Source organism: Dipodomys merriami, unplaced genomic scaffold (genome assembly GCF_024711535.1).
Source record: "Dipodomys merriami isolate MVZ:Mamm:240054 unplaced genomic scaffold, mDipMer1.0.p SCAF_130, whole genome shotgun sequence".
NCBI classification, from domain to species: domain Eukaryota; kingdom Metazoa; phylum Chordata; class Mammalia; order Rodentia; family Heteromyidae; genus Dipodomys; species Dipodomys merriami.
Window position 1 is genome coordinate 3054085 of NW_027202605.1, and position 144179 is coordinate 3198263.

At 42.0% G+C, this 144179-nt stretch overlaps 1 long non-coding RNA gene and 1 pseudogene across 1 annotated transcript; one reads left to right on the top strand and one right to left on the bottom strand.

The window, feature by feature from the left end:
• Nucleotides 1-28250: 28250 nt before the first annotated feature.
• LOC138824943 (uncharacterized) lies at nucleotides 28251-109289 on the top strand. Its single transcript, XR_011371237.1, has 5 exons — nucleotides 28251-28643; nucleotides 30320-30432; nucleotides 30671-30826; nucleotides 33321-33414; nucleotides 108373-109289. It is a non-coding gene; the product is annotated as an uncharacterized lncRNA (long non-coding RNA).
• Nucleotides 63796-65687, bottom strand: LOC138824928 (GATA zinc finger domain-containing protein 1 pseudogene; annotated as a pseudogene).
• Nucleotides 109290-144179: the final 34890 nt, after the last annotated feature.

Here is a 144179-nt window from a genome sequence, read left to right on the forward strand (position 1 = left end):
TGGTTTTGAACCTTGATCCTTAGATCTTAGCTCCTGAGTAGCTAGGATTATAGGAGTAAGCCACTGGTACCTGGTTTTAGTATTCTCTTTATACCCAGTTGTAGTCTATCTCTCAAGGTGCAGCTCAAATCTCATCACCCCCTAGAACCTTCTTAGGGAATGAAGTTTGGGACTTCTTTGAGCACCTGTAGTTTGTCTCCTGTGTCCTGTTGGTCTCAAGTCATGGAAATTCTGCTCTCCATGCTTCACATATGCCAGCCAATAGCTTCTTGCTTGTGCTGTGGAATCCTCTATGGTGTATTTTCTTCTCCTTTTCTGGGAAACTGCACACCACCAACGGCAAAGCTGGAGTTTACCCAAGAATGGTAAGCAACTACTTGATGATTTTTGGTTTATCTCCATGGAGTTTTGATCTTCTTATGAATAACATCTTACAATATGACCCAAAACATTATAGAAGTTCAACTCCAGCACTCACCCATCTTGTGTTTGTGTTGTGGCTCTGCTACTTTCTATAAATGTGAATTTTTTTTGGTCAGTCATGGGGTTTGAACTCAGGGCCTGGTTCATGACCCTGAGCTTTTTTGCTCAAGGGTAGCACTCTACCACTTTGAGTCATAGTTCCACTTCCAGTTTTCTGGTGATTCATTAAGAGGTAAGAGTCTCAGGGATTTTCCTGCTCAGGGTGGCTTTGAACTGTGATCCTCAGATCTCAGCCTCCTGAGTAGCTAGGATTACAGGCATGAGCCATCAGTGCCTGGCTTTCAAATGTAATCTTGGGAAAAGTTGTATCACCCCTTTAAGCCTAATTGGTAACATAGGGACCATGACAGTGCCTACCTCTGGGGGCTTTTGTGAAGGTAAAGGAGGGTTGAATTAGGGCTTGGCATGCAACATGAATAGGAAATGGATTCTGGAAGATTCTGTAAGTGCTGCCGATAGTCTCCTTATCACAGCATCTGTCAGATACAATGACCTGAATTTGCTCAAATGATTTGGGGCTCTGACACACAGGATCCCTAGTTGTAAATCAAGAGAGCTATTTTAGGTACATATGTGTACATTCATATGCTTTACTTATTTATTTATATCTTGCCTTGTCCTGAAAAGGAGTTAAGGCAGCTCATTAAAATGCAAAGCTTAGAGAGCACCACAAAATAAATGGGAAAAAAACAAGACAAGAAAAAAATTAGAAAGGAGATCAGGAAAATTTAGAGATGATGGTAGTGTGTAAAATATTTGCAGTGAAATGTTTTACTGTTCATGGACGTGGGCTATAAGTCTTTGTTTCCGAGGAGCAGAGTAAAACAAGGTCAGTTATTCCCCAATTTGTAGCACACAAGGAGATCAAAACAAACTCCTAATAAGCAGGGTGAGGAAGCCGGCCTTGGTGACTCACACCTGTAATCCTAACTAATGAGGAGGCTGAGATATGAGGATCAGAGTTCAAAACTAGCCCCACCAAGAAAGTCCATAAGAGTCTTATCTCCAATGAATCTCCAGAAAACCATAAGTGAAGCTGTGGGTCAACTGGTAGAGCACTAGCCTTGAGCAAAAGGAGCTGAAGGATAGCACCTGGGCCCTGAGTTCAAGCCCCATGTCTGACAAAAAAATGGTGAAGATTCCTTGTAGTGAAATGAGAAGGCATTTTGCTGTGGCTCAGAAGAGAAACTATGCATTGTAATGGACAATTGTCTAGAAACCCTTTCCTTCAAGGTGAGGTGTGGAGATGCTAATCATTCCTCCTTAAACTATAGGATGATTGCCTTTAAACCATAAAAGATCTCATACTATGGCCTAGGTGTCTTGTCCTCCTCTGAGGAAATCCAGGCGCCATGATGTAAGGATGCTCAAGCAGTTCTGCAGAGATGCCATGGAGCTGAGTGATTGAGGCCTCCTGCCAACAGCCACATCAACGTGTGTGTGTGTGTGTGTGTGTGTGTGTGTGTGTGTGTGTGTGTGTGTGTGTGTGTGTGTGTGTGTGTGTGTGTGTGTGTGTGTGTGTTGTGTGCTCCTGTGCACACACACTTGAAGTGGAGTTTGAATTCAGGCCTTTGGGCTCTTGCTTAGTTTTGTCACACAAGGCTGTTGCTTTACTACTTGATCCATACCACCACTTTTGGTGGTTATTTGAAGATAAGAGTCTCATGGACTGCCCAGGCTAGCTTCCATTCAGGATCCTCAGATCTCAGCCTCCTGAGGAGCTAGGATTACAACATGAGTCACCAGTGTTTGGCATACACATCTTCTCTCTTCTCCTCAATTCTCTTCTCTTTTAACTCCTTCCCCTTCTTCTTTTTCTTCTCTTCCCTTCCTTTCTATCTTCTTTTTTTCTTCCTTTTCTTTATTTTCTTTTTAATTTGTGCCAGCACTCCTGGTGGAACTGATGGCCTGCACACTCACGGTCAGCACTCTTTATATTTCTCACGGTCAGCACTCTACCACTTGAACCACACCTCCACTTCTGGTGGTTATTTGAAGGTGGCTCACACCTGTCATCCTAGCAACTCAGGAAGCTGAGATCTGAGGTTTGCAGTTCAAAGTCAGCCTGGGCTGAAGTAGAGCTGTGGCCCAAACTGGTAGAGTGCTAGCCTTGAGTGAAAGAGCTCAGGGAGAGTGCCCAGGCCCTGAGTTCAAGCCCCAGGACTGGTAACAACACCAAAAAAAAGCCCATCAAGATATAAATTTCTTTGTACAACGACTTAAAGACCACTTTTAAAAAATAAATAGTGTCATCAAGAAATCTTAGCTTCTCCGTTCTCTGTTCCCCTCTATTGGCTTCATCAGATCTTACAATGTGGCACAGAGGAAGTCACTGCAGGGAAGGCTTATTCTCTGCCATTATGACCTGTCAGTGAAAGAGAATCACTTCACAATGCTAATCCCTGTGCTTGTTGCTTGGGAAATCTACATATCGTATGGCTATAACTGGGGAATTTCTGACTGGCTGAGATGGATCAGGTAACCATTTTAGAAATCAAAGGTAGGTTGGGTTGCCGGTGGCTCACACCGGTAATCCTAGCTAATCAGGACGCTGAGATCTGAAAACTGACAGGAAAGTCTGTAACAATTTTATCTCTCATTAACCAGCAAAAAGCCATATGTGGAGCTTTGGTTCAAGGGCTAGAGTATCATCCTTAAGTGGAAAAAGCTCAAGAGCAGTGCCCTGGTCCTGAGTCAAGCCCAGGAACAGGACACGCATTTCTACACACACATACTCATTCACAGACACTCACTCCCACACACTCATATACACACAAATAATATAAAAAAGAAACAGGAGATGGTCTAGAAGGAGGAATGAATTCATGCCCACATAAAGCACTCTTATAAAGGAACTAGCTTGAAGAATGACACAGAATCATAAAAGCAATATGTTCCTTCACTGGGTGGCTAGATTTTTATGCACACACACACACACACACACACACATACACACACACACACATCTGGTAGTTTAAAAAAGTCTCTCTGATTCTCCATTAGTTGGGGGAAGATGACTGTATGGGGAGTAATAAGTTATGCAGATAATATTTCTATATGCCCACAGAGCCTCTTCTCCCAAGGGCAAGTGCCTTGTGAAAGCCACGGCAGGGCCAGGAAGGGAGCAGGAAGGGAGAAGAATGAAGTCTGGCAGGTGTTGCTTACATCTGGAAGTAAGGCTGAATGAGCCAAAGATGTTCCCCCCAGGCTGTTCCTACATGACCAAAGTGGCATGGACATTGGCATTGACATTGGTGGGCAGAGCGCTGACCTGATGGGAATGTATGTTGCTCTCAGAAGCTTAGCAGCCACAGCTGCGTGGAGAAAAGAATTGCTCAGTGTAGTCAGAAGGTCACAGTGCCTAGGATAGGGCTCTGAGCCAGGATTAGGAGGTCTGTGCTGTGTGGGGGCGGAGGTGGGGATGAAGGATGGTAATCATCTCAGAAGGACCACTTGGAACACTGTCTGTGTATATCGGGGATGGGAAGGTGTGATTTGATGGTGTTCAGTAGAAGTTGCTTGCTTCTCAGGGGCTAGCCATGAAGAATGGAAAGAGAGAGAGAGAGAGAGAGAGAGAGAGAGAGAGAGAGAGAGAGAGGAGAGAGAGAGAGAGCATGGAACATGACTTCAAAGTCATTCACCTACTAGGCAGTTTCTGACCCTGCTAAGAGAGACTGCAATGACTTTAACCATGCCATTGACCATATAGGAATAGAGCTAGAAAGAGAGATAATTTGATTAGGTCACATAATTTTGTGTGTGTGAGGCCCATTTACATGATAAGGCTTATATAAAAAGATAATATAGCAAGGCCAGGATTTGCATTCAATGTTATGACTTTGCCTGCCTGCCTGTCTTCCTGTCTGCCTTTCTTTTTCTTTTTACTTTTTGCCTGCCTGCCTGTCTTCCTGTCTGCCTTTCTTTTTCTTTTTAGTTTTTGTTTTTCCTTTCTCTTTCTCCCTTTCTTTCTCTTCTTTCTTTTTTCTTTCTCTTTCTCCATTTCTTTCTCCTTATTTTCCTTCCTTTTCCCTCCCTCCCTCCCTCCTTCTTTCCTCTCTGTCTGTCTGTCTGTCTGTCTGTCTTCCTTCCTTCCTTCTTCCTTCCTTGTTCCTACCTTCCTACATTTCTTCCTTCCTTTCCTTTTTTCTGTGCTAATACTGGGGCTTGAACTCAGGGCTTCGTATTCTTACTTGGCTTTTTCTTTCTAAGCTAGTGCTCAACCACTTGAGTCTCACCTCCACTTCTAGCTTTTCTGCTGGTTAATTAGAGATAAATGTCTCAAGGATTTGGCTGTCTGGACTGGCTCCAAACCCTGATTCTCATATTATCAGCATTCTGAATAGCTAGGATTACAGGCATAAACCACTTGCCTATTTTGCTTTAGAAATAATTTGCCAGCTGGGCATAGGAATCTCACAGTTATAACTTTGAAGCCAACCCTGGCAAAAGTCCATGAGATTTTTTTTATCTCCAATTAACCACCAAATAGCCAGAATGGAACTGTTCAAGTGGTAGAACATTAGCTTGAGTGAAAATCTAAGGGACAGCAGCTAGGTGTTGAGTTCAAGCCCCAGGACCAGAACAACAACAAAAGATGAAATGAGATAATATGCGTGATGTCCTCTAGCAAGGAGTCATCAAGCGAGGCTAAAGAGTGGAGGTCACCTGCTGATAGAGAGGTCCTGGAGTCCCCCTTACAAAGCCCTCAGCCTGGGAATCAGAGATGGCTGTCCCCACGGGGAGTGGGACTGAGAGCCATCTTCTTTCTCATTAGATTATAGCCACTTCAATGAACACCTTGATTCCAGTCTATCCTCCCTGGCTCTCTCTTGTGTGTGTGTGTGTGTGTGTGTGTGTGTGTGTGTGTGTGTGTGTGTGTGTGTGTGTGTGTGTGTGTGTGTGTGTGTGTGTGTGTGTGTGTGTATGTGTGTGTGAGAGAGAGAGAGAGAGAGAGAGAGAGAGAGAGAGAGGAGAGAGAGAGAATGAATGATGGACAGATGGATGGATTATAGATAACAGATATAGATATATACAAAATGTTTAATTTAGCTTTTTTGCTCAAGGCTAGTACTGTATCACTTTGAGCCACAGCTCCACTTGCAACTTTTTTGATGGTTCATTGGAGATAAAAGGCTCATGGACTTTCCTGCCCAGGGTTGGCTATGAATTGCAATTCTCAGATCTCAGTCTCCTGAGTAGCTAGAATTACAGGCGTGAGCCACCAGGGCCTGGCCACAAGTAGAACTTTATTAGCTATGGAGCTGGTATTTAGAAGACACTGGGGGTGAAGAAGATGCTAGCTAAACCCTGCTTACTGCAGGGTAGCTAGACTGGTAGGATATCACCTAGACTCAGATCTCATCCTCCTGAGTAACTAGGATTACAGGTGTGAGTCACTAGCACCTGGCTCCTTCAGGAATTTCACTGCTTTCACTACCTTTTAGCTCAGACTTTCCCTTTCTGATTCCTTGACCCTGAAATCTTCCTGGTATATTTATACCATTGCTCTAACGATATTGTTCCATAGTTTCCCATGTTATGGTAACATAATCAGAAATTACGATATTAACTAATACCTGTTGTTATTATGTTAATGATTTATTGGTCTTTTCTTCAAATATACAGTTCTCTAAGTTAAGTTCAAGTGCCTTGTAGATCACCCTCGCTTGACACAGGCTCTGCCACATAATAGGTGATCAATAAATACATGCTGGATGAGTGAGTGAATAAAGAAATGGAGGCATTGGCTTGGGTGTTGGATGACCTACAATTGCTCCTTTCTGACTCAGTTTACCTCACTAAAGATCAGATTCCCTGTCCTTCCTGCCTCACAGTTCTTGCTGTGAGGATCAAAACTGTTTCTATCATGAAGGTTTGGGAACTTTCAAAAAAAAGCTCAGTGTGAGTGCTCAAGGTGAGGAATTCTTTTCTTGTTCCTGTGCTTACTTGGGCTGCCTAAGGGACTGCAATATTGCCTGATTCCTTGTCAGACTTCAGAGAAAGGGTCCCCCCCTCAAGCCCACCACCCCCACCTTGAAGAAACCAATTCAAGTTTGTTCCAGAGAAGTGTTGAGAAGGATCGTTCTGATGCTCTTCCTCCTCCTCCTCTCCCTCCCTGCCTGTCCTACTTTGGCAGGATTCTGTCACAATATCACCAGAGGATTGTGTCACAATATCACCAGCTCTGTCACAACTATCTGCTTTAATATCCACCACACTTTTAAGACTTCTTTAGCTCTCTAATTTTTCTTCATGTCTTCCTGTCTTGGTTTATTGGGATAATATAAAGGTGAATTGCTGATAAAATTGTAGATTTAGTTAGAATTCTTAGGTGACTTCATTTATTAAATACTCTTTAGTGAACACATAGTAATGGTGGGAAGAGAGGAAAGACTAGTTTATATTATTTTAGGGATGGGCATCTGCAAAGTGAACAAGTGCTTCCATGGGCCACAGCCTGAACAGTTTTGCTGTTACTTATTCTCTTGTAAACTATAATCAAATACATATTAGTAATTACATTAATATATAACAATGTAATATATGTTTTGCAATATGGGGAATGTGCTGTTCAGATGGGAGAGAACCTTGCCCAGGCCAGTGAGGAGCTGTTCAAAATTTGACCTCCCCTATCCTGAACAGGGGGAGTTTTTTTGAAGGGGGAGTTTATAGTTTTCTGACACTTTGAAGCACATGGATAGATTTATTTCTACTTCCTCTAAGGGAGAACTTCTCTTAGCTCATTTCTCAGGACATAAGGAGTTAGAAATTACCCTGCTTATGGAACCAGACTTATTCTCACTTTTTATTTATTTCAGAGCCCAGTTTCTGACATTTGTATTTGCTTTTTATTTGAGGGCTTGTGAAATCTTACCTCTTTGGTTTGCTTGACTTAATCCCCCATTTTAGATCATGGATCTGCTTTTTTTCCCCTGATTTCGAGGCTTCCTCTGGAAGTTGACTCCTGCCTCGTGGAACCTCTAGCCAAAGCAAGCCCTGGATTCTCTTTTTAGCTTGATCCCAGGGGACCCTCAAGTGATGAAACTGTGGGATAATCCTTAAGAGTGAATATGGGGACAGACGAACTGTATTCCAAATTTGTGTTTGTCAATGAATACTTGAATGACCTCATATAGGTGACTCAGTGTATATATGTCTGACTGTCCTATTTGAAAATTGGTGATAATAATCATAGTACCAGCCTCATGAGGTTGTTGTTAGGATTAAATTGAGTAAAACTATGTCTAGAAAATCACTTCTTAATAATGTTAACGTGTTACAATTTATTATCTATTGCAGGAGGTTCCTGTGGGCACAGGAAGAGCAACATTAATTTGACCTAGCGGAGCAAAGAAGACCTCCAAAGAGATAATGATCTTTGAACATAATTTTGATCAACAGATCGTTTCCTAAGGGATGCATTGAAGGGAAGGCAAGCCAAGAAGAGAGAAAGCTAATGAAATGGTTCGGATATGAAAAAATTATGTGTGGAGCTCTGGATGAATTGTGGAAATGGGGTGAGGATGGAGAAGTTAGGGCAAATGATGTAGCTGAAGAGGGGTGGGACAAAGGGAAACTGGGAAGGACTTTCAGGTTAAACCAGTGATTTGTAGTTTAGTTCTGGGGAAGCAGGATGCTAGTGACATTATTTAGGGAAATGATTATGATCAGGTTTGTAAGGTTCCTCTGGTTATAGTGTGAATGATCGATTGCATTGAGCTTGAATGTTGGCAGGGAGTCACATTTAAGAAGTTATTTCATTTACTCATGGAGAGAAATTAATGTGAGTTCTATACAGTGGGCCATTAATATCAACTATGCTTCTTTTCCTTTGTTGTGGTGATAATTGCAATTCTCATACATTGCTTTTGTTCCACGTAGTCATTAGTCATTAGTTGACTTGAAAACCTTTATGCCAGCAAAGGATTTTAAAGTGTTAAAATGTATTTGACATGGTACTGAAGCTTTAATTGTGGCTATGATTCAAATCACCCCAGAATTAAGTCCATCCTTTGCTTTACTTGTCCCACCATTAGTAGTAACCCTGGGTGAGTGACCTCTTGGCATTTTTCTGCATGTGTTGGTTGGATTTAGACAGATTTCATTAAACATTTATTTTTACTTGGTTTGCTTCAGGGTAAAGTCCAAAAGAACTCTGGATGTTTTTCCTTCCCTCCCTCTTCAGCTAACCTATGATTATTGTTCTCAAGTGGATCCTTCTTTCACACATAGAGTCATTTAAAGAATTTTATCATCTTGGGGCTGGGAAGGTGGCTCAGTGGTAGAGTGCTTGCCTTGCATGCCTGAGGCCCTAGGTTCAAGTCCTCAGTACCACATAAGCAAAAAGAAATAAGCCAGAAATGGCACTGTAGCTCAAGTGGTAGAGCACTAGCCTTGAGCTGAAGAGTTGAGGGACAGTGCCCAGCTGTCCCTCAAAAAAAAAAAAAAAGAAAGAAAGAATTTTACCGTCTTTTGGTCTAACTCAGTGTTTGATTTTATCAGTCTATCAAAAACTTTGTACAAGCTCTAAACAAGTCTGGAATTTGAAGTCACATTTCTTGTATAACCATTTTCTTTATTTATAAACTCATTCTTCTTTACTGTGTACTTCTGAAAAAATAGCATTAGCTATCTATGGTTTTAGAAATTCCTTTTTTTCAGAACAGCTAGGAAAAAACTGCAAATAATAAAACAAAATAATCTGTAACAGAGACTCTTTTTTTTAATAAAAAGGGGGAAAAACCCTCATTTCAGAGAGGTAAGGTTGGTCAAGCATTTTAGGTAATGAGAAAGGGAATTTTTCTTAGCCAAACAGAAATGAGGGTTTTAGTGCTTTTAAGGGACCTCCAGAAAGTACTGGTGACTCCTCTTTTTTGTGATGTCTTTTCTGAGTCTCTCTGAATATGTTAGAAAGATCCAAGTAATTAAAGATCTTCAGTGTCTCAGATGATAAGGATTATCACTAAACTTTCTTTTTCCCACCTATATTGCTAGCTTCTTTTAGAAAAGAAATAGTATGTGCATCTAGCGTTTAGAGGGTCTTAAAGGAATAGGAGGGATTTCTTCACAAATCTGGACAAATTTAACATATGAAATACAAAGCTCTATGTAATAGTACTGGGATAAATGTATAACTAAAGTAAAGAAGTAAAAATTTCCCCACGTGTTCTGTAGATCAGTGAAATGTTAATGAATATTGAGGCTAGCATGTGGAAAGATTATATTGTTAGGTGAGTTAGGGAATGCTGTACACAACTGAAACAGAAAGCTAATGAGGATTATAGATAAAGAGGATTATAGATACCCAAAAGTAATAGATTTTCTGCTTATTTGACCACACAATGTTTTTCATGGGGTAGGTAAGAGGACCAGATGCTCCTCATTTAGAGTACTAAGAAAATGTTTCGGTACATAAAACTAAAATGTTTTAACATTAGAAGTTAAGAGTTTTCAGGCATAAATTCTAGTTGAAACCAAATGCAGTGGGATACTGCAAAGCCATTGAAATTCAGGTTATTTTTAAGACATAAAATAAATGAATATTCTGGGGCTGAGAAGGTGGCTCAGTGGTAGAGCGCTTGCCTTGCATGCTCAAGGCCCTGGGTTCGATTCCTCAGCACCACATAAGCAAAAAGAAAAAAGTTGGAAGTGGCGCTATGGCTCAAGTGGTAGAGCGCTAGCCTTGAGCTGAAGAGCTGAGGGATAGCGCCCAGGCCCAGAGTTCAGGCCCCATGACCAGACCCCCCCTCCAAAAAAAAAAGAATATTCTTGGGCTGGGAAGGTGGCTCAGTGGTAGAGTGCTTGCCTTGCATGCATGAGGCCCTGGGTTCAATTCCTTAGCACCACATAGGCAAAAAGAAAAAAGCCAGAAATGGCGCTGTGGCTCAAGTGGTAGAGTGCTAGCCTTGAGCAAGAGCTGAGGGACAGTGCCCAGGCCCTGAGTTCAGGCCCCACTACTGGACCCCCCCAAAAATGAGTGTTCTTGGGGGACTTACTGGCTCTGAATTGCTGTGGGTGGCTGCAGGATATATTGTACTCTGACTCTTCCCATCACACTTAAACTAGACCTTACTTGCTTGGCACAGAGCATGAAGACTTCATGCTGGTTGTTGAGTATTTATCAAGGACTTCTAGAACCTTACCAAAAATTATATATGTCTTTTTAAGTTGCACATGACATTGTAATCATTAATATTATTTACATGATGAAGTTAATAATAGAACTAATTTTATTGCTATATATGTTGACTTACTCTGCTCATTCATAGATTAATTCAAAAGAGTGTGTACATTGTTTTGTTAGATTAACAAAATGTGACAAATTTTAATTTAGAATTTCAAAGGCTAATAGTCTTATTATTAAGATCCATAGCAGTTGAAAGGTACTTATTGTATTTTTAAAAATAATATTTTTAGATATATAATGGACTACAAGAAAAGGCAAAAAACACAGAAAACTGATGTTTTCTAAAACACACACACACACACACTCACACACACACATACACACGGACGGACGTTTTACCTATTTTTGCAAATCCAACTCAGTAAGTTTCAACAGTGATTTACTTTTATTTTTAATGCCTGATTATGGAATTTGAATTTTGAGAAATTTGAACAGGCTGAAATGACTAAATTTTGTAGAGTAAATGTTATATTCTCCACTTAGAACTGTTAACTATCTCACTTACTGTGGAGCAGAATAATTTTACTTAGCACCGAGTATCAAAAATATCCTGGGCTTACCCATTGAGTAAATGTGTACTCAAGTTACAAAAATGAATCTAACAGGTGAAAGGGATGGCATCAGGTTCAACCCAACAATAGCTTTTAGTGAAGAAGTATAAGGTTGTCTCAGAATATTCAGAGGAATGAAACCAACATAGGAAGGAATTTCCAATTGTGCTATAGGAAAAGAAGCTAAAATTTTATGTTTTCTGAAACTTTAGGAAAACAAAGTTATAGAACACGATATCTGCTTTTAGGTATATTGCTTCAAATAGTAAGATTCAATCGGTAGGTAGAAGCTCTCAGGGAATAGATTACATAGCTCTTTCAAAATAGTCTGACACAAAATTTAGGAAGTAATTAGGTTGGCAAAAGATTGGAGACTTCCCTGATATTATTGCTTCCATAGTGGTTAGTTTGATTTTAGGAAAAGGTATTGAACATCTATAACATCTCTTCTAAATTTATGATTATAGGCTCTTAAACCTAGAATCAGGTGCATTAACTAAGTTTTAATTACATGACAATCAAAAGACAAGGGAAAATTTTGGAAGGAACTTGGAAATAATACTGAGGAGAAATGAAACAAAAATATAATTAAGACGAGTTTTAAGAGTTTTCTTGAGCATGATCTGACTTTGCTGTGGAATTTTCTTGAGAGCTATTTGCCTACTTTATGGATATCCACCAATGTGCAGCCATGGGTAAGGTTTTGAGGATAGACTTGTTTGAAATGGGATACATGAAGAAAAGTCTTAACTACAGGACTGTTAACACCATCTCTCATTTGTATAGGCAGCCTATGTGCCTTCTATATATAACACCTAGGATATTATAGTAGTGAAATAATTCAATGAGACTGTAAGCATTTGTTGTATGCCAGAAAAGTTCTATACTAAAATTGGCTTTGTCTTCTAGAGTAGTGTAGACAATAGTTTTCACTCATAAGTTCTTTTTTGGGGGGGAGGGGGCCTCTGGTCGTGGGCCTGAACTCTGGTCCTGGGTGCTGTCCCTCAGCTCTTCAGCTCTAGGCTAGCCCTCTACCACTTGAGCCACAGCGCCATTTCTGGCTTTTTTCTTTTTGCTTATGTGGTGCTGAGGAATTGAACCCAGGGCCTCATGCATGCAAGGCAAGCGCTCTACCACGGAGCCATCTTCCCAGCCACTTCACTCATAATATCTTTGAGGTTGATTTTTAATTCAAGGTTCATTAATCAGTCATTCTAAAAGGAAGGATTTTCTTTCTTCGATTGAGATATGTCACAGTGCTCTAATTTACTTGTTTTTTATTAACTTGTGAAGAAAGAGGGCAAACAAATGCTTCAATATTAGTTTCAATAGTTAAACATTATTAAACTGGTTGCATTAATTTACATTCATTAATAGCAAATACTTTTATTGCAAGCTATGCATTTTCTAATTAGGAATCTGAGGTTAATATGATACTTAGTATTTAGGTTGGGTTTTTAAAATTTATTAACCACTTAATTCATCCCTATTCTCTGGCTAATGTACAGTTTCCTTTCAAAGGGTTTAGAAACAGAGGGAAGCTGTGACTGTTTTTCTATAGAGGGACACTAGTCACTCACCTACTTAGAACTTCGAATAGAACTGGTTTCTATTGTGGTTGGAACAGTGTTGGCCTTTGATGCTGACATTACTGTGACCTTTGGAGATCATGTTAAGTGAGGTAAGGCAAGCACAAAAAAAGCAAATGCTGCATAATCTCACTCGTGCTAGGACTTAAATTCTCAGAAATTGAGAGTAGAACAGTGATTTTATAAGAGATAGAAGTTAGGAATGGGAATGGAGAGATGGAAAAAGATTAGTCAGTATGTACAGAGTTATAATTCAGTAGAAGTAACTTGTAGTGTTCATGGCAGAGTGACTATGGAAATATATACTGCATGTTTCCAAAAGAGCAATGAGAGGAGTTTGAATGCTTTAACAGAAAGAAAGTATAACTATTTGAGGAGATAGTGTTACTCTCATTGTTGGCATAAAGAAAAGCCACTGACTTTTGAGGGGTAATTTTATATACCTTGCTACTTTGCCAGAGTTTCAGATCAGCTCAAATAACTTGGGGGTAGAGTCTAGGGGATTCTTTAAATACAAGATCATGTCATATACTAAGAGGGAGAGTTTTACTTCATCCTTCCCCATTTGGATCCCCTTAAAGTTTGCATCTTGTTTTATTGCTGTAGCTAAGCAATCTAATACTATACTGAAGAGGAGTGGAGAGATGGACAGTCTGTCTTGTTCCTGAAATTAGAGGAAATGGCTTTAGCTTTTTGCCATTAAGTAATGCTAGTTATAATATAAGTTGTAATGTAAGTTTGTCATACACAGCTTTTCTTATATCGAGGAATGTTCGATCTATGGATTCCTAGTTTCTGCAGCACTTTCATCATAAAGTGGTGTTAGATCTTGTCAAATCTTTTTTCTGTATCTATTGAGATTACCATGTGATTCTTGTCCTTGCTCCTGTTGATGTGATGTATTACATTTATTGATTTGCGTATATTGAACCAGCTTTGCATCCATGGAATGAATCCTGTTTGATCGTAGTGTATGTATTTTTTATGAATTGTTGAAGTTGATTGGCCAGGATTTTGTAGTTTTGCATTGATGGTCATCTGAGAAATGGGTCTAGAGTTCTGTTTCTTTGATGATTCCCTGTCTGTTTTGAGGATGAGGGTTTTGCAGCCTTCCTAGAATGAGATTGGTAGTGAACTTTCATTTTCATTGAGGAGTTGGGGGAGTACCAATTGAGTTCTACCTCAAAGGCCTTGTAGAATTCAGCTGTGAATGCATCTGGTCCTGGGCTTTTCTCTTACTCTCCAGTTTTGAATTTAGTTATTTTTAACCTCCTGCAGCATGGAGAGCTGCTGCTGCCATGCTGCAGAGCGGTGGGGCCTCATCTGGCTGTTTACTCTGTGAAGAAAGTTGCCCTGCCTTGGGTGATCCTTCCCCCATCTGGAAAGGTCAACTTTCCTCAGGATGGAGCTGAGTTCCACTGGTCGGGTTGCTTTGCCCTGTTGAAGAATGGCTCAGCAGTGTCTAATTCTAAGGCCTGAGGTATCTACTGGCTGCCCTGGCCTGGTCTTTGCCAGTATCAAAGATGACATTCTTCTGGGGTGATAGGGGAAGAGCTACCTTCCAAATGCTCTTCTGTGAGAAGGTGTGGGAATGTCTTTTTGGGTACTCACACCTTCCCTTGGTTTTTCAGGCCGTCTGTGATCTGCATCCATCTGTGGTCAGCAGGATGAAGATTTTTTGCTCCTTGTCAGTTCACACTGGTGGTGAGTAGAAGCTGCTTGCACTCTGTTTCTGGCACCCTTTTCTCAGGCTCTGTCTACTGCTATGTTGGCAGCCACAGACACTGCCACCTCGGTCACTGGTGTATGCTCAAATCTGTCTCTTTAAACAGGCTGCCTGAATTTTTCCTCTCTGGCCAAACTCTCTGTACTACGATGGCTCACTTGGGTGACTCTTCAGTCTTGGATTTTTCACTGGAACACTAAAACTGTTTTCTTTGTGAGATCTCAGTTAGCTCCCAGCTGCTCCTCTGCAATCTTTGAAGTCTAAAAATTTTTGTTTTGAATAAAAAACATCAGGAGAAGAGGATATAGATGTATGTATATATATATATGTATTTATGTATATATGTATGTGTATTTACATATGTGTATATACATACAGATGCATGTGCATGTATACATGTATGTGGTATATTTACACACATGTATATGTATACATGTATATATATAACATGTATATATACACGTGTATATACATTATATATATATTTTTATATATATATATGTATATATTGCAATCCCCTTCTGAGAATATAGTGAAAGAATCAAGATATGGAAATTTAGTTTTCTTCTTCTTTCTGTTATATAATTTAATAGCTTTCAGGTCTCTTACAGTTCAGAAGACTCTGAATAAGTGTGAGAGAACATCTAAAGATAAAAATTACTAGAATGAAAACAACTGGTTGTTCAATGTGTGTGTGTGTGTGTGTGTGTGTGTGTGTGTGTGTATGTGTGTGTACTTGTGCAAATAGTGGTGTGTATCATGCATTAAGCATTTTAGAAAGTACAGGCATAGCTGGTGTTTTGACAGCAAGTCATATGACCTCTGAAATAACAGTCCTTCTGTGTTCATTCACCTGTCAAACTTCCTTCTCTTTTGTTTAAGAATAAGCACCTTGCTAGATTAGTTTAGGTCTTTCTATGTCACCTAGCTGTTTCATTTGCATCACTAAATGTCACCCTGAGCTGTTAAAACCTGCCTGTGTCGCATTATATTCTGTATCCTTTTATTCCACATACCTAGTTTTTAAGTGGTTAGTAAATTTCAGGTACTACTGATTGATTCTGTGCAGCCAGAGATGAAAGGTTTAAACTCTGGAATCCTTGTGAAATAGATGGTCATTCAAAAGGCAGTTTTAAATCTTTTATACAAAGCTAAAAGATTAAGCTATTACTAGAATAACATAAAAGAGATACAGGTACCTCCCTAAACTCTAGTAAATAGCTTTTTCACTGTCTTATGATATAGGCTACTCTGAGTTCCTGTGTGTATTCTGTGCTGACCTGGTAGATAGGTAAATATATAATTGGTCTTCTTATTACTGTGATTTTTTTCAGTTCAAATTAGGATGAAGAGATATTGATCCATGAAGTTTATCTTAACCTGTCAAATCTCCAGCTAAAAAAGATATATCTTGATGGAAATGCTTTCCTCTGTTCTTGTCATGTTTTCACTTTGCATTTTCTATAAACCAATACAGTCAACCCTATGTCACTTAGTTCCTGTTTCTTCTCTTAATCTTCTTTCCCATCGTCATTTAGTTACCTCCTTTTTAATTCCTAGTTTACAGATTAACATTTTGCTGAATATTAATTCTTTCTGGGAATCTTTGGATCCTTGAAAGTGAAGGAATCTCTGTTACACATTTCTCAAGTAATCTTGTATTTTTAGAGCATATAGCACAATGGAAAATTGTCTACTATTTTTCTTTTTATAATTTAAAATGTTTTATTTTTAGTATCTTTATACATTTATGAATAATGTAAATGTAAGGAAATGAAAATTTAATCCAAAGTGGTCTAAAGCTTTCACCTAGTTTGAACAAGTTTCAACAAGTTATGAAATACACACACACACACACACACACACACACACACACACATATACTGTGGTACTGCACACACACACACACACACACACACACACACACACACACACACACACACACACACATACTGTGGTACTGCAGAGTCTTGTGTGTTAGGCAATGATTACCACTGTGCTATGGCTCCACCTTAACATCAACTCATTATTATTATTATTATTATTATCATTTTTATTATTATTTTTATTATTATCTAACTTTATTCTTCAAGATCAACTATCCCAGGTCCACAAGTACATTTGAATCCTAGTTAGCCCAGATTCGTCATAATAATCTCTTTTTTTATTGTGAAAATACTGTACAGAGGGGTTACAATTACATGGGCAAGATAATAAGTACATTTCTTATCAAGCATTGTAGCCTCCTCCTTTGTTTCCCCTTCCTATCCCTTCCCATTCTTCCCCCCAATCCCGCACCCCTCACCCAATCCTACCCCCCCACCAAAGTTGTAAAGTTCATTTTCGACATAACAACTTGTCTATCTCATTGTTGAAATGGATCCACTTGTATCCCTATTTAAATGATTTGTTCTTTCCCTTCCCCTCCACAAATTATGCCAACATCAAGTACAGTGAAAGCAGGGGTTATACCATGGGGGAGGGACATACAAAGCAACAAAGAAATAATCTTATAAATGTGTTAGAAACAATCACCTGAAAGAATTTGAATTGATATTTTAGGGTTCATTTCCCTAACATCAATTTATCTGACCTTTTCTGCTTGACTCAGACATTTACTAGTTATTGCAAATAAGGGAAACCATGGGACCTATGTTTCTTTGGGCCTGGCTTACTTCACTTCATATAATTGTTTCCAAGTCTTTCCATTTCCTAACAAATGGGGCAATGTCATTCTTTCTGATGGAGGCATAGAATTCCATTGTGTATATATACCACATTTTCTTGATCCATTCATCTACTGAGTGGCATCTGTGTTGGTTCCATATCTTAGCTATGGTCAATAATGCTGCAATAAACATAGTTGTGCTGGTAACTTTAGTGTGGTCTTGTTTGTGAACATTTGGGTAAATGCCCAAAAGTGGGATTGCTGGGTCATAGGAGTGCTCTATGTGGAGTCTTTTGAGGAACCTCCATACTGGTTTCCAAAGTGGTTGAACAAGTTTACACTCCACCAACAATGCAGTAGGGTTCCCTTCTGTCCACATCCCCTCCAGCATCTGTTGTTATTAGAGTTCTTGATTATAGCCATTCTAACTAGGGTGAGGTGGTATCTCAATGTTGTTTTGATTTGCATTTCTTTTATGGCTAGGGAGGTTGAGCATTTCTTCATGTGTGTATTGTCCATCCTTCTTTCCTCTTTAGAGAAGTTTCTCTTTAAGTCTTTAGCCTGCTTATTTATCTCATTTCTCATTGTCCACTCCTTAGGAGGCTGCCAAGCCCCAGGGGATCCATCCCCACTATCCCACCTCACAGAAGTTCCCCAGAGCCTAGCCACCAGAACTAGCAGGTGGGCTGCTGCCGCCTGTGCCACTGGCCTACTTCCTCCCCTCCCTAGCCTCTGCCAGGGCCTCCCCTCCCTCCCCACTGCCCCATCCCCATCCCCAGGGTGGCCACCCCAGTGGCCTTCTCTCCCCTCCCCACCACCCCTAGCTCCAACGCCAGCATGGCCACTGCTCTAGTGAAGACAACTCCATGGCCCAGGCATCATCAAAATTGCCACAGTGTGCTGCTGGCTGAGAGATGGAGGCAACATAGGTCTCTCTGATCAGTGGCTTTCACTTCACTTACTCATGTATACATTTCATTGTATTCATTTAGTACTTACTTAATTTTTGGATCTTATAAGTATCATCATGTAGAATAACTGGTAGAAATACAGCCCCTAAATTCAGATTGTCTCTTATTTAATTCTTTTGAGATTCAGAGATATTTTAAGTAGTTATTATAATAATGAACTTTCATTTCCATAGCACAATGCTGTTCAGAAAATAATTGCTTATGTATCTGTTATCAATTATTTACAACACTTGAAAAATTTAAAAGTTCAAATATTACAGGAAGATCCTTGATTCATGTTGAGTGGATGTTTGTGAGTAGGTTGAGCTGTTGCATACATTTGTGTTGTGTGTGTGTGTGTGTGTGTGTGTGTGTGTGTGTGTGTGTGTGTGTGTGTAGGGGAGTGTACATGTATTATTGAAATCATGAATATGGTCAGTTGTTTCTTGAAGATTTGTTGTTGGGTGACAATCCCCCTTTTTTAAATCTTTACTTGTTGAAGAAATCTGTGAAATGTTGGTAGAATTTGCAACATTCTAAAATAGGCTGATTATATTTTTGATTATAATCAAAATAGGGTGATTATAAATTTTTACTATATTGTAATATGCTGTATATAATATGGTTATGTCAGTGGGTTTTACAAAGCCAAAATTGAGGTATTCACAGAAGTAGTGAAGTAGTATAATGTACCTCATCTCTCAGCTAAGATGAGGGCTTAACTTTTTTTTTTTTTTTAGGACTTAACTCTTGGTTAACCTTCCTCTCTACTCAATCACTTCCCTTCACCTGGTTTCTGCTATGTACAAATTACTTAAATCCTAGCAGCTTAAAACAACTATTTGCTCAGAACTTTATGAATCAGAAATTCAAGACAGGTATGATTTGATACTTTAGTGAGTTTCTAGACAATGGCTATCAGATATTTTCTGGGCTACATCATCTGAAAGCTTCCTCAGCATAGATGTATATAATGGTACGTTTGAGGTTCTGGGTCACTAATGCTGGCTGATACACACTGTGATGGATGAAGGCCCTATGTGTAATCATCTAAAGACTTATTTTCTCACAGTGTAGTATCTGAGCTGAACTAGATAGAGATCATGCTTTTATCTAAACTATTGCCATAGGGGCCCTCCAGCCTGAGGTGGGAAACAACTAATGCCTTTTGTCTGCTGTTCCTTTTAGTATAAGGTCTTAATTGATTTCTACTTTCTCAGCTTTTTGTGCACCTGGGAGTATAGGCACACCCCTAGGGGTTGGGGCAGGGGAGTTGAGAGGGCAGGGATGTTAAGGGGAAACAAAGGAGGAGGCAACAATGCTTGATAAGAAATGTACTCATTACCTTTACCTTGCTCATGTAATTGTAACCCCTCTGTACAGTATTTTCACAAAAAATCCTTATTAATAAAAAATTTCTTTTTAATAATTCTATAATGTGATCTTATGTTCAGTGTAGCCAATCCCCATTTGCACATAGGCAAATAGACAGCTGTCTATTGGTTCCTCCATAGTACAGCATTTATACATGGCTTATACTTCATGGCTATAAGCACATTCCACTGATGAGGAACCACAGTCTTCACCTTACTTCTTTTTTTTTGTTTTTTATTTTTTTATTTTTTTTTAAATTTAATTTTATTTGTGAACATATTGTACAGAGGGGTTACAATTACACGGGCAGTATAATGCATACATTTCTTACCAAGCACTGCAGCAACCTCCTTTGTTTACCCTTCACATCCCTTCCCAGCCTCCCCCCTCCCCCCATCCCAATCCTTCCCCTCCCCCCCCCCACCAACCTTGTAAAGCTCCTTTTGTACATGACATTTTGTACTTCTCATTGTTGCAACAGGTCCACCTGTATCGGTACACGACTTGTTTTTCCCCGTCTCCTCCACAAGATATACTGACATCAAATATAGTGAAAGCAGGGGTTATACTGTGGGGGAGGGACATACAAAGCAACAAAGAAATCATCTTATAAATGTGTTAGAAACACATGCATGAAAGAAAAAAACATTAAAATACATATCTAAGGGTTCATTTTCCTAACATCACATTATCTGACCTTTTCTGCTTGACTCATACATATACTAGATATTGCAAATAAGGGAAACCATGGGACCTATGTTTCTTTGGGCCTGGCTTACTTCACTTCATATAATGTTTTTCCAAGTTTTTCCATTTCCTAACAAATGGGGCAATGTCATTCTTTCTGATGGAGGCATAGAATTCCATTGTGTATATATACCACATTTTCTTGATCCATTCATCTACTGAGGGGCATCTGGGTTGGTTCCATATCTTAGCTATGGTAAATAATGCTGCAATAAACATAGTTATGCTGGTAGCTTTCGTGTGGTCTTGTTTGTAAACATTTGGGTAAATGCCCAAAAGTGGGATTGCTGGGTCATAGGGGAGCGCTATGTGAAGTCTTTTGAGGAACCTCCATACTGCTTTCCAAAGTGGTTGAACAAGTTTACATTTCCACCAACAATGAAGTAAGGTTCCCTTCTGTCCACATCCCCTCCAGCATCTGTTATTGTTAGAGTTCTTGATTTTTGCCATTCTAACTGGAGTGAGGTGGTATCTCAATGTTGTTTTGATTTGCATTTCTTTTATGGCTAGGGAGGTTGAGCATTTCTTCATGTGTCTATTGGCCATCCTTCTTTCTTCTTCAGAGAAGTTTCTCTTTAAGTCTTTCGCCCACTTATTTATTGGGCAGTTGTTTCTTTGAGGATTTGTTGTTCGGGGATTTAATTTTTTGAGTTCCAAGTATATTTTAGATATGAGACCCTTGTCCGTTGTATGGCTAGTGAAGATCTCCCAATCCGTGGGCTTTCTATTGATCTTGCTAGCTATGTCCTTTGCCCTGCAGAAGCTCTGCAACTTTATGCAATCCCATTTGTCCAACCTTTCTTTGATTCGTTGTGTTTCCGGGTCTCTATTCAGAAAATTTCGGCCTGAGCCAAGGAGACCTAGGGTTTCTCCTATTCCATCCTGTAATGTTTTCAGAGTGTCTGCTTTGACTTCAAGGTCTTTGATCCATTTGGAGTTGATTCTGGTGCAGGGTGATATATAAGGATCTAGCTTTAGTTTTCTACAAGTAGTTAACCAATTTTGCCAGCACCATTTACTGAAGAGGCTGTCTTTCTTCCATTCTATTGTTTTAGCTCCCTTATCGAAGATTAGATGGCTATAGGTCTGTAGGTTCAATTCTATTCCATTGGTCCTGAGGTCTGTTCTTATGCCAATACCAAGCTGTTTTGATTACTATGGCTTTATAGTAGAGTTTGAAATTTGGTATTGATATTCCTCCAGCAGTGTTCTTTCCGTTGAGGAGCGTTTTTGCTATTCGGGGTCTTTTATTGTTCCATATGAATTTTTGGATTGCCTCTTCTATTTCCTTGAAGAATGAGGTTGGAATTTTGATAGGTATCACGTTGAATTTGTAGATAGCCTTGGGAAGTATTGCCATTTTCACCATGTTAATCTTTTCAATCCAGGAGCATGGGAGGTTTTGCCATTTTTTAAGTTCTGTGTTGATTTCCTTTTTCAAGATTTTAAAGTTTTCATCATAGAGTTCCTTCACTTCTTTGGTTAAGTTAATTCCTAGGTATTTTATTTTTTGTGGGTCTATTACAAATGGAGTTGCTTTCCTAATTTCAGCCACACTTTTCTCATTGTTGGCATACAGAAAAGCCATGGATTTTGGGGGGTTAATTTTATACCCTGCTACTTTGCCAAAGTTTTGAATCTGCTTGAGTAATGTGGGAGTGGAGTCTATGGGATTCTTTAAATACAAGATCATGTCGTCTGCAAAGAGGGAGAGTTTTATTTCTTCTTTCCCTATTTGGATCCCCTTTATGCCTGCATCTTGTCTTATTGCTGTAGCTAGGCATTCTAATACTAGATTGAAGAGAAGTGGAGAGAGTGGGCATCCTTGTCTTGTTCCTGAGTTAAGAGGAAATGGCTTTAGTTTTTCACCATTGAGTATAATGCTGGCTGTAGGTTTGTCATATACAGCCTTTATTGTATTGAGGAATGTTCCATGGATTCCTAGTTTTTCCAAAACCTTCATCATAAAGGGGTGTTGGATCTTGTCGAATGCTTTTTCTGCGTCTATTGAGATAACCATGTGGTTCTTGTTCTTGCACCTGTTGATGTGATGAATAATATTAATTGATTTGCGTATATTGAACCAGCTTTGCATCTCTGAAATGAATCCTGTTTGATCGTGGTGTATGATTTTTTGGATGAATTGTTGAAATCGGTTGGCCAAAATGTTGTTGAGAAGTTTTGCATCAATGTTCATCAAAGAAATGGGTCTATAGTTCTCTTTCTTTGATGAGTCCCTGCCTGGTTTTGGGATGAGGGTTATGATGGCTTCATAGAATGTGTTGGGTAGTAAACTTTCTCTTTCAATTTCATTGAAGAGTTGGAGGAGAATTGGTGTGAGCTCTGTTTTGAAGGCCTTGTAGAATTCTGCTGTAAAACCATCTGGTCCTGGACCAGCTGGAAGGTCTCTTATTGCCTTTTCTATTTCAATGCTTGATATGGGCCTGTTAAGCTGGTTTAACTCATCTTGGTTTAGTTTTGGCATGTTAATATTTGCTAGGAAAAGGTCCATTTCTGTCAAGTTCTCAAACTTATTAGCATAAAGTTTTGAGAAGTATTCCCTTATAATGTTCTGAATCTTGGTTGTTTCCATGGTGATGTTTCCATTCTCATCTCTGAGTTTATTTATTTGGGTGTGTTCTCTTCTTTTTGTTGATAAGATTTGCTAAGGGTCTGTCAATATTGTTAATATTTTTGAAGAACCAACTCTTTGTTTTATTGATTCTTTCTGTAGTTTATTTGGATTCTAATTCATTTAATTCTGATTTAATTTTAATTATTTCTTTCTGTCTACTGGATTGGGGTTCATCTTGCTGCTCTTTTTCAAGGAGGTTTAGATTTCACCTTATTTCTTAACACACTTTTCCCCTGATCTATTTTGTCCTCTCTCCTTAAAGAAACTGGCAGTTCTTTTTCAGGCAAAAGTCGTGCCCATACTCCTGACTCTAGGCACAACTGAGTTCACCTTAAAGAAGCCTGGATAGTGAAGCACACCGAGGAAAGGATTTCTTACTTACTATAACTGAGAAGAAATGTTTTGTGTTCGTCTTTGTGTAGCTGTCCTCCAGCTATGCAAGGATCATGAGAAAAGGTATTTCTTTTTTTGTTACTGAAGTTTTATTGTTTTGAATATGATTGCTGTAAAAGATGCAGGAGGGATGGTCATTCCTCCTTCAAATACTGCCTGCTCACCCTCTACACATTCCCTGGGTGTAGAGTTGTTCAGTGTTGGGGATAACTGAAAAAAAGATATTTCTGATCTTAAGCTATCACATTGGACTACTCAAGTTTCTTTCTTTTTTTGTTGTTGTTGGTTGTGGGGCCTGAACTCTGGGGCCTGGGTGCTGTCCCTCAGCTCTTCAGCTTATGGCTAGCGACTTGAGCCACAGCACCACTTCCAGCTTTTTTCTGCTTATGTGGTGCTGATGAATTGAACCCAGCACTCTACCACTGAGTCAGCTTCCCAGACCTTTTCAACATACTTGATAACACTACTGGGAAACTATAGAAGGTATCTGTGAACATTCCATTCCTTTGTGAGTCGCCTAACCCATTAGGTTTTCTGTAATTGGTCATAGCATTCTTCAGAGCAAGAAGGAAATGTGATACATAACTGTGCCTACCCATAAGAGGTTGCTATTGGGAAGTTTCTTGGGTCCTCTGTGCTCCTGTTTGGTCTTCTGGGAACACTTTTTCACCAACTTGTTCTTAGACTGTGGATCTGAATAGGTGAGTACCTTCTTTTCTTTCCTTGCTGTGTAACACTGTCAGTCATGTGGTTTGTGTGATAATTGTCTTGTACCTCTTGTACCTTCTTTCTTTCTTTATTACCATTATGGGGGCTTGAACTAAGGATTGGAAAGGTGTCCCTGAGGTTGTTTGTGTGTGTGTGTGTGATGGCTAGTTCTCTACCACATGAGTCTCTTGAGTAGCTAGGACCATAGGCATGAGCTACCAGCATAGTGTCTCTTTTCCATACAAAACTTTACAGTTCACAAGACTAGAAATAACCTTTGTCTTGCTCATCATTGTATCTTTAGCCCTTAGCAGAGGCTATGTACATAAAACTGCCTAAAATAATTTGTTAATTGAATTGTGAATGAATAGCCCTCAATTAGTGGTAGCTTATTTGTTTTATTATTTTGACATGAATATTGTTCACTATATCAATACTCAAGTATAGAATAGTTAAAGAGTGTCTCAGGATATGACTATAGCAAAGGAACTTCCAAGTTGAGTAATTCTAAAGAAGCCTGGATTTGAGGTGATTACACAAAGAGTAATACACTATCCCTAATGGTATCAGAAGGGCCAGATAACAGCAAAACAACAATTTAATGCCTTCTAATATATGCACCAGTCATATTTTAAGAACTTCTGATTGGTTAATTTTAAGAACTTCTGATGGTTATTCTGAAGAATAACCATCCAATCTTTGATTTAAAGGCAATTGATTGATTTTTTTTATTAATAAGTTTTTTTACTGTGAAAATACCATACAGAGGGGTTACAATTACATGAACAAGGTGATGAGTACATTTCTCATCAATCATTTACCTCAAGATAAGGACTCAAATTGTTTTTCTTTCTTGCTATTGTTTCTAACATATTTATGATTGATTTCTAAGTTTAGTCTGCTAGTTATAATTTTTTAAAAGCTCCAGAAACCATTTCAGTTATATATTAATTTTCCTTGAAGAATTTTCTACTTTACCTCATTGTTTTTCACATCCAGCTTGGCTTTATAATTAAACTTTATTTTGGGGCCTATTGGCTTTATGCCTAATAAACTTGAAGCACTTTTTATATATCTATGTGAATTTCAACAGAGATTTCATTTTTTTCCCCCTCACAGAACTCTGGTACCTAGACATATCATGCTAAACAACTTGAAATACATTTTTATCATCTAATCTTTTCAACATCATAACAATCCTGGTGATTTTTCCAAGTTCTTAGTAACCTACAATGTGATTTTATTGGCTTCCAATCTATTAGTTTGATTTGTGGATTATAGAGTCATACTAGATATATGTTAAAAATGTCAGTTTGTAGAGCTTTCTGTCCAACTAAAATGACTAGAGATTTAAAAATCATTCTAGAAAACCAAGTACAAGGATTATGTAATGTAAAAACACCGTAAAACATTTTTAACAAAGGAAATATGATTTAACTGCATCAAAAATTATTTAACAGTATAGAAAAAAACAGAAGTAAGCAAAAAAGTTACTCCTAAATCAGTTATTCTTATTTTAAAGGGGATTTAATTGGGGTTGGAAGCTTGGCTCAGTTGGTAGAGCCAATGAGCAAAAGCAGAAGGATACTGACAGTTCCGGTCTCGGACATAAAATTAAAATAAATCAAAGGGATTTGACAACTTAGACAAACTCACCATATAAACAATCACTAGATTTTTTTTAGGGTATCAATTTAAAACCAATATAAAAAGACTGGGTATTGTGTGGCAAAGTTGTTTGATTTGCTTAACATAGAACAACAACAGATTTTTAACTTCCAGTAGATATGTTTTTCTATGCCTTCAATGTGATGTCTGTATTTAGAAGGGCTGTTTGCCAGGTCTTTTTACAAGACTTTCCGGATGAAGTGAGTCTAGTCGGTCAAGAAACAAAAGCAAAAGTGGCGCATTTTCCAATGGTTTTGGGAAAAAAATACAAAACTTGTAACAAAATCATGTACAACTCCTCCATTGGAGGAGAATCAAGATAATTCATAAATATTTATACTCTATTTAACTCACATTGAAAAATTTAATACTACCAAGAAAGATTTGTAGTTTAAATTAAAAGTCTGATTCCCCTTTTTCTTTTTCTTTGCCCTAAGAATGAGCTGAGCAATAAATGTATGGAAGTTTTTTTTAAAAAAATAGAAATAAGTTTGTATTTTTATGAGTCTGACTTTTCCATATGCAGTGCAAGAGACATCAGTAGACTTCTAAGACCCACCAGCTTAGGAAAAATGTGATCTGTAACAATCCCATCCAAGTTCTGTATACGAAATTCTGAAAGAGAGTATATAGCCTGGTCAGATCTTTCATGACTAAATATAAGGCAATGTAGTCAGAAAAAACTTTTTCCTTCTATTTCATTCCTTTATTATTTCTACCACAGATGGCTCCCTCATCTATTTATGAACTTGCTACTGGGATAATAAGAATACAAAAGTGAAACATTTGTTTATTTGAATTTCTTTTCTGTATCTTTAAAAATAGTTTTTGCTCTCTGAAAGCTTATCTGGATTAGATGTATATAATGGTGCAGTTTTAGTACTGGTCATGGATGCTAGGTGCTACATGCTGTGATAACTCAGGCCAAATCTTCACAGATCTAAAAGCTTGACTATTCTCATGTGTGGTCCCTGGGCTGGAACAATTAAAGACAAGGACTGCTACCTGTATTGCCTCCATGAAGCCTCTTTATCCTGCCAGTTGGGGAGCTACTAATGCTTTTTTGTTTGCTGTTTGTCTAGCTTATATTATGTTTGGCTAGGCTTATGTTCCTGGGTTCAAGTAATTCTTTCTGCCTCTAATTTTTAATAGCCTAGACTACAGACACACCCTACCATGCCATGCCCCATGCAATTATGACACATCCATCACTTTTTTAAGTATCTTAGGCTAAATGTGGCGAACCCCATTCTGATATGTGGCCCCAAGAGAGACTACTTACTGGTTCTATATATGCATATAACTTTTTTGTACACATTACAAAAAGGATATGGTGTATGTTAGCATTTGTAACATTTCTTGTCATGTTTTGGAGTTCCTGCAGTGCAGCATGCATTAGTGGCTTGTCCCATGATGCTGCTAAGCTTGTGCCACTGATGAGGTGCTACACTCTTCTAAGTCTGTACTAAAACATATTTTTCACCCTGAAGTGAATGGGCAATTTCTTTTTGGCAAAATTCCTGCTGATTCTCTTGCCTCATGGCTCCTCCACCCACTTGTCCAAAACTGAACCTACTCTAGAGAGGCTAGACCTTTGAAAACACTGGGGAGAAGCTTCTTTGCTAACAGCAAGTGCAGATAAATGTCTTCTAGCCTACTGAATATAGTCTTATGTCATTATGTCTATAGACCTCCAGCTGCTCAAGGACAGTATAAAAAAGACATCCCTCATACTATCTGACCTTTTCTGCTTGACTCATACATATACTAGATATTGCAAATAAGGGAAACCATGGGACCTATGTTTCTTTGGGCTTGGCTTACTTCACTTAATATAATTTTTTCCAAGCCTTTCCATGTCCTAACAAATGGGGCAATGTCATTCTTTCTGATGGCGGCATAGAATTCCATTGTGTATATATACCACATTTTCTTGATCCATTCATCTACTACTGAGGGGCATCTGGGTTGGTTCCATATCCTAGCTATGGTCAATAATGCTGCAATAAACATAGTTGTGCTGGTAGCTTTAGTGTGGTCTTGTTTGTAAACATTTGGGTAAATGCCCAAAAGTGGGATTGCTGGGTCATAGGGGAGCTCTATGTGAAGTCTTTTGAGGAACCTCCATACTGCTTTCCAAAGTGGTTGAACAAGTTTACACTCCCACCAACAATGAAGTAAGGTTCCCTTCTGTCCACATCCCCTCCAGCATCTGTTGTTGTTAGAGTTCTTGATTATAATGTGATGTTAGGAAAATGAACCCTTAGATATGTATTTAAATGTTTTTTTTTCTTTCATGCACTTGTTTCTATCTCATTTTAAGATTATTTCTTTGTTGCTTTGTATGTCCCTCCCCCACAGTATAACCACTGCTTTCACTATATTTGATGTTGGTATAATTTGTGGAGGAGATGGCGAAAAACAAGTCGTTTAAGGATACAGGTGGACCCGTTGCAACTATGATAAGTACAAGTTGTCATGTTGAAAACGAACTTTACAACTTTGGTGCTGGGGGGGGGGGGAGATTAGGTAGGGGGGGCCGGGGGAGGCTGGGAAAGGATGTGAATGGTAAACAAAGGAGGAGGCTGCAATGGTTGATAAGAAATATACTCATTATCTTGCCCATGTAATTGTAACCCCTCTGTACAGTATGTTCACAAAAAATTAAAATAAAAAAAAGACATCCCTCACCTGAGGTCATAACATTGGATACTCAGGGTTCTTGATCACTACTAGGAAACAAGGCTCTCTGTGACCAATCCATTCCTTTGTGACTCACCTAACTCCTCAGGGATAAAGGGCTTAGACCAAAAGCATCTTTAGAGGAAACAGGAAAGTGCTGATATTTAACTGTGCCTATCTACAGGAAGTTGCTATTCATAGGCTTCCTGGGTTCCTGTCAGCCTTCCTTGTCTGTTGGGAAAACTTTTTCATCAACTTGCCCTTTGATTGTGGACTTGAATAGGTGAGTACAATTGCTTTGCTCCTTGTGGAATTAATGCTATTCTTCACATGTTTTGTGTGGAATTTTCTAATGACCCTTTTTCATAGAAGACTTACAGTTTATTTAGACTAGATGTAATCTGTGTTTTGCTTATCACTATATCTCTAGCTCTCAGCTGGGCACAATAGTTCACTCCTGCAATCCTAGCCACTCAGGAGTCAGATCTGAGAATTGCAATTTAAAGCCAGACTGGGCAGGAAAGCCTGTGAGACCCTTATATCCAATTAAGTTATGTGAAAAAATCAGAAGTGGCTCAAATAGTAGAGCTTTAGCTTTAAGCAAAATAGCTCAGGGACAGCACCCAGACCTGGAATTCAAGCTCCAGGACTGCAGATATACCCATGTCCCCCAACCCACAAAACTGTTCAAAATATATTTGTTAAATGATTAATGAATGACTAGCATTGTATGAGTGATAATTGTTTTATGTTTTTTTATTTTGAAAGTGGCATATCATAACATATTGATATTCAGTAAAAATAATTGATGAATCATTCAGAATAAGAGTAGCAAAATAACTTCCATGAAGTGATTTCTGAATGTAGCCTTGGGTTGAGGTGACAACACACCTCAAAATGTCCAAAATGGAATTAGGTGAGCCAGATGAAGGGAAAGCAAGACAGCAATTTGTCTGTCCTGTCTACCAGTCAATTAAAAAACTTCATGAAAAATAATAACCATTTATCATATACCTTTGATTTAAAAAATCAACTCCTTTTTGTGTTTGATAATAATTTTATAAAGTTCCAGGGGCAGTTTTAGTTATTAGTATTTTCCCCTCAATATTTTCCTACTACTAATTGTTTTTCAGGGCAAGATTTTTAGCTAAAATTTATTTTTAGTCCTCTTGTCTTTGTCTAATAATCTTGAAACATATTATACATACACATTGAACTCCCAAGAGAGATTACATTTCTCCCTCATGGAGATCTGTTGCCTAGTTGAAGTCAGGTAAAATAACTTCAAATACATTCTTATCAGGTATGTTCAACAGTATAACAACCCTGGAATTTTTGCATAGTTTTAGTCAATAATGTGTAATTTGACCCAAATTTACCCCTGTTTATTAGTTTGATTTGTAAATTAAAGTTTCATTAGATAAATAAGAACGTCAGATTTTAGAGCTTCTGTCAAACTGAAATTAGTACAGAAACATTATAAATTCATTTTAGAAGATTGAACCCTTCATCTTCTTGTGAATAGGCAAAGTTGGGACCAGCCTAGAGAGGTCAACAAGTGAAGCATATCAAGGAAATGTTTTCTTGCTAACAGCAAGTGAGGAGAAATGTTTTGGATTTGGTGTAGACCTGTGTGAATAGTATCTACTGCCTTCCAGCTTCCCAAGATCACTGAAGAACACATTTCTTACCAAATAATGTCAGGTTGGAATACTCAGCATATTTGATGTCACTGCTGGAACACAGTGGAAACTATGGCTATACCTTTCTTCTGTGACATACTGACATCTCAGTGATCAAGTTGAGTGTAGTTAGCTTTTTTGTAATAGGCCAACAGCATCCTTCATAGGAAGCAGGAAAAGGTGCAAGTTCAGTGTAGTTAGCTTTTTTGTAATAGGCCAACAGCATCCTTCATAGGAAGCAGGAAAAGGTGCTAGTGTTAACTGTTACTACCCACAGGACACTACCCACAGGACATTGCTGTTAATAAGCTTCTTGGGATCCCTGTTGGCCTTTTAGTCTCCTGGAGGCACTTTTCCATCAACTTTTCTTTAGATTATGGACCTGAATAGGTGAGTACCTTTTTTTTCCTCTTTATGGTATTAATACTGTTCATCACATGGTTTGTGTGATAATTGTCTATTATCTACTGTATCTTTTCCCTACAATAGAAAAATCCTCTTATTATCATATCTCTAGCCTTTGACACAGAGGATGTATACTAGGAAACTCACCAATGTCTATTTGATCAATGAAGAATAAATGGCTAGCACTCTTAGCATGACAAGCTTGTTTTGTTTATTATTTTAGCAGTAAAATATGACTACTCTGGGGAAATTGAAGAGCACCTATCAGGATAAGTGGGTAGCCAAAGATTTTCTGGGATCATTGATTTCTGAATGCAGTTTGCTCTAGAGGTGATCACACCAAGAAGAGTGACATGACCAAAGGAGGATCTAATGAAGGGTAAGCAAGACAGCAATTTTATTCCTTTTGGCCTACCTACTACCTTCAGGTCACTTTTTAAAAAACTTATGAAAATAAAGCCATTTGACCTATACCTTTTATTTAAAGGAAATAATAGATCCATTTCTAAGCTTAGTGTGCTAATAATAATAAAAGAGCAGCTCCAGAAACAATTTCAGTTAAATAGTATTTTAATTTCATTATCTTTCAGAACCACTAAGCCTTTCTAATCAAACTTAATCTTTTGATCAATTGTCTTTTTCTAATAAACTTGTAGTATTTTTATGTATGTATTTGAACTTCAAGGGAGATTTTTTTTTCCTCAAAGAATTTGGGTGCCTACTTATTAAAGTCAGGTGAAAACAATGTTATATGCATTCTTTTCAGATATGTTCAATGTAATCAGAGGTATTTCAAATTTATTTTTGAAGACTTATATGTCTAGAGAGTATTCAATGTTGTAACTTCACAGTAAAATATTTTAAGTAAGTATCAGTGTCAAAACATGAACCATTGTGCAGTGTTTGTGGCAGTATACCATGAGGCACAAACTAATATTTTATTTGTGTCAATAGACAATACATAAGCAAATACATAAAATCATATTAGAAATACCAGACATAAGTTAATCAAAGATACCACTCCAAACTTGACAAAACACCCTCACCTGAATTGTATAAAAGGAGGGGCTCCTAACACAGTGGCACATGTTGACCTATCACCAGAACAAGGACCTACAAAGTATGAAGTCTTAACAGTATTTTCACAATAAAAAAAGAGTCAGCCTTCTTTTGATGATTATCAAAATTAGAGATGTAAGATAAACATTGCTGAAACTTACTATTAATACGTTTTTATCATTGTGAAAATACCGTATAGAGGGGTTACAATTACATGAGCAAGGTAATGAGTACATTTCTTACTAAGCATTGTTGCCTCCTCCTTACCATCCCTGCCCTCCCATTCCATGTCCCCCACCCCTGCTAAAGTTGTAAAATTCATTTTTCGACATGATGCCTTGTACATCTCATTGTAAGAAATTCTAAATACATAACCACCTTAATTTTTTCCCCAAACTAAGTCAAATATTATTGGCTCTACCAGGTAATTATTTATCTGTATTTTCCCATTATGTATTTTAAATTTGAAGGATGTGAAAATGTTACAAATAAAAAAAATATGTGCTACTTTCCTATTTTTTGAGATTGTATCAATTTACTTCTTAATTCTAAACATTGTAGATCTTAGTCTTCAGAGACTGAGTAGCCATAATAACTAAGATAGAATTAAAGCTAGAAGGATTGACCAAGTCAGTAGGATACTGTGATGTATTTTGATTGGCTTCAGTTTTTTAATGTTTTGATTCTTTTACTTATAATCCTTTATTCTTTCTTGCTTACTTCCTTTGTTTCTTATTCCCCCTTTAACTCTGCCCAGTTATACTGCTCCATTTTTGATTCTTGATTCCAAAGATCTAGTTTTACTCCCTGCCTCAAAATTTTAAGTTGTACAGAATCAATTGCACAATATTTACTAAAAATCTGTTCCATGTATTAGGAGAAGACAGTGGCTGAAAAACACAATTATCTCCTAATGAAACAATATTCTTGTTACAGTCTTTAGACCAGTGAGGCTTCTCTTGTATTTCTGAAGATTTGCAGTAAAATACAAGGGAGACTTCTATTTCACTGGTTTTCAGTGCCCTTGCCATGCTATTTTCATGCACTGAAAAACTGCAGAGAACCCATGTCCAGAATTCCTTCCCAGCCAAGTCTTGGAACCTTTCACCTTAAAACCAGTGTTCTGATGCCTCAAATATCTATCATTAAATCTCCTTTTTCAAAGGAAAGTCAATTGAAAGTTGCTATATTTTCATCATTTAAAGTATTTTTTCTCTTCTCTTTTTTTTTCTGGAAATACTAGGATTTGAACTCAAGTCTTTGACTTGGTAGTCAGTCACTCTCTCATGAGCACAGAAGTGCTTATGAGTTTTGAGATAATCTCTGCTTTTGGTATGAGCCAGTATAGACTGTAATCCTCCTGTTCTCTCTCTCTCTCTCTCTCTCTCTCTCTCTCTCGTGTGTGTGTGTGTGTGTGTGTGTGTGTGTGTCTGTGTGTCTGTCTGTGTGTCTGTGTGTCTGTGTGTCTGTGTGCCCTAGCTGAGATGATAGGTGTGCACCTTTACACTCTTTTTGTTTGAGAATAGGGTCTTGTAAAGATCTGTCTCACATTGACCTTAAACGATGATCTTCCTCAGTCTAATGAGTAGGGATTGCAGATGTGAATCACCATGCCTACCTTTTCTTTTCTTTTTAAAAATGCCTTGATTGTACTGTTTTATTATTCCCATTGGAAACGATATGTGACAAATTCTTTTCAGTTACTGATTCATCTTACTCTTAGGTTTTGAAATTTCCATCTCATTTCCTCTAACAATAGATGGCAACATTTTGCATTAAGATTACAGACATTGTTTTTTTTTCTTGTTTTGCAGCATGAACTGCCCTTACTCAACCCATATGCTAACAAATTAGGCAGCAGAACTCAAAATGCAAGCAAGCAAAAGAATACTGTGAGTGAAATCCACAGTAAGTGAAATGCATCAATGTAGTGTTTATGAATGAGAAAATGGCAAGCAAGTTTAAATCAACTCATTTATAGAGATTACCTTTGTCTCACTGCATTTGCATTCTTTTCATATTGTCATTCTGCACCATAGTTTGAGGAACTGTAACAATTTAGAAAATGAATCAAGTTAGATTAAAAATGCACTAAATGATACCAGGAGAAAGTCAACTGTTGGGAATGTTTTGATATCTTACTCTTACTTTTCTCTTTCCCTAAGAAAGGAAGACAAATTACCCTTTCATGAGACAAACTTCAAATCTATCATTGGATTCTTTCCAAACTATAACCATAACTTTTGCTTGTATACCTTAAGAATTGTATACTTGGAAGATCTATGGTGAATCTGAATTTGACAGTGGTAATCTCCACCTTCTCAAGATATAGGCTTCAGAATAGTAGTACTTGTTTATTGTTTGTCTAGGTTAATCAAAGCCTTTTTTTCTCTATGTTACTTCTCTTATTCATAAATACCTATTGATACTTTATATATTTATATAGATATATATTATCATATATTTAAAACATGCATAAGACATTGTTCAGTGTGCTATTTTTGGAAATTTGAGCTAATATACATACTATTGTGAGGATAATAATATATCAATAACCTATTGATACTTCTACTCCACTTCCCAATTTTCCCAAGCACTAGTCATATTTATACATGAACATATTTCATGATCTTTGAGATCCAAACGTAGCATCATATTGTCCTGCTGTCATGCAGTAGGTACATAGAAAATGTTAATGGAATAAATTTATTTGGTACATGCTTTGTATAATGCTCTGCTTTGAGAGCTGGAAGCTTTCTTTTGGAAATAAGGTGAGCCTGAGCACTGGTGGCTCACACCTGTAATCCTAGTTACTCAGGAGGCTGAGATCTGAGGATCACGGTTCAAAGCCAACCCAGGCAGGAAAGGCCTTGAGACTCTTATCTCCAATAAACCACTCAGAAAACTGGAAGTGGCACTGTGGTTCAAGTGGTAGAGTGCTAACCTTGAGCCTGAAGAGCTGAGGGATAGCATCCAGGACCAGAGTTCAAGCCCCACGACCAACAACAACAACAAAAAGAATGGAAATAAGGTAAGACTAAGAAGGTAATTGGGTCCTGGCTTCAATGAGAGTATTTAAAAAAGATGATGACCATTTAGACTTTTAGTTGTCAGGAGAGAGAGCGAGTGGGGGAGAGAAAGGGAGGGGGGAGAGAGAGAAAGGAAAGAATTCTAGACTCAAATTTAAAAAGGAGATATGTAAATTTAAAAAGTAGAGAGCTTGACTGTGTGGTGAAAGATGGAGTGAGCTTTTGAGGAGCTTGTGCTCAGTTCCTATAAAAGTAAAATGGTAGTTATGGATGTTTATTTTCCTTTTATGTTGAGGCAGGAGACAAGAGCTTAGAATAGGAATATATAAATGCTTGTGAAGGCTTTTAATATTGAATAATTAGCAGCAAATATATTTCTACTTATATATCTACCTATCTAGCTATTTATCAACTATCTACATCAATATATATGTACACTATCATTGTGATGTCTGAATGTCAGAATAAAGTATTGTGTTATTCAATCACTTGCTAGCTAGTTTATATGTTTCTTCACTTTTAAAGTTATGAATTAGCATGGTAAAAATCAGCTTAGCTTATCAAGTTGCTTCTCTTTTATTGTTTTGTTACAGCCAGTGGGTTAAAGGGTATTTGTACTTTGAGTGCTTTTTGTATATATTTTCAAAAGGTCTTTTTGACAATTTATATTACTCTCAGTATAATATATGTTGTTATTTGTCTGAAACAAGTTTTGTTTTGCCTTTTGTGCCTGTATTGTGTATTGCCATAGCTCCTCTTCTGGCTTTTTATTATTTATTTTCATATAAGGCTTAAGGATCTTCTTGCTTGGATTGATTGTCTTTGAACCAAGTGCCTCAGATATCAAGCTGAGTAGCTCAGATTAGAGGTGTGAGTCACTACTACCGGCCTAGGAAGATTTCTTTTTAGTGAGTTTTGAAAGACGTACGTGTGTGTGTGTGTGTGTGTGTGTGTGTGTGTGTGTGTGTGTGTGTGTGTGTGTGTGCGCGCTCACGCGCGCGTGCATGTGTGTGTGTGTGTGTTGGTCACAGGGCTTGAACTAAGGGGTCTGGGCACTATTCTTGAGCTCCTTTTGCTTGGGGCTAGTGCTCTACCACTTGAGCCAGAACTCTTATTTCTGACATTTTGGTGATTAATTAGAGATGAAAATCTCATGGACTTTCCTGCCCAGGCTGGTTCAGTACTCAAATCCTCCTAAGTAGCCAGGGTTACAGTTGTAGCCACTGGCACCCAGCTATTTTCTTTGTTTTTTATTATATTTTTATTATCTTCAAGTAGTTGTACAAAGAGTTTATCTGCCAATATACCAGTTTATAAGTACAAAGTATCTTGCTTAATATCAATCCTATCATCATTCTACCACCTCCCGCCCACCAACCCTCGTTTCATAGGATATGCATTGAATATTATGACTGCATACTGCCATTACCATCCACTCTTCATTCATTACACTCCTCTCCTTTACTTTCCCCTCTTATATTTCAATTGCCAGCTTCATTTTATTGGGCTACAACTCTGCATCTGAAAGCTTAAAAATATCTTTACAACTTATATTACCTATCAAATATGTTAGATTATTTTTTATAAATAAGTTATCCTAGTTTTTGTTAGTGATATATCCCAACATACTATTTTATGCCAAAATTAGTCCATCTTTTTTTCTTGTTTCTGATTTTACATTTTGCTTTAAAGTTCCTCCCTGACTCCACAGTTAGAAAACATAATCTCTGTTTCCTCCATATACATTCCTAATTTTATGTAAAAAACATATCAATTTATTTGTATTTAAGCTCTGAAATACTGATGTAATGGCACTACCTTTCCTATTATTTTCATTGAGATAATTGTTTTATTTTTTTGTGCTAGTACTGGGATTTGAACTCAGGACCTTGCTTTTCTTACTTGGCTTTTTGTTAAAGGCTTGAGGTCTACCTCTTGTGTCACACCTTCACTTGTGGCTATTTTCTGCCTAATTGGCGATGAGGTTCTCATGAACTTTTCTGCCATGAGATCCTCTTTTCTTTTCTGAGATCCTGTGACCACAGCTTCCTGGGTACTTGAGACTAAAGTTGGGAGACACCAGTTTCTGCCTAGCAGCTACATATTATAAACATTATTTTCCCTTTACTTGAAAAGCCCATGTTTGTCAAACAGTAGATGTGATTCTGGGTTTTTTACTATTTCATTTGTTTTCTCTGATTTTGGCAGTAGTACTAGGTTAACTAATTTCTGTCCCCTTATGTGGTAAGGCGGGTTTTTTTTAAATCTTCAATTCAAAACTCTTCTCAGATAAATTTACTATCTCAGTAAAGGTTAAAAAGTTTTGTCAATTTTCTTCTACTTTTAAAAGTTTGATAGAAATTTCATTTTATATATATATATACACACATATATATATGTTTTTCATTCTGCTATATAGAAAGAGAATTTTACCTTATTTTATAGCTACCTACATACTCTCAATATAAATAAAGCAATAGATTTTTTAAACATTTACTAAGTATTACTCGTTTTCTCAACTTGTTAATGTGTGTTATGATTGGAAGGATCTTGGTTTATATTTGAAAGTATAAAGCACATGCCATGGGAACTAGAGAGGGGACAGTGGAGAGAATAAGTGGCTTCACAGTGAAGCTTGAATCTTTAAACTTCAGAATCTGGGCTTTCACCAATTCTTCCACAAACGTAGACAAAATCACAGTAGTAGGAAACTTATGAGTGAACCAAAATGGTAACTTATTAGTATACCATGAACGTCATTTATTTTTGTAAATTGGAATGATTTTATGGCTCCATTAAGGGCGCATACATTCTTGGGTTTGATATATTTGGAAAACAATATTAATAATGAAAAATTTTCTTGATAAGCAGGCAGATGAATTGTTTGAGAATTTGTCAGTTGGAGTCATATTGCAATTGATCATTTTCTCAGATATTACCTAAAGAACAAAAAATGATCATTTTACTACCTTCCTCTCAAGTATTGTAATGCTTATGTTATGCTTTAGCAATTTTCCTGTTCTGAGCTAGTACTATATTTATATGCCCCAAATTGGTATTCTGGGCCAGTGGTTTCCTGCTAGATTCTGATGTTTATCTTTTCTGGTCATTTTTCTTTTTGTTTGAGGGAGAGAACAAGTTCTGAGGTGTGAACTCAGTGCCTGTACACTATCCTTGAGGTTTTTGAGCTTTTATTTGCTTGACTAGTGCACTAACATTTGAGCCACAGCTACAATTCCGGGTTTTTGGTAGTGAAATGGAAATAAGACTTTCACAGACTTTCTCACGTAGGTTGAGTTTTAACCATGGTCCTCACATCTCATTTTCCTGAAAAGCTAAATTTGTAGGCTTGAACCACCAGTGCCTTGTTTCATGATGTCTGTCTTTAGAAGTATTCTTGTTACTGAGAAAGTCTTAATTTTTTTTTGAACTTTAGAATGTATAAGAAAGTAAGAAAAACAGAATTGGTAACAAAGTTGAGGTCAGTCATTTTTTGGGGAAATTACGTTACTAAATACAGAAAGTGAAGGATAATAGGTAAGCTTAGCAGTGGAGACAGGGATAACTTTTGAAAGGAAGGAATTTGTTTTTTGCACGTGTGTACTACTTCACTTCATTTTCCTTTTGCTGGCCTATACTAATACTGTGTCTTTGAGAAATCATTAATGACAGCCAGAGATTTCTCTAGATAATAAAAGCCTGGACATTTTTTCATGATAAGTTGATTAAAAACATAGAATTTTTCCCTATCTATGCCACAGTAGATTATGTTTCTGTGTTCCTAAACCAAATTGGAGTTTAAGCCTTTCAATTAAAAATTTAAAGCATAACTGCTCACCAATTTAATAACCAAACATCATCTCATTACAGCTGTGCTTTATACATCATGTATTGTAAACATTTCCCAGAAATAGTCTTTAACTTGGTAGAACCGGTACAAGTATACCATATTTACGTTCTCTACAAATCAAGAAAACAAGCAGATAGACAAGGTTGGCCCATATAATGCTGTAAGCTTATATAAGTAAGCTTATAGGAGATACATAGTGTAAATGGAATCATTTTTCTTGGTCTTGTTTGAATATTTTCAGTTCTTTACATAATACTTCATGGCTTACATCTTTGCTGTTTTTGTATCATATTGCAGACTATTTATGTGCTGCTGCTATCTTTTGATGGCATTACTTGGACTTTATGAATAGGAAGGAAGTTTTAGAGGGTGCCTTCTTAGAATGAAAATGTAAATGTAAGCCATCTTTCTAGATATGGTGTTTTGCATCCTTTTCTTAAATATCTTTAAAGCTTCTCCAATGCATTTGGTGTACAAATTCCACCAGGGAATAGCTGGCCAATTTTAGCCAAGTGCAGAAGATGAGAGCCTCAAAAAACGATTACTGAGTTACTAAAAGAAGTCCAAAATATATGGCTAATTTTTACCTTACTATGTAAGAATCAAAAATAAGAATCAAGAACTGATATAATCAAGAAGGGGATTAAGAAGAGGTGAAAGTGAGAAAAATCAGAGAAGGGAAAAATTGTGGAGAACTTCATTTCTGAATTCAGAAGTAAAGACCTGGAAAAAAATCACTGAATTTTAGAATCAAGCATTTACAAAGGCCTGAATTCAAGGAACAGTTTTAGCAGAGCGAGTAAAACAGCAGACTGGTGTCAGTCCATAAGAGTTTGAGGAGGGGAGGGGTACTCTGGGAGGGACAGGTCCAACTTATCTATTGTATATTATTTTTAGTTAGATAACCTGTGCCTAAATCCACATTTTAATATTTATTAACTTTGATTCTGAAAAATAGATCTGCAACACTTTCCTTATATATACAGAAGAACTAATAACATTTACCATTTCAGGAGGATGTAAATGTTATAAAGCAGATAGACAGCACAAACTGGGCCCTGGTAGCTCATGTCTGCATTCCTAGGAACACATGCATTCTGAGGGTCACAGCTCAAAGCCAGCCTGTTCTGAACAGTTTGTTGAGAATCTATCTCCAATTAACTAGAAATAACTAGGAAAAAAAGAAATAAGCAAAATAAGTAGATAAACAAAAGCTTGCTTGGAGGGTTAGCTCATGTGTTTGAGTGCTATTTTTAGGAAAAAACAAAAGCCAAGTGAGAACTTGAAACTTTCCCTTAAAGCTTTGGTAGTGACAACAAGAGGAAGGGAGAGAGAAACAGAGGAGATAGAAGATAAGAGAGAAAGGTAAAAGAAAGGAGAGGAAAAGAGAATGAAAGAAGAAACCCAGAAAGCAGTGTTGTAACACAGTAATTATTACTGTTTAAAAAGAAGTTGGAGGTGGTTAATATACATGTATACACACACACACACACATATATGGATATATATATATATATATATATATATATATATATATCCATGTATGTATGTGTAATGTCTTAAAGAGAAAGAAGTGGGTGAAGAAAATATTCTATATAAGACAATTAATATTGTAAGTAGAAAGGGCCATATGTTTGCAAGAAGAGAAAGAGTGGTGAATGATGAAAGAAGAGGGTGTTTACCAGTTTGCTTTTTCAAGAAGAGTATTCCAACACTTTCTAGATTGTTGTTCAGAGTAAATATTCAGAGGTACTTATTTGCTGAAGGAATTGGGATGGAAAGAGTCTTTAGAAATTGGAATTTCCATTAAGCAGAAAGCCAATTATAAACAGCCAAGTTCCATTGGGCAGACTGATAACAGTTTGGTACAGGGTAGATGTGTGTCCCGATGCTCATTGATACAGCTCTTTGGTCAGAGAAAAGTTACAGATGTCGCTGCAAGGAGGCTTTGTGAATTGAGACCAATAACGATGATTCAGGAATGAGGATCTAGAGAAGAGGGGTCCAGGAGAGCAGAGCTTAATTGGTGACATTGTAGCCCAGGTTAGAACTGATCCAAATAATGTCCCAAAAGAAATTTGCTCAAAGACACTAAGGAATAGATATAGCAGAAGTAATGGTTATTTAGGTTATTTATTGCATCTTCACAGAGTTCACACATGAACTTGCATTACTTGAAATACATCTGCTTCCTGACTGTTTGGCAAACCTTTACTAGAAAAATAAATTTTGTATCTTATCTCCTAATAAAAAACTGAAGTGGCCGGGTACTAGTGGCTCACACCTATAATCCTAGCTACTCAGGAGGCTGAAATCTGAGGATCATGGTTCAAAGCCAGCCCAAGCAGGAAAGTCCCTGAGACTCTTATCTCTGGAAGACCGGAAGTGGTGCTGTGGCTCAAGTGGTAGAGTGTTGAGGAGACAATGCCCAAGCCAAGAGTTCAAGCCCCATGACCGACAAAAAAATAAAATCTGAAGTGTAGCCGGGCGCTGGTGGCGCACTCATGAAAAGTCCTCAAAACCTGGAAGTAGAGATGTGGCTCAAAGTGGTAGACCACTATCCTCGAGCTAAAGAGCTCAGTGACAGCGCCCAGGCTGAGTCCAAACTTCATGACATCAACGACAAAGACCAACAACAATCCAAAGACAAAACTAAAACCACAAACAAACAAAAAACCCACTAAGTGTACACAGAAGTCATTTTCAAAGCAACCCAAATACATGAGGTTTCATGTGCTTTCGTTTAAAGTGTTGTAGTTTGTGAGTTATGTTTTGATCTATGAGGTTTTTTTAAACTTTAAAATAAAAAAATATTTTTATAATTATAAAGTTTATGTACAGAATGGCTACCATTTCATAAGGCAATTAATGAGTTCATTTCTTTTGTAAAATGTCACCTCTTCCTCTGCTCCCTCCCAATTTTTCCAAGCCACTTTTTAAAACTACATGTGCCAATTCCTAGGATATCATTTATTGTAAAATTATTCACTGTGTCAAAAATCACCTGACAGAATTCGTCAGTTAAAAAAAAAACTGGGTCTAGAAGTTTTTAGGAGGACTTAAAAACTTTTTTTAAAAATTAATTATATATTTAAGATTTTTATACATACAAATGTTTTTTTTTGGGGGGGGTCCAGTCGTGGGGCCTGAACTCTGGGCCTAGGCACTGTCCCTCAGCTCTTCAGCTCAAGGCTAGCGCTCTACCACTTGAGCCACAGCGCCACTTTAGGTTTTTTTCTTTTTTTTTGCTAAGGAATCGAACCCATGCCTCTGGATAGGAATTCCATTCATGTACTGAAAAGGAATTGAGAGAATGAACATTCTTGTTTTGTTCTCAATTTTAGAGAAAATGGTTTTAGTTTTATACCATTTAGTATAATGTTCATGGTAGTTTTGTCATAGATAGCTTGCTCTGTGTTCGGGTTTATTACTCCTATTCATAGCTTTTGTAGTGCTTTGATCATATAAAGTGGACATCCTTTTTTTCTTAGTTTTAGAAAAAATGGTGTTACATTTTCACTATTTAGTATAATGTTGGCTATAGGTTGTCACAGACAGACATTTTTATGTTCAGGTATGTACCTTCTTTTTCTAGCTTCAACAGAGCCTTGATCATAGAGATACGTTGGGTTTTGTTAAAGATTTTTTTTGGCAAATATTGAGATAATCATGTGATTCTTGTCTAGTTCAGCATGTATGCCTTGTGAAGTTTATGTATTTCTTATAAGTTTTTCCAATTTATTTGAGTATAGGTTTTTGAAAACTCTAATACCTTATGGTCTTTAGTATTTCTTTGATATTTGTTGTCATAAATTCTTTTTTCATATCTCATTTTGTTTATTTGGGTCTCTAATTTTTTATAGTCATACTAGATTAAAGTTGTAATCTTATTTTTTTCAAACAGCCAGCATTTTTTAGCTTGCTGAATGTCCTAGGATATGATATATTTTGGAAAAAGTTCCAATATGTATTGGGGAGTTAAAGAAATGTTTGATATAATAAATGTTATACTAACATTTAATTCTGAGATTTCCTTGCTTAAGTTTTATTTGGTTAATGCATCTTTTATAAAGAGTACAGCATGAAATTCTCTTTATTATGTGGTAGTCCATGAGTGAGTGTTTAATGCATTTGGGTGTGCCACTGTTACATGCATATATGTAGACCACTAAAATTACTTCTTCATGGATCATTCCATTTACTAATATGAGGCAACTTACTGATATTGTGCTGCAACAGGTTTTTTTTTTAATCAAAAGTAAATATAAGGAGCTGGGAAGTTAGCTCAGTGGTAGAGTGCTTGCCTTGAATGCATGAGTCCCTGAGTTCGATTCTTTAGCACCACATAAGCAGAAAAAAGCCAGAAGTGGTGCTACGATTCATGTGGTAGAGCACTAGCCTTGAGCTGAAGAGCTGAGGGACAGTGTCCAGGCCCAGAGTTCAGCCCCCACGACTGACAAAATAAAAAGTATGATTACTCCTGCCTTTTTACAGGATGAGTTAGCTTCAAAGGTCTTTGTCTGCCCTTTCACTCTGAAGTTGTGTTTATCTTGGATGGTGAGATGTTAATTATAATCAACAAACAGTGGAAAGAAAGTAATGTTTGTGCACACAGATAAATTCGGGCCGTGTTGTACTAATGCTCAAGGCAATAGAAGGTGTGAAAAGCAAAAAAAAAAAAATTAGTAACATAGAAAAGAGACAGGTAAACGCTCTAATAGGCCAAGCAGCATAAAGAACAAAAAATATATCACCTACAAACAGCATAAAACAACAAAAAAATATTGTGCTCATATTCTAGTTACTAGTATGTATTTGAGTATTCCTTATCTGTGCTTAAAGATTAATAATTTGGAGTGGAAAGATTCTTTTTTTGATTTGGTCTTCTGGGTGTTTGAAAATTTTCTTGGACTTCATGAGCTTCTATTTCTCATTGTTTGAGAAGAAACTTAAAAGTTTATTTACTATGCCTTTATCTATCTATTCTTCTCTTTCCTTAAGATTGGTCTTCGTATTGAGTCCTAAAGTTCTTGAAGTCTTTTTTTTCACAATTCCTGTGTGTGTGTGTGTGTGTGTGTGTGTGTGTGTGTGTGTGTGTGTGTGTGTGTGTGTGTGTGTGTGTGTGTGTGTGTGTGTGTGTGTGTGTGTGTGTGTGTGTGTGTGTGCTTACTATCTCTCTTTTTTATATCTACTCTATAGTCAAGTGCAGAAGTTTGGTCTTTAAAATCATCTGTTCTGCTGGTGAAATTCTACATTTTTTCCTCTGTCTTCAGTTTGATAATTTTTCAGGATTATGTTTAATATTCCATAATGACTTCTTAACTTAGTTTAGCTGTGGCTTTTTAAAATTTATTTTAGCTGCATGGCCCCATTCCCTTTGAACTCACTTCTTTGTAATCACTTGGATTTCCTTTAGTAGTTTATCAGCTTTCTCACTGGAATTCTTCATTTCTCTCTGTATTTCCAGCTTTCTCATATTTCTTGTATTTCTTTGTTAGGTCTTTTTAAAATGTTTTTTTTAATTGTAAAAAGATTGTACAGAGGGCTTACAGTCACATAAGTAAGGTAATGAGTACATTTTTTCCTGTCGATCATTGTTACCTCCTCCTTTGTTTTCCCCCTGCCATCCCTTCCCTCCCACCTCCTCAACTCCTCCCTCCCTGCTTCCCTGTCCACCGAAGTTGTAAAGTTTGTTTTCAACATATGCCATGTACATCTCATAGTTACAATGCGTCGACCTGTGTCCTTATTTCAGCATTTTATTATTTCCTTCCCCTCCCCAAATTAGAAAAATGTATATACAAGATGCCAGGCACTGGAAACAAATACAGTGAAAACAGGATTTGTACCATGGGGGAAGAACATACCAAAGAAAAAAAAATCATATAGTACATTATAATTATGTTAAAAACAATAGCAAGCAAGAAAAAAAACCACTTGTGCCCCTATCTTGGGGTTCATTTCCCTTAACATCATCTTATAATGGTCATATTAAGGGCTTTTAGACTAGATTTTTTTTTTTTTTTTTTTTTGGGTCCGGTTGTGGGGCCTGAACTCTGGGCCTGGGCGCTGTCCCTCAGCTCTTCAGCTCAAGGCTAGCGCTCTACCACTTGAGCCACAGCGCCACTTCCGGCTTTTTTTTTCTGCTTATGTGGTGCTGAGGAACCGAACCCAGGGCCTCAAGCATGCAAGGCAAGCGCTCTACCACTGAGCCACCTTCTCAGCCTATTAAGGGCTTTTAGAGGCTGTCTCAGTATTGTCAGTGAACTAGGTGTTCAGTGGTTTGTACAAAATTTCCCACCACTACATATGGGGAATATCTTAGCTTTCATATATTGGCAAATAAAAATTGAGTTAAATACTTAGGGTAGAGTAAGACCTTTGATAGCTTTATCTGTACACCCAGTCTTATTGTAGGTAGTGGAGCTAGGTTTTTGTATGATAATGAAAGTGTTAGATTTAAACTAATTCAGGTAAATAGTATGATGAAAGAAACATGGAATGAGTATAATGGTGTCATATGGATCCGAATATGTTTCATGTAGGTATATAGTTCACTTGAAAGAGAAGTGGTGATATCAGGCATTAGATATATGTGTGAAAGAGGAGGGTTCTAGGATAAGGAACTGTGAAGTGGGATTGGTTTCCAAAAAGAGAAGTCAAGATCCAAAAACAGAAAAACAATTATAAAAGAAAGGAATAAGAAGAAATAGGAATATAGCAAATATCTTGCAAACAACCCAAATATTTAAAAGAACAAAATTTTAAAAAGAAGAACTTGAACCATGTCAACCCAAAACCCTGATAGACACAATATACTAAAGACAAAAAGTGCCATTGCATGCCAGTGGGTCATATCTATAATCCTAGCTACTTAGGAGGTTGAGATCTGAGGATCACAGTTCAAAGCCAGTCCCGGCAAAAAAAATCCATGAGACTCTATCTCTAATTAATTACAGAAAAAAATGGAAGTGGCACTGTGGCTCAAGTGGTAGAGCACTAGCTTTGAGCAAAAGGAGCCCAAGACAGCACCCAGGCCGAGAGTTCAAGCCCTATGACCAGTGCAAACAAAAAAAAATCCCCAAAGTTTTCATATTCTGTCTTCGTTCAGGTTAGGGTATAATTTGTTGTCCATTAACTTCTCTTTATAAGATGATCTTCACTCCCAGTCACAAAATCCTCTCAGTGGGCTGGGAAGGTGGCTCAGTGGTAAAGTGCTTGCCTTGCATGCATGAGGCCCTGGGTTTGATTCCTCAGCACCACATAAGCAAAAAGAAAAAAGCCAGAAGTGGCGCTGTGGCTCAAGTTGTAGAGCGCTAGCCTTGAGCTGAAGAGCTGAGGGACAGCGCCCAGGCCCAGAGTTCAGGCCCCAGGACCGGACCCCCCCCCCCCAAAAAAAACAAAAAAACAAAATCCTATCAGTTACCTAGCTTGAATTAATGCAATACCTTCAGTGAAGGAGGAAGTGCTGTGTTGCTTATGAAACATCACTCTCAGGATTTTATGTATAACTTTGCAGTGCTCTAGGATGAAGTGAATTACAAGAAACCTCTAAAGTTGCTGTCTGTTTGCTGGAAAAACTACTGGTGCTGTTTTGTTTCCAGTCAGCCCTAGGCTATAAGAGGCTCACCCTAGGGCTGGGAAGGTGGCTCAGTGGTAGAGAGCTTGCCTTGCATGCATGAGGCCCTGGGTTCAATTCCTCAGCACCACATAAGCAAAAAGAAAAAAAGCGGGAAGTGGCGCTGTGGCTCAAGTGGTAGAGCGCTAGCCTTGAGCTGAAGAGCTGAGGGACAGCACCTAGGCCCAGAGTTCAGGCCCAGAACTGGACCCCCTCTCATCCCCACAAAAAGAGGCTCACCCAATAATCTACCACCTCTGCCCTTCAGGCCTATGCATATAGGCATCTAGCAAAATCTTATACTCTCTTCTTGATTTGACCAGTTGCACTGCATGTGTGATATGTTATGTGGGAAACTGGGTTATAAATATTTGGCAGTGATAACTTCTGGGACCCACTAAGTCAGTGCAGTTTTGTGTTCTGTGAATTTTTAGCAGCCCTGTCTCTGGCTCTGTAGCTCTTGGTGAATGCTGCGGGTTGGGTAGGGGAGTGTGTTTCACTTGCCTTGATTATTGGCATGGCTTCTTTTCTTGGATATATCTGGTGGTACAATTATTGTTGTAGCATGGAGATTCTCCTTGGGTACAGTATAGAGTTCCTTTGTGTATTGTTCTTCTGTTGTTCCCAGTGAATGGCTGTTACTATCTGTGCCATGGATTTTCTTATACCTCCAAATGCTGTTTTGCTATTTTTGTTTGCTTTGTCAAATGTGGAAGATGTGTGGGACACACCAGGAGATTTAAAAAAAAAATACACTTGGGCTGGGAAGGTGGATCAGTGGTAGAGCACTTGCCTTGCATGCATGAGGCCCTGGGTTTGATTCCTCAGCACCACGTAAGCAGGGGGAAAAAGCCAGAAATGGTGCTGTGTCTCAAGTGGTAGAGTGCCGGCCTTGAGCTGAAGAGCTGAGAGTGCCCAGGCCCAGAATTCAGGCCCCAAGACCTGACCCCCTAAAAAACAACAAGAACACAACACACCTGGATTTATGCAGGTGCAGCAGAACTCTAACCTTGTCAGTATCTGTTTGTGTAAAGATTTTTACTTGGATGGTTTTATTCTCCACTGTTTAGAAGCATAAAATTCAATATGTGATATCTACTAGACTCTGTTTGTCCTTTGTATGGAATCTTGGCTTAAACTGAACTTCCTGCTAAATTTCTGTACCTCCTCTTGTTTTAAGGAAATTCCTATTTTTTCCTTAATTGATTTCAAAAATTTTTATATTTCATATTTCACCCTCAATATTAGTGTTACATAGACTGACTTTAGGAAGCTTTTCCTTCAGTTGAAACCTACATGACTATGAGAGTCAAAGAAAATTTAAAAGAAAGATAAAAGTCTGGATTGTTATTGTGGAGGTTAGATAAGATATTGACTGAGAAAAGAGACATGTTTTATCATATAATAAAAGATTGTAATATAAGAGTAAAATAAATTGAAGAATGTCAAGAGAGAAAACACAAGTTTGGAGGAGGTGTGTATTCAGTTTACTGGCTATAAACAATGTGTTATAAGTATGAAACCATCAACACAGCCTTAGGTACCCATCCGGTAGTGTATTTTGGGAGTTGCAGAAACTGATGCTGTATAGGGGAATGGATTTGTTTTCTCCACCTATTAAAGAATTAAAAGGCAAGACATAATTTTAAAAAACAGAGTAAGTTTATTTAAAAATGCAAGGAAATGAAAGTATGATGAATGCATGAAATGAAAATAAGGAGATTATCTGTCTGTAGAGGGGAGATTGCAGTAAAGTGCTCTCAGAGGACTTTTTTTTTCTACTTTTTCCTTTTATTATCTTTAAGTAATTGTACAAAGGACTTGCCATTTAACAAAGCAGTTAATGGATATAATATATCTTCCGCAGCTATCCCTTGCAACATTCGCATCCATTGCTCCCCTACCCACCCCATCCTTCACTTTTCTTAATTGTGTAGTATATACATTGGATTCTTTTTAAAAAATTTTTGTTGTGTCCTAAATAGTTGTACAAAAAGTTGTCAATCAGCAAAGCAGTTTGTGAATATAGTGCCACCTCTTTCAACCCATCGCTTCCTCACTTTTGTTAATTTTTTAGGATATATATTGTTTTCTTTTGGCAGAGGGTGGTTTTTATAATATTGAGCTCCTTCCTTTTCTCCACTCTCTGTATTTGGGTAGATTGGTTAATGGCTTATACATGTGCTTTTTGTCTCTGCACTAGTTTAGTGGGAACACAGCATTTGAGCAGTAACTCACAGCTTTTATGGGAATAAGTATTTTATCAGGAGCTGATAAAACTCCATGCTGGGACACATGGTATCTGTAACTATGTTATGGCCCTTACTCTCTATCCTTACCTACCTTTCTCAGTCCTTCTTTGATGGGAACCCATAAGTGTCATTAGGAAACAGGGACAGTGCCTTTCTGCTGAAAGATGTCAGAGGGGTTAAGGTAGTCTAGTATCTTCCAGGAAGTGTCTTTTAGGCAGACAGCATGTGGTTTGTGTGCTGTTCAAATGGACCACAGTAAAACTGATAGACCAGTTTATATTAAACTATTTTTAATGGCCACTTGTAGGTTCGTGGACTCCAATCTAGATGAAACAAACCCAAGAAGTAGGTAAAGAATATAGGGACCAAATCATAGCAGAATTTTTATACTAAATAGGGATCCTAGGGGGAAGACAGCAATGGAGAGAATCAGAATCAGGTATGATCTCAAAAATGCCATCCAAAATAGTTTACTCTCTAATTTGAGATGCCTCTTGAATTAGTATATTAGATTAGACCTGTAACAATCTGTTACTCTTTAACAAAAGTGTTCCTTTAGCATGGAATAAGCCTTTTCCCATTGAATATATTAAAGGTATTCTATTTTGTGAAATCACAGTTATTAGGGAGTCAATCTGTCCTTATAGGTTTAGAAACATTTGGTCTATGATTCTGTACTTTGCCCAATGTATTTCAAATTAGATATCCTTCTTCTAAAATGGTGCACATGCCCATACATGGGAAGAGATATCTAGGTTTGTACTGAAACCTAGCTTTAGAAATAGGAGGTGAGGGGTTGGGAAGGTGGCTCTGTGGTAGAATGCTTACCTTGCATGCATGAAGCCAGAAGTGGCACTGTGGCTCAAGTGGTAGGGCACTAGCTTTGAGCTGAAATGCTGAGGGACAGTGCCCAGGCCTAGAGTTCAGGGCCCACAAACGACAAAAAAAAGGAAATAGGAGGTGACATAAATGTAAAAGTGTGTATTTCCATTCAGTTGGGGGGTTGACAGGCTTTAGCATCAGGTAATAATGCTTAGTGAGTTGTTTTTTGGTCATGGAGCTTGAAACTCTTGAGCTCTTCAGCTCAAAGCAAGCATTCTACCATGTGAGCCACAGTGGCACTTCCGGTTTTCTGGTGGTTTCTTAGAGAAAGAGCCTCACGGATATTCCTGTCCCGGCTGGCTTTGAACTGCAATCCTCAGATCTCAGCCTCCTGAGTAGCTAGGATTACAGGTGTGAGCCACAAGCTCTCAGCTAGCATGCATTTTATTAAAGAGCAAGGACAAGCCAGTGCCTGGAACTTTTTTTTTTAACCTCTTGAGTTTAGTAGTTTCAAAGAGGCAAGTAAGCTTGACTCCATTTGGAAATTAACAGCGTCCATTCTTATTTGAGCATTTTTCCCCATTCTGTCTTTGTACGGTCCCTTCTAAAATAAGATAAACTTTGTCTTAGTATATCTGTCCTTCTTGCTGATGTAATGTTCCAGTTAGTGTTTTTTATATTGCTGAGATAAAATATCCCAGCTGATGTGATCCCATGTTGGATGTGAGAGACTGACAAGTCAAATGAGAGAGAGAGAGAGTTTGCCAAAAATTTATTTTCATCAAATTTAAGCAAAGGAGATATCAATAGAAATAGCATCCAAGCAGATCTGACCTAATACACTTTAAGTTAAAAAAGTTAAGTTTTGACAAGTACTTGTGATGTTGTGGGAAACCCAAACAGAGAAATAGGACACCAGGGCTTTTCTAGAAGCAAGTTTTATTGGTGTGCCAGAGGCCCAAGCTGACTTGTATCCAAATGCTGAGGCTTGGAACAAAGGATACTTGGCTTAATTAAATGCCTTTGTAAGCCATTTACTGAAGAAAGACAGCATTATCTATTGTGATTATCAAAGAACAGAATGGCTAGCAATGGAAAATTTCGAACATACAAATGCAGCAAATAAGTCCTGAAAGAGTGAGTTGGTGGTGTTAAGTGGTGGGTAGCTCTAGCAGGACAAAAGACAATTTATAATAGTGGCTAGTCTTGACAAGGTAAAACTTGTTCCCTGTCCCTTAGACTTTCTCTACCCTATTACATTTCTTTCTTCGTGCCTCAACCTAACCAGTATCAAAGATCATCATCCTGATTTAGAGGCTTGTATTTTTGTAGCTTCATTATATGGGTTATTGTCTTTTTATAATGACCTTCATAATGGTTTTTGATAGATCACACTATCAAGAGAACTGAGCAGGGTAATAATATACCTGCTCCCAAGACAAGGATCATTGCCTGTATCAGGTTATTTAATCTACCCAAGGCAGAGAACTACCCTCCATGCAGATAATTTGGATTTCATACATTCTGAATTGGGATATATTCATGGGCAGTCTTCGTCATCCTGTCTGTGATTTTTTTAACCTTTACCTTATTATTAATTTGTCAATAATAGTTACTTCAGTTGAATTTCTTACCTACACCTCCTCAGAGGCAAGTAAATAGTTTAATGCTAAGGGGTTTTGGTATACCACCTTGCCTGCTTTGTTTTGCTATTTTTTTGCCTATGTGTTATGGGCTTGTAGTTATAATCACAGTTTCCATGTGGAGCCAAATAATGTGATTCAGCATACAAATCAGGGCATAATAGTCCCACGACTGTTCTGCCCAAGAGGCAGAACCATAATACTGAATGACTTGCTCATTATATTTTGTTTTTAATTTTATGGGAACCCCACTTTCGTTCTTTTACTCTTTGTTTATATATGAGAACTTCCAACTTTTTACACTGTCTGAGGTAAATCAAGTAGAAGGACAGCCTGATTGTGAATAGTATGCAAGAAATCAGCTGCTGAGTAATACTATGTAAGAGTGCATCCCTTGTGTGCTCACCTGGGTGCTACCTGGAGGTTGGGGAAATTGACTAGAGGGTGAGATTGGGGTTTCCTGTGTGATTTGGAATTCTCCATAATTGAGTCTTTTGGGCAGTGTTATAAAACTTTTGTCTTATACAAGTTAAACCTCCCACTGAATTAGTGAACTGGCCTTTTGCAGAAGAGGTACAATAATTTCTGATAATAGAAGTTTTTAAATCAGACACTTTTTCCTGGTTGGGGCAAGTGATTATTAAAGGAGTGCTATGATCCAGCTCTTTCTCTGTCCATGGCCAATAGTCTCCCAGGTTGGTATCCCCACAAAAATAGCATATAGTGACCTTCAGTCTGGTTACAGACTTAGCCAGTTAGAAGAACAGGTCTTTAGCCTTTATACAGATAATAAACTCACACCACAATTTTTCATATAATGACAGAAAGATTTTGTATTAGGAATTCACATGGGTGATTGTGAGACGTTTGTAATATAGTAAGATCATTGTACCTTTATATGTGTGTGTGTGTGTGTGTGTGTGTGTGTGTGTGTGTGTCTGTGTGTCTGTGTGTGTGTCTGTGTGTCTGTGTGTGTCTGTGTGTCTGTGTGTGCTGGTCCTGAGGCTGGAACTCAGGGTCTGGGCACTGCCCCTGAGCTCTCAAGGCTAGCACTCTACCTCTTGAGCCACAGTTCTATTGCCAGAATTTTTTTGGGCGGTTAATTGAAGATGAGTCTCAAGGACTCTCAAAGCCCACATTGGCTTTGACTTGAGATCTGAGGATCTCAGCCTTCTGAGAAGCTGTGATTACAGACCTGAGCTGCAGACTCCTCACATTAGGTCTGTACCCCCACCCTTCCTTAAAAAAATGAGTTTGAATGCCAATTGAGTTTCCTGTCCCCTGCTTGGGTGAAATTTTCAGGTGCTTAGTGTGCAGTCAGAAGTTCCTTCTTTTTCTTGTGAAGGGCAGTAGTTTTGTTTACCCTGCTATTTTGTCCATTTCCTATAATTTTAGTATGGGCAGAAGATACCTTCATAGTATGCACAGCTAAGCTAAGAACTAGTATGCTCTTCATACATATAGTATCATTTAGCTTATAGGTCATTTTTCAGGTTAGGCATGTGAGAAATCCCAAACAGCAATGTTTTTAGATATTATACCCAGGCTTGTTTGGGTCACTAAAAAAACTATGGATATTTAACCATTATTCTTGAGGTTGGTAATTAGGGTTGAAACAGGTATGTTGATTATTGTGGGGCGCATAGTGAATAGTTAGTACGGTTGTAGGTGAAGCCCTCTATGGACTGTGCTTGCACAAAAGTAGCAAAAAGGGAGACTTGCTCCCTGTCATGTAGCCCTTCTTTTGCCATTACAGGAAGAGCCATCCCTCTGTGGTACTGACTGAAAATGCATCAGAGGATTAAATCTTCTATGGGAAATAACTTGAGTAACCATGGTTAAAATTTGAAAGCAGCAACAGACTAATCAAGTTATTTCTATTGCATACAGCATTTTAGTACATTAAGACTGACATCACTGTAGGTGCTGCTAAGCTTATGTCATTACAATTAGGAATGCATGGGCACATGTTTGCTTGGTGTAGTATCATTAAATTAGGGAGTACCAGCTTGGTGTACTGTCTTCAGCATTGTATCTTAGAAGGCTTTTACAGAACAGAAATATATGGACAGCCACAATTAGCATTATAGTTTTACATATTTATATAATGAACATTTAAAAGACCTTGAAATAGAAACTTAAATGAGTCTTGATTTAATTTATCCTCAATTTTTTAAGTGGTCAAATGATTGACACTAGTCAACAAAAATATAGAATTACTTACCAGACAGATCACATTCTTTATTTTAATATATCAACATCTACATATAAAATTACAAATAAATAACTTCACATGGGGAGGAAAATAGGAATAAATGCTAGGCAACACAAAAGATAGCAAACCAAGAAGATACACACACATACATAACCTATGATTGAGGTTCAACATCCTTCCATAGATACCTATAAAAATTGGAATATGAGGGTAAATGAAAGGCCCTTGTGATTTAGAAAAAGGTAGAATGCATTGTTGGAAAGGTTAGAAGATTTATAATGAAGAAACAAGATTTAATCATGCAATAGAAAATAAGTTACTATATTGGAGTAAGCATTCAAGAGAAGACAATAAAAGTAACAAATTCGGAGCTGTGGATTCAGTTCACTAGCTTTAAACATAGTGTTATAGTTTTACTACAAAATGTCTACCAGAGATAGGTTCCTATCTGGTAGCATTATTATGAGATGTTGTCTAAGGGAACAGATTATTCCCTTCCACATATTATAGAATTGAGATAAACTGAGTAAATTTATTTGAAAATGAACGGAAAGGTATGAATGGAAAATAGTGAGCCTTTTCATCCAAAGAGGGGACTCAGAGGAGTCCAGTGGCGCCCTCTTCCTAGCTTTGTACAGATTTGTTGAAGGCTTGTAGATAGCCTGTCCCTACTTTGTCACTGGTTGACTGTTCACCCAGGGCGTTATGAGAAGCACTTAAGCAGGAGCTCATAGTATTATAGTATTATAGCTTCTAGATCAGAAGCCTAAGATTCTATGGGAATAAGAAGTACCATAACGGGATGCATTATCTGCCACTATGTTACACTTTTCACCTTTTATCCTTAAATTCCTGTTTCCCTTTGTCGCTAATCCTCCCTCTCTGATGGAAAACTTAACTTGTTCTTAAGGAATAGGGGCAATGACTGTTCCAGGCTACTTTCTTTTGTGAGGGCAGAGTGGAGTAAGGCACTCTGGGACCTTCCAGGAAGAAGGGTCTTTTAGGCATATAGCATGTAGTGTATGTGCTGTTCCTATGGACTACAGTAAAATTGCAAAGGACAGTTTCTATGAAGCTTCTTTTTTATGACAATTTGCCACTTGATGGACTTCTGATCTAGAAGAATCAAATTTAACAATCAGATAGGTAATAGAGGTGCCAACTGTTGTCAGAATTACTGAATAAAGGGAGGGTGTCAGGAAAGGTAGTATTGAAGACAACCTGTACCAGGAATCTCCACTGAGAGCCATCCTTATGTAGCTTCTTTAAGTTGACAGGCCTTGTGAATGATTGTGTTTATTGGTTTGAACACCATCGGTTCTGACATCCCAAGCCTTTCCCCTATGTTCCCCTTTCTATATTTAAAAACTTCTTTGTTTTGTGAAATCACAGCTGCTAGGGAGTCAATCTGTTCCTGTAGATTTATAATGGTTTGGAATAAGTCATTGGCTATTCTAGCAACACATTGTGGGATAGAGCCAAAGGAAAAAAATTCTTTTTTCTTACTAGAGGCTTGATGTTATTTCAAGTTGAAAGCCTATATAGGGCAAGGAGAATCTGGGTTTTTCCTGGAGCTGTAGAAATAGTAAGTAACAGAAAGGCAAGAGCACAAGTTCCCTCTCCTGGGAGCATAGATAAGCATCCAGATCAGGTGGCAGTGCTTATGAATTCTTGTTCTTGACCAATCAACATTAGTTAACTCTGAAAGGGCTATTACAAGTGACTCCATGTAAAATCTTAGAGCATCCCTTCTTACCTGAACAGTTATGTTTTCAGCTGACTCTGTGTGGTCGGTATATACCAGGACAAGTTTTATTATAACTGGTCCTTTTTGTTTCTGAGGTACTGTCCCAGTTAGTATTCTTGTTCATTGTTTTGATGAGGTGTTCCAGTTAGTATAATCCAAGGATTCACACAGGTCAATTGTGAAGGAGTCTGTGTCAAGAAACTTGGTCAAATTTCAGTAACAGTGAGTCAATAGAATTAACTTCCAAGCCAAGATTACCTTGAATCCATTAAGTTTGAAAAGCTAATTTTGACAAATAATTCCTTGTAAGAAACATCCCTATGTAGTCCTGATTGCAAATATGAATAAGATTTAATCTGCAACAGCAAAAGATACAAGAGTAGCCATGGCTAAAATTTAAAAGAATACAGTTTAATTGTTTCCATTGTATATAGTATTTTAGAATATTCATTCTGATTGACATCATTTTAGTTGCCAGTAAATTTTTTGAGTACAATTAGGGATACATGCACAAAAGTTTGATTTGTGTGGTATAATTTAGAGGGTATCTGCTTGGTATCCTGTCTTTGTCAGTTTTGTATCCTACAAAAATTTCCTACTTAAGAGAACTGAAATATACAGACAGCAACAATTAACATTATAGTTTTATATACTTAGTTGTAAGCTGACCACTAAAAGATAGACACTTGATTGAATTTTACCTAAGACAGGTTTTCAGGTGTTCAATAGCTTGACACACTAGTTTATAGTACAAAGGGAATTACTTTGATAAGTAATATTTTCTGTCAGTTTTACAATATTCTTAAGACAGTACCACCATTATAGACAAGAATTGGTGGCTAGTTTAGCTTCATTATATTAACCTTGACTTATACATAATCATTTAAATTACAACTAATCTAATCACTTGCAAAAATTTTGTAAGTTCTATCTAATCTCTACTTGGAAACATACTCAGACCTTCTTATTATCTATTATTATCAGACCTTCTATTATTAACATTTGGATGTATGTTTTAATTTTGTTAGATAAACAGTTAAGATAAATTTGTCTCTTTTAAAGTGTTTTTTTCTTATACAAAATTATCAGTCCTTTTAGAAGCATATCCTCTATATGTATTCTTCACTGTCATTGTCATGTTAGTAGTTTAAAATATCTTTGAAACAACCTTTGAATTAAATACTATATTGTTTTTAAAGAAAATAAAATGCTCTGTATCTAGAAAGAAAAGTAATCTTATACTGGTATTTTTAATGCAAAAGTTATTGTTAAAATCTATATGCTATCAAAAAACCAAATCTCAAAACCTTGTTTGACACTTGAGTTTAAAATTGTACCCTTTATCCCCTACCTCCCCATAATTAGTTTCTGAAAGACTGTATTTTGATTAAACCTGAGTGAGATATGATGTCCAACTCTTCTAATAGCATTATGTATTTAAAAATAAGCCATTTAAAAATGGTTACATACATGTGTACTTGAGTTATGCATAAGTATTGGGCTCAAAAATGAAAAACGGTCAAAATATTTGTTTTCTATTAATTTCTAGTGACAAAGCCTTTGCACACTGCTTGATTGGTGAATACACAAAAATAAATATGTGTAAATATTAGTTTAGGATATTATTATAAAAACTTTTTAATCATAAAATAATTACTATTTAAAAATTGTCTGAGAATGGAATCAAGATAAGGGTCTCTCTAAAATTAGAGAGAAAATGCCTTTTGAGGAACAAGATTAGACAGATTTGTTTGTGCTTTAACTAGCAGCACAAAGATGGAGTGAATACCTTTCTGGGAACATTGAGCCACAAAGTTTGTCCAGAGTTAGAGCAAGAAAACATAGTTAATTTCTTAAAAAAAGAGGATCCACTGGAGACTTAACTATCAAAAACCTCTCTCTAGGGAAAGATCTTAAGTCAATTTTTGATTTTTGATTGACAGGCTAGTACCATAAGGTGGATGAGAGAAACCACATGTCCTGTGCCAAAAGGACAAAGGACAAGAAACTATATTTTACACCATAAAGGATCAGAAAAGAGCTAGACATCATTGTAGATAGTCTGGAAAAAGGTCATATGTACCTATGAGAGAAATCCTAAAAACGAATAGAACTTTTAAACAAATGCTGTTAACCATGAATAGAATATTATTAAAAGGACTGACTTGATAGAGAACTGAGCTTTATATTAGCATATTAAATTGATCGTTGAGCATTCTCTAGGTGCGCCTTAATCTGCCTAAGATCTTGTAAAGAGAACATGTGGTATACTCAAATCTGATTTTTGTGCTCATTCAAACTTTGTTTCCTCAGGGTTGGAAGGGAAGTATATTTTAACTTAAGCCATGGCCTTTAAGAATGATTATTTTTCAAGACAAGAAGGCCAGTGCTGCCAGGACCTTCCTTCTGATGGGGTCTTGTTTTAATTTTTTTTTCAGGCTTTAAGGGATATTATGGCCAATCCTCAGCAAAAGGTTTTATTTTATGCTCTGGAAATCTTAACTTTCCCAGTGTTTCATGTTACATTTGCTTCTTTTTTTCTTTATTTGCCTAGCAAATGTTTTTCCTTCTCTCAAAATTTTTGGTATTGTGTCATAATTAGAAGAAGCAATTCACCAAGGGATATCTTCTTAAGGTATATCTTGCCTTACCCAATTTCTTTGTTCCCTTTTCTGTGATTCCTGGCCACTGTGATGTGAACTCCTTTAATTTACCATTTATTTCCCTGGTTGATTTAATTAACATCTCCAAAACTAGGAACCAATATAATATTTTTCCATCTTAAGTGATTGTATGATGCATTTGGTCACAGTGAAGAGACAAGTAGTTAATATGGAAAATTGGTAGCAAAAGTGGGGTTGTTGCTACAGGTCTAACTGATGATGTGCTTCAGAAATCTTTGGAATTGTTTTGCAGAAGGTATTTTAAATAGTTTTGAGTGGTTAGCTAGAGTCACCTTTATAGTGCTGCCAGCCAAACTTAGTGGGTAAATCTGTTGGAATCTAAACAAATCAGACTACAGATAGAAATGTAGATAGTAAAAACTCATTTGTTTCATATGTAAAAAGGACACTTTTAGAAATTGTATTTTAACATCATCTTAAACAATAGTTTCCTTTTTCCACCTGAACCAACACTTACAGCCTACTGTATTGATAGTCAGGCAGATCTGGATACTATAAGACTATGCTAAAGACCTTGGTGTTAATTTTAACAATAACCAAATTGATGAGATTCTGGGAAGGTTTGAAAGTGTGGATGAAATACAGTTTGGGATGTGAAATGGCCAACAGATTTTGGGAGCAAAAATTTTGGGGTAGTGTATTACAATGAATATAAATGGTTAATCACATACTCATATGTTAAGAGTTTTGAAACTCTGAAATTCAGTCCCCCTATCTCAATAAAAATGTACTAGTAATGAGATCTGGGTTTCATAAATAAAGAAATAAGTGTTTACTAATATTTTCCAGGCAAAATGTGGACCCATGGGCTGTCCTCAAGCAGAGTTTAGTGGGTTGGGAGTTAAAGGAAATTTTTAAAATAGAATATCCTTTTTACTTTTGTGAAGGTTTTAAAATTTTATTGATCATTTCACATTAATTTCAATCCTCACATATTTGTACAACAAAGTTCATTATTAACATGTTTATTTATGTGTAATTTTGATCAGTGACCTTATTTTGTGATATGAAGGCTAAACAATCTTTACAGTTTAATTCCTTGTTGTACCAAGTGTTCTTTCACGTCCAAGTTCAGTAAAATAAGGAGTTTTATGGGAGTTTTAAAGACAGTCTTGAATTCTTTCATATGAAGGATGGGACAGGGAGATAAAGAGGAAAATTATATTTTTAAGAATTATGTAAGAACAATATAACAGTTTGCTAAAATTATAGCAGTGACCATATAAAGGTGAATTTTACTGTGTGATCTGAGAGCTAATATTAGCAATTAAGGTTGGGGAAATAAGAGCTTTGTATTGGCAATATCTTGGCTATCATGTAACCTCAGTCATGCTTAGAAATTTAAGTTATTCCAAAGTTAATGGATGTAGCTTTTTTTTGTCAGTCGTGGGGCCTGAACTCAGGTCTGAGCACTGTCCCTCAGCTCTTCAACTCAAGGCTAGCACTCTACCACTTGAACCACAATGCCACTTCCAGCATTTTTATTTTTGGGTCCAGTCGTGGGGCCTGAATTCTGGGCCTGGGCACTGTCCCTCAGTTCTTTAGCTCAAGGCTAGCGCTCTACAACTTGAGCCACAGCGCCACTTCCGGCTTTTTTCTTTTTGCTTATGTGGTGGTGAGGAATTGAACCCAGGGCCTCAGACATGCAAGGCAAGTGCTCTACCACTGAGCCACCTTCCCAGCCCCACTTCCAGCATTTTCTGTGGTACTGTGGAATCAAACCCAGGGCCTCATGCATGCAAGGCAAGCACTCTACAACTGAACCACCTTCCCAGCCCCTGCTACAGCTTTTGAATATGTTTGTTATCTGATAGGTTCTGACATTGTGGAAAGAGCCATTGATGTTTCTAACATCATTTGCTCAGAATAGATTGGTGAACTCAGAATTCTATGCATGTAGAATTAATTCAACTGTTCAAAAAAATTTAAAACAATTGTACATGCCAGATGATTTATGATATATTACAAGCCTTTACATTATTATCACAACTCTCTACACAACACAAGATCATAATTAGGAGAAACTTACACCCAAATCAGGGTCCTATACTCTTCATATTTACTACTAAGTCTCAACAGAGAAAACACTATGAGGCACAACCTAAAACCAAGGCAAACTGGACCTTAAATAACTACATGTGAAATCAAATTCAGGAAAATAAAGATAATTTTCAGAGAAAAAGTTCCTTTCTTAGAGTAACCAACAAAGAAATATGCAAAATGAGAGCTATAGAAACATGAAAAAAATTTCAAAAGCTAAATGAGATACAGAACAGAAATAGCTTCATAATATCAGTGAATAATAGGCCTGACATATAATTAGCAATAGAAATTCAGAAGAAAAAATAAGCACACACATATTTTTAGTGTACAGTATCCCTGATAAAAAGCCATAGTATCACTAAGAAAATCCATAGTCCAACAAAAATAGGAAAATTTGGTGTCAAAATAACTGCAGACACCAGAATCAGAGCAAAAAAAAACTTGCTGTAATAGTGACCCAATATCATCGAAGGTAGAAATATTCTCAACATTAAATTTGTACTAATAGTATTAAAAAAGATGGCCAATAAAATATGTAAAATTGTTTAATGTAGATTAGCAAAAATATAGTACCTATCACATTTCCTACTCCTGTGAAATAATTTATATATAGATTATGGGAGCCCTTGAAAAAATAAATACCTGGAAGTGTAACACATTAAAAACAGTTTTGCAAACTAATAGATGATAGAGATTAACAGTAGAGCGGAGGAAATTAAACAAGTCAGTAAACTACCATGTGTCTTTCTTCATATAGAATAATTCATTCATAAAAAAATTTTTAAAATGCTACAAAGTAATACTTAACACTGACATTGTAGAAAGATCCATCAATGCTTCTCACATGGTTTGTTCAGGATAGATTGGTATAATTAGAATTCCATCTTATTGCACAATAAGTTTAATTAAACAATTGTCAAAAAATTGGGAATTGCTTTGTAATACTTATAGTTAATTAAATTTCCATATGATAAACAATATTACTTATAATACTCCCACTAGCTATTTAACAATAGCGTATTCAATAGTATTCTTCCAAAACTAATTCATCTTATCATATATAGATAATATAATAATGAGCAAGACAGGGAAATATTAGCAGCATAAAAAGGCAAGTTATCGAGGAATTTAGAAAGTGAATGTGAATTATTGAGGGAATGAAAATCAGACAAGATACCACTTGCAAATTTTTAGTAGTTACATAGTCATCATATTTCAGAGATACACCAAAGAGAGTGACTGACAAAACTATGGCAATAGAGGCACTATATCTAACCAGGAAACAAAAGCCAGACAAACTACTACATATAAAACTGCAAAGAAGTCACAGTACTTCATAGGGGGAGCAAAATAACAATATGCAGTAAGAACACTGAGTATATCTTTTCCTCCAAACAGAACTCTACATTATGCAACACTTGAAATTGAAATTGGCTCAATTGAAATTAGATATCATGATGGCACAAGATTATGGCCCCAGGTCATTAAGGACCAAGAAAATAATTTCTTCCAGAAGGGTTACACAGAAGATAATTTCCACATATATCAAAAAGTACATATTTTTGAAAAATATATTTGGCTAGCTTTTGAGTTATTAAACAATATGGATGCTGCGTGCTGATGCCTCATGCTTCTAGTCTTAGTCTTGAGGATCTAGGTTCAAAGCCAGCCCAGGGCAAGAAAGACCATTATACACATATCTGTAATTAATTGCCTGAAAACTGGAAGTGGAGGTGTGGCTCAATGTGGTAGAGCCCTAGCCTTGAGTGAAAATGCTCAAGGACAGTGCCCAGGCCCTGAGATGAAACCCCATGCTGATCAAGATAAAAACGAGCGAGAGACTTATTACCATATGATGTATGGTACCTTTGCTCCAGTACATAGAGCTGTGTCCTGAAGAGTTCGCTGGTATCCAGATTGATCAAAACCTGGTTAGCTAAAAAGCTGGGAACTGGTGGCTCATGCTTGTAATCCTAGCTACTGAGGAGGCTGAGATCTGAGAATCTTGGTTTGGAGCCAACATGGGCAGACAAATCCCAGAGACTCTTATCTCCAATTTACCAGCAAAATGTTAAAAGTAAAGGCATGAATCAAGTGGTACAATGCCAAGTGTGAGTTCAAGCTCATATACTGACAAAGAAGTGTCTGCCTGGAAATGGTAGACACAAAGATGGGATGCTAGCTTGAAAGGGCCAGCCAGGGCTCCTCATAGAGGAGAAGATACACAAGATGGAGAGAGACTTGCCGGAAATTGTTCCGAGGGCAGAACATATCCACCCCCAAACTGGGAAATGGGGTCCTGCCTGGTCAAAGTTCCCGCATCATGGCTGATTGAGCTGTATCAGCCGGGAGTGAGACTTGCCAGAATTCGTTCTGAGGGCAGAACATATCCACCCCCAAACTGGGAAATGGGGTCCTGCCTGGTCAAATAACCTCCCTAATCCCTGGTTGAGACGGGTTAGCCCCCGTGGCCCAAGGATAGCAGCATGCCCCAAACCTCAGGACGACACATGCCTCATGGAGTAAGGTACCTCACTGTCTGCACGACATGCAGAAATCATTGCTGTGGTACTCGCACTCAGTCTGTAATTGAGCAACAGGCCATATGTATTTACAGGCTGTCACAGATGTTGAAGCCATGTGATCACACAAATGGACACATAATGTTTATGAAATCAGTGGCAAAGATCTATAGAATTAGAAGAAGCTCACAATATTTAGCATAATGATCATATTCAAATTGGCCTAACAAATGTATAATTCAGAAAATAACCATTTACAGCAGCCAATTAGGTATATTAACACAAAATATTAAGGTAGAGAGCCAAATATTAAAACCTACAGTGACACAAATAATCACAGATGTACACTTTCATCTAGAACACACAAAGAGGGGAAGATGGCACAAGTAAAATTCCTAAGCTGCCAAGTATTAAAATACAAAGGAAAGAACGCAAAGGGACAATGAATAAGGCCCATAAGGTAAAATCACACCATAGGAGATTTCAACTATACATAGTACCTATGAGCACCTGTGGAGGACAGTAAGAATAAGAAGAGTAGCTGGCATAAGATCAGGAGTAAGGATGTGAGGAAGACAAAACCTTACTGATAAAATTGAAATTTAAGTAGAATAAAGTCATAAAAAACATAACATAATAGGTGTACACATCTAATTCAATAATAGAATAGTATAATAGATATAAAATATGTATTTCATATATAGAAAACATTGTATAGAATGAAATTTCAAAAGAAGAACTTTACATACAAGTAAGGTACATTTCATTATTAGGAACATGTATAGAAAGCTTTAATATTTTATTTATAATGGAATTAGAGTAATTATCAGAATTTCCAGCTTTCTTCAGGCCTATTTTAATCTGAATTAGAAATAATCATTAAAGGAAGCCACACTACTTTTGAGCAAGGCAACATTGTATTTGATTAAACCTTTGAGCAGAAATCTAAAACTGAATATTTTGTAGTTATATAAAAATATAACCCCTTTTTTGAGTTTCTGGAAGTAAATTATGAAGAAAAACATATGTTGCTAATGGTTTCTCAGAAATTGCAACCTTTGCCTGGGAAGATACACAAACAGAAAGCTAACATTCACCTTCAAATACATTTTGTTTTCTCTAAGCCATGACTTATTGAGGCATGAATCAAGTGGTACAATGCCAAGTGTGAGGTTCAAGCCCATGTACTGACAAAGAAATGTCTGCCTGGAAATAGTAGACACAAAGACGGGATGTTAGCTTGAAAGGGCCAACCAGGGCTCCTCATAGAGAAGATATAGAAGATGGAGAGAGACTTGCTGGAAATTGTTCCAAGGGCAGAACATATCCACCCCCAAACAGGGAAATGGGGTCCTGCCTGATCAAAGAACCTCCAGCATGACTGGCTGAGCTGAATCTGCCCCAAGTGAGACTTGCCAGAATTTAACAATTACTAGGTCATTGGGAACACACTTTTTAGTTTCCCATATAAGAATTTTATGGGCTGAGCTCTGGTGGCTCCCTGTAATCCTAGCTACTTAGCAGCTGAGGATCATGGTTCAAAGCCAGGCCAGGGAAGAAAGTCCATGAGATTCTTATCTCCAATTAACCACTAGAAAACTTGAAGTGGAGCTGTGGCTCAAAGTGGTAGAGCACTAGCCTTGAGCAAAAAGAGCTCAGAGACAGCACCTAGGCCTCATGTTCAAGCCCCACGACCGACCAAAAAAAGCAATTCGTGGAAGAAGTTATCTTCTTCAGAGTTGTATAAATATAAGAAAATGAAAAATCCACTTTTGGGTTTTTTTGTTTGTTTTGAACCCAGGGTCTTAGGCATGTTGGGTAAGGGATATATTACTCAGTTTCCCAGCCTCGGTTTTAGTTGCAACTACAAGTGGTTGGTAACTGTCTCCTAATCATTATTGCAGGAGTAGGTCCAACATGAGTCCATATATAGCCCTTTTCTGGTCTGGTGGAGACAGTGGGAAATGGTGGTGACCTTGACTTGAAATACTCAGACGGTGCATGACAAACAAATTTCCTGGGAAGGTCTTCCTCTGGCCATATGATATAAGACACAGGGTCAAACTGATCTGTGGAGCTAGAGAGAGTGGGAATGAGCTACGTCAGTGCTGCGCTCTTCTCTCAATACTGGTCCTAGATAAAACCCCTGATCTGAGCAGAGTAGAGCTTTCCATGTTGATCATCAATCACAGAAACATCATCACCATTTTGGTAATATACTCCCTTGTAGAACATTGATTCTGCAGTGATGATGGTGGAAACAGACTCAGGAGCTTTGAAGAGATTTTTTAATTTAAAAATATGTCTTCACCCTTTTTACCTTTAGTGGAAACTTTCTTTCTGGCAGCTTTTTAAGTAAATGAATAAATAGAAATAATCAGAAACAAAATAATATAGTACCTTATATGGTGCTTGTCAATACAAATAGATTAACTCACAGTAAGTCTTGGTGGTCCAAGAGGTGAAAATAGCTATGGAGCAGCATTATCAAAATGAGTATTAAAACAAAAAATAGTCAATGATTTCAGCCCAAATGACTAGATTCACAAGTGAAGTAATCTTTGGCCATACTGAAATCCACTGCCCTCTGGATTACCGTAGCTATAATAGCAAGTAGCAGTGTCACATCCTGAACAGAATTCAGTAAAATTAGCATCTGCAGTTTTTTGTACAACTCTAGCATTCATGTTTGTCTGAACACTAAAGCTGTGATAAAATTGCGATGAGCTATCAAGCTTGTGATGTCATATGCACACAAATTTATGCCAGTATAACTATCACATGTTAATAGTCTGAATCCTCTAAGGCATTGTTATTGCCCCACTGTTACTATTGAACCTGTACCTAAAATGCAGTCACTAACTCTTCAGTGACTAACAAAATGAAATGTAGCATAGATAGAAAGCACCTTTGCCATATGGTTCCCGCATGGATGGAATCTGGTATATATACCACATAACAATTGGCAAAATTTTCTGCATAAAAGTTGAGAGTATGACATGTGATTCACACTGTGTTCAAAGTAGAAAAAAAATTACTTGACACCTGAAAACTTGGACGAAATTGGACAAAAGTCCAATTCATATAAATTAGAACCAAAAGAAATTGGCTTCTGTATAAACATACATATGTTTATACATATACAGTGAGAAATAGAAGTATGGCAACCTCATACCCCAGGTCAGTTATTTCATGTCTGGCATACCAAATTTAATTGGCATATAAAGATATACAATCCCTGGAGCTATAGCAGAAAAATGAGTCTGGAGAAATATATACAATTATAAGCAGTTTTGGTATCTTTTAGAGTTAATATGAGCTCATGGTGGAAAAATATTATTTTTCCATACTAGGCATGAATAAAATAATTAAGAAATTTAAGATATTAAAAAAATAGCAGCTAATAATGCTTGATATGAAATTTATTCATTACCATATTCATGTAACTGTAACTCCTCTGTTCAGTATTTTTACAATCAAAAACAAAAAAATGAACAAAGAAACAATAAAAGAAATTAGCATGCCATTGAAAATGTTGAATAAATACAGAGGATTTTATCTAAGGGGATTCAGTATCTAGGTACAGATGATAGGTAGCACCTAAGCTACCTATCTCCATCATAATCCAGAAAATGTTACTGGCTGGAATCTCAAAAATGAACTCTGTGTTCTTTGCAAAGAACAAATTCCCTGCTCACATAATCTTCAGTGAGACTCAGGCAGGGAAGGGAGGATACAGTTGTCAATCACTGTCATGATAACGAATTGATACCTTTCCACTCCTCGTTTTTCCAAAGCGCTTGTTATATTTATTCCTGAACTTATATCTTGATTTCTGAGTTCTAAACCTAGCTCTAGAAAATGTGTCCTGCTTTCATGCAGCAGGTATAGATCAAATGGTAATGGAATAGTTTAATTTGTACATTCCATTCACAAATGGAATGTGCTACCTCTTCACTTGAAGTTTTCTTTTGGTTAAGTCATGTGAGTCCAAGGATGTAATTGTGTTATGTCTTTAGTGAGGGTGTTTATGAAGAAGATGACTATTTGGATTTTTAGTCACTAGAAGCAGGAAAGGGATTATATTTATAAAGGCAATAGGTGAGTTGAAAGTGGATAGATGTACTGTGTGGTAGAAGATGAAGTGAACTTTTTGAGTGAGCTATTGGAGGAGTTTATTTTCCTTCAGTCTCTGGATAAGTTCTTGCTAACCAGTAGATAATATTGGTTATTTAATAATATTAGTTTATTTATCTTGTATGTTGAGGTAGGAAGCAAGAACTGAGAATGAGAAATACTGGTGGCAACTTTTAATATCTTATAATAGTACTTTTCAGTTAGGATAAATATTACTTTATCTTACCAAGCTGCCTTAATTTTATTGTTTGCTACACCGAGTAAAAGGCCAACTGATTAAAGAACATTTGTGCATTTAGTGCTTTGTATACATATTTTCAATGGGCCTTCTAGAAAATTTGTGACAATTTATATTACTCTCAGTAATACATGAATTTATTTCATTTGATTGCAAATATGTTTTATTTAGTCTTTTGTGCCAGTACTGGGGAGGAAACTCAGGACCTTACTGGTGCTTTGTAGCTTATTGTCCTCTACAACTTGAGCGATACCTCTACTTGTAGCTTTTTGGTGTATAATTAGAAATGAGAGTCTTAAGGACATTCTTGCTTGGGCTGTCTTTGAACTAAGATCCTCAGCCTTCTGAGATGCTATGATTAAAAATGTAAGGCACCACTGTAGAATAGAAAGATTTCATTTTAGTGAGTTTTGAAAAACAACTAAAACATGTTGTAGTATTCATTTTGTTGCCTGCAGACTTGTATCTAAAGGCTTTAAAACCTTTTAAAAAGTTTATCATATTAATTATCAAATGTATTGCAAATTAATTTTTATAAAACATAAACATATCTGTTGGGTCTTCATCCATCCCACGGAAGACAGACGGGGTCCGAGGAAAGGTAAGTGGGCCACTTGCCCATTCCCCAGCCTCCCTTAGCCTCAGAGACAGTCAGATGCAGCAGGGAGTCAAGTCAAGCAGGAATTTATTATCACACAGGAAGCATTTTTAAAGCAAAAAAACTGCATGGCATAAAAGGGGAGGAAAAGGAACTAACCAATCACTGTAGAGGTCACCCTATCATGCACCTAAGCTTTCTATACTTTCCCTGCTGTCCATGAACTTTCACACACTGATGTCACTTCACCTGATCATGATATCCAATCAGATTTTAATGTCAACAACTCGGGCTCTGCCCACTCCCTCTCAGAGCCATCTTTGTTGCCCATGTGCCCCACACATATAAAAATGAATTTTTCAAATATTTTATTGGTGTTTTCTTACTTTTTATTTTTGTGTTTTGCTTTTAGGTTTCTCCCTGACACCATAGTTAGAAAACTTGATGTGTGTTTTCTTCAAATACTTTCATGATTTCATTTAAACTATATATGAATTTATTTATATTTTAGCTACGAAATACAGATTTAAATGTAGTACCTTTCCTATTATTGCCAGCAACATACTAGTTATTTGTTGGTGTGTGCTTTATGTTAGAACTGGAGCTCAATTCAGTATCTCATTTCCTCAGCTTCTTTGTTCAAATCTGGAGTTCTACCACTTGCATCACAACTTCAGTTTTTTGCTGTTCAATTGGAGTAAAGGGGTCTGATTGACCATCTGGCTGTCTTTGAACTGCAGTCCTCATATCTCTGTCTCCTGAGTTATTAGGATTGCATGTGTGAACCTCCAGTAGCTGGCTAGCAGTTAGGTATTGTTACTACCATTATTTTCTCTCTAGTTGAAACCACATATTTTAAAAACAGGAGATTTGATTGAGGGCTTTGCCTCATTTCACTTATTTTCTCTTTATTTTGGTTTATTTTTCCTAGCACTGAGTTTAAAGATCCCTAGGTGGGATAAATTGATAAAAATTGATAAAAATCAAAAGACTTGCTGACTTCTTATTCCCTCTCCTGGTCCAGAGAACTGTTAGCATTCTTCCTCCTCTATGCACTTTTCCACCTTGACTTTCTTCTGTGTGGTTTCTTGGTTATATGCCAAATTTATCTTCCCTTATTCCTCTTAAGAATCTGTTGCTATGTTATGTGTCCCTGAGTTGTTACTTTTATTTTTTCTTTAAGTTGATCACATACAAACTTTTTTACTCTTATGTTTGTTTGGTTTTGTTTTCCCACAGAATTTTATTATTTTAGCACAGGCTGTCCATAAACACTCAATTGTTCTGCCTTAGCCCCCAGCATGTTGAAAATAAGAAGCATTTGTCACCATGCATAGTGGTTTCTTATTTTTATTTTTTATTTTCAGGCTTGTTGTGTACTTATTTACCAATTTTTGTACATATCATACTATTGTGTTGGAATCAAGGACTTTTTAAAATACAGGATATGACTTTTTTAGAACTTCAGTGTTGTTTGAATTCATTTTCTGTGTGTGTCATAGATTGTCTCTTAAATATATGCACAACTCTTCTTACTTTTATTGTCACTCAATATTCAATTTACTTTAACTCAAGTACATGAAATTTGTTCATGATTTCTCCTGTACCCTGTAACACTAACAGAATCTATCCTGTACCCTTGACTTTTGAACAAAATAAGTAATTAGTATAAATATATGCATTTTCCTGAGACTTTCTGTTCTAGAAAGTTATAATTCACCATAGTAGGAGTAGTTCAGAGATGAAGGGGAAGTTCTGTTGGAATAATTGTAAGTATTTTACGATATAGGTTGGGAAGTATTGAGAGTTGGTATTTACAGGACAGGTTAGTGGGGAGATGAAATGAGTAATTCAGGGGAGGGGAAAGGTATCTAATGTTGTATTGACCCCATATTGTGAAAGTGTGGAGAAAAGAATAAGTGCATACACAGATGTTTAGGTGCAAACTTCAGTAATAGGGAGTCTGAGAGAATGACAAGGAAAAAAGAGAAAGGATAATAGAAGAGAAAGAAGTACATTAGCCAATAGGACATTCAGAAGCAGGAAACAGAAGACTGAAATAAAAAACACAGCAAAGGAAATAGAACAGAAAAACAAATGATCATTATTTGAGCAGATTATTAGGAGGTAGTTTGTTATTGATAAAAGTTAGGGAATGGAGGTGGGAGATACATGAGTAATATATATTACTGTATACAGGGATTGAAACTCAGATATGTGATAGCAATAATTGTTGGGAATTATGGTTCTGATAAGATGGTTTCCATTAAAGAAGTGTGAGAAAGAAAAAAAGGGGAAAGTGTGGTGATATGAAGCTCAAGAATTAAATGGAGAAGGTTGATTGGTAAGATTCTTATCTCTAAAACCACCAGAAAACCAGAAGTGGAGCTGTGGCTCGAAGTAGTAGAGCATCATCCCTGAACAAAAGAGGTCAGAGACAGTGCCTAGGCCCAGAGTTCAAACCCTGTGATTGCACAAAAAAAAGAAAAAGAAAGGAAGAAAGGAACAGTTGGTGGTAATTATAGTTCAGATACAATCATTTCCCTTAAGAAGAGCAAGGAACAAAAAATGGGCAAAAATGTGGTAAGATTGAAAGGTGAATCACCTCCTTCTGATTTACAACTTGGACAAACCAGAGTTAATCTTATACAGGTTAATAGCTAATAGGCTTACAAAGAGTAATTTTAAGAATCTTTAGCGGTAGCTTTCCTTGTTAAACCAGACTCTGGGAGATGGTGTACTGTCGTTCTCCAAAATACTTTTGCGTATAGTAGTCTTTGTCAATGGTCTTTTCAGGCTGTTGTAAGATGGCTGCCCATTCTCCTCTCTAGGTTTCTGGGATCCCTTAACATTTTACACAGTTGGAATCTATAGCCCAATTTGAAAGAGGATTAAGTTGTAGAAACTGTGGTTCAGATGTGATGGTTTCCATTTTAAAAAGAAAAAGCGAAAGAAAACAAATAGAAAGTGGGGGTGCAATATAGAAGTCAAGAAATACATAGATGGTTGATTGGTGTGATTGATAAGTCTGTTAGCTGGCAACGAACAAATAGACCACCCAATACGTTTGAACCAATAAAGTGTCAATGACTGACTGTCTTTCATACAGCAATTGTGAAGTCTTAGTTGATTTTATAATGTCTTCTGTGTACATTGCAACATGTTTAGTTTTGCTACCCTAAGAAGTTCTCTTAAGTGGACCTCTTAAAAATATTTGCTTTCTCAGAATCAATTGCCATGTTTTGAGACAAGCAGCTGTTTGTCATAGAACTTAAGGTTTTATTTTGGTTGATAATGAGGCCTCAACTGACACAGGAGAACAGGTATGTGTATGAATACAGTTACCCAGTGCTTTATTCTCAGCTAAATCTATTAACTAATGAATGAATAAATAGCACTCTGAGTGGTAGCCATTGTGTTATATTTATTTTGATGGCAGAAGATGATAATCCTATACTCCAACTTAGTGGAACAATTGAAGAACCTTTCAAGAAGAGAGTAGCAAGTTTCCAGGTTTAGTAATTCTCAATGTAGCCTATGGTTAGAGGTGATCACACAAAGTAGAGGGACATGTCCATAGTTGATTCAGGAAAACTAGATAAGGGAAAGCAAGAGAACAATTTTATTCCTTTGACCTTTCTTATTAATCAGTTATTAAAGAATTTAAAAGGAGTAATAATTTATGCTATACATTTGATTTAAAAGTGTTGTACATATATATATATATATATATATATATATATATATATATATATATATATATATATATATATATAAAATACAACATTTTCATTATCCGCTCATAGAGCATTGGGCTGTTTGATTTCCTTGGTTATAGTAAACTGTGAAGCAACAAACATAGATGTTCAAGAGTCTTTACTGCAAAGTGACTTGTAATATTCAGGATAGATGACCAAAAATGGTATTGCTTGATCACAAGCTAGTTGTATGTTGAGTTTTTAGGAATATTCAATCTGTCTTCCTGAATATTACACTACATTCATTCCCACTAACAGTATAATAAAGCTCCTTTTGTATACTTGATATAGGATGATTTCGCAGGGGTAAGATGAAATCTCAATATTATTTTGATTCATATTAAAATGAGAATTTTGAGCATTTCCTCATGTCTTTATTGGTAATTCTTTCTGTGGTTTCTTTGTCCACTCATTGGTTTACTGAATTTAGGACAGCTTAGTTTCGGAGTGCCTTGTCTATTGTGGATATTATGCCCTTGTCAAATGTATAGCTGATTAAGATGTTTCATTTTGAGATCTTCTGCCCAGATAAGGCTCCCCAAAGACCACCAAGGAACTGATTCTGATGCAAGCACATGAGAGTCATTTATTGCAAGCTCCAGCCTGGACTCAGAACCATCACCTGTGGAGCGGGTCAGAGTTGAGAGCCCTGACTTCCAGTTTAGCAGGGTTTTTACTATGGTTACAGCAAGGGTAGGGGGTTTCCAACTTAAGGGTTACATGATTGGTTAACATTTAGTGAGTGAATCTTGTAACAATCTTATTGGCTAGGGTGCATGAGCTAAGTGGTTAAGCAGCAAACTATGTTATCTTAAGAAACATCTGGAGCTTTAGGTACCTTCCTGTCATCCACTGATGGCTATTGCTAGGCTATAGCGAGGGCAGAATGTTATTAGGACATTTTGCAGTTTTTCCAGGAACCTGAGTTCATACTTTCAGTAAAAGTCCTTACGATGGATTCTTTCAGTAAAGGCCTTCACAATGGATACTTTTGGTAAAGGCCTTCAAAATGGAGTCTAAGTCCAGATCAATACATTGATTTTTTTTCTTGATTAAATACAAACTTTGCTGTACAGACACTTTTTGCCTTGTTACAAAATGATTTCTCAGTTATCAATAAGCTGAACCCCTGGTCTGTATTCAGAAAGTTCCTTCCTTAATATGCCAGTAGTTTTAGTGTTCCTCCTAGACAGTCTTGTATTTGTTTCAAGATTTTAGGTCTTAAATTGAAGTGTTTGTTCCATTTTGAGTAGGCAGTGTGACAGTCAAGAGATCCAGTTTGGGTTTTTCTACATATGGAGTATTATAAGGTGAATCATCCCAGAAGCCACATTTTCGAATATAAAATATTAGAGTCTTTATTATACAATTAGCAAGCAGGCTAGAGGCAGACCGTTGTTACAAAGGCGTTGTTACAAAGGCCTGCAGCACTCAACTACACAAAAGAGAATTAGGAAAAATGCAAGAGAGGAAGGAAAGAACAAAAACAATACCAGCAAGCTAATTTGGGATGCCATGATGACCAGAGACAAGCCAGAAGACAGGACACAGGACAAGATCATGGAGACATGATGGTAGAGGCAGCTAGGCTGGTCTGGGTCTAAATAGGGCCCAAGCCCAGGGCAGGGCCACAGGAAATTCCCAGTCACAGGCAATGGACTGACAGATTCAGTAACCTCTCAGCCAAGTGCTGGCTACAGCCTCCATGGTTCCAGGCATGCCCATCACCTGGGAGGCAGGCGATGGGTGGGGACATTTCCTTCCCCCAGCAAGAAGATAAGATGCGAGGTCCTGCCATCCAACCTTGTGGCCAATATGGTGCCAGCCATATTACTTCAGATATCCAATTTTTCTAACACCATTGGTTAAAGATTGCCTTTTTTTCCAACATGTAGTTTTTTACTACTTTATCAAATACCAGATGCATGCAGGTATATGGGTTTATTAATGGGACTTCTATTTTATACTACTGGTCTTCAAACCTATTTTTGTGCCAGTACCAATCTTACTTGCTACTGTAGCTCATAGTAAAGTTAAAGTTTTGGAATGTTATACCTTCGTTCATTATTGCTAATTTACTCAAAATTGCTTCTGTTGTTCTAGGACTTTCATTAGAATTTTTATATTGTCTTTATCTCAGTCAACAATTTTTATGTATGTTGTACTGAATTTGTAGATTTCCTTTGGCAGTTATGTCCATTTTCACAATATTAATTTTGCAAGTCTGAGAACTTGGAGGTATTTTCACTCCTAATCTTTTCTTCAGTTTATTTCTTCAATATTTTATAGTTTTAGTTGTAGTGGTGCTTAAGCTGTTAATATATATATTGATTACTTGGTATTTTAATTTACTTTTTTCAGACTATTACAAGCAGCATTTCTTTCCCAATTTACTCCTCAACTTCATTTTTTTTTCATATATGGGAAAGGATAGATTTTTATTTTCTCTTTCCTTCCTTTACTTTTCCTTTCTTTTCCTGCTAGTTTGCTGTAAGTATTCATTAGCTTCAGCACCTGGGAATGAGGGGGTTTATCTAGGTACTTCAGAAGTAAGTTTTTAATCTGTTTATGAGGATAGTTTCCTTACTTCTTTCCCTCTTTGAGTTTCCTTTTGTATCATTTCCTTTTATTGGTGTGGTTAGGAATTTCAGCACTTTATTGGAAATTAGTAGAGAAAATGAAATATCCTGTCTTGTTCCTTATTTTAGAGGAAATATATATACATACAGATATATAAGTATATATACATATAGATATGTAGGTATATCTATATGTATATATATTTGTAAAATGTGTTTGTTAATGGAAGACTTTAGCACTGTACTCTTGTTGTAAGGTACTCTCAATTATCGGGATTCAGAGATGCCACAATTTAAAAGGTCGAATTTGGAGTATTTATTAAAAAGCCAGCGACTGCATGGTAGACTCCTGTCTGAAAGACCAGCAGCCCAGAACAGAGCTAGCACATAGTTTCTAAAGACAAGGACATGTACTTGAGGTGAAGACCAAATCTTAACAATCTAACAAAAGTGTCATACATAAAACAAAACAAGCTAAATGAGGATATTATTCCTAATAATAGTGGTTATACAAAGGCAAAGTGAATATACTTATTCTTAATAAAATGGTTATACATAGGCAAAATAGGTGGGGATACTTAACTCTAACAAAGTGATAATATATATAAATTAAATGATTAGGTGGGGATACTTTAATAAAGTGATGATTCATAGGGACAATAAAGGACAATCAAGACCCCAATTACCTAGATGAAGTGGTAGTTTCCTGGAGCCCATGACAATTTTTACAGTCCAAAGAGTGTCCTCTATAACCTCTAGAGTTTGGAAAGTCTCCATCTATAATTAATAGCAAGATGCCAAGATGGCTTCCAAGTTACTTAGATTCATATCTATATTTCACTCTCACCAAGAAAAAAGTTAACTAGAGATTCACCTTAGATGTGAATGATAATAAAACAAAATGGGTTTTATTATTTAATTTTTATTTATTTTGTGTTTTGTCAGTACTGTAAAGTCCAGGATTGTTTGTTGAGTTGGTGTTCCTCTATTAAGTGCATATATGTTGACCCCCATAATTTCTTCTTCATGGAACATTCATTCCCTTTTTTATATGAGGTGATAATTTTTTAGTCTCTTCTTACTGATTTTGACCTGCAATTGATTTCGTTATAAGTATAGCTACTCCTTAATTCCTGATGAGTTTGTTTGTAAGGTCTTTTTTCATCCATCCTCTCTGAATTTGTTTATATCTTGGATGATGAGGTATGGGTAGTATAGATGAGGAGAAGTGGCAATGAAGGGATGGAAATATATTTCAAAGAAAGGATTGTTAGGATGTGATTCAGGTATGATAGCTTCCGTTTAAAAATAAACAAAATACAGACTAAAGAACAGAGATATCAAATATTAAATGGATTAAATGATTGGTGAAGTTAAATGGCCTTATTATAAATTACAATTTGGAAAAACCAGAGTTGAACAAATGAGTCAATACATAAAACACAGAGGGCAATATTGCCCTCTGTGTGTATTCTAACCTTTAATTTGAACTTTAAGTGGAGGAAAGGACCTCTGAGATTTTGCTGCTGGCTGGTGCTATGTGTCTATTCTTTGATTCAGCATGGAGTCCCAAACCTGTTTGGCTAGCAGAAACCAGCTTCATTCTCATTCAAATGATTCAATTTCTTGGATTTATTTGAGCTGTTTTTCTCATAGGCACAGATTTCCTAGAGTACCCTAGTGATAAAGATTCACAGCCCTCTGGTCTTTCCTCTCAGGCAGGTATTCCCAAGCCTGCAGACCTTGGATAGTGTTTTCTCAATCTGCAACTGTAGCTTTTTTTCTTTGTTAAATAATATGTGATATACTGAATCTCTTTTCAACAGGATGTGCCTTTTTCTTATCTTTTGTGTGCTCTGTCTTCTTCGGGCTTCTGTAGGTTGGCTAAATTCTTTGTTTTATATAATCTGTACTTCAGTGACAGGATTCATTCTATGGTTGGACTTGGATGTGTATTTCCTCTGGTGGAGAGGAAGTGTTGTGGCTCTTTGAAACCACGTTCTATTGCTAGGATGTGCATGTGGATAAAGTTCCACAGGATAAAAATGAAGTTTGGGAAATTTGTAAAGCTGTTATTTTTGTGCAGGTAAACTGAAGTTTGGAAAAATCTTGGAAGCTGTTATTTTTGTTAACCATTAGATTCAGGTTGTTAGAGACCTGCCCTGTAATGCTGCCTATCTTGGCAATGATTTCTCCAGGCCACTTTTGCTGAGAGGAGAGTGCAGCAAGTTTGTTTGTCATCCTCCTGGAAGGAAGGGTCTTTTAGGCAGATAGTATATAGTTTGTGTGCTGTCCTTATGGAATATAGCAAAACTGCAAAGGACAGTTTATATTAAGTTTCTTTTTATGGCAATTTGTAGCTTGATAGACTCCAATCTCAAGCTTAACAATCAGGTTGAAACTAGAGGGGCCAAATACCAGAATTATTGTATTAGATAGAGGTCTCAGGAAAGGTAATAGTCAAGGCAACCCGAACCAGGTATCTCTCCTGAGACCCATGTTTGAGTATCTTACTGTCTAAGTTGATATGTGTTGTGTGGATTATTCTAGATGTTAGTTTGAACTAGATTTGTTCTGACATCCCTTTGACATGCCCTTTGCCTGTATCCACTTATCTGTATTTGAGAATTTTTTAAAATGAAATCACAGCTGCTAAGGAGTCAGTTTGTTACTGTAGATTTATAAACATTTGGACTAAGTCATTGGCTATTATTCTATTTTTGGGGGGGGGGTCCGGACGTGGGGCCTGACCTCTGGGCCTGGGTGCTGTCCCTCAGCTCTTCAGCTCAAGGCTAGCACGCTAGAACTTGATTGGCTATTATTCTAGCAACAAATTATTGTTGACTAGATCACATGAAAAATGTCTTCTATTTCTTAATCTAAGCTTCATGGTATTTCAAGTTGGTAGCCCCGTATATGGAAAGGAATATCTGTTTTTGTTTTTGTTTTTTTTTTTCCTGGAGCTGTATTAATAGCCGGTGACAGAAAGGCAAGGAATTCTATGCCTCCATCAGAAAGAATGACATTGCCCCATTTGTTAGGAAATGGAAAGGCTTGGAAAAAATTATATTAAGTGAAGTAAGCCAGGCCCAAAGAAACATAGGTCCCATGGTTTCCCTTATTTGCAATATCTAATATATGTCTGAGTCAAGCAGAAAAGGTCAGATAAGGTGATGTTAGGGAAATGAACCCTAAGATATGTATTCAAATGTTTTTTTCTTTCATGCGATTGTTTCTAACGCATTTATAAGATTATTTCTCTGTTGCTTTGTATGTCCCTCCCCTACAGTATAACCCCTGCTTTTACTGTATTTGATGTCGGTATAATTTGTGGAGGGGAAGGGGAAAAACAAATCATTTAAATAGGGATACATGTAGACCCATTGCAACAAGGAGATATACAAGTGGTTATGTCAAAAATGAACTCTACAACTTTGGTGTGAGGGGGGGGGGAGCAGGGAGGATTGGGTAGGGGGAAGGGGGAGGATGGGAAGGGGAAACAAAGGAGGAGGCTACAATGCTTGATAAGAAATGTACTTATTATCTTGCCCATGTAATCATAACCCCTCTGTACAGTATTTTCACAATAAAAAAATATACTACATACAAAAAAAAAAGAAAGGCAAGGGTACAAATTCCCATCTTGTTGGGGAGTAGACAGGCATAAGCATCAGGTACCATGCTTATAAATATTTTTCTCGACCTTTAGTTAATTTTGAAATTGCAAGCACAAGTGACTTCACTTGGAGTATCACTTCTTACCTGAGCAGTTATTTCTTTCAAGTGGCTCTGTGTGGTCCTTTGATAAACTTTGTTCCCTTGGTAAATTTTGATCTTTCTTGTTGCTGAGAAAGTATCCAGAAAGTGATTTTGTTCCGTGCTGTGATGAGATATCTCAGTTCATGTAATAGTCTACATTTCAGTCAGAATACTAACAGGCCAGGTAGGAGGGAGTCTGTCAATAAAACTGGCCAAATTGCAGCAACAGTAAGATAAATAGAATGACTCCCAAACAGGGATTACCTTGAACCCATTAAGTTTGAAAAGCTATCACTACAATAGGGACTCATGGACAAAAGCTTGATTGGTGTGGTATAATTAAAGAGGGTACCTGCTTGGTATCCTATCTTTGTCAGCTTGGTATGCTACAATGGGTTCATATAGAGGAACTAAAATATAAAGACAGCAACAATTAACAACAGTTTTTACATACTTAGTTGTATGATGGTCATTAAAAGATCCTGAGATAGATGTCACTTGATTGAATTTTGACTTCGGATACAGTTTTTCAAGTAGTCCAAAGATTGATATCACTCAATAGTACACAAGAAATTACTTTGATAATTAATATTTTCTAAGTCACTTTGGAATATTTGTAAGAACTCATTTGCTTCATAATAATATGACCTAAGTAAGACCCGTGAAGAATTATTTGAATTATAGCCAATCTAATCACATGTAATTATTTTGTAAGTTCTATCTATCTATTTACCTATATTTGAAAACATACTCTCCTACCCTTTATTATTTCCTTGAACTTTCTGAGGTTTGTCTTAATTCTTTTAGTAACCTTACTCTTTCAGGATTTTTTTTTCTTTTTTCTTTTTGTCAGTCATGGGGCCTGAACTCTGGGCCTGGGCACTGTCCCTCAGCTCTTCAGCTCCAGGGGCTCACTCTACCACTTGAGCCACAGTGCCACTCCCCAGGATTTTTTTCTTATACAAAATCATGAAACCTTTTCCAAAAATGTTCTCCATCATATGTCTTCATCTCCTTTTCACGATCTTTTTCTTTCTTTAGTTTGTATTCTTAAAACTTTATACTTTGTAAAGCTTGTATTTTAAAAACTTTTGAACTCAGATGACAGTTTTTTTGTTTTTGTTTTGTTTTACTTTTTGTTGGTCGTGGGGCTTGAACTCTGGCCTGAGCGCTGTCCCTCAGCTCTTTAGCTCAAAGCGAGCACTCTACCACTTGAGCTACAGTGACACTTCCGGTTTTCTGGTGGTTTATTGGAGATAAGAGTTTCAGAGACTTTTGTACTCAGGATGGATTTGAACTGCAATCCTCAGATCTCAGCCTCCTGAGTAGCTAAGATTACAGGCATGAGCCACTAGTGCCTGGCTCAGATGACAGTTTTAGAGAAAATAAAATAACCCTATATCTAGAACGAAAAGCAATATTACTGGTATGTTTATTGTAAAAGGTAGTAAACATATTTGTCAAAATCCATAAACCAAATCTCAAAACTTTGTTTGACACTTGAACTTAAAATTGTCCCTTATTTTCCCCTTGGTTTGGGCCAGAGTTGTTTTTTTTTTTTTGAGTTGTTTGGCTTGAATACAGGGGCAGGGCGCTGTCTCTGAGCTCTTTTGCTCAAGGCTAGCACTCTACCACTTTGAGCCACAGCACCACTTCTGGTTTTCTGGTGGTTAATTGGAAATAAGAGTTATGGGGACTTTCTAGCCCAGGCTGGCTTCGAACTGTGATCTTCAGATCTCAGCCTCCTGAATAATTAGGATTATAGGCATGAGCAATCAGTGCCCAGAGTTAGTTTTAAAAGGTCAGTATTTTGATTAGACCTGATTGAGATATGGTGTCCAACCTTTAAATTGATAATGACCTTTATGATAAGACCATTTCATATTAAAATATAAGTGTGCACAGTAAGTGTGGGTTTAACTGCATTAAGCATGCATAAATGTTGAGCTCCAAATTGGAAACTGTCCATAACAACTAGTCAATTGCTTTCTATAATTCTGGTGGCAAAGAAAGCCTTTTTCACAGTTACTGCCTGATTGACCAGTGTACAAGAATAATACATGTAAATATTAATTGAGGGTATTATTAGATAGACCTTTTGGTCATCAAAAGATGATTACTATTTTTTAAAAATTTAGGCCTGAGCATGGAAGATAAAGGACTACTCTTTAGATAAAGGGTTCTTTGGAATTAGGGAGAATTAGCTTGTTGAATACCCAAGATATGACTGATTTGCCTGTGCTTTAACCTTTGTTAATCCATGGAACCACAAAGTCTGTCCAGAGTTAGAGCAATAGAACATGATTAATTTCTCAGAAAGATGGATCCATGGCCTCTGTGGGCACTTAACCATGAAGAAAATATCTCTAGGGAAAGATTATGATCATTTTCTGATTTTTTTAATGACAGAGAGTATTGGTACACTGAAATAGGATTCTTTTCTTCATTCAGGCATTGTTTCCTCAGGTAGGAAGGGAAGTATACTCTGGCTTAGGCCTTGGTCTTTCAGAAGAGAATGAAGGAGGAGGTAACACTATTCAAAAGGAAATGTGCACATTACCTGAGTAACTGTAACTCCTCTGTACATCATCTTTACAAAAACATTTACTTATTTATTTACTTATTTACTTATTTATTAGTCAGTTATGGAGCTTGAACTCGGGTTGGGTGCTGTCCCTGTACTCTTCAGCTCAAGGCAGGTGTGCTACCGTTTGAGTCACAGCACCATTTCCGGTTTTCTAGTGGTTTATTGGATATAAGAGTCTCACGAACTTTTCTGCCCAGGCTGGCTTTGAACCTGGAGCCTCAGATCTCAGCCTCCCGAGTAGCTAGGATTACAGGAGTAAGCTACAGGCACTGGGCTAACAACATTTTAAAAAAGGAGTTTTTGAAGGAGACGGGGATGTTGGTTCCTTATGTGTTCATTAAACCACTGCATTCATGGTGTCTGAGCTTTTGCCCCAACAATGAAATTAACAGTGTTCTGCTTCAGAAGAAGGAGGAGGGAGGAGAGAGGAGAGGGGAGGATGAGGAGGGGGAAGAGGAGTGGGAAGAGGAGGGTGAGGAGGACGACAACCACAATATTATTTTCAGGCAAGAAAGTCCCACTAGTGGTTTATTTTTTCCTCCAGGGGATATGTGGCCAACCTGAAGTTCAAAAGATTTTTATTTTATGCTCTGGAAATCTTTGTTTCAAGGGGCCTGCCATAGGTAGCCATCAGGAAACATGGGAGAGCACACATGTTATCTGCTACCATGTTAATTCACAACTTTTAAAACAACTTTTACCTAACAGGTTTTTTTCTCTCTCAAAATTGTTGCTTGTGGGTCATAGCTAAAAGTAGTTCACCAAGAAATATCTTCTTAAGGTGTACTATGCCTACCCCATTTTTGTATTCCCTTTTCTTTGATTCCTGGCCACTGTGGTATGAATTACTTTACTTTACCATTCCTTTCCATATATGCTAACCTAAAATTGGAAGCCAATATAATTTGTTTCTTAAGTGGTTTTATGATGCATTTGTTAATGCAGGAAGTTGGTGTCCAAAATATGGTGGTTGTTGTAGTGATTCTTGATGATGTAGTTGAGAAGTCTTTGGAATTGTTCTACAGAAAGTATTTTGAATAGTTTTGAGATGTTGGCTAGAGATGCACTAAAATAATGTCAGCAGAGATTAATGGGCAAATCTGTTGGGATTGAAGGAAATCAGCCTACAGACAGATGGAAGAAGGATTGTATTGGAAATTGCTCTAGAAGACTATCTTCAGCCATATTTTTCTGGTTGTGCCTGCCCAAACACTTAGAGGCCACTGTATTCATAGTCCAGGGAGATTTGGATACTACAAAAGTCTGTTAAAGGCTTTGGTGTTAATTTTAACAATGATAAAACGAATGAAATTTTGGTAAATTTGGAAGTGTGTATGAAATAGTTTGTGATATGAAATGGCCAAGAGATATTGGGAACTAAGGATAGTACATTGCAGTTAATATAGTTAACTCACAGGCTTATAAGTTTCAATCTTTGATACCGAGAAATTTATTCCCCTGAGCTCAATGCGTCTGTTATTAATGGAAACAAATTTGTAATTTTTAAATGTTTTCACAAAAAAAATAAAATTTAACATACCATTTATGTGTTAATCATCTTGCTCTGAGTTACCCTTATTTTATAATGTGCAAGCCAGGCAGGCATTATTATCTACAGTTTAATTCCTTGTTGTGCCATATATTCTTTTACTGCAAAGATCAGTAAAATAAGGATTTTTTTTCTGGAAGTTTTAAAGACAATCCTGAAATCGTTCAAATGGAGCATTGTGTGGGGGGTGAGGTGAAGGGGTAGATTAGAGTAGGGGAAGAGGAGGTATGAGAAAGAGAGGAGAGAGAAGAGAGGAGAAGAAAAAAGGAAAATTGTCTTCTTAAAACTTACAGAATTGAACCCTAAGATATGTATTCAAATGTTTTTTTTCTTTCATGTGATCATTTCTAACACATTTATAAGATTATTTCTTTGTTGCTTTGTATGTCCATCCCCCACAGTATAACCCCTGCTTTCACTGTATTTGATGTCGGTATAATTTGTGGAGGGGAAGGGGAAAACAAATTGTTTAAATAGGGATACACGTGGACCCATTGCAACAATGAGATGTACAAGTCGTTATGTCGAAAAATGAACTTTACAACTTTGGTGCGGGGGGGGGGGAGCAGAGAAGATTGGGGGGGTGGGGGAGGGTGGGAATGGAATGGGAAGGGGAAACAAAGGAGGAGGCTACAATGCTTGATAAGAAATGTACTCATCTTGCCTATGTAATTGTAACCCCTCTGTACAGTATTTTCACAATAAAAAAGTACAATAAAAAACTTACAGAATTAAAACATAATAGATTGCTATTGAGATAAAATTACAGTGTGACCATAGTCAGGTATCTGTTTCTGTTATATTATCCTTCCCTGGATTCTTCTTGTTTCCACTTGAAAATGATGGGCCTTCTCTTAGTTATTCTAGTGTTTGTAAGTAGCTTTAAGCCTGTGCCTAGTCTTGACTCACTGTTGTCTCTATGAGCTTTTTTGCTCAAGTCATTTCTACTACTTGAAACCACATTGCACTTCCAGGTTTTTGATGGTTACAGTCTTTCTCCTCTGGGCTGACTGTGAACTGTAATCTTCAGCTCTAAGATTCTTGAATGCCAGCTAGGTTTACAGACATGAGCCATCATCACCTTGCTTCATGATGTCTTTCTTTAGAAGCATTCTTCTTATGGAGAAAGCTAAACTTTTTCAGAAGGTCAAGAATTTTCTTTTATGCCAACATAAGATTTTGAGTTTTTTAAATTTTCACAAGATAGTCTTAACTTTCTTTTTTCTATTTTTAGTAAGCACAGTAAAGTATACCCTATTGGAAACTTCTGTCATTCATACTTCCTAGAATCATTGTAAGGAAAACTTAAGAACAGATAAAATCAGAAGGGTTATAAGTGAAGGTAAAAATGAGAGAAGTCAGATAATGTAGAAATTGTTCAGGGCCAACATTTGTGAATTCAAAAATGGCCAAAGGACCATTCCAGTGAGAACCTCACAAAATCCACTAGATTTTGGAATGAAGCATTTATGAATACCCTTCAAGGCTCAGTGTGTGAACAGAACAGAAAAATTTTATCAGCCCATAAGAGGTTGTGGTAGATAATTAGCACAAGTTGGGCCCTGGTAAATGATGTCTGTCATTCTAGGAGGTCTTGAGATGGAGACTGGAGGAACAGAACTCAAAGCAGGCCTGTTCAGAAAAATGCATAAGAATCTATCTCCAATAACCTAAAAACTAAGGAAGAACCAAAAAGGAACTTGACTGGTGGTATAGTTTGTGATTTTAGTTCTAGCTCAAAAAGCAAAAAGAGAATTTGGGATCTTCAAGTATACCTTGGAAGTGATAAGAGAGAGAGATGGGAGAAGGGAAGAGAGAGAAGATAGAAGATGTAGGAAAGAGCAGAGAGAAGAGAAGACAGATGTAGAAGAGAAGAGATGAGAGAACAGAAGGAAAGAATAATAAAATAATAAGAGAGGAAGAAAATGACCTTCACAAAAGCACATAAAAATGCAACAATAATTTTTATTGGGAAAATAAATTGGTGGTGATATATGTATTACTTTTTTATTTTAATTTAATATGACATTTTTAGTGGAGGAAAAGAATGAATGAAAAATAGGAAAAGGTTGATACAGGCTAATTATTGTAGGCATAAAATGAAACATGGTTGCAAAAAGAGAAAAAGTGGCGAATGATGAAACAGAAGGTGTTCATCAGTGTGCTTTTTCAGGAAGAGTATAAGGAAGTTGAAGTGATTTCTTGATGATTGTTTCAAGTGAAAATAAAGAAGAAAATTTGTGCGATGAAATAATTGGAATTGTAGGAATCTTTAGGAATGTACCTGTTATGGAAACTTAGCTTATGAGCAGAGATTCAGTTAAACAGTAAACTCTGTGGTCCAGACTGATAGCAGTTTAATTTTAGGGTTCTTATGCTCATTGATAAAAGCTTCTTAGTCAGAGAAAAGGTACAGATATGGCTGCAGGAGGCTTCCATGAGTTGAGACCAACAACAAAGATCAGGAGTGAGGGTCTACTGAAGAGAATGGTCCAGGAGAGTGGGGATTGGGTGAAGTGAGGTAGAAGTGGCAGGGGCCTTGGGCTATAAGATTATACCCTGTGCTGACAAACATGTGCAACACTCATCTCTGATTAACCAGCAAAGCCTAAAAAGCTGAAATTGGAGGTATTTGCATAGTTCATGAACCACAAGAATTCTAACAATAAGTATGTTACCAGAAGTGGAGGCCTGTATTTATTACATTCCAATTTTAATTTAATATAGATGTTGGAGGAGGGAAACATGATTTAAGAACTTAATAAAGACCAGGACCGACCAAAAAGAAAGAAAAAGAAAAAAGAAAAGGAAAAGAAAAGAAAAGGGGTCCAGCCAGGTACTGGTGGTTCATGACTGTAGTCCTAGCTACTCAGGAGGCTGAGATCTGAGGATTGCTGTTCAAAGCCAGCCTGGGCAAGGAAAAGTGTGTCAGGCTCAAGTGGTAGAGTGCTTGGATTGAGCTAACAAGCTGAAGGACAACTCCCAGGCCCAAAGTTCAAGCCCCACAAGTGACAAAAAAGAAGGAGGACTTCAGGAGAGCAGAGCTGAACTATGAAGTCCAGGCTGGTAATGAACTGAACTAAATAATGAATAGCTGGGTACAGGTAGATATCGTAAGGTATATCTACTGCATCTTTATTGAGTTCACATACTATAATTTGCATGAAGTTTGAGAGACATAAGCTTCTTGAATGAAGCAGGGAATTTTTTAAAAGTAAAGTTGTCAAACTTTCAGTAGAAAAAGAAGTAAGCTTTGTCTTTTCACTTCTGGTAAAAAGTGGAGTGTATCAGAGGCCAATCTATTTTCTGAGCCAAATGCCTTTCAAAGAAGTCAGGAAATTAAGCTATTTTTAAATGTGTCTAATCTTATAGAACCATATGTAACTAAAGCTGCTGCACATATGGAAAACTAGATACACAAAACAATGGTTCTTTTCCAATGAGAAATATTTTTGTAATTATTTCTTATACACGATTATGTGGATAAGAATGTTAGTTCCTGTTGCTTCTGTGACAGATGACCAGAAAGTTACTGGCTCAAAACCACAAAAAAGGCAGCAAGGCATCTTCACATAAAATTATGAGTATAATGCATGTTGACCAATGCCACCCCTTTCATTCTTCTCCCTTATGTTTCCCTACCCATCCATACTCTCAGGTGACATAGTTCAGTCTTTTACTTACTTCACATTGAATAGAAGACTATTTGTTTACACTTCTTCCCTGTTCCTCCACAGCCAAATCATTTGTCAGCTTCATGATAAAAGGTTTCTGATAACTTACACTCCTGTATCAGTGCTGAATTCCACATTAGGATTCTGCTTTTTCTTAGGCTCAAATTGTAGCTATGGAAGTGTTTCTGAGACTGGTGTGAATTTAAAATGAAGATATAGTTGTCTTATGATTTTATCATGTGTTTAATGAATAATTTTATGATTGGTTTTGAATGTCAAAAATGTGTTTCAAGCTGAGTGCTAATGAGTTATGCCTGTAATCCTAGCCTGGGCAATAAAGTCTATGAGACTTTATCTCATTAACTACCAGATAACCTGAAGTAGAGTTGAAGGTGGTTCAAAGTGGTAAAGCACTAACCTTAATCAAAAGACCTTAGGGACAGCAGCCAAGCCCTGAGTTCAAGCTCCAAGAAGGACAAAAAGAAAAGAGAGAGATGTGAGATGTGTTTCAAGTTGGGTGCTGGGTGCTCATGACTGTAATTCTAGCTACATAAAATACTCAGAATGCTGAGATCTGGGGATTGCAGTTACCAGCCAGCCTAGCCTTAAGCAAAAGAAACTCGGGGAGAGGAACTAGCGCTAAGTTCAAAGACACACATACACAAACGCGTGCACACACGCGCGCGTGCACACACACACACACCCCACAAATTTCAACAAATGAAATTATATGACCTGATCTATACTTAGTTGAAAAAATGTAGTGTAGCTGGAGAGCTAAAAATAACAGCATTTTTAGATAAATTTTAATTTAGTGGGGGAGGTATGGTATTAGATTTAGTATTTATTTATTTATTTATTGAGGCAGAGTTTCTCTACATAGCCCAGGCTGGCCTTTTACTCATCTCCCTCCTTTATCAACCCCCAATTGATGAGATTACCATACCTGGCTAACACTTAAGTTTTAGATTTGTAGATCTGGTTTTGTAAGGGATATATTAGTTTTATTTTATAAACAAAATATATTTAGGTACCAGTGAAATTTAATTTATAGGTGTTATGCTTGCAAGGAATTATTTTTTGGTTACTGTTAACCAAACTATTGATGTAGATAGGTGTTCAGCAGAAGATTTAAACTACTCTGTCATTCTCTCTCTGTCTCACTTCTCTTTGTCTCTCTGTCTCATCTCACTCATATTTCAGGATAGTTGTTTACTTTACAAAATCTAGACAAAATTTTTGTTCTCCTATCCATGATGGAAAAATTTTAAGAAATACTAAAAATTATTTTTCATTTTTAAAACTTTTTTTCCCATCATGAGACATTAAGCCCTAGTGTTGGGCTTAAACTCAAGGCTTGGACACTGTCCTTGACCTTGACCTTCTTTAGCTCAAGGCTAGTGCTCTACCACATAAGCCACAGCTCCATTTCCAGCTCTTGGGGGGTTAGTTTATTGGAGATAAGAGTCTCATGAACTTTCCTGCCCGGGCTTGCTTGGAACTGAAATCCTAAGATCTTAGACTCCTGAGTAGGTAGGGTCATAAGCATAAGCCACAAGTGCATGGAAACATTTTTAAATCATCTTTAAGTAGTGTACAAAGGAGTTGCTATTCAACAAAGATGTTGAATACAATGCATCTTGATCAGTATTACCCCCTTCATCATTCTCCCATCCTTCCCAATCCCATCCCTTCTCTGTTTTCTTAATTTTGTATATGCTTTGAATTTTATGACTGAATTCTCCCCCTTGATGGAATTTTTACAGTAGAATTGCATTTGGAATATTAAGAATTGAGAAATTTTAATCAAGTATATGTGATGAAAAAGTCACTATACTCTTTCTTAGAAACAATGATGGTACCAAAAATGTAAAAAGTTACAACTTTCTAAATCTTCAGTTTTGTTAGTAGACTTTGCTGTTTTCCCAGACTTTAAGCAGTTGAAGGAAAGAAACTTCTATTTAGCATTTAAAACTGCATGACTTTTATATCCCAGCTGTAGAAAGGTGGCTCCTTAGCATTTCTTGAGTATTTTTTTAACATGGTCAAAGAAGATACATCGATTACACTTTCTCTCCAATTCTCTAGAATGTGACTAATATTTCTTCTCTTAGCCTTACTTAAAAAACCTGTAAGATTGAGTTATTTTTACTTTCATGATGGACAGGAAATTTTAAGAAAATACCTGTTGGAGTTTTCTTAGACATGCTTCACCCACTAGTCATGGGTGAAGCAGAGTGACAAGCCTTCATCCTACAAATTAAAGATGTAGGGAGAGGAGGTAGCAGTGGGAGCAGGATCTGGTTGAAGAACCTTACTGACAACCTCTTTCTTTCTTGTGATAGTGAGAAGTGAGCTATTAGCTGCTCAGGAACCTTTCAAAGGTGGAGTTTGTTCTTCATTTTCTTCTTTTGTCAAAAAAAGGTAGTTTCTCATCAGGAAGAGGTTAGAAGTTTAATAAAAGCCAAGTATTTACTGTGTGCCAAAAAATATTGTGCCATTATGTCAGCTAGCATACTGAATGGAGATGTCAAAAACTAAATACAGACCTGCAATCCCAGGTTCTTATGAGTTGGAAATAGAAGAATTGTGATTTGGGGCTATTCTGGCCATAAAAAGTTAGTGAGATTCTTTCTCAATAACAAGCCAAATATGGTAACTTCTTAACACAGCCATTCAGGATTGCAATTTCAGGTCACGTGGGTGAAGGCATGAGACCTTATCTGAAAGTTTAAAGAAAAAAGCACTGAGTTCTGGCTCAAGTGTTAGACTGCCTGCCTGGCAGGCACAAGTCTTTGAATTAAAACATAACCAGTACAAGAGAGTGAGCCATACAAAAAAACAAACCAAATTTGGGTTAAAGTAATAAGATGGCATAGTAAGTCTCCAAAGCATTTTAGCAAAGCCTGTATGATCATTTAGTTATTACAATTACTCTAAAACCTCCCCATTACACAGTCTCTTTTAATCTACAATATCCAAGAGCCAAACAAGTAAAATTGCCCATATGAAACATTCTTGGTCCCAAAAGCAGACAAAACATTTTCTAGCATTTTGAAGAGTGACTATATAATCACATATTAAGTATATACAATAGGCCAGACTTCATGTTTTGTGTTAGAAAATAAAACATATCTAAGCCCAAAGACTGTAGAGATAAACAATGCATACCTTGGGTTAATGTGAATACTTTGTATACATTACATTTATAATATTCTTTAAATTAATGATGGGTAGTGTAATTGGGAAAGTAAATTGGGACATAGTTTTCATGTTTTTACCACTTTAAAAATGGTAAATACTCTTAAATTTAATTCAGATTTCTTTAGTTTGCATTGGTGTCTGCTTAATTTGTGTAAGCAAGGTCTTAAACAAGTGATTGTGAAAAGGAAAGCAATTTATAATCTATATATGAACATTTCTCTCAGTATTGTGATGAAGTTCTTTTAAGGAAGAGTTTGCTGTCTATATTTGTTTACATATGTGCTATTTCTGTCAGAAAAGAAGTTTAAAGGACTGAAAAGGGGGGTAATCCACTAACACAATAGAAACTGTATAGATTTCTTGGTATTAGTCAATACCTAGATTAATCTAAACCTTGCATTTGTTTGGTAAAACTTGAAAATCTTTTTGTTTTTTGAAAGATGGCTTTAGTATTTAGCTTGAGTTGGTGTTGAATTCACAATCCTCCTGACAAGATGTGGTTTCATTAAAATTTTGATGAAGAGAGTAAAAATGTAATTCAAAGGTATATGTATATATATATATATATATATAATCATATATAAAAGCATATATGTATGCCATATAAGCAACTGGTTTCATGATGGACATATGCAAGTGCTGAAGATTCAGAGCAGTAAGAACTCATGGTATAGGCACTTGGAAAAACATTTGGAATTAGATTAATATAGGCATATCCTATGATTCAGATAATTCATTTTCAGGTTTATACCTGACAGAAATGTATATGCTTATGTACCAAGAGAAATACACAAGAATATCTCTCCAAAGTAAAGATAATGCACAAAATGCTTGTCAATAATAGGCCCATACAATAGAATATGGTACAGTAATGTGCATGGAATAAGCCAAATAAGCAAAAACATCCTATGTGTTTCCATTTATGTAATTTTTAATGAGACAAAACTAAAATACAGTGCTTAAAAGTGTGTGCTTAAGAGATTGGGTGCTGGTGGCTTGAGACTGTAATTCTAGCTACTCAGGAAGCTGAGATTTTAGGATTGATGTTCAAAGTTTGCCTGTGTAAGAAAGTCGATGAGACTCTTACCTCAATTAACAACCAAAATTTCAGAAGTAATCTGTGGCTGAAGTGATAGAACACCAGCTTTGTATGAAAAAAGGTAAGGAACAGTGCTTAGGGCCTGTGTTAAAGTCCCAGTATTGGCAAAAAATGTAAATATGTATGTATAAGTGACAAAAGTAGAAAAGAAAATTAGAAAATGTTGTCATAATAGGTGAATAATCATCTTTGGCAAGGGGCATAGCCTACATTTTTAAAAAGTGGGCATGATATGTCTTTTACTTATAAGAAATGTTCTACTTTGTAGTGACTACATGGGAAATTTTCTTTATAATATATGCTTGAGCTAAACTTTTTCATTGTGTGTATGTCCCTATATGTGTGCAATAGGTTATATTTACAGAGAAGATAGTGGGACAAAACCATATGGTGACCTAGGACAAGATACTTGTCCTAAACATTTAACTTGGTATATAGCTTAAATGAGTAAACTGTTAAGTGTTAATAGCTAACAACAGTTAATAAATAACTGTACAACTGTTAAGTTAAATAAACTGCTTAAATAATACATCCACAGGGCTGTAGTGATCAAATATTTTGAAGGCCTACTCAACTGTAGCAACTTTTCAATTCCTTGGATAGTTCATATTTGTTATCAGAAAGCTTTGACTTAAAAGTATGCATCACAGAAGTTAGGACAGTTGTTTATGCCTAGTAAAAATAAAAGAAATTTGGAACAAAATATTCTTTCTAAAATATTAAGGTGAGTCTTCAGAAATATTTCCGATAAGTCTTTCAAGTTATTGTAACGAATGTGAAAGATGGGTTTTGTTCCTGGTGTCAGTATATCCAAAACAAATATCACACCCTATATTCTAGTATAGTGCTAAGCTACCATATTTTCCTTCAGTAAGTTACATCTTTTAAGTGCTGGCAATTGTAATGAAAGGTTTGTTTGTTGCCAGTTCTGGCACTTGAACCCAGGGCCTGTGCATTGTCCCTGAGCTTCTTTTTGTTCATGGCCTAGTGCTCTACACTTGATCTACAGCATCACTTCTTTTTCAGTAGTTTTAAGTCTCTTGGACTTTCCTGCCCTGGCTTGCTTCAAACTGTAATCCTCAGATGTCAACCTTATGAAAAGCTAAGATTACAGACTGAGCCACCACTGATTTTTAATACTAGGGTTTATAAAGATTATTTCCTAGGGATAACAGATTGGTATCACATTGCCTTGACCTTACACAGTATTATGGATATATAAATTGCTACTATAAATCCAAAGTTCAATATACTTAAACTTGATTAACTTAATTTATAATTAATTGATAATGGCAGGTTGAATGAAACACTACTGATTATCCTAAACCTTATACATTTTGTAATTATTGTTCATTTAAAACTTAATAGAAGCTTTCAAATTTATAAATGGTAAATCTGGTAATAAGTCTGGTAAATTTTAGGTTTAGTGTTAGCACAACCTCATGTGTTAACCTCAACCATGTTGACAAATATATCAGTGCTGGGGAATTCAGCATTTATGAATGATAATATACATTAAGAAACACACATATACACACACACACAAACAAACACACACTGTGGCCATAGGTTGTGGTTCCCTTCTGTGCCAAGTACTACATACTCTTTTCTCATTCTTATTAATGACCTGCAAAGAGGCACTTGTTTTTATCTTTTTGTAGAGAGGTTAAGATACATGCCCAAAGTTTAAGAACTAACTGTAAATAGTAAAATAGAAATTTATTCTAGGCTTTGCTGAAATATCAGGTGTGGGCATGTACATCCATCTTTAAGCTCAGGTGTTTCTTTGAAGAATCAATCTATTTGTGTATAAATAAGTAAATGTTATCTTCACAAATGGAAGTTCGAACCATATCTACTCTACCACAAATACTGGAATGACTTACAGCTTTTACAGGAAATAAAAATTTCCTAGAAGCAATGAACAAGTTTTATGAATAGAACAGGCTGAATCTGCTTCCTGGTGCTGACAAAAGGAACTTGGTGGGGTAGTGGAAGGGAGAGAGGAGTTGGCATAGAGCTTTATAGGGATGACTAGAATGCACTCCCACCTTCTGATTCATTTTCATTGTCTCCTCAGTGTGGTCCAGGAGGAGTTTTTCCCAAAGGAAGTCAGGTTCACATATACTTGGAGGCAAGGGTACTGAGACAGTTTCCAACAGTGTGGACCACAGTTGAAGGAGCAATTAAAGGTTTCTGTAATGGACATATTTAGCAAGGTGCATTGAGACTCTTCAGTTCACACACTATAGAGAAAAGAGGAGAATAAGCACAAATCTAAGGGCTACATACAAGGGAGGGAGTAGTCATGGGGATGGGAATCATTGTTCATTTCCAGGACCAGAGAAATCCTTTCCAATTTTGTATAAAGTTTAGATCCTAGAGAAGAGCAGCTTTAGGCAAATTCAACATACCATAGACAAACTTGGGCTTCTGAGAATTTTCTCAATGACATCATTAGATTATATCTACTCGTGCTTAATTAATTTTTTTACTTATAAAATCCACCGAAAAGCACAAAGCATGTTTTAAAATAACTTGTCCTTAAACTGTATTTCTACACTATTCAATACCTCCAAAGTTTGTAGTAATAGCAATAATTATGTCTATTTTAACTCTAATTGGTGTTTTACCAAACATATCTTCTGTAGTCTTCTTAGCAAGCTGGATATTCATTCTTTACAAAGGTGAGTGGATTCAGAATGAGAGATTTGGGGTAACATACACAAAAATGTATTTCTGGTCACTGAAGGATACTGTAATTTCTTCCAATACAGTATTTCTGTAAGGCCTTGGATCATTCTACTATTGAGTGCTGACTCCTCAGGAATGCAATGGGAAATAAAGCCTTGTATTAGACTAATAAACTACTATTCCCCTAGGGCCTCGCAACTGGAGGATTCCTGCTGTTCACTGGTAAAGGTACATTGTAAGATACTTTTAATTTTTTGATGAGGGTGAAAAGTTCTAATTAGGAAGTATCACAGGTAAGCAATGTTTTGCTTTTGGATATAAACTAATTACCATAGAGACTGGAAACCAAGAAGATTTTGTACAGATTAATACCCTCTCTTTTTGATGAACTTGTATTGATGGCTATTGTATTTGTGAGGCTTTATGCCACAAGTAGGCCATCCTGTACCCAACTCACTTTGTTGTTGCAAATTGGATTTTTCTTGGTCATCTCATCCGATTTTAGTAATATAAAGATGAGAATGTGTTATTTGTTTGTAAGCAGATGTTGGACTCTGAAATAGGTTTTGGAATGAGCTAGAGGCATCAGTGCTCTCATGGAGAAAATGTACAGCTGAACGCTGGTGGAAAATTAGCAGAGCAGTCAGGAATGTGAAAAGATGAGGTCTTAATTTTAGCAAATTACTGTATTTCAGCTAGATTTTGCTTCTCAAATGAAAGTATTAATTTGATAGTGAAATGAATGACATGGAAAACTGGTTTTCTTTTTTATTGAAGCTTCAATTTTTTATGTGAAAGGATCTTGTTTCCTTAAGATGAACAACTGTCAGACTTAATAAATGCCAGGTACATCTGTGCTCTAAGGGTTTAAATTTATGACCATTAGAGAGCCAGAGATGCTGCTGGCACTTACACATTTCATTCAGAAGGAAATTGTTTACATGCCTAATTGTTTATATCCCTATATATTCAGCAAATGTAGAGCAAATATTCAAAAAGGTTCCAAAATCTGGTATTTTAAAAGTCTGTTGCCTAACAGTGCTTTTCAACCTTGAGAATATATTAGAATCATTTGGAAAACTTTGAAAGCTATGTCTGACTGGATTGCTATTTTAATCAACTTCATGTGACCATTTTGAGTAATGGAGGACTTAGGTGTTAGTATTTGCAAAGTTTCCGAGGAAGTTAGAATGAAAATTGAGAACTTCTGACCAGAAGGGTGAAAGAGAGAGCTGGGGTAGGGTGGAAAAAGAATGAGGGTGGAATGCAGACAAAGGCATGATGTGCCATGAATAGTGACTCTGGAACTTGTAGAATATGGGTTTGAATCTTAGGTAGGTCTACCACATCTAGAGCTGTGTTACATCAAATAACAGCTCTCTTTTGAACCTTGGTTTTGCCATTTTATGAGTATATTAATACTTAAATATTTTATGGAGTTCCTATGCGAATAAAACAAATCATAGATGAAAAGTCTCTGGCACATTGTAGGCAATTTAAACATAAATCATCCTTACTTTTATTATTAGGCAACACCAAGTACACATACACCAGAAACTTTTTGGAAAAAGGAAAGAAGGTGAGAAAAATGACCTTAGGGTTGATAGAACAACGGAAGAGGAGAGAGGATAAGGACACCTCCTGTTCCAGCCACCTACCTTACCTCTGCATTTATGAGCATAGGAGTGTGATTCTCAATAGAAAGTACATCATGATGGAGCAAACCATCATGGCTAGTCCCAAGAGAAAGGCCCGGTCTTCTCCAGCTGTAAGTGCTGTGACTGTTTTCCTTTTGTCCAGGAGGTCATGATCCCTGATTTTTTTAGACATTTCTGACTCTTACATGAAGGTTTGTTAATCAGCATACTCTTCCCTTACAGGAAAGTTTCTGCCATTGCATTTCTAGGGCTGATAGATGTAGAGGCACTCTCTAAAAGCAGCCTGAGTATAATCCCAATGGGTGGCAACTGCTTCCCAAAGCATATGAACACATGAATTCTTATATACCCACATAGATATACGTATACACTCACATGTAAGCACACACACATAACCACACATAAACACACCAACTGAATGGGAGCTTACCATTCTGTCTTTACCTTGGGGCTTAACTGTCCATTAATTTTACTTCTTTCCAATTCTAGAGAAAGCAATCCCTTTTACTCTGAAAATAATACCTTGGATTTATTGGTTTTACCATCTATCAAGGTGATTATGATGGATAGATTTTAGAATTTTATCTACTTAAGCATGAATTCAAATAAATGGCAACATATATTATGAATCTATTTACTTAATCCCTATGTTTCCTCAGTAGAGATAGAAGTTATTATGGTTAATATTTGTCTCAAGCTTATGATAGCTTTGGGCTCTATTGACTTGAGATTTATAACCATACTTTTGTTTTTGTTTGTTTGTTTTGGAGCAGCAGTATAAGATGAATAAATGAGGTTGGAGTCCTAATTTTACCATCTCCTGTCTGTGTATCAATAATAAGTTCCTTAATATATCTGATCCCCAGTTTTCTACAGAGTTGAATTAATGTTTCAATGAGCTATTGCTGCATTAGACAGCAGAGGTCAATTATCCAAGAATAACTGACATGTAAGTACTTAATAAGTCTTTTTATTAGAAAATGGAATGGAGGGCAATGCATAGTCTTGCATGTTATAACATCTTAAAACTACTATCATTTTCCAAAGGATTTCTAAAAGACAAAATGGCAAGAAAATGAATATCACTTAATTCTTAGTAATGAGGGATTGGATTGGAAATGATAGTGTAAAAACATGAGAAATTTTGGGGTGTTGTGTTGGTTGTGTAGTGTTGTACACAAGTGTGGATTTAGAAGTTAATGCTCAAGAATCCCAGAAAGACTGGTCATCAAGTTAAAAGTCTAATCTCTCTTTTTTGTGTGCTTCAACTCAGGGCCTGTGCTGTCCCCTTAGCTTTATTGCTTAAAGCTGACATTCGACCCTTGAGCCAAAAGCTTCCAGCTTTTTGCTGGTTAATTGGAGATAAGAGTCTTATGAACTCTTCCAGGGCTGACTTCTAATCTTGATCCTCGTATCTCAATCTCCTGAGTAGAGGAACCACCAGTACCTGGTAAGTCCACTCTATTGATTTCTACTTAGCTAAGGATGTTTTTGGACATCAGGACATTGGTAGAGGAAAAGTTTCTGGCCTTGTGTGTAGGAAACAGAAGGAAAAAAATGAATGCCCCCAAAATGGAGAAAAAAGCCCTTTGTCATTTTTTTTCATCTTTAAACAAAAAGCAATACAACTTCAGTTTCCTTTGAGATTTTCATTCCTAATTACTCATATTTTTTGGAGGAAAAAATGAGTAGAATCTAGCATTCAACTTTGTAGGTGATGAACAAGATGTTCATTGTTTGCACACCTGTATATAAGTAGCTTTGTGCTCCAGTGCACTTTCTGGTGCGTATGGCACCTTAAACACTGTTCTAATTGGCTGGTAGAATATGGGATGATTGTTAAATCAATATATGAGATTGCATCTATATTTAGTTACAGAAGTTTCTGGGGAAAACTGTTGATTAATTTGGTTACCAGTGTACAAACTTAGGTAATTAGCTTATTGTTACTGTTTAGAGTTTATTTGTGAGGTAGCTTATGTATATCTTACTCTTTCTTCAATGAGTGGAAAGAACCCCATTGCAGGTGGAGAATCACAGCTAAAATTATCTTTTTTTTCTAATTTTTTTGGTGCCAATAGTGAGGTTGAACTCAATGTTGTAAGCTTTCACTTGTGTTTTTTTACTCAAATTTGGCACTTGAGCCACATCTTCATTTATTGTTATTTATTGGTTAATTGGAGATAAGAGTCATAGACCTTTCTGCCCAAGATAGTCTCCTGACTGGCTAGCATTACAGATGTTAGCCTCAGTGCATATCTAAATTAGTTACATTTTTATGGCCCAAGAACTGCCAGGTTTTCCCCCCTCCTGCCTCATTCACAACTGGATACTCATTGCCAATGATCAGAGGCCTAAAAATCATATTTTAAATTATTTTCCAGCTCCCAAGAAAAGTGTTCTTGGATTACCGATCATTTCCTGCTTTTAATTTCCACAGACTGACAATCACTCACCCTCTAAGTTTCTGCAATACATTTTGAGATTTTATTTGGATATAGGATTTATATAAAAGCTCTTTAAACTTGACCATTTACAAACTTGAAAATAAATTGGTGCCATTAGAAGATAAGAACAGTAGTCAGGAAATCTTCTGAAGTAGGAAGACAAGGCTGAGGCCAAGTAGCTTCAAATACCTGCTGTGAAATGAAATAATTACATGTTATTGTTTTGCTAATATTATCTACCAACATGTATTTAGCAATGATGACTTTATTAAGATTTGCATTTCTTGCAGTTTGACAGCAGGAAAGAATGAGCAATAGCCTCACAGTTCTGGAGTATTAGGCTGTCCCACAAGTCATTTATATTACTCCATAGCCACAGAAGAGATGAAGCATAATCAGCCAGATACATCACAAGAATAAAAAATATAAAATGATTCAAATGGGTGATTTAAAAACAAATCACAACTGGCACTGGTGGCTCACACCTATAATCCTACCTACTCAAGAGGCTGAAATCTTAGGGTGGTGGTTTGAAGTCAGTCTGGGCAGGAAAGTCTATGAGACATTAAAAATATATTTAGGTAGTTGTACAAAGGAGTAGACATTTACTAAAACATTTAATAAAGTAAACATTTAAAAAGCCAGAAGTGGAACTGTAGCTCAGGTGGTAGAGCTCTAACCTTGAGCATAAAAGCTCAAAGACAGTGCTCAGGCCATGGCCATCAGTTTAAGCGTGTGTGTGTGCACAAATGCACATACTATCTCTCTCTCTCTCTCACACACACACACACACACACACACACACACACACACTTGCAATTGAGAATAGTTAATAAATAGTCTTCATATTCTCCAATGCTAAAAAAAGGAGCAAAAAATGATTGATTTCTATATAGCCAATGGAACTTTGGTAAATCAGGGTATTACTTAGCAAAATGTAAGTGGTGAGCAGGTGAATTATACCCATGGAGTTCACTTAGTGATTACTGAATTGATGGAGTTAATAAAGGGACTAATAATGTGGGAGAAGAAGAGTTCTGATAAATTCTTATGGTTGGGGTTATGGTCCCTGCCCAATTAAAAAAAGGTAGAAAGTAGATATCAGTGTGCTGGTGGCTTAAATTTATAATACTAGCTACTCAGGATGTTGAGTAGGACGTCATCCTAAGTAGGAATATCTGTGAAACTAGTGAAAAGAAAACCAAAGAAACCCAGGGACAGCACCCAGGCCTAGAGTTCAAGCTCCAGTACCTGCACCAAAACAATAGAAGAAAAAATATCCACAAAAAGTGGGAAATTAAATTAAAGAGCCCTGAGATTACAGGAGGCAAGTAGCATCCCCAGCTTGAGTTTAATGGACAGAGAGGAAGAATTGATGTTAGACAAAGCTTCCTTGATGAATATTGTCTTAAATGGAAATCTTCAAGGTTGATTCAGAGTTAACAAAATGAGATGAAGAATTGAAAATAGTTTGATAGGAAGAGTCACATGAATGGAGACTTGAAAATTTATGGTATCAGACATTATAAAAATGTTTAAATAATACAAGTTGATCCATTGTAACAATGAGTTGTACAAGACACTATGTTGAAAACGGACTTTACAACTTTGGGGGTGGGGAGGAAAGGGATGGTAGAGGAAAAACGGAGGAGGAGGTAACAATGCTCAATAGGAAATGTACTCATGACCTTACTCATGTAACTGTAACTCCTTTGTACAGTATTTTTACAATAAAAATATGTTAATGATAATGGGCAGAGTGTGTTGTGGAGGAAGAGGTAGGTTTGGAAAAGTTTGAAGTATTTCATAAATCATTCTATAGAATGTGGCCTTTATTCTGTAGTTAATGAGAACTAGGAAGTGACAGGATCACAACTGAGTTACAGAATGATCACTGTAGTTGCTGTGTGGCTAGTACATTAAAAATGGGAGAAAACTTACATCAGAGAAAGGAATAGGAAGACATGTTGATTTAGGAGGGGATAATACGGGCTAGATCTGAGCTCAAGGTAGAATAGATAGAAAAAAGGATATATAGAGAGAAAACCTTAGGAGATAAATTTTAGATTGTAGTTTAGATTTATGTCTTGGTGCTTAGCTTGGATGTTTAAAGAAATGCTTGAGAGAGACAAAGTCCCCTTCTTTCTGTCACTTTCACGTTTGAAAGAGAGGACTTTTGGTGAGCTTTGTAGGTAAGGAGAAGAGTTGGTTATATATTCATGACTTGCTTCCTACAAACTTAGTATATTGAGTTCACGTGGAAGAGCAGCTAATTTGATGATAAGATAAAACAAAGCCAGGAAATCAGTAGGTGATGAACACCTTTTGGTGAATTTTTAAGTTACTGCCTTTATGTAACACACTTAAAATTTTTTTAATTTTTATATAAATTTTTATAATTGCCTTTGAACTTCCTATGGCCTGCTAAAAAGCTGTGGAAAAGTGTGTTTACAGTCTGAATGAGTTACAGTCTGTAAATGGGTTAATCAAGTGGTATCTTCCCTTCTACCCTCAGTTACCTTTAATAGTAGGTGGAAAAAGGAAGATGCCATTATTTTGTGCTCGGTTCTAAGCATAATCATTTGTAATAGAAATATTTATACCTTGGGGTTTACTTAGCTTGTATTTCAGTTTTTAGTTGGTTCCTCATTTATGTATTTTAATAAAGCTACCTGAAAAGGGTTGAGGGGTAGGGTACGTGGTGGGAGAAATAAGAGAACAAAAGTCAGTACAAATAATTCATATTTACAAATACATATGAATATATAATATATGCATATATACATACATACAATTAATGCATATTTACAAATTTATGACTATATGTATATATGAATATATTATATATCCATATGTACACACATATACATACACATATACATATATATTTGCTACAGACACAGGGAACATTTCCTTCAAAACCTTTTGTAGAAACCTCAAAATCCTTTTGGTGTTATACTAAGTTTACAAGATAAAGTCAAGAATAACTAAAGTCTTTGTAATAATTATAAACAAAAATATTTTTATTTTTCAACCAAGTTTCATTTTTATTCCAAGCAAGTCAACAGAGTACAATTTTATTTTGCCCAACATTGGAAAATTTCCTTTAAATATGATATTAGGACTCAGCTAAATTATTTATGAGAATGTGTATGTAAAAATGTACAAGTGCAAGGAAGATTTTCTCTCTGGCCCTCAATGACTTAAATTTAGATTCCCTTGGTATATATCCAACAGAGAGAAAATACTTCAGGTTAAGATAGGTAACTAACTGTCACTTATGAGTTCATTTGTAAATTTACTTGGCAACATATTTAAGGTTTTTCTTTTTTCTGAGAGGGTCTTAGAATGTAGCCTAGGTTGGCCTTGAACTCATAATCCTCCCGCCTCAGCCTTCTTAGTCCTAGGATAAAAAGCATATACCTCAACTAGATGTCATAATTTAGTCTTCTTAATAAGAACATAATGTTCTTGACACAGAGTCAAGCAAACATGATGTCTTGGTAAGTGAGTGAATATCCTTTTCTTTATGCATAGCATTGAGGTTATGTCCACAGCCCTTGGTTTAATTCTTTTTAAAGCTAAGTTTCATAGTGAGACTCAGTCATATGCTTATAGGTACATCTTTCTTGAGTTTGTATGTAAATATATTTTTCTAATATATACTAGCACCATTTCTTATAGGAATCTTTCAGTGTATACTTTTTCAAATCATCTTTAGAGTCATTTGCTGTTTTGCTAATATTTTGACATCATTGAAATTCATTTTTGAATTTCACATTATAACCAATTTGACATATTTGTCAATTTTTTAATTAACTAAGACTTGTTTGTTTTGTATATCCACAGTAATAGTAATTGATTTTGAATGAAAATTCGTAACAGCATTTTGAAAAATCAGTGACTTTTTACTTGACCAGTTTTTATTTTGTTATGTAACACGGTTTTACTAAAAGCTTAATTTGTCTCTTCTCTGGTGCCGTTATTGAAATAGAAGGGCTCGGGATAGGAATGGTGAAACATCTAGCTAGAGAATATTGAAGAGAAAATGCAAACAGCAAGAGAGCACTTAGTTAACAGAGCAGCAGACTAAGCAGGTAGAGAAAGAGGACATTGTCAAGGAAGGGACTAAGAGAGGAGCAGGGAACCAAGAGAAGAGGATGTAGGATATATAGAGTGTCTTGGACACAGAGAGGAAAAAGTAGGAAAATAGGTAGAGACAATGCTTGGATGACTGAGAACAAGAGGGAGGAGTTGAAAGTCTCCAATTTTGAGCCTTCCTAGTTATACAATCCAACTAAATATGTATTATGATAGGTTTCTAATAATCATACTACAATTTTGTACGTAGACAAGTTTAAGAAGGTCACCAACATGACTGGCAAAGAAAGGCCTTCAGGAAAATTGGACATAACAATATTGTATGTCCATTGGTAGGATCAATAGCAGATATATTTTTAATTGTTTTTTATTGTGAAAATAATGTAAAAAGGGATTACAGTTACATGACCAAGGTAATGAGTACATTTCTTATCAAGCATTGTTGCCTCTTCCTTTGTTTTTTTCCTACCATTCCTTCCCATCCCATCTCCAAACCTACACTCTCCTCCACCCTCCTGCCTAAATTGTAAAGTTCATTTTTCAATATAGCATCATGTACATCTCATTGTTGAAATGGGTCAACCTGTTTCCCTATTTAAACAAATTGTTTTTTTCCCTGCTGCTCCCCAAATTATGCCAACGTCAAATACAGTGAAAATAGGTGGTCATACCATGAGGGAGGGACATACAAAGCAACAAAGAAAGCATGTGGTACCTTATAAATACATTAGGAGCAATAGCAAGAAAGAAAAAACCACTTGTGTCCTTATCTTGGAGTTCATTTCACTTAACATTATCTTATCTGACTTTTTCTGCTTGTCTCAGATATATACTAGTTATTGCAAATAAGAGTAACCATGGGACCTTATGTTTCTTTGGATCTGGCTTACTTCACTTAGTATAATTTTTTCCAAGTCTTTCCATTTCCTAACAAATGGGGCAATGTCATTCTTTCTGATGGAGGCATACAATTCCATTGTGTATATATACCATTTTCTTAATCCATTCATCTACTGAGGGGCATCTGGGTTGGTTCCATATCTTTCTTAGCTATGGTAAATTATGCTGCAATAAACATAGTCATGCTGGTAGCTTTATTATGGTCTTGTTTGTGATCATTTGGGTAAATGCCCAAAAGTGGGATTGCTGGATCATAGGGGAGCTGTGTGGGGAGTCTTTTGAGGAACACCCATTCTGCTCTCCAAAGAGGTTGAACAAGTTTATATTCACACCAACAATGCAGTAGGGTTGCTTTCTGGCCATATCCCTTCCAGCATCTGTTGTTATTAGAGTTCTTGATTTTAGCCATTCTAACTGGGGTGAGGTAGTATCTCAATGTTGTTTTGATTTGCATTTATTTTATGGCTAGAGAGTTTGAGCATTTTTCATGTGACTATTGGCCATCCTTCTTTCCTCTTCAGAAAAGTTTCTCTTTGTCTTTAGCCCACTTATTTATTGGGCAATTGTTTCTTTGAGGATTTGTTGTTGGGGAATTTACTTTTTTGAGTTCCAAGTATATTTTACTAGACCCTTATCCATTGTATGGCTAGTGAAGATCTTCTCCCAATCCGTGGGCTTTCTATTGATCTTGCTAGCTATGTCCTTTGCCATGCAGAAGCTCTGCAGCTTCATGGAAGCCCATTTTTCCAACTTTTCTTTGATTTGTTGTGTTTCTGGGTCTCTATTAAGTAAATTTCAGTTTGTGCCAAGGAGCCCTAGAGTTTCTTCTGTTCCTTCCTATAATGTTTTCAGGGTGTCTACTTTGACTTTGAAGACTTTGATCCATTTGGAGTTGATTCTGATGCAGGGTAATGTATAAGGATCTAGCTTTCATTTTGTACAGGTGATTAAGCAATGTTGCCAGCACCATTTACTGAATAGGCTGTCTTTCTTCCATTCTAGTTTTTTATCTCCCTTATCAAATATTAGGTTGCTATAGATAGATATGTGGGATCATTTCTGGGTTTTCAGTTCTATTCCATTGGTCCTGAGGTCTCTTCTTGTGCCAGTATCAAGCTGTTTTGATTACTATGGCTTTGTATTAGAGTTTGAAATTTGGTATTGGCATTCCTCCAGCACTATTCTCTCTGTTAAGGATCGTTTTTACTATTCAGAGTCTTTTATTTTCCATATGAATTTTTGGATTGCCTCTTCTACTACCTTGAAGAATGGGGTTGGAATATTGATGGGTATCACATTGAATTTGTAGATAGCCTTGGGAAGTATTGCCATTTTCACAATGTTGATCTTTCCAGTCCAGGAGCATGGAAGGTTTTTCCACTTTCTAAGTTCTGTTTTTATTTCCTTTTTCAGGTTTTTAAAGTTTTCATCATAGAGGTCCTTCACTTCTGTGGTTAAGTTAATTCCTAGGTTTTTTTTGTGGGGCTATTATGAATGGAGTTGCTTTCCTGATTTCAGCTGCACTCTTCTCATTGTTGGCATACAGAAAAGCCATCAATGGCAGGTATATTTTTTCATGCCTTTGACATGTAAGTACAAGGGTAGTGTTGATTTTGGATGTATAAGTTGATATAAGTACGATGGCCAATTGCCTATGGATAGATTAATCAAGTCCAAGGTTTGTAGGACTAAATTGAGGAAAAGACTACCGGGGCAAAATCTGTAAGAGATTAACATATTTGAGTATGATTGGATATCGGTATTTGTTAGGTGGAGCAGAACCAATAATTAGCTGGTTAGTCAGGGGAAAGAGAAGGGATCCATGTGCCTCTGAGAGGGGTTTTAAAGTTAGAATTTAAGTGAACTCAGTGATTAGATTTGTCCTTTAGAAAGATCACTTGTATCCATGTGGTTATTTGTTTAGTAAGGTTTATATCTGAAAGCAAATAAATTGATTGTGAAATTCCTCCAATGCAATGAGACTATTTACAGAAGCAAAAAAAATAGGTTGGATACTAGGAGAAGAGAAACATATTTTGGATCCTGACACTGTCAGAGAGATAAGGTATAGGAAAGAGAAGTTGTGAAGATACGAATTAGATGTGAAGAATTGTGTTTTTGTGAACATTGAGTTACCCAAGAATTAGAGTCACCATATTCATCTTTGTAAGCTCAGACTCTTGTACCTATTATGCTCATAAAATGTTTTCCACTGGGCTGAAAATAGCCGTGAAAGCATAGATGTGAGCTGTCCATATAGAGGCTTAATGGTCAATTAAAATCAAATCAGGAACCATGGCTTGAAGAGCTTTTGGCTTTTTATTCCAATCAGTAGTCATTGGATTGCACCACCAGCAAATTTATTGCTATTTCGGAGGGGAGGGGCGGAATCAAACCTTTCAGTCACTGAGGACCTCAAATAAAAGTGCTCTTCTGTTAGATCTACTTTTGGGCAGTGGGTTAGTGAATGCCTTCAGAGCTAATCAGATGGCAGGTACAATACATGTTTGCCCCAGGGGACCCCTCATCTCATAGGCAGTGGTGCACTGAAGAAAGAAAGTAATTCTTCATTCTTCATACTAAACCATTCCACATTTTTGGCCTGTATGCCATTGCATGTGTGTTTTCATCTTCTTCCAGATTTCATACATTTTTCTTGAACTGGTATTTATATATTTTAAGATCCAATTCAGATTAGCTTAATTACCCTTCACTCTTTTCACATTGCCTTATAAACATAGTATTTTTGAGTTTGATAACAAATGACAGCTCTTTAGCTCCATGATAGGGCTGTACCACTTGAGCCATAGCACCATTTCTGGTTTTCTGGTGGTTTATGTGAGATAAGATTCTCAGGGATTTTCCTGCCTGGGCTGGCTTTGAACTGCAGTCCTCAGAGTAGCTAGGATTACAGGCATGAGACACTGGCACCTGGCTTAACATGTTAGTTTTTATAAGAATTTTTCTTGAAAAATGTAGAAAGAAATAGAAAATAAGGTGAATCATTCAAAAAAGTAAGGGATTTTTATAACCTAAAGGGCCTTTGTAAAAATTAACCGATATTTACATTATGTAGCCTAGTGTAATAATGGTAGAAATAAATAAGAAAAGTAACTATGAAGTTACTATATACAGAAATAAAAACAAGGAACTCATGGATCATAACTTATAGTCTGGTAGACATTAAGATGTGTTAGATCTGAATGATATGAAAATGATTATAGAACAGCTGGTGGGTGTGATTGATTATATACACCTTTAAATGCTTATATTAGAAAATAAAACGTGAAAATGAATGGACAAGGCAGCCAACTAAAGAATTCATGAAAAGATGAACAGAGTGTATGAATAAATGAAATAAAAGATGATACTAAAAGTTTATGATGTCAGAAGGTTTTATTTTTTGTAACATTGGTATTTGATTCACATAAGCAAGTACTCTTCCATCTATCAATACTCCCAGAATTCTTGTGATTTACTTATTTTTTGGATAGGGTCTCGTGATTTTATCCATGATCCATAGTACTCTCATCTCTGCCTCCCACTTAGCTGGGATTAAGACATGCCACACAGTGCATTCTCTGAAATGGTGTCTTAACTTTTTACTAGGCTAGCCTTTAATCACAATTTCCCTGATCTCTGTCTCCTGAATCACTGGGATTACAAATGCATATTATCATGACCAGCTTGAAAAGTTAATTTTTTTTTAAATTTTATTTTATTTTATTTGAGAACATACTGTACAGAGGGGTTACAATTACATTGGCAGGATAATGCATACATTTCTTACCAAGCATTGCAGCCTCCTCCTTTGTTTACCCTTCACCTCCCTTCCCAGCCTCCCCCCTCCCCCCCACCCAATCATACCCCCCCCCACCGACATTGTAAAGCTTGCTTTGACATGACATTTTGTAATTCTCCTTGTTGCAACAGGTCCACCTGAATCCTTAAACGACTTGTTTGTCCCCATCTCCTCCACATGTTATACTGACATCAAATAAAGTGAAAGCGGGGGTTATACTGTGGGGGAGGGACATACAAAGCAACAAAGAAATAATCTTATAAATGCGTTAGAAACACATGCATGAAAGAAACGAAAGCATTAAAATACATATTTAAGGGTTCGTTTTCCTAACATCACATTATCTGACCTTTTCCGCTTGACTCATACCTATACTAGATATTGCAAATAAGGGAAACCATGGGACCTATGTTTCTTTGGGCCTGGCTTACTTCACTTAATATAATTTTTTCCAAGCCTTTCCATTTCCTAACAAATGGGGAAATGTCATTCGAAAAGTTAATTTTTTTGAAAAAACTAAAAAAATAAGTTTGCCAATCATTCCAGAGTGTAAGATGAAAGGCAGAATGCTGTCTAACCACTCTGTGAAGTTATCAAATTTTGATGACAAAATTGAGCCAGAGCAACATGTAGTATAGACTTATAGGCCAACCTCAATTGTAAACATAAATGCAAATTTTTGAAAAAGTATAATATGTACTTGAAAAAGTAACACTATGTAGAAATGAAATATATTATAATGAAATTAACGCTACCCTATCCTAGAAATGTACTGTCTTTGCTTAATTTTTGTTTATGTAACATTTATATACACTAATGTATTTATAAGATGATTTCTTTGTTGGTTTATATGTCCCTCCCCCACAGTATAACCCCTGTTTTCACTGTATTTGATGTTGGTATAATTTGGGGAGGGGAAGGAAAAAAACAAATTGTTTAAATAGGAATACAGGTGGGCTCATTGCAACAATGAGATGTACAAAACATTATGTGGAAAAACGAACTTTACAACTTGTGGGGGGAGACAGGTGGGGGAGGTGGGAGGGCAAGGATGGTAAGGGGAAAAAAAGGAAGAGGCAACAATGCTTGATAAGAAATGTACTGATTACCTTGCTCATGTAATTTTAACCCCTCTATATGGTATTTTCACAATTAAAAAATTATAATCATGATAAAAGAAAAATTAATATTCATTTAAGATAATGTTTATAAATTTATATATAGTTATAGACATTGTTAAAGTAATAAAGGATGTAGAGGAACTGCCAATGTTAAACTTAATACTTAGTAGTGAAATATTAAAAGAATCCACTTTAGAGACAGAAAGAAAGCAAAGATGTCTACTCCTATTTGTTTAACCATGATTTCTGAATTGCTGGCTGGTATAACAAAGTTAGGAAAGCAAACAAATATTACATTTACTGATAAAGAAAAAAATTACTATGTCAATGATAAAATTATTAGAGAAATACAAAAAGCACAAAACAATGAACATATAAACCGATAAAAAGTATAGATGTCAAACCAAAAATTTGATAAATAATAGTCAGTTGTCTTTCCAAATAACAGGAAAAATATAAAATGCATGTAAACTTTAAAAAAAAAGCACTTAGAATTAAATCTAGTAAACTCTGCACAATTACTTTCCAATACCATTTGGCAGACTGATATTACTCATGTCCCCTTCCTTTGGAGACAATGTTATGTTTTTGTTTTCATTGATACTTTTCTCATTTCTCATTCCATGCCATTCCATCAAGTGGAGAAGCAACTAAACATTTCAGATTTCACTTCTTAGAAATTTTTAGTCACATGGGAATTCCACAACAATTAAAATATAATAATGACCAGGCTGCGGTGGCTCATGCTTGTAATCCTCTCTAGTTAGGGAGCTGTGGATCTGAGGATCACAGGTCAAAGCCACTCTGGGCAGAACATGAATTCTTATCCTGAATCAACCCAAAATCAAAACAGAAGTGGAGATATGGCTCAAGTGGTAGAGTTGCTAGGAAATAAGGATATATCCCCTAGAGATCAATTAACTAAAATCTCATTTACCCTAAAAAATTTTAAACTGTGACCAATATGGTTTTGCAGCAGCTAAAATACATTTTTAAGTAACTTGAACCCAAAGTCCTGGCAAAAGACCTTCAAGGCAGCAGGTTCTGGAAAGGACCTTATAATAAGGATTAGTACATATTATTATATGCTTGTATTCTCTCTTCTACAGGACTGTAGTGGTTCCCGCTAGCTGTGTCAAGATTTATCAACAGCTGGAAAAACCAATTCTTTAACTCAGCCATAAATAGAAAGTAGACCTGGCAAGAACCCAGCAAGTTCAGCTCCCTGAAATCCTGAAAATCAGTTTTTATCTTACTTATCCACTATTGATAATAACTCAATTCAGGGAGTAAGAGTAAGACAAACTCATACAGACAAAATAATTCTGACAAGGCTAGATGTTTTAGTGTAAGTCATTGAATGGCAGCAGGCTCTATTTGAGAGACAGTAACTCAGTATGATCCTGGTTTTGAAAAACAATGTGTGGCTCCTTTACCTTATAATTCCTTCCAACATGATTGTAAACTAGTGATAAAACATCTCCATGAATTGTTGAAGTCAATTAGCCAAAATTTTGTTAAGAAGTTTTGCATCAATGTTCATCAAATAATGGGTCTGTAGTTCTCTTTCTTTGATGAGTCCCTGCCTGGTTTTGGGATGAGGACTATGATGGCTTCATAGAATGAGTTCGGTAGTGAACTTTCTCTTTCAATTTCATTGAAGAGTTGGAGGAGTATTGGTGTGAGCTCTGTTTTGAAGGCCTTGTAGAATAAATTATATGAAGTGAAGTAAGCCAGGCCCAAAGAAACATAGGTCCCATGGTTTCCCTTATTTGCAATAACTACTATATGCCTGAAACAAGCAGAAAAGGTCAGGTAAGTTGATGCTAGGTGAAATGAACCCCAAGACAAATATTCAAATGTTTTTGTTTCTTTCTTGCGATTGTTTCTAACATATTTATAAGATGATTTCTCTGTTGCTTTATATGTCGCTCCCCCATGGTATAACCCCTGCTTTCATTATATTTGATGTTGGTATAATTTAGGGGGAGCAGAAGGGAAAAAACAAATTGTTTAAATAGGGATACAGGGGGACCCATTGCAACAATGAGATGTACAAGACATTATATCCAAAAATGAACTTTACAACTTTGCGGGGGGGAGGGGTGAAGGCAGAGGCGGGGAGGTGGGAGATGGGAAGGGGAAACAAAGGAGGAGGCAACAATGCTTGATAAGAAATGTACGCATTACCTTGCCCATGTAATTGTAGCCCCTCTGTACATTATTTTCACAATATAAATAAATACTTAAAAAGTATGAAACTAATTATATACAAAATTGCTAAATAAAATATTTGTTAATCAAAAAAACAAAAGTTATCTCCATGGTACTTTCTCTGATTCCCTTCACCAGGAAATGGAAACGTTACATTCCTAATTACCTAAAGTAAATGAGCTTCAAAGCTATATTTATCAGTCAGTACTCAAGGAACCACAAAACCGTCTTAATTGGCTAAACCTTAAAAATTACTTTTCTGAACTGAATCTTTACATATTTGGATTATATGCTATGGGAATAATTGTTCTTATTGTTTCAGTCTTTCAAGTAATATGTGATGCTATATCCTGAACAGAACAGAATAGAATGAAGATGATCATACTGCTTTCTTCGAACAAATGGCTGTTTTAAAAATGAAAACAGGAGATATGTGTAACCCTCTATCCCCATGAGAACTATGCTTGGGAGCAGGAAGTATGAGTGCACAGTGTGCATGGAATGTCCCTGATACCAGCAGGAAACTACTGTTGGTATGAATGTTTATCCAGTGTCTGAGTAAAGACTCAAGATTCCTGCTGTGTATTTGATTTTCTGCCATAATCCTGCCAAAAGACAGGATAAATGCCTGAGTGTACTTATCTGACTACATCCTGTTAACAGTCCTTTGGAATGAGACCTTTGATCTGCAACCAAGACCTTTCCCAAGAAAGTGTTTTAGCCCCTAAAAAAAAATGGGGGTCGAAAAGACTGCAGTTGGAACATGTCTGCTGATTAAACTCGTTTCTTCTGGGCAATATATTGTTTCCTGAGTAATTCTTCATCCTTCATCACAGCATTCTATGGACAGAACCATCACTCTGGTGGAAAAGTGGACATATATTTAAATAGTCCTATCATAGAAACAGACAAGAAATAAGCTTATTCTTCTTATCTGAGAATCTCAAATTAAATCAGAGCACCTGTTGGACTGAAGAAACTAAACAATACATACTCCAGAAAGGGCTTTCCAGCAATGGGAGTCACAGGTGTATACAGGTTTAGAGCAGCAATGGCATTGACTAATAAAATTGAAGTTGGGCATACTTTTGAATCAACCATTTAAATGTTAGATCCATCTTCCTAACAAGTATACAAGAAGACATGTGCAATGTGGCTGCATTATTGCTAAGGATAAAAGAACAGGAAATGATGTAAATATACAATAGGATGCATGAATACATGATGGTATATTTGTATACTTAGACAATGGAATATTACATAGCAGAGAAAATAATCTCTATCCATTGAGATCACTATTGATAAATCATAATGATAGAATGTTTAGTGATAAAAGCAAGTTGCAGAAAAGCATATTTGGTTTCATTCTATTTATATAAACTCTCCAAAGACATGAAGAAAAGCAAGGGAATGGGAAACATAATTCAGGATAGTGATGATCTCTGGATTGGGGTTTGGGTGCTGTTGGGGTTAGGATGGTATTAGAGGCATATCCTCAAAGACTGTAAAAATTCTGGTTGCTTAATATTTAAACTAAATGGTGAGTATCAGATGCTCATGATACCATTTGTTACATGTTTTTATTTGTGGTACTTTATTAACTATTTTTTTAAACCCAAAGAATATTTGGCAAAAAACTTTGCAATATTTTTTAGCTTAATAACTTCTGTCTGCATTTGGAAAACTAGTTATTACTGCTATTTTATTTGACCACCTGCAATTTAGGGACAAAAAGTTTGGTTAGAGGAAGAAATATTCCTACAGTGTTGGGCTTGTAAATGGAGGATGAGTAGAAACTAGCATTCTGCACATGGAAAATACTTGGAGAAAGGGCTAATCGTGAGGTAAACAAGAATGAAGTTGACTTGTGTCTCCTGAGCAATGCCAAACTGCTAACTGATTCTCTATGAGCCACCACCATCTGCACTCTCACCATAACTAGTGCCACTAAAAGCATCTTGGAGACAACAGCAGTTTCTGTTCAAACTCAGTTCTAAAATCCCAAGTCATAGCTTCAGAGAGTTTGTGAACTAGGCTTGGGTTCATATCCTCATTCCATCTCTAGTTAGCTGTTGCACTCTTGGAAGTTATTTATTCTGTTCCTCTACTTAATTAGTTTCTTTTTTTTCTGTCTTTGTTTTTTGTTTTGGTCAGTAGTGGGGCTTGAACTGTAGGGCTGGGTGCTGTCTCTGAACTCTTCAGCTCAAGGCTAGCACTCTACCACTTGAGTCACAGCACCACTTCCAGCCTTTTCTGTTTATGGGGTGCTGAGGAATCGAACCCAGGGCCTCATGCATGCAAGGTAAGCACTCTACCACTAAGCCACCTTCCCAGACCCACCTCTACTTTCTAATATATAAAAAGGCATAATAGTTTTTGTCTCATACACGGATATTTTATATGAAACATAGTATGCAGTAGCTGTCTTATACATGTTGATTACATTGTAAAAGAATAATTTAAAAGAATATCTAAATGTTAAATTACTCCTGTGGGACACTTGGGGAATGGTTCTGAATTCTGAGTTCCAGAGACAGGTCATTGCTCTTATCATGTGGTTGGGGTCTTGCTCTCTCTCTTTTTCACACACACAAATTATATTAACATGTGGAAGCTTTAAGTAACACACGAAAAATAAGTGAAAACTAATATGAGCATTGAGAAAAAGCCTGTGATAACCTAGAGATGGGCAAAGAAAGCTATGTCTCAACACCAGGGTTTGTTCAGATATTAGTTTCCTTCTGGGCTTAATTTCACTTAAATGTTATAAATTTTCTTTCTGTAATTAAATTAATATATATGTTACTTTATAATATGATGTATATATGTAATTTTATTCTATAATCAAAGTAATATATATTACTTTATACTTTTACGTATATATTTTAAGTATATATATAAAGCACATACTTTAACATAATATAGATGTTACTTTAATTATGAATTAATATATGTGTGTGTTACTTTTTCTATATTAATTCATAATTAAAGTATATAACCATTTCCTTTCAGTTTTTTTCTTTTTTGGAATATATGGGGATTGTACTCAAGGCCTGGGCTCTGTCCCTGAGCCTCTATGTGCTCAAGGTTAGCACACTACTACTTGAGCACCATTTCTGGCTTTTTCTGAGTAGTTTATTGGAGATTAAAGTCACATGGACTTTTCTGCCTGGGCTGGCATTGAGCCATGATCCTCAAATCTCATCCTTCTGAGTAGCTAGGATTATAGGCATGAGCCACTGGCACCCAGCTTAGCTTTTCACATTTTTGAATAGATATTGTGTGTGTGTGTGTGTGTGTGTGTGTGTGTGTGTGTATGTGATTGCAATCATAATTTATATACAGATTTGCTTTTTGCAGTTAATAGTATGTCAAAACATTTAAAAATACTAAGTGATATATAATGCACCTTTATTTAACATATATAATGTGAATATTGAAGTAACTTCCAAATTTTTACTATGACCTTGCTTTTGGAATTGTTTCAAAGGAATTTTACTGTAGGGCAAACTTGGTTTCAAAAAGAAAAATAAACTTTCATAAAAAATTCAAATATTCTCAGGTCTCTTTGTATCCATCATTTATCAATTCTGATTTTGATCAGATTCTATTTGATGTGTGGCTTGCATATGTTACAGCATACTGGTAAAAACTTCATTTGAACCAAGTAATACTACAAGGGGAGAAAGATATACAATGAAAAAACAAATGAAGGCAATCTATTTAAAAATGCTTATAATCTAGGTGTTGGTGATTCATGTTTGTAATTCTTGTTAGTTAGGAAGCTAAAAATTGAAGGACTGAACTACAGCTGCACAGAATGATGTGCACCTATCATTCCCATGTAGAAGCTGACATGGGGCAGATCTCAGTGCTAAGCCAACCCAGAGAGAAAATGTCCATAGACTTTTTCTATAGAAGGATGCTGGACACAGTAGTGAATAGCTAGAGATTACAGATGGCAGCTCAGGTGCATATTTTGCAGAAAATAGGACCCTAAAACTATCCAGCAAAGAACAGTGCTGTAATTATGGGTTTATGGGATCATGGCAGTCTTATAAACATAAGGCCCTGAGTTAAACCCCCAAAGACTGCCAAAATCATGAGCATCATAATAAATAAAAGTGTATACCGACTTTTATGAATGCATTCACTCCCTAAATTCTTAAATTATGCTCCATTTGGACTTTTGTTTAGTGGGCCTGGGTACTGTATCTTAGCTCTTGTGTTGAAGACTGGCTCTCTACCACTTGAGTCTGAGCTCCGTTTCTGGACACTGCTCAGGTTCCTAATTTGAGAAGATTATGCTAATTTAATATTGCAACTTTCACCATCAGGTCTCTCTTCAAACTGCATTTCAAGCTGGAAGGTAGAGGGTATGAGAAAGGAAATCAAATTTTGCCGCAGGTCAAAATAATTTTCCAAAATGCACAGTTTGCCATGGACTCAGCAAGTCTTCATCAGAGCAGAGGGGCCAATGTGGCACATTTCCACTCCCATCAGGTGATCAGGGACAAGCTGAAGTAACAACAGATGGAGCTTAGGACTGAAGCTTGCAGGGTGGACACTGGAGATCCAGAAATCCATGGTACTTCATGCTGGCATCAGACAAGCTACCATTGAGTAATCCTCTCCTGAGAGACTTCCCCAAGTCTGAATGTCTGTCAAGCACAATTTAAAACATGTTCCAAATCCTCTTCCTAGATGAATGGCTTGGAGTGAGGGTAAACTTGCCAAACTGCTTTGTCTGGTTTCATGAGGCAGCAGCAGATATTATCCAGACTGATGCAAAAAAATTAATTCGAAGACAATGCTTAAAATTAGTCTGGCATTTTTACTGTTTTGACTGTACCTTAACTATGGCATAAGGGATTTGCTAATTTGAAAACTGCAGTGCCAATATCCCCAATGCTGTCTGCAAACCGCTTGATGTACTTTTGCCACTTGGAAGAATTTTCTTGTACCCAATTGTTCACTCTGGAAACAGGAGAAGCACATCTGGTTTCACCCTCAGGGAGACCTTCAGGCCGGGTAGGTGGCCTTGCAGACAGCTGGGACAAGGGGACAGGTAGGTCCAGCCCACTGGGGAAAGCAGTTTGTGGTTCCCCTTTAAAACCTTCGGCTTCACACATGGAGGGCCTTCCTGATACCCAGAGCTCTCCCTTGCCGTGCAATCCTCTGTGGCTGTTGTGGGCTCCAGGCCATCTTTTTGGCCAGTCCCACCTGAGAGCTTCCCTAGCAAACTTCTCCTGCAGGAATAGTGGACACACACACACACACACACACACACACACACACACACACACACACACACACACACACACACACACACACACACACACACACACACACACACACACACACACACACACACACACACACACACACACACACACACACACACACACACACACACACACACACACACAGCATCACATGGCCTCATGGCCTGGCTCAGAGCAGCTGGGGCTGAACTTTTTCCTATCAGCTCCTTCAGACCCAGGGACACTTTGCTGGCCCAGTGAAGCAAGAGGCCAGCCTGGCTCCAACCACGCTTCACGTCTGTTGCTCATCCTGGAAATTTCCACTGCCATCAACCCTAGGTGGCTTTACCCCCACGTGTACAGAGCAGGGGCTCCCCTTCTGTGTCTGATTCTTAAGGCTACACCACAGTGTGTCCAAGTCATCCCCTCCCAGCCTCTGGGCTTCTGCCAGGCAGGTGTCCAGGGTCCCTTTTCCATCGTTCATGTTTGTTTTCTCTGATGCAATGAGCCTGGGGAGGGGGCACCTGACAGTCTGGCAGAGGGGGTTTCAGTGGATCTCAATATGAACCTACAGGTGCAATGTTGAGCATCATGGAAGCCATGATGTACAGGCAGCAGAATTTGATGCTCAGCTACCAAGCCAGGTTGAAGAAGATGAGCAGCGTGTGGGTCAGTCCCTTGCAGAAGACCCCATATGAGCAGGGAGCAGCCGAGTGCGACAGCCGGACAGCCAGGCCCAACAGAACCGCCAGATAGGAACTGGCGCGCCCATGGCCCACCTGCCCATCAGCCCTTCTTCCCTCCCTCCCTTGCTCTCCAAGCTGCTTTGCCTAGGCCTTCACCCCAGATCTGGGCTGTGCTCTGGGAGGCAGGGAGGAAGGTGGTAGGGCCCGCGGGCTTGCAAGCCGACTGGGAACCAAGTCCATGCATTAAGCTTCTTTCGGGCAAGACAAGTTTTTTTATAGGCAAGCTACATCCCCCTGATAAATGATAGCAATACACAAAAGCATCCATGTCTCCAACCACCCAAAGCTATTTTATCCATGTGAAAAGAGCTCATAAAAATCTCAAAGATGGTAACATCTTTTTCTAAAAAGAAGCAAGGAACAATTCATTCTCATGAGGAAAAAAGCCCCACATACCAAGAATATTTGTTGAACTCAGCATGTTTACTATATTTATAAATAAAAATATGTATATTTTATGCATACAAAGCACCGTAAATATTGATTGATATTTGTTAAAAAAAAAAAAAGGTAGGGCTGTAAATTTGACAGTTCTGAGTTTTCTCATTTGTACAAGTTTATGTATTTCTGTCTCCGTGGACTCAAGCTGTTAACCACAAAGTCACATCTGTGATTTACACTTGCAGCCTAGAGCAATGACAGCCTCCATCATTCTCAAACATCACATGTTTACAACACTCACTGTGGCCATGTTCAAACTAAAAAGTAGAATCCTTTCTTTTTTTTTGTCAGTCCTGGCACTTGAACTCTGGGCTTGGGTGCTGTCCCTGTGCTCTTCAGCTCAAGGCTGTCCCTGTGCTCTTCAGCTCAAGGCCAGTGCTCTGCCACTTGAGCCACAGCACCACTTCTGGTTTTCTAGTGGTTTATTGGAGATGAGTCTCACAGACTTTCCTGCCCGGGCTGGCTTTGAACCGTGATCCTCAGATCTCAGCCTCCTGAGTAGCTAGGATTACAGGCATGAGCCACCGGCGCCCTGCTGAGCCCTTTCTTTAAAATAAACTGAATCCAACCAGTTTGGAATCCTAACTACTTAAAAGCCTGAGATCCAGAAGATCAAAGTTCAAAGCAAGCTGGGGCAGAAAACTCTACAGGGCTTGCACTCCAAAATAGCCAGCAAAAAGCAGAGCTGGATATGTGGTTCAACCTGGACCTGCCCGGGCCAGGCTCAGAGAGTCCTGTCTAAGCCAGCACCACCTGGACCATCCCAGGCCAGCCTCACAGAACCCTCTCCAAGCCAGCTACTCCTAGACTGGACCTGGCCAGCCTAACAGAGTCCCATCCAAGCCAGCGCCACCTGGACTGGCCTGCACCAGCCTCACAGAACCCTGTCCAAGCCAGCACTGCCAGGACAGCTCGGGGCCAGCCTCACAGAGCTCTGTCCACGCCAGGGCCACCTGGACCAGCCTGGGCCAGGCTCACAGAGCCTCGTCCAAAATAGCATCACCTGGACTGATGTGGGCCAGGCTCACAGAGCACTGTCTGAGACAGCTCCTCCTGGACTGGCCATAGCCAGACTCACAGAGCTCTGTCCAAACCAGCACTGCCTGGACCGGCCCAGGACAGGCTGACAAGAGTCCTGTCCAAGCCAGCGCCACCTGGACTGGCCGGGGCCAAGCTAACAGAGTCATGTCCAAGCCAACGCCACCTAGACCAGCTGGGCCAGCCTCACAGATCCCTTTCCAAGCCAGCTTCTCCTAGACTGACCCAGTCTAGCCTCACAGAGCCTTGTCCAATCCAGCTCCTCCTGGACCGGACCGGACCAGCCTCACAGAGCTCTATCCAAGCCAGCACCACCTGGACTGGCCTGTGCCAGCCTCACAGAGTCCTGTATAAGCCAGCTCCTCCTGGACTGGCCCGGGCCAGGCTCACAGAGCCCTGTCCAAGGCAGCGACAAGTGGACCACACCAGGCCAGACTCACCGAGTCCTGTCTTACGCCAGCACTACCTGGCCTGGCATGGGCCAGGCTCACAGAGCCTTGTCCAAGACAGGGCAGCCTGGATCAGCCCGGGGCCAGCCTCACGAGCCCTGACCAAGCCAGCGCCACCTGGACCGACACGGGCCTGGCCTGGGCCAGCCTCACAGAACCCTGTCCAAGCCAGCTCCTCCTGGACCAGCACGGGGCCTGCCTCAGAAGCCCTGTCCAAGACAGCCCCACCTGGACCAGCACGGGCCAGGCTCACAGAACCTTGGTCAAGCCAGCTCCTCCTACACTGGCCCAGTCCAGCCTCACAGAGACTTGTCTAAGCCAGCTCCTCCTGGAGCAGACCGGGCCAGCCTCACAGAGCCCTGTCCTAGCCAGCTCCTCCTGGACTGGCTGTGGCCAGAATCATGGAGCCCTGTCCAAACTTGCACCGCCTGGACAGGCCCAGGCCAGGTTCACAGAGTCCTGTCCAAGCCAGTGCCACCTGGACTGGCCTGGGCCAGGCTCACAGAGCCCTGTCCAAGACAGCTCCTCCTAGACTGGCCTGGTCCAGCCTCACAGAGCTTTGTCCAAGCCAGATCCTCCTGGACCAGACCGGGCCAGACTCACTGAGCCCTGTCCAAACCAGCACTGCCTGGTGCAGGCCAGGCTCACAGAGCCCTGTCCAAGCCAGCGCCACCTGGACCAACATGGGCCAGCCTCACAGAGCCCTGTCCAAGCCATTGCCACCTCCACCAGCCTGCACCAGCCTCACAGAGCCCTGTCCATGCCAGCATCGCCTGGTCCAGCTCGGGCCAGGCTCACAAAGTCCTGTCCAAGCCAGCACCCCCTGGACCGGACCAAACCAACCTCACAGAGCCCTGTCCAAGCCCGCTCCTCCTGGACCAGCCTGGGCCAGCCTCACAGATCCCTGTCCAAGCTAGCTCCTCCTGGACTGGACCAGGCCAGGCTCTCGGAGCCCTGTCCAAGACAGCCCCGCCTGGACCGGCCTGGGCCAGCCTCACAGATCCCTGTCGAAGCCAGCTCCTCCACGACTGTCCCGGTACAGCCTCACAGAGCCTTGTCCAAGCCAGTGCCACCTGGACCAGCCTACACCAACCTCACAGAGCCCTGTCCAAGCAGCACCACCTGGACCGGCCTGGGCCAGGTTTGCAGAGCCCTGTCCAAGACAGATCCTCCTGGACCAGCCCGGGGCCAGCTCACGAGCCCTGTCCAAGACAGCACTACCTGAACCGGCCCAGGGCAGGCCAACAGAGTCCTGTACAAGTCAGGGCCACCTGGACCTGCCCAGGACAGCTTCACACAGCCCTGTCCAAGCCAGTGCCACGTGGACTGGCCTGTACCAGGCTCACAGAGCCCTGTCCAAGCCAGATCCTCCATGACTCACCTGGTCCAGCTTCACAGAGCATTGTCCAAGCCAGCGCCACCTAGACTGGCCCGGGCCAGCCTCACAGATCCCTTTTGAAGCCAGCTCCTCCTAGACTGGACCAGTCTAGCTTCACAAAGCCTTGTTCAATCAAGCTCCTCCTGGACCAGTCCATGGCCGGCCTCACAGAGCCCTGTCAAAGACAGCTCCGCCTGAAGCGGAACAGGCCAGGCTCAGAGAGTCCTGTCCAAGCCTGCACCCTCTGGACTGGCCTGGGACAGACTAACTGAGTCCTGTCCAAGACAGCGCCACCTGGACCAATGAGGGACAGGCTCACAAAATCCTGTCCTAGCCAGCACTGCCTGGACCGGCCTGGGAGAACCTCACAGAGCCCTGTCCAACCCAGTTGCTCCTAGACTGGCCCGGGCCAACCTTACAGAGTCTTGTCCAAGCCAGCTGCTCCTTGACTGGACCGGGCCTGGCTCTCAGAGTCCTGTTCAAGCCAGCGCCGCCTGGACCGTCCTGGGCCAGTCTCACGCAGCCCTGTCCAAGCCAGTATCACCTGGACCATACCGGGCCAGACTCACTGAGCCCTGTCCAAGCCAGCTCCTCCTAGACTGGGCCGGGCCAGTCTCACAGAGCTCTGTCTAAGGCAGCGCCACCTGGACCAGCCTGCACCAGACTCACAGAGCCCTGTCCAAGCCAGCGTTGCCTGGACCGGCCCGGGCTAGCCTAACAGAGTCCTGTCCAAGCCAGCTCCTCCTAGACTGGGCCGGGCCAGCCTCACAGATCCCTATCAAAGCCAGCTCCTCCTAGACTGACCCGGTCCAGCCTCACAGAGCCTTGTCCAAACCAGCTCCTCCTGGACCAGACCAGACCAGCCTCATAGAGCCCTGTCCAAGCCAGCACCACATGCACTGGCCTGTGCCAGGCTCACAAAACCCTGACCAAGCCAGCTCCTCCATGACTGGCCCAGTCCAGACTCACAGAGCATTGTCCAAGGCAGCTCTTCCTAGACTGGCCCCGTAAAGCCTCACAGAGCCTGGTCCAAGCCAGCGCCACCTGGACTGGACCGGGGTAGCGTAACAGAGCCCTGTCCAAGCGAGCACTACCAGGACCGGCCTGTACCAGCCTCTCACAGAGCCCTGTCCAAGCCAGTACTGCCTTGATCGGCCCTGGCCAGCCTCCTGGAGCCCTGTCCAAGCCAGCTGCTCCTTGACCGGACCGGGCCAGGCTCACAGAGCCCTGTCCAAGCCAGCGCCGCCTGTAACGGCACGGGCCAGTCTCACAGAGCCCTGTCCAAACCAGTATCACCTGGACCTTACTGGGCCAGACTCACCGAGCCCTGTCCAAACCAGCACTGCCTGGACCGGCGCGGGCCAGGCTTACAGAGCCCTGTCCAAGCCAGGGTCACCTGGACCAGCCTGGGCCAGCCTCTTGAGCCCTGTCCAATACAGCGCCGGCTGGATCCATGTAGGACAGTCTCACAGATCCCTATCAAAGCCAGCTCCTCCTAGACTGGCCGGTCCAGCCTAACAAAGCCTTGTCCAAGCCAGCTCCTCCTGGACCAGACCGGACCAGCCTCACAGAGCCCTGTCCAAGCCAGCTCCTCCATGACTGGACAGGTCCAGCCTCACAGAGCCTTGTGCAAGCCAGCTCCTCCTAGAGTGGAACGGGCCAACGGTACAGAGTCTTGTCCAAGCCAACTTAACTGGACCGGACCAGCCTCACAGAGCCCTGTCCAAGCTATGGTCACCTGGACCAGCCTGGGGACAGCCTCTTGAGCTCTGTCCAAGCCAGCACCGCCTGGACCGATGGGGGCCAGCCTCAAAGAGCACTGTCCAAGCCATTTCCCATTTCCTCCTAGACTGGGCCGGGCCAGTCTCACAGAGCCCTGTCCAAGCCAGCTCCTCCTGGACCAGCCCTGGAACAGCTGCACAAGCCCTGTCCAAGCAAGCGCCACTTGGACTGGTGCGGGCCAGGTTCACAGAACCCTGTCCAAGACAGCACCACTTGATCAGGACCGGGCCAGGCTAACAGAGTCCTGTACAAGCCAGTGTCATCTGGATTGGCAAGGGCTACAATCATAGAGCCCTGTCCAAGCCAGCTCCTCCTAGACTGGAACGGACCAGCCTCACAGAGAGTTGTCTAAGCCAGCTCCTCCTGGACCGGACCTGGCCAGTTTAACAGGGCCCTGTCCAAGCCAGCCCTATCTGAACTAGCCTGGGCCAGCCTCACAGAACCCTGTCCAAGCCAGCTCCTCCTGGACCGGACCGGGGCAGCCTAAAAGAGCCCTGTCCAAGCCAGCTCCTCCTAGACTGGCCCGGTCCAACCTCACAAAGTCTTGTCCAAGCCAGCTGCTCCTGGAATGGACCGGGCCAACCTCACAGGGCCCTGCTCAAGCCAGCTCCTCCTGGATTGGCTATGGCCAGGCTCACAGAGCCCTGTCCAAGCCAGTACCGCAGGGACCGGCCCGGGCCAGGCTACCAAGCCCTGTCCAAGCCAGCGTCAACTGGACTGTACTGGGCCAGACTCACCGAGCCCAGTCCAAGCCAGCACTGCCTAGACCCGCGTGGGCCAGGCTCACAGAACCCTGTCTAAGCCAGGGCCCCCTGGACTAGCCCGCGGACAGCTTTTTGAGCCCTGTCCAAGCCAGCGCCGCCTGGAACGATGAGGGCCAGACTCAAAGATCCTTGTCCAAGCCAGCTCCTCCTAGACTGGGCCAGGCCAGCCTCAGAGAGTCTTGTTCAAGCCAGCTGCTCCTCGATCTGACCAGGCCAGCCTCACAAGCCCTGTCGAAGCCAGTGCCACCTGGACCAGCCTACAGCAGACTCACAGAGCTCTGTCCAAGCCAACTCCTCCCAGATGGAACAGACCAACCTCACAGAGACTTGTTTAAGCCAGATCTTCCTGGACCGGCCCGGGCCAGCCTCACAGGGCCTTGTCCAAGCCAGCTCCTCCTGGACTGGACTGGGCCAGCCTCACAGAGCCCTGTCCAAGCCAGCGCCAACTGGACCAGACTGCACCCACCTCAGAGAGCCCTGTCCAAGCCAGCTCTGCCTGAAGTGGCCCAGGCCAGGCTCAGAGAATCCTGTCCAAGTCAGCGCCGCCTGGACAGGCCCGGGCTAGCCTCACAGAGACCTGTCCAAGCCAGCTCCTCCTGGTCCACACTGGAGCAGCCTAACAGAGTCCTGTCGAAGCCAGCACCACCAGGACCAGCCTGCACCAGCCTCACAGAGCCCTGTCCAAGCCAGCGCCGCCTGGACCAACCCTGGATAGGCTCACAGGGCCCTGTCCATACCAGTACTGCCTGGACAGGCGTGGGACACTCACTCAAAGTCCTATCCATGCCAGTACTACCTGGACCAGCGCAGGACAGGCTCTCAAAGTCCTGTCCAAGCCAGCCACACCTGCACCGGCCTGGGCCAGCCTCACAGTGCCCTCTCCAAGCCAGCACTGCCTGGAACAGCGGGGGTCAGGCTCACAGAGCCCTGTCCAAGCCAGGGCCGCCTGGACCAGCCTGGGGACAGCCTTTTGAACCCTGTCCAAGCCAGTGCCGCCTGGACCAATGGGGGCCAGCCTCAAAGAGCCCTGTCCAAGCCAGCTCCTCCTAGACTGGGCCGGGCCAGCCTCACAGAGTCTTCTCCAAGCCAGCTGCTCCTCGACCTGACTGGGCCAGCCTCACAGAGCCCTGTCCAAGCCAGTGCCACCTTGACCAGCCTGCACTAGACTCACAGAGCCTGTCCAAGCCAGCGCCTCCTGGACCGGCGCAGGCCAGGTTCACAGAACCCTGTCTAAAATAGCACCACCTGGACCGGCCCGGGCCAGACTAACAGAGTCCTGCCCAAGCCAGCACCACCTGGATCGGCCTGGGCCAGCCTGACAGATCCCTGTCGAAGCTACCTCTTCCTACACTGGCCTAGTCCAGACTCACAGAACCTTGTCCAAGCCAGGTGCTCTTGGACTGGACCGGATCAGCCTCACAGAGCCCTGTCCAAGCCAGCTCCTCCTAGACTGGCCCAGGCCAGCCTCACAGAGTCTTGCCCAAGCCAGCTGCTCCTTGACCGGCCCAGGCCAGGTTCACAGAGCCCTATCCAAGCCAGCGTCACCTGGACCAGACTGCATCAGACTCACAGAGCCCTATCTAAGCCAGCACTACCTGGACCGGCGCAGGGCAGGCTCACAGAGCCCTGTCTAAGCCAGGGCCACCTAGACCAGCCGGGGGACAGCCTTTTGAGCTGTGCCCAAGCCAGTGCCGCCTGGACTGATGGGGGCCAGCCTCAAAAAGCCCTGCCCAAACCAGCTCCTCCTAGACTGGGCCGGGCCAGCCTCACAGAGTCTTGTCCAAGCCAGCTGCTCCTCGACCTGACTGGGCCAGCCTCACAGAGCCCTGTCCAAGCCAGCTCCTCCTAGACTGGCCCGGGGGAACCTCACAGAGACTTCTCCAAGCCAGCTGCTCCTTGACCGGCCCAGGCCAGCCTCACAAAGCCCTGTTCATGCCACCTTCAACTGGACCAGACTGCACCAGGCTCACAGAGCCCTGTGCAAGCCAGCACTGCCTTGACCGGTTCAGGCTAGGCTCACAGAGCCCTGTCCAAGTCAGGGACGCCTAGACCAACCGGGGAACAGCCTTTCGAGCCCTGTCCAAGCCAGCATCTCCTAGACTGGGCCGGGCCAGCCTCACAGAGTCTTGTCCAAGCCAGCTGCACCTCTACCTGACTGGGCCAGCGTCACGGTGCCTTGTCCAATCCAGCGCCACCTGGACCAGCCTGCACCAGACTCACAGGGCCCTGCCCAATCCAGCGCCAGTTGGACCGGCGCGGGCCAGGTTTACAGAACCCTGTCCAAGATAGCACCACCGGGACCCGTGCGGGCCAAGCACACAGAGCTCTGTGCAAGCCAGGGTTGCCTCTACCAGCCTGGGGACAGCCTCTTGAGCCCTGTCCAAGCCACCTCCTCCAAGACTGGGCCGGGCCAGCCTCACAGAGTCTTGTCCAAGCTAGCTGCCCTGGACCCGACCAGACCAGCCTCATAGAATGCCTGTCCAAGACAGCTCTGCCTGAAGTGGCCAAGGCCAGGCTCAGAGAGTCCTGTCCAAGCCAGCACCGCCTGGATAGGCCCGGGCCAGTCTCACAGAGTCCTGTCTAAACCAGCGCCACCTGAACCGTCGCGGGCCAGGCTCACAGAGCCCTGTCCATGCCAGTACTGCCTGAACCAGCGTGGGACAGGCTCTCAAAGTCCTATCCAAGCCAGCCACGCCTGCATCGGCCTGGGTCAGCCTCACAGAGCCCTGTCCAAGCCAGCTAGCTTCTACCAGACTGGCCCCGGCCAACCTCACAGAACCTTGTCCAAGCCAGCTCTTCCTGGACTGGACCAGGCAGGCCCACAGAACCCTGTCCAAGCCAGCTTCTCCTAGACTGGCCTGGGCCAACCTCACAGAGTCTTGTCCAAGCCAGCAGTGCCTGGACTGAGGAGGGCCAGCCTCAAAAAGCCCTGTCCAAGCAAGTTCCTCCAAGAATGGGCCGGCCAGCCTCACAGAGTCTTGTCCAAGTCAGCTGCTCCTCGACCTGACCAGGCCATCCTCAGAAGCTCTGTCTAAGCCAGCTCCACCTGGACTGGACCGGGCCAGCCTCACAGAGCCCTGTCCAAGACATCTCTGCCTGAAGCGGCCAGGCCAGGCTCAGAGAGTCCTGTCCAAGCCATCGCCACCTGGACAGGACCAGGCCAGCCTCACAGAGTCTTGTCCAAGCAAGCTGCACCTAGACCTGAGTGGGCCAGCCTCACAGAGTTGTGTCTAAGCCAGCTGCTCCTTGACCGGCCTGGGCCAGGTTCACAGAGCCCTGTCCAAGCCAGTGTCAACTGAACCAGACTGCACCAGACTCACAGAGCTCGGTCTAAGCCAGCACTACCTGGACCGGCATGGACCATGCTCACAGAGCCCTGTCCAAGCCAGTGGTGCCTGGACCACACTGGGGGCAGCTTTTCGAGCCCTGTCCAAGCTAGCAGTGCCTGGACTGAGGAGGGCCAGCCTCAAAGAACCCTGTTCAGGCCAGCGTCAACTGAACCAGACTGCACCAGACTCAGAGCCCTGTCTAAGCCAGCACAACCTGGACTGACATGGGCCAGGCTAACAGACCTGTCTAAGCCAGCACTACCTGGACCGGTGTGGGGACAGTCTTTTGAGCCATGTCCACGCCAGCACCGCCTGAACTGATGGGGGCCAGCCTCAAAGAGCCCAGTCTAAGCCAGCTCCTCCTAGACTGGGCCGGGCCAGCCTCACAGAGTCTTGCCAAAGCCAGCTGCTCCTCGACCTGACCAGGCCAGTGTCACAGAGCCCTGTCGAAGCCAGCTCCTCCTGGACCAGCCAGGGGCCAGCTGCACAAGCCCTTTGAGAGACAGGGCCAACTGGACCGGCCCGGGACAGCCTCACAGAGCCCTGTCCAAGCCACCTCCTCCTGGACTGGCCTGGGTCAACCTCACAGAATCTTGTCCAAGCCAGCTGCTCCTTGACCTGTCCAGGCCAGGCTCACAGAGCCCTGTCCAAGCCAGCACCATCTGGACCAACACGGGCCAGGCTCACAGAACCCTGTCCATGCCAGTACTGCCTGGGCCTCCGTGGGACAGGCTCTCAAAGTCCTGTCCAAACCAGCCATGCCTGCACCGTCCTGGCCCAGCCTCACAGAGGCCTGTCCAAGCCAGCTCCTCCGAGACTGGCCCGGGCCAACCTCACAGAGACTTCTCCAAGCCAGATGCTCCTTGACCGGCCCTAGCCAGCCTTACAAAGCCCTGTCCATGCCACCTTCAACTGGACCAGACTGCACCAGGCTCACAGAGCCCTTTGCAAGCCAGCACTGCCTAGACCGGTGCAGGCGAGGCTCACAGAGCCCTGTCCAAGTCAGGACTGTCTAGACCAGCTGGGGAACAGCATTTTGAGCCCCGTGCAAGCCAGCGCTGCCTTGACCAATGTGGGCCAGCCTCACAGAGCCCTGTCCAAGCCAGCTCCTCCTAGACTGGGCCGGGCCAGCCTCACAGAGTCTTGTCCAAGCCAGCTGCACCTCGTCCTGACTGGGCCAGCATCACGGAGCCTTGTCCAAGCCAGCACCACCTGGACTGGACCAGCCTACACCAGACTCACAGGGCCCTGTCCAATCCAGTGCCACCGGAACCGGTGCGGGCCAGGCACACAGAACTCTGTCCAAGCCAGGGTCGCCTGGTCCAAACCGGGGACAGCCTCTTGAGCCCTGTCCAAGCCAGCTCCTCCTAGACTGGGCCGGGCCAGCCTCACAGAGTCTTGTCCAAGCCAGCTGCCCTGGACCCGACCGAACCAGCCTCACAGAATCCCTGTCCAAGCCAGCTCCGCCTGAAGTGGCCAAGGCCAGGCTCAGAGAGTCCTGTCCAAGCCAGCGCCACCTGGATAAGCCTGGGCCAGTCTCACAGAGCCCTGTCCAAACCAGCGCCGCCTGAAACGTCGCGGGCCAGGCTCACAGAGCCCTGTCCATGCCAGTACTGCCTGGACCAGCGCGGGACAGGCTCTCAAAGTCCTATCCAAGCCAGCCACGCCTGCATCGGCCTAGGCCAGCCTCACAGAGCCCTGTCCAAGCCAGCTAGCTTCTACCAGACTGGCCCGGGCCAACCTCACAGAGCCTTGTTCAAGCCAGTTCTTCCTGGACTGGACCAGGCCAGGCTCACAGAACCCTGTTCAAGCCAACTTCTCCTAGACTGGCCTGGGCTAACCTCACAGAGTCTTGTCTAAGCCAGCTGTTCCTTGACTTGCCTGGGCCAGGCTCACAGAGCCCTGTCCAAGCCAGCGCCACCTGGACCACCCTGGGGACAGCTTTTCGAGCCCTGTCCAAGCTAGCATTGCCTGGACTGAGGAGGGCCAGCCTCACAGAGCCCTGTCCAAGCCATTTCCTCCAAGACTGTGCCGGCCAGCCTCACAGAGACTTGTCCAAGCCAGCTGTTCCTCGACCTAACCAGGCCATCCTCAGAAGCCCTGTCTAAGCCAGCGCCACCTGGACTGGACCAGGCCAGCGTCACAGAGCCCTGACCAAGACATGTCTGCCTGAAACGGCCCAGGCCAGGCTCAGAGAGTCCTGTCCAAGCCAGGGCCACTTGGACAGGCCCGGGCCAGCCTCACAGAGCCCTGTGCACACCAGCTCCTTCTTGACCGGCCCGGGCCAGGTTCACAGAGCCCTGACTAAGCCACCGTCAACTGAACCAGACTGCACCCGAATCACAGAGCCCAGTCTATGCCAGCATGACCTGGACCGGCATGGGCCAGGCTCACAGAGGCCTGTCTAAGCAAGCACTACCTGGCCCGGCGTGGGGCAGTCTTTTGAGCCATGTCAAAGCCAGTGCTGCCTGGACCAATTGGGGCCAGCTTCAAAGAGCCCAGTCCAAGCCAGCTCCTCCTAGACTGGGCCGGGACAGCCTCACAGAGTCTTGTCCAAGCCAGCTGGTCCTCGACCTGACCAGGCCAGCCTCACAGAGCCCTGTCGAAGCCAGCTCCTCCTGGACCAGCCTGGGGCAGCTGCACAAGCCCTGTGCGAGACAAGGCCACCTAGACCCGTCCCGGACAGCCTCACAGAGTCCTGTCCAAGCCAGCTCCTCCTGGACTGGCCCGGGCCAGCCTCACAGAGCCCTGTCCAAATCAGGACCACCTAGACCAGCTGGGGGACAGCCTTTTGAGCCCTGTGCAAGCCAGCGCTGCCTAGACCGATGGGGGCCAGCCTCAAAGAGCCCTGTCCAAACCAGCTCCTCCTAGAATGGCCCGGGCCAGCCTCACAGATTCTTGTCCAAGTCAGCTGTTCCTTGACTGTCCCGGGCCAGCCTCACAGAGCCTTGTCCAAGCCAGCTCCACCTTTACTGGACCAGACTACACCAGCCTCACAGGGTCCTGTCCAAGCCAGCACTGCCTGGACCAGGGCCAGCCAGTCTCACAGAAACCTGTCCAAGCCTGCTCCTCCTGGACTGGCTTGGGCCAAGCTCACAGAGTCCTGTCCAAGGTAAGGCCGCCTGGACTAGCCTGGGGACAGCCTTTCGAGCCCTATGCAAGCCATCATTGACTGGACCGATGGGGGCTAGCCTAAAAGAGCCCTGACCAAGCCAGCTACTCCTAGACTGGGCTAGGCCAGCCTCACAGAGTCTTGTCCAAGTCATCTGCTCCTCAACCTGTTTGGGCCAGCCTCACAGAGCCTTGTCCAAGGCAGCGCCACCTGGACTAGCCTGCACCAGACTCACAGGGCCCTGTCCAATCCAGCGCCACTTGGACCGGCGCAGGCCAGGTTTACAGAACCCTGTCCAAGACAGCACCACCGGGACCGGTGTGGAAAGGCACACAGAGCTCTGTCCAAGCCAGGGTCGCCTGGACCAGCCTGGGGACAGCCTCTTGAGCCCTGTCCAAGCCAGCTCCTCCTAGATTGGGCCGGGCCAGCGTCACAGAGTCTTGTCCAAGCCAGCTGCCCTGGCCCTGACTGCACCAGCTTCACAGAATCCCTGTCCAAGCCAGCTCCGCCTGAAGTGGCCAAGGCCAGGCTCAGAGAGTCCTGTCCAAACCAGTGGCGCCTGAACCGTCGTGGGCCAGGCTCACAGAGCCCTGTCCATGCCAGTACTGCCTGGACCAGTGGGGGACAGGCTCTCAAAGTGCTATCCAAGCCAGCCACGCCGGCATCAGCCTGGGCCAGCCTCACAGAGCCCTGTACAAGCCAGTGCCACCATGACCGGCCTGCACCTAGCCCTGTCCAAGCCCGTGCTGCCTGACTGATGCAGGCCAGCCACACAGAGCCCTGTCCAAGCCAACTCCTCCTAGATAGGCCGGGTGAGCCTCACAAGGTCTTATCCAAGCCAGCTGCCCTGCACCTGACCAGGCCAGTCTCACAGAGCCCTGTCCACGCCAGCTCCTCCTTGACTGGCGGCGGCGAACCCCACAGAGTCTTGTCTAAGCCAGCTGCTCCTTGACCGGCCTGGGCCAGGTTCACAGAGCCCTGTCCAAGCCAGCATCAACTCAACCAGACTGCACCAGACTCACAGAGCCCTGTCTAAGCCAGCACTACCTGGACCGGTGAGGGGACAGTCTTTCGAGGCATGTCCAAGCCAGCGCCGCCTGGACCGATGGGGGCCAGCCTCAAAGAGCCCAGTCCAAGCCACCTCCTCCTAGACTGGGCCGGGCCAGCCTCACAGAGTCTTGTCCAGGCCAGCTGCTCCTCAACCTGACCAGGCCAGCCTCACAGAGCCCTGTCGTAGCCAGTTCCTCCTGGTCCAGCCTGGGGCAGCTGCACAAGCCCTGTGGGAGACAGGGCCACCTGGATAGGCCCGGGCCAGCCTCAAGGAGCTTTGTCCAAGCCAGCACCATCTGGATCAACACGGGCCAGGCTCACAGAGCCCTGTCCATGCCAGTACTGCCTGGAACCTCGTGGGACAGGCTCTCAAAGTGCTGTCGAAGTCAGCCATGCCTGCACCGGCCTGGGCCAGCCTCACAGAGGCCTGTCCAAGCCAGCTCCTACTAGACGGGCCCGGGCCATCCTCACAGAGACTTCTCCAAGCCAGATGCTCCTTGACCGGCCAGGACCAGCCTCACAAAGCCCTGTCCATGCCACCTTCAACTGGACCAGACTGCACCAGCCTCACAGAGCCCTTTGCAAGCCAGCACTGCTTGGACCGGTGCAGGCCAGGCTCACAGAGCCCTGTCCAAGTCAGGGCCGCCTAGACCAGCCGGGGGACCGCCTTTCAAGCCCTGTGCAAGCCAGTGCTGCCTGGACCGATGGGGGCCAGCCTCACAGAGCCCTGTCCAAGCCAGCTCCTCCTAGACTGGGCCAGGCTAGCCTCACAGAGTCTTGTGCAAGCCAGCTGCACCTCGTCCTGACTGGGCCAGCATCACGGAGCCTTGCCCAAGCCAGCGCCACCTGGACCAGCCTGCACCAGACTCACAGGGCCCTGTCTAATCCAGCGCCACTTGGTCCGGCGCGGGCCAGATTTACAGAACCCTGTTAAAGACAACACCACCTGGACCGGCGCAGGCCAGGCTCACAGAGCTCTGTCCAAGCCAGGGTCCTCTGGACCAGCCTCTTGAGCCCTGTCCAAGCCAGTGCCGCCTGACTGATGCAGGCCAGCCTCACAGAACCCTGTCCATGCCAGCTCCTCCTTGACTGGCCCGGGCCCAACCTCACAGAGTCTTGTCTAAGCCAGCTGCTCCTTGACCGGCCTGGGCTACCATCACAGAGCCATGTACGAGTTAGCTCTTCCTAGACTGGAACGGAGCAGCTTCACAGAGACTTGTCTAAGCCAGCTCCAACTGGACTGGACCCGGCCAGTCTAACAGGGCCTTGTCCAAGCCAGTCCCAGGTGGACTAGCCCGAGCCAGGCTCACAGAATCTTGTTGAAGCCAGGGCCACGTGGACTGGCCCAGGCCAGCCTCAGAGAGCCCTGTCCAAGCCAGCTCCTCCTGGACCGGAACGGCCCAGCCTCACAAAGCCCTGCACAAGCCAGCACCACCAGGACTGGCCTGCACCTAGCCCTGTCCAAGCCAGTGCTGCCTGACTGATGCAGGCCAGCCTCACAGAACCGTGTCCAAGGCAGCTCCTCCTACACTGGGCCGGAAGAGCCTCACAGATTCTTACCCAAGCCAGCTGCCCTGCACCCGACCGGGCCAGCTTAATAGAGCCCTGTCCACGCGAGCTCCTCCTTGACTGGCACGGGCCAACCTCACAGAGTCTTGTCTAAGCCAGCTGCTCCTTGAATGGCCAGGGGCAGGTTCACAGAGCCCTGTCTAAGCCAGCCTCAACTGAACCAGACAGAGCCACAGTCACAGAGCCCTGTCTAAGCCAGCACTACCTGGACCGGCGTGGAGACAGTCTTTCGAGCCATGTTCAAGCCAGCGCCAACTGGACCGATGGGGTCCAGCATCAAAGAGCCCAGTCCAAGCCAGCTCCTACTAGACTGGGCCGGGCCAGTCTCACAGAGTCTTGTCCAAGCCAGCTGCTCCTCGACCTGACCAGGCCAGCGTCACAGAGCCCGGTCGAAGCCAGCTCCTCCTGGACCAGCCTGGGGCAGCTGCACAAGCCCTGTGCAAAACAGGGCCAACTGGACTGGCCCTGGCCAGCCTCACAGAGCCCTGTCCAATACATCTCCTCCTAGACTGGCCCAGCCAACCTCACAGAGACTTCTCCAAGCCAGCTGCTCCTTGACCCGCCTGGGCTAGCCTCACAAAGCCCTGTCCATGCCACCTTCAACTGGACCAGACTGCACCAGACTCACAGAGCCCTGTGCAATCCAGCACTGCCTGGACCGGTACAGGGCAGGCTCACAGAGCCCTGTCCAAGTCAGGGCCGCCTAGACCAGCCGGGGGACAGCCTTTCGAGCCCTATCCAAGCCAGCGCTACCTGGACCGATGGGGGCCAGCCTCAAAGAGCCCTGTCCAAGTCAGCTCCTCCTAGACTGGGCCGGGCCAGCCTCACAGAGTCTAGTCCAAGCCAGCTGCACCTTGACCTCTCTGGGCCAGCCTCACAGAGCCTTGTCCGAAGCAGCGCCACCTGGACCAGCCTGCACCAGACTCACAGGGCCGTGTACAATCCAATGCCACTTGGACCGGCACGGGCCAGGTTTATAGAACCCTGTCCAAGACAGCACCACTGGGACCGGTGCGGGCCAGGCACACAGAGCTCTGTCCAAGCCAGGGTCACCTGGACCACCCCGAGGACAGCCTCTTGAGCCCTGTCCAAGCCAGCTCCTCCTAGAGTGGGCCCGGCCAGCCTCACAGTCTTGTCCAAGCCAGCTGCCCTGGACCTGACTGGACCAGCCTCACAGAATTCCTGTCCAAGCCAGCTCCACCTGAGGTGGCCAAAGCCAGGCTCAGAGATTCCTGTCCAAGCCAGCGCCGCTTGGATAGGCCCGGGCCAGTCTCACAGAGCCCTGTCCAAACCAGCAACGCCTGAACCATCGCGGGCCAGGCTCACAGAACACTGTCCATGCCAGTACTGCCTGGATCAGGGTGGGACAGGCTCTCAAAATTCTATCCAAGCCAGCCACGCCTGTATCGGCCTGGGTCAGCCTCACAGAGCCATGTCCAATCCAGGTAGCTTCTACCAGACTGGCCCAGGCCAACCTCACAGAGCCTTGTCCAAGCCAGCTCTTCCTGGACTGAGGAGGGCCAGCCTCAAAGAGCCCTGTCCAAGCCAGCTCTTCCTGGACTGGACCAAGCCAGCCTCACAGTCTTGTCCAAGCTAGTGGCCCTGGGCCTGACCAGACCAGCCTCACAGAATCCCTGTCCAAGCCAGCTCTGCCTGAAGTGGCCAAGGCCAGGCTCAGAGATTCCTGTCCAAGCCAGCACCTCCTGGATAGGCCCGGGCCAGTCTCACAGAGCCCTGTCCAAACCAGCACCGCCTGAACCGTTGCGGGCCAAGCTCACAGAGCCCTGTTCATGCCAGTACTGCCTGGACCAGCGCGGGACAGGCTCTCAAAGTCCTGTCCAAGCCAGCCACGCCTGCACCGGCCTGGGCTAGCCTCACAGAGCCCTGTCCAAGCCAGCTCCTCCTAGACTGGCCCGGGCCAAACTCACAGAGACTTCTCCAAGCCAGCTGCTCCTTGACCGGCCCGGGCCAGCTTCACATAGCGCTGTCCATGCCACCTTCAACTGGACCAGACTACACCAGCCTCACATAGCCCTTTGCAAGCCAGCACTGCCTGGACTGGTGCAGGCCTGGCTCACAGAGCCCTGTGCAAGTCAGGATCGCCTAGACCAGCCGGGGGACAGCCTTTCGAGCCCTGTCCAAGTCAGCACTGCCTGGAACGGTGCGGGCCAGGCACACAGAGCTCTGTCCAAGCCAGGGTCATCTGGACCAGCCCAGGGACAGCCTCTTGAGCCATGTCCAAGCCAGCTACTCCTAGACAGGGCCGGGCCAGCCTCACAGAGTCTTGTCCAAGCCAGCTGCCCTGGAACCAACCAGACCAGCCTCACAGAATCCCTGTCCAAGCCAGCTCCGCCTGAAATGGCCAAAGCCAGGCTCAGAGAGTCCTGTCCAAGCCAGCGTCTCCTGGATAGGCCCGGGTCAGTCTCACAGAGCCCTGTCCAAACCAGTGCTTGAACGGTCGCAGGCCAGGCTCACAGAGCCCTGTCCATGCCAGTACTGCCTGGACCAGCGCGGGACAGGCTCTCAAAGTCCTATCCAAGCCAGCCATGCCTGCATTGGCCTGGGCCAGCCTCACAGAGCCCTGTCCAAGCCAGCTTCTCCTAGACTGGCCTGGGCCAACCTCACAGAGTCTTGTCCAAGCCAGCTGTTCCTTGACCGGCCTGGGCCAAGCTCACAGAGCCCTGTCCAAGCCAGCACTGCCTGGACCGGTGCAGGCCAGGCTCACAGAGCCCTGTCCAAGTTAGCTCCTCCAAGACTGGGCCGGGCCAGCCTCACAGAGTCTTGTCCAAGCCAGCTGCACCTCGACCTGACTGGGCCAGCCTCACGAAGCCTTGTCCAAGCCAGTGCTACCTGGACCAGACTGCACCAGACTTACAGGGCCCTGTCCAATCCAGCGCCACTTGGATCAGCACGGGCCAGGTTTACAGAAACCTGTCAAAGACAGCACCACCTGGACCGGCGCAGGCCAGGCTCACAGAGCTCTGTCCAAGCCAGGGTCGTCTGGACCAGCCCGGGGACAGCCTCTTGAGCCCTGTCCAAGCCAGTGCCGCCTGACTGATGCAGGCTAGCCTCAAAGAGCCCTGTCTAAGCCAGCTCCTCCTAGACTGGGCCGGGTGAGCCTCACAGAGTCTTATCCAAGCCAGCTGCCCTGCACCCGACTGGGCCAGCCTCACAGAGCCCTGTCCACGCCAGCTCCTCCTTGACTGGATCAGGGCAACCTCACAGAGACTTGTCTAAGCCAGCTGCTCCTTGACCGGCCTGGGCCACCATCACAGAGTCATGTACAAATCAGCTCTTCCTAGACTGGAACGGAGCAGCCTCATAGAGACTTTTCTAAGCCAGCTCCACCTGGACTGGACCCGGCCAGTCTAACAGGGCCTTTTCCAAGCCAGCCCCAGCTGGACTGGCCCGGGCCAGACTCACAGAATCCTGTTCAAGCCAGGGCCACGTCGACCGGCCCAGGCCAGCCTCAGAGAACCCTGTTCAAGCCAGTTCCTCCTGGACTGGAACGGCCCAGCCTCACAGAGCCCTGTACAAGCCAGCGCCACCAGGACCAGCCTGTACCTAGCCCTGTCCAAGCCAGTGCTGCCTAACTAATGCAGGCCAGCCTCACAGTGTCTTGTCCAAGCCAGCTGTCCTTGAACCAACCAGACCAGCCTCACAGAATCCCTGTCCAAGCCAGCTCTGCCTGAAGTGGCCAAGACCAGTCTCAGAGAGTCCTGTCCAAGCCAGCACCCCTGGATAGGCCCGGGCCAGTCTCACAGAGGCCTGTCCAAACCAGCGCCACCTGATCCGTGCCAGGCCAGGCTCACAGAGCCCTGTCCATTGCTGTACTGCATGGACCAGCACGGGACAGGCTCTCAAAGTCCTATCCAAGCCAGCCACGCCTGCATCACAGAGGGCCAGCCTCACAGAGCCTTGTCCAAGCCAGCTCTTCCTGGACTGGACCAGGCCAGTCTCACAAAACCCTGTCCAAGCCAGCTTCTCCTAGACTGGCCTGGGCCAACCTCACAGAGTCTTGGCTAAGCCAGCACTACCTGGACCGGCATGGGCCAGGCTCACAGAGGCCTGTCTAAACCAGCACTAACTGGACCGGCATTGGGACAGTCTTTTGAGCCATGTCCAAGCCAGCGCCACCTGGACCCATGGGGCCAGCCTCAAAGAGCCAAGGCCAAGCCAGCTCCATCTAGACTGGGCCGGGCCAGCCTCAGAGAGTGTTGTCCAAACCAGCTGCTCCTCGACTTGACCAGGCCATCCTCACAGAGCCCTGTCGAATCCAGCTCCTCCTGGACCAGTCTGGGGCCAGATGCACAAGCCCTGTGCATGACAGGGCCACCTGGACTGGCCCGGGCCAGCCTCACAGAGCCCTGTCCAAGCCAGCTCCTCCTGGACTGGCCTGGGCCAGCCTCACAGTGCCCTGTCCAAGCCAGCAACCATCTGGACCAACACGGGCCAGGCTCACAGTACTGCCAGTACTGCCTGGACCTCCATGGGACAGGCTCTCAAAGTCCTGTCCAAACCAGCCACACCTGCACCGGCCTGGGCCAGCCTCACAGAGCCCTGTCCAAGCCAGCTCCTTCTAGACTGGCCCGGGCCAACCTCACAGAGACTTCTCCACGCCAGCTGCTCCTTGACCAGCTCTAGCCAGCCTTACAAAGCCCTGTCTATGCCACCTTCAACAGGACCAGACTACACCAACCTCACAGAGCCCTGTGCAAGCCCGCACTTCCTGGACCGGTGCAGGCTGGCTCACAGAGCCCTGTCCAAATCAGGGCTGCCTAGACCAGCCGGGGGACACCTTTTCCAGCCCTGTGCAAGCCAATGCTGCCTGGACCGATGGGGGCCAGCCTCAAAGAGCCCTGTCAAAGCCAGCTCCTCCTTGACTGGCCCGGGCCAACCTCACAGAGTCTTGACTAAGCCAGCTGCTCCTTGATCGGCCTGGGCCAGGTTCACAGAGCCCTGACCAAGCCAGCGTCTACTGAACCGGACTGCACCCGACTCACAGAGCCCAGTCTATGCCAGCACTACCTGGACCTGCATGGGCCAGGCTCAAAGAGGCCTGTCTAAGCCAGCACTACCTGGCCCGGCTTGGGGCAGTCTTTCGAGCCATGTCCAAGCCAGCGCCGCCTGGACCAATGGGGACCAGCCTCAAAGAGCCCAGTCCAAGCCAGCTCCTCCTAGACTGGGCCAGGCCAGCCTCACAGAGTCTTGTCCAAGCCAGCTGCTCCTCGACCTGACCAGGCCAGTGTCACAGAGCCCGGTCGAAGCCAGCTTCTCCTGGACAAGCCTGGGGCAGCTGCACAAGCCCTGTGTGAGACAGGGCCACCTGGACCGGCCCGGGCCAACCTCACAGAGCCCTGTCCAAGCCAGCTCTTCCTAGACTGGCCCGGGTCAACCTCACAGAGTCTTGTCCAAGCCAGCTGCTCCTTGACTGGCCCAGGCCAGGTTCACAGAGCCTTGTCCAAGCCATTTTCAACTGTACTAGACTGCACCAGCCTCACAGGGTCCTGTCCAAGCCAGCACTGCCTGGACTGGCGCCGGCCAACCTCACAGAACCCTGTCCAAGCCTGTTCCTCCTGGACTGGCGCGGGCCAAGCTCACAGAGTCCTGTCCAAGGCAGGGCCGCCTGGATCAGCCTGGTGACAGCCTTTCGAGCCCTGTCCAAGCCATCATTGACTGGACTGATGTGGGCCAGCCTCCAAGAGCCCTGTCCAAGACAACTCCTCCTAGACTGGGCCGGGCCAGCCTCACAGAGTCTAGTCCAAGCCAGCTGCACCTTGACCTCTCTGGGCCAGCCTCACAAAGCCTTGTCCGAGGCAGCGCCACCTGGACCAGCCTGCACCAGACTCACAGGGCTGTGTACAATCCAGTGCCACTTGGACCTGCGCGGGCCAGGTTTACAGAACCCTGTCCAAGACAGCACCACCGGGACCGGTGTGGGCCAGGCACACAGAGCTCTGTCCAAGCCAGGGTCACCTGGACCACCCCAAGGACAGCCTCTTGAGCCCTGTCCAAGCCAGCTCCTCCTAGAGTGGGCCCGGCCAGCCTCACAGTCTTGTCCAAGCCAGCTGCCCTGGACCTGACTGGACCAGCCTCACAGAATCCCTGTCCAAGCCAGCTCCACCTGAAGTGGCCAAGGCCAGGCTCAGAGATTCCTGTCCAAGCCAGCGCCGCTTGGATAGGCCCGGGCCAGTCTCACAGAGCCCTGTCCAAACCAGCGCCGCCTGAACCGTCGCGGCCCAGGCTCACAGAGCCTTGTCCAAGACAGTACTGCCTGGATCAGGGTGGGACAGGCTCTCAAAGTCCTATCCAAGCCAGCCAAGCCTGCATCGGCCTGGGCCAGCCTCACAGAGCCCTATCCAATCCAGCTAGCTTCTACCAGACTGGCCCGGGCCAACCTCACAGAGCCCTGTCCAAGCCACCTCCTCCTAGACTGGCCTGGGCCAACCTCACAGAGACTTCTCCAAGCCAGCTGCTCCTTGACCGGCCTGGGCCAGCCTCACAAAGCCCTGTCCATGCCACCTTCAACTGGACCAGACTGCACCAGCCTCACAGAGCTCTTTGCACGCCAGCACTGCCTGGACCGGTGCAGGCTAGGCTCACAGAGCCCTTTCCAAATCAGGGCCGCTAGACCAGCCGGGGGACAGCCTTTTGAACCCTGTCCAAGCCAGCGCTGCCTGGACTGATGGGGACCAGCCTCAAAGAGCCCTGTTCAAGCCAGTTCCTCCTAGTCTGGGCCGGACTAGCCTCACAGAGTCTTGTCCAAGACAGTTGCCCCTCGACCTGACTGGGCCAGCCTCACAGAGTCTTGTCCAAACCAGCGCCACCTGGACCAGCTTGCACCAGACTCACAGGGCCCTGACCAGTCCAGCGCAACTTGGATCGGCGCAGGCCAGGTTTACAGAACTCTGTCCAAGACAGCACCACCGGGACCGGTGTGGGCCAGGCACACAGAGCTCTGTCCAAGCCAGGGTCGCCTGGACCAGCCCGGGGACAGCCTCTTGAGCCCTGTCCAAGCCAGCTCCTCCTAGACTGGGCCGGGCCAGCCTCACAGAATCTTTTCCAAGCCAGCTGCCCTGGACCCGACCAGACCAGCCTCATAGAATTCCTGTCCAAGCCAGCTCCGCCTGAAGTGGCCAAGGCCAGGCTCAGAGAGTCCTGTCCATGGCAGTACTGCCTGGACCAGAGCAGGACAGGCTCTCAAAATCCAAGCCAGCCACACCTGCATCGGCCTTGGCCAGCCTCACAGAGCCCTGTCCAAGCGAGCTAGCTTCTACCAGACTGTCCGGGCCAACTTCAAAGAGCATTGTCCAAGCCAGCTGTTCCTTGATTGGCCTGGGCCAGGCTCACACAGCTCTGTCCAAGCCAGCGCCGCCTGGACCACCCTGGAGTCAGCTTTTCAAGCCCTGTCCAAGCCAGCAATGCCTGGACTGAGGAGGGCCAGACTCAAAGAGCCCTGTCCAAGCCAGTTCCTCCAAGGCTGTGTGGGCTAGCCTCACAGAGTCTTGTCCAAGCCAGCTGTTCCTCGACCTGACCAGGCCATCCTCAGAAGCCCTGTCTAAGCCAGCGGCACCTGTACCGGACTGGGCCAGTCTCACAGAGCCCTGTCCAAGACATCTCTGCCTGAAGAGGCCCAGGCCAGGCTCTGAGAGTCCTGTCCAAGTCAGCGCCAGCTGGAAAGGCCTGGGCCATCCTCACAGAGCCCTGTGAACGCCAGTTCCTCCTTGACTGGCCCGGGCCAACCTCACAGAATCTTGTCTAAGCCAGCTGCTCCTTGACCGGCCCAGGCCAGGTTCACAGAGCCCTGTCCAAGCCAGCATCAACTGAACTAGACTGCCCCAGACTCACAGAGGCCTGTCTAAGCCAACAGTACCTAGACCCACGTGGGGACAGTCTTTTGAGCCATGTCCAAGCCAGCCCCACCTGGACTAATTGGGGCCAGTCTCAAAGAGCCCAGTCCAAGCCAGCTCCTCCTAGACTGGGCTGGGCCAGCCTCACAGAGTCTTGTCTAAGCCATCTGTTCCTCGACCTGACCAGGCCAGCTTCAAAGAGCCCTGTCGAAGCCAACTCCTCCTGGACCAGCCTGGGGCCAGCTGCACAAGCCCTGTGCGAGACAGGGCCACCTGGACCGGCCTGTGCCAGCCTCACAGAGCCCTGTCCAAGCCAGCTCCTCCTAGACTGGCTGGGGTCAACCTCACAGAGTCTTGTCCAAGCCAGCTGCTCCTTGACGGTCCCGGGCCAGGTTCACAGAGCCCTATCCAAGCCATTGTCAACAGGACCAGACTGCACCAGCCTCACAGGGTCCTTTCCAAGCCAGCACTACCTGGACTGGCACCGGCCAGTATCACAGAGCCCTGTCCAAGCCTGGTCTTCCTGGACTGGCGCGGGCCAAGCTCACAGAGTTCTGTCCATGGCAGGGCCAGCTGGACCAGCCTGGGGACAGCCTTTCCAGCCTGTCCAAGCCAGCATGGCCTGGACCAATGGGGGCCAGCCTCAAAGAGCCCTGTCCAAGCCAGCTCCTCCTAGACAGGACCGGGCCAGCCTCACAGAGTCTTGTCCAAGCCAGCTGCTCCTCGACCTGCCTGGGCCAGCCGCACAGAGCTTTGTCCAATCCAGTGCTATCTGGACCAGCCTGCACCAGACTCACAGGGCCATGTCCAATCCAGTACCACTTGGACCGGCGCGGGCAGGTTTACAGAACTCTGACTAAGACAGCACCACTGGGACTTTTGCGGGCCAGGCACACAGAGCTCTGACAAGCCAGGGTCGCCTGGACAGCCTCTTGAGCCCTGTCCAAGCCAGTTCCTCCTAGACTGGGCCGGGCCAGCCTCACAGAGTCTTGTCCAAGCCAGCTGCCCTGGACCCGACTGGACCAGCCTCACAGAATCCCTGTTCAAGCCAGCTCCACCTGTAGTGGCCAAGGCCAGGCTCAGAGATTCCTGTCCAAGCTAGCGCTGCCTGGATTGGGCCGGCCCAGTCTCACAGAGCCCTGTCCAAACCAGCGCCGCCTGAACCGTCGCGGCCCAGGCTCACAGAGCCTTGTCCAAGACAGTACTGCCTGGACCAGTGGGGGACCGGCTCTCAAAGTCCTATCCAAGCCAGCCACGCCTGCATCGGCCTGGGCCAGCCTCACAGTGCCCTGTCCAAGCCAGCTAGCTTCTACCAGACTGGCCAGGCCAACCTCACAGGGCCTTGTTCAAGCCAGCTCTTCCTGGACTGGACCAGGCCAGGCTCACAGAACCTTGTCTAAGCCAGTTTATCCTAGACTGGCCTGGGCCAATCTCACAGAGTCTTGTCCAAGCCAGCTGTTCTTTGACCGGCCTGGGCCAGGCTCACAGAGCCCTCTCTAAGCCAGCGCCACCTGTACCACCCTGGGGACAGCTTTTCAAGTCCTGTCTAATCCAGCAGTTCCTGGACTGAGGAGGGCCAGCCTCAAAGAGCCCTGTCCAAGCCAGTTCCTCCAAGACTGGGCCGGCCAGCCTCACAGAGTCTTGTCAAAGCCAGCTGTTCCTCGAACTAACCAGGCCATCCTCAGAAGCCCTGTCTTAGCCAGCGCCACCTGGACTGGGCCGCGCCAGCGTCACAGAGCCCTGTCCAAGACATCTCTGCCTGAAGCGGCCTAGGCCAGGCTCCGAAAGTCCAAGCCAGGGCCACTTGGACAGGCCCGGACCAGACTCACAGTGCCCTGTCCAAGCCAGCGCCACCTGGACCAGCCTGCACGAGCCTCACAGAGCTCTGTCAAAGCCAGCGCTGCCTGGATCAGCGCGCACCAGGCTCACAAAGTCCTGTCCAAGCCAACGCCACCTGAACTGGACCTGGCCAGCCTCACAGAGCCCTGTCCAAGTCATCTGTGCCTGAAGCGGCCTAGGCCAGGCTCAGCAAGTCCTGTCCAAGCCAGCTCCTTCCTAGACAGGCCCGGGTCAGCCTCATGGAGCCCTGTCCAAGCTTACGCCGCCTGGAATGATGCAGGCCAGGCTCATAGAGTGCTGATCAAACCAGTACTGCCTGGACTGGCGAGGGAGAGGCTCACAGTCCTGTCCAAGCCATCACCATCTTTATCGTCCCAGGCCAGCCTCACAGAACCCTGTCCAAGCCAGCTCCTCCTAGACTGGAACAGACCAACCACACAGAGACTGGTTTAAGCCAGCTCCTCCTGGACAGGACCGGGCCTGCCACACAGAGTCCTGTCCAAGCCTCCTGGACTGGAACGGGCCAGCCTCACAGAGTCTTGTCCAACCCAGCTGCTGCTCGACCTGACTGGGCCAGCCTCACAGTGCCCTGCCCAACCAGCTCATCTTCGACTGGCCTGTGCCAGGCTCACACCCTGTCCAAGCCAGCACCACCTGGACCGGACCAGACCTGCCTCACAGAGCACTGTCCAAGAGCACTCCTCCTGGACTGGCCGTGGCCAACCTCACAGAGCCCTGTCCAAGCCAGCTCCTCCTGGACCAGACAGGGCCAGCCTCATACAGTCCTGTCCAAGACACTTCTACCTGGACCAGCCCGTGGCCAGCTTCACAAGCCCTGTCCATTCCAGCACGACTTCGACTAGCACGGACCAGGTGTTCACATAACACTGTCCAAGACAGCACCGCCTGGTCCGGCCCAGGCCAGGCTAACAGAGTCCTGTACAAGCCAGTGCCACCTGGAGCAGCCGGGGCCAGCCTGACAGATCCCTGTTGAAGCTAGCTCCTCCTAGACTGGCCCAGTCCAGTGTCACAGAATCTTGTTAAACCAACTCCTCCTGGACAAGACTGGACCAGCCTCACAGAGCCCTGTCAAAGCCAGTGACACGTGAACGGGCCTGTGCCAGGCTCACAGAGCCCTGTCTAAGCCAGCTCCTCCAAGACTGGCCAGGTCAAGCCTCCCAGAACCTTGTCCAAGGCAGCTCCTCCTATACTGGCCGAGTAAAGCCTCACAGAGCCTTGTCTAAGCCAGCACGACCTGGACTGGCCTGAACCAGGCTATCAAAGTCCTGTCCAAGCCAGTGTCCCCTGGACAGGCCCATTGCTGGCTCACAAAGTCCTGTCCAAAAAAGTGCCACCTGGACCAGCCCAGGCCAGCCTCAAAGAGTCTTGTCCAAGCCAGCGCCACCTGGACCGGACCTGGCCAGCCTCACAGAGCCCTGTCCAACTCAGCTCCGCCTGAAGCTCCCCAGGCCAGGTTCAGAGAGTCCTGTCCAAGCCAGCGCCCCCTGGACAGGCCAGGGCCAGCCTCACAGAGTCCTGTCAAAGCCAGCTCCTCCTGGACCAGACTGGGGCAGCCTAACAGAGCCCTGTCCAAGACAGAGCCACCACGACCGGCCTGCACCAGCCTCACAGAACCCTGTCCAAGCCAGCGCTGACTGGATCAGCCTGGATCAGGCTCACAGAGCCCTGTCCAAGCCAGCTCCTCTTGGACCGGCCCGGGGCCAGCTGCACAAGCCCTGTCCAAGCAAGCGCCACTTGGACTGGTGTGGGCCAGGTTCACAGAATCCTATCTAAGACAGCAATGCTTGGTCCAGGCCGGGCCAGGATAACAGAGTCCTGTCCAAGCCAGCGCCACCTCGTTTGGCATGGGCCACCATCACAGAGCTCTGTCCAAGCCAGCTCCTCCTAGACTGGAATGGACGAGCCTCACAGAGACTTATCTAAGCCAGCTCCTCCTGGAAAGGATCGGGCCAGTCTAACAGAGCCCTGTCCAAGCCAGTCCCATCTGAACTGGCCCGGGGCAGCCTCACAGAGCCCTGTCCAAACCAGCTCCTATTGGACTGGCCCGGGCCAATCTCTCAGAGTCTTGTCCAAGGCAGCACCCCCTGGACCGGCCTGGGCCAGGCTACCTAGCCCTGTCCAAGCCAGCGTCAACTGGACTGTACTGGGCCAGACTCACCGAGCCCTGTCCAAGCCAGCACTGTCTGGACTGGCGTGGGCCAGGCTCACAGAGCCCTGTCCAAGCCAGCTCCTCCTGGACCAGCCCAGGGACAGCTTTTTGAGCCCTGTCCAAGCCAGCACAAACTGGAATGATGAGGGCCAGACTCAAAGATCCCTGTCCAAACCAGCTTCTCCTAGAAGGGGCCAGGCCAGCCTCACAGTCTTGTTCAAACCAGCTGCTCCTCCATCTGACCAGACCAGGCTCACAAGCCCTGTCCAAGCCAGTGCCACTTGGACCAGCCTGCACCAGACTCACACAGCCCTGTCCAAGACAGCTCCTCTCAGACTGGAACAGACCAACCTCACAGAGACTTGTTTAAGCCAGCTCCTCCTGGACTGGCCCGGGCCAGCCTAATAGGGCCCTGTCCAAGGTAGCCCCATCTGGATTGGCCTGGGCCAGGCTCACAGAGTCCTGTCCAATCCAGGGCCACCTGGACCAGCCTGGGGACAGCCTTTTGAGCCCTGTCCAAGCCAGTGCCACCTGGACCGATGGGGGCCAGCCTCAAAGAGCCCTGTCCAAGCCAGCTCCTCCTAGGCTGGGCCAGGCCATCCTCACAGAGTCTTGTTCCAGCCAGCAGCTCCTCGATCTGACCAGACCAGCCTCACAATCCCTGTCCAAGCCAATGCCAGCTGAACCAGCCCACACCAGACTCACAGGGCCCTGTCCAAGCCAGCTCCTCCCAGACTGGAACAGACCAACCTCACAGAGACTTGTTTAAGCCAGCTCCTCCTGGCACGGGCCAGCCTAACAGGGCCCTGTCCAAGGTAGCCCCATCTGGATTGACCTGGGCCAGGCTCACAGAGTCCTGTCCAAGCCAGGGCCGCCTGGACCAGCCTGGGGACAGCCTTTCGAGTCCTGTCCAAGCCAGCACCGCCTGGACCCATGGGGGCCAGCCTCAAAGAGCCCTGTCCAAGCCAACTCCTCCAAGACTGGCCTGGTGCAGCCTCCCAGAGTCTTGTCCAAGGCAGCTCCTCCAAGACTGGCCCGGTGCAGCCTCACAGAGCCTTGTCCAAGCCAGTGCGACCTGGACAGGCCCATTGCTGGCTCACAGAGTCCTGTCCAAGGCAGCGCCACCTGCACCGGACCGGGCCAGCCTCAAAGAGCCCTGTCCAAGTCAGCTCTGCCTGAAGCGTCCCAGGACAGGGTCAGAGAGTCCTGACCAAGCCAGCATCACCTGGACAGGCCCATGCCAGCCTCACAGATCCCTGTCCAAGACAGTGCCACCTGGATCAGACCTGGGCAGCCTAACAGAGCCCTGTCCAAGCCAGCTCCTCATAGACTGGCCCAGGCCAACCTTACAGAGTCTCGTCCAAGCCAGCTGCTCCTTGACCGGACCAAGCCAGCCTCACAGAGCCCTGTCCAAGCCAGTTCCTCCTGTACCAGCTCTAGCCAGGCTCACAGAACCCTGTCCAGGCCAGCACTGCCTGGACTGACTCCTGCCTGGCTCACAGAGACATGTCCAAGCCAGCACTGCCGGGACCGGCACATGCCAGTCTCACAAAGTCCTGTCCAAGCCAGCACCGCCTGACCGGCCCGGGACTGGCTCACAAAGTCCTGTCCAAGCCAGTACCACCTGGACTGGCCCAGGCCAGGCTCACAGAATCTTGTCCAAGCCAGCACCACCTGGAATGGACCGGGCCAGCCTCACAGAGCCCTGTCTAAGCCAGTGCCAACTGGACCAGACTGCACCAGCCTCACAGAGCCCTGTCCATGCCAGTACTGCCTGGACCAGTGTGGGATAGCCTCTCAAAATCCTGTCCAAGCCAGCATCGCCTGGACTGGCCCGGGCCTGGCTCACAAAGTCCTGTCCAAGCCAGCACCGCTTGACCCACCTGTTCCAGCCTCACAGAGACTTGTCCAAGCCAGCTGCTCCTGGACTGGTGCGGGAGAACATCAAGGAGCCCTTTCAAAGACAGCGCCACATGGACTGACCCAGGCCAGACTCACCAAGCCCTGTCCAAGCCAGTAGTGCCTGGACAGGTGTGGTCCAGGCTCACAGAGCCCTGTCCAAGCCAGGGTTGCCTGAACCAGCCTGGGGACAGCCTCTTGAGCCCTGTCAATCCAGTGCCGCCTTTACCGATGCAGGCCAGCCTCAAAGAGCCCTGTCCAAACCAGCTCCTCCTAGACTGGGCTGGGCCAGCCTCACAGAGTCTTGTTCAAGCCAACTGCTCCTCGATCTGACCAGCCCAGCCTCACAAGCCCTGTCCAAGCCAGACTGACAGAGCCCTGTCCAAGCCAGCTCCTCTTAGACTGGAACGGACCAACCTCACAGAGACTTGTTTAAGCCAGATCCTCCTGGACCGGACCGGACCAGCCTCAGAGAGCCCTGTCCAAGGCAGCCCCATCTGGACTGGCATGGGTCAGGGTTACAGAATCCTGTACAAGCCAGGGCCAACTGGACTGTCCCGGGCCAGTCTCAGAGAGACCTCTCCAAGCCAGCTCCTTCAGGACCGGACGGGGCCAGCATTACAGAGCCCTGTCGAAGTCAGTGCTGCTTGTACTGGACCTGGGCAGCCTAACAGAGCCCTGTCCAAGCCAGTGCCACCAGTACCGGCCTGCATCAGCCTCACAGAACCCTGTCCAAGGCAGCATTGCCTGGATCAACCAGGATCAGCGCACAGTGCCCTGTCCAAGCCAACGCCGCCTGGACCAATGCAGGCCAGGTTCACAGAGCGCTGTCCAAGCCATTCCTGCCTGGACCGGCAGGGGACAGGCTCACAAAGTCCTGTCCAAGCCATCACCACCTTGATCGGCCCGGGTCAGTCTTACAGAGCCCTATCCATGCCAGCTCCTTCTAGACTGACCCGGGCCAGCCTCACAGAGCCCTGTCCAAGCCAGCTCCTCCTGAACTGGCACAGACCAGGCTCACAAAGCCCTGTCCAAGCCAGCGCCACTTGGATCAGCCGGGCCACCATCACTGAGTCCTGTCCAAGCCAGCTCCTCCTAGACTGGAAAGGACTTTCCTCACAGAGACTTGTCTAAGCCAGCTCCTCCTGGACTGGACCAGGCCAGTCTTAACAGGGCCCTGTCCAAGTCAGCCCCATCTGGACTGGCCCGTCCAGGCTCACAGAGTCCTGTACAAGCCAGGGCCACCTGGACCGGCCAGGCCAGCCTCAGAAAGCCCTGTCCAAGCCAGCACCACCAGGACCAGCCTGCACCAGCCTCACAGAGCCCTGTAAAAATCAGTGCTTTCTGGACTGATGAGGGCCAGCCACAAAGAGCCCTGTCCAAGCCAGCTCCTCCTAGACTGGGCCGGGCCAACCTCACAGAGTCTTTTCCAAGCCAGCTCCACCTGAA